The 121,896-nt window shown below is 39.3% G+C and overlaps 2 protein-coding genes across 3 annotated transcripts; one reads left to right on the plus strand and one right to left on the minus strand.

Moving 5' to 3' along the window:
- Nucleotides 1-7,827: 7,827 nt before the first annotated feature.
- KIDINS220 (kinase D interacting substrate 220) lies at nucleotides 7,828-119,395 on the minus strand. Of its 2 annotated transcripts, none has more exons than XM_023199008.3 (29): nucleotides 119,262-119,395; nucleotides 108,490-108,633; nucleotides 100,247-100,345; nucleotides 99,153-99,251; nucleotides 94,198-94,296; nucleotides 93,287-93,388; nucleotides 86,809-86,907; nucleotides 83,481-83,678; nucleotides 80,949-81,047; nucleotides 78,782-78,880; nucleotides 77,339-77,437; nucleotides 74,380-74,557; nucleotides 71,629-71,793; nucleotides 70,470-70,649; nucleotides 69,559-69,724; nucleotides 67,102-67,253; nucleotides 66,636-66,925; nucleotides 60,243-60,383; nucleotides 59,261-59,504; nucleotides 59,007-59,095; nucleotides 57,121-57,265; nucleotides 51,051-51,213; nucleotides 31,064-31,242; nucleotides 29,739-29,962; nucleotides 27,554-27,667; nucleotides 15,827-15,958; nucleotides 13,614-13,712; nucleotides 12,414-12,650; nucleotides 7,828-10,941 (listed from the first exon to the last, which is right to left on the minus strand). In XM_023199008.3, exons 2-29 carry the CDS (start codon nucleotides 108,595-108,597, stop codon nucleotides 9,679-9,681), a joined length of 5,262 nt encoding a protein of 1,753 aa, XP_023054776.2. In that variant the 5' UTR covers nucleotides 108,598-108,633; nucleotides 119,262-119,395; the 3' UTR covers nucleotides 7,828-9,678. The 2 variants fall into 2 exon arrangements, with proteins under 2 accessions (XP_023054776.2, XP_023054783.2); XM_023199015.2 differs by having other exon boundaries at nucleotides 9,679-10,941; nucleotides 93,287-93,385; nucleotides 119,251-119,384.
- Nucleotides 33,418-34,355, plus strand: LOC111531681 (60S ribosomal protein L6). The gene has a single exon (XM_026454711.2). It carries the CDS (start codon nucleotides 33,441-33,443, stop codon nucleotides 34,305-34,307), a length of 867 nt encoding a protein of 288 aa, XP_026310496.1. The 5' UTR covers nucleotides 33,418-33,440; the 3' UTR covers nucleotides 34,308-34,355.
- Nucleotides 119,396-121,896: the final 2,501 nt, after the last annotated feature.

Genomic DNA, 121,896 nt, shown 5'->3' on the forward strand with positions numbered 1-121,896 from the left:
ACAGAAATGTCACCAGGCCATTTCAACCCACTGTCCACTGTTACTGCTGCATTTATTGGCTTTTGGCTTTGGTGACTGACTTGTCATTATGAAAGGGGAAAAGGCTCCTGTTTTGCCTGTTTTCTTTTTTCCTTATGAGACCACAATCATTAAAAAAAAAAACTCTACAGCAGTAATAATTTTTAAAATATACATATATTACTTATATATTAACATTTATTAAGCATTAATACTGTTCAATAATAGAATATGAAGAAAAATACATATAGTGGTATTTAGGATTATAATCTTACACGGAATAGTGACAAGAGACATATGAAAGGGCAAGTGTATCTAAGGTAGATGACAATAAGACGGCAAATAAGATGAATATATTCAACACTATGTACACACTTTAAGGTCGTGGCTTAATCCATGCATAATAATTGGATGAGTGATATCCATCGATCGTTAGCCTGATACCGAACATTGTTCCAAAATAATTAGTAGGAAAAAGATGTCTGATGTTAACAAGACTCTTTTTCTCTATAAGTATAATTCACATGGCTATAGATTTTTAAGTTTTACTTTTCTAAAACAGAAAGCCTTGAAGAGACTGACTCTAAACCCTATTTTAAAACAAGAAAACGATGATGATGATGATACTGATGATGATGATGATGATGCAGTAAATAAAGCTTAAATTAAAATGTATCTTGGAAAAATATGAGAATCAGCTCGTCCCTAACTGGTAAGGAGCACTCACGGTAAGTATCACGTCAAGAGTGGGCAGCATCTGGAGCCACAGTGCCTGGGCCCGGACCCTGGCTCTGCCACTCAGTAGCTGTGTGACTTTGAACAATTCCTTAGCATCTCTGTGTCTCACTTTCTCATTTGTGAATTGAGGATAATAGTAACTATTTTATGAAGTTGTCATGAAGATCAAATTAGGTCTTAGAACATTGTCAGCGCGTGTTCAAACACGGTAAGCCGTTTTATTATAACAAATACATACAATACTTTAAGTATCCAAAATAAGTACAGGATAAAGAATAACTGATAAAATATTCAACACAAAAGGTTGAATTTGGGGGTTCACTTGAATATAAATCATCCCCAGCCCATTAATACTGATAGAGATACAACTCAACATAACCATGCCATATATTAAAATATCTTTCATTAAACCTGAGCAAGACACCATCAACTACAGGAGTTTTAGGAACCATTAAGAAAAAAAAATATTGCCATAGATTTTATTGACTACACGACATATTCTAATTTCTGACAAGTTAGAATGTAAAAAGAAAATATGTATCTTAGAACCAAAGAAATTCTGATATGAGCAAACTGGAAAGTGGTCAGCAGAGTTAGACTGTAGAAGAGTGTGTGTAAGAACAAATACGCAGACACAAAGTCCAGCTTTCCCACTGGCTTCTGAGGTGGAAGATGTGTTTCTGGGACATGAGCGCTCACTTCAGGAGAGTTTAGCGTCTCATTAACTACCAATCCCTGCTTACTCCACAGAGGGTGTGGACTGGCATGGGAGCCCCCCAGGACCACATCCTGCCACACCTGCAAGAGCAGGGAGAAGCCCCCAAGAGTTCCTGTTACCACTGTTCTGGCAGGGAGAGGAGACTCTAAAAAACAGATAGCAATTGAATGTTTATATTATAAATATTTAAAAGCAAATTTTGAAAACTGAGCAGATTCTGGGAGAGTTTGATGGTCTGAGAGTCCCTTGAATAAAAATAATTCTAGAAAAGCTGTGAAACTTCACCTTTCCCCTATTCTTAACCTTACTTGCCTTTGGGAGGCTGAGGCAGAAGGATGACTTAAGGCCAGGAGTTTGAGAATGTAGTGAGCTATGACCACACCACTTACACTCCAGCCTGGGCGAGACCACAACAAAAACCTTACCTGCACACTGCTCCACACTGGGAATTCATTTCGTTTCTTGGATTGTGGAAAGAACTGGCTTACTGAAACCCACCCTTCTCTAAAACCCTTCTTCCAGTTAGGTGTCAAGATTTTAACAGCCTTTTCTATCTGAATAAAAACTGCACACAAAGTAAACTTAAGAGATGTCAACAACTCATCTGTTTGTTACAAGATGAGTCTCCATGCTTCATTGGCTGTGGGGAATCCTCATCAGCATCTAGTGGCAAAGACTCCTGTGTGCTCACCAAAACGCTCCCCTTCCTCCAGGGCACAGTGACATGGATTTCCCAGGCACCCTGGCAGCTCTGCAGGAGTCCATGACTTAAGAAGGCCAATGGACTGTGGGTGAAGTCTGTGGACGGGGAAGCCACATGCGTTGCTTCCGGGCCTGGGTGCGTGCATCCTCCACTCTCTTCCCCTGTGGGTGCAGAAGGCGGGGCAGAGGGCCCTGAAACCTTGGAGGTCGGTGGAGCCCAGAATGAAGGGGCTTGGGCCTCTGAGTCTTCACGTAAATTTAGGTAACAGTGAACTGTCACGTGAACAAGAAATAAACCTCAAATGTATTCAGTCGATTAGATTTGGTGATGGTTGTTACAATGGTTACCCTCCCTCAACATAATAAATTTTCAAACAACTCATAATGGCTCACTCATGTATAAAATATTCAATATGGAATCCCAGGATAACATGCTTATTCCAGCTCAAGCTTAATCACAGTAATCCATCTGAGGAAGGAGATAGTAGAGGGCAGCAAGGGGTGGTCATTGACGATAACTAGCCTTGCTAAAAGAACGGTTGAAGAACTGAGCTACAGATAGGGTAAACCCACATCTCAGACATTCTGTGATAGTGTATAAGAGGATTAAATAATCATCCATGTGGGAGGCACAGCCTTGCACTTTAAAATGATGGCGCTTATCAAGACTGCCTGTGAATATCTATCCCTGGGAGGGTTTTCCTTTTTACTTTTGCAAGACAGGTTCTCGCTACGTTGCCCAGGCTGGTCTTGAACTCCTGGGCTCAAGTGATCCTCCCGCCTCAGCCTCCCCAAGTAACTGGGATTACAAGTGCACGCCACCATGCCTGGCTTCAGTCCCTGAGAGTTTGCAACAAAGCATGCTATTACGGTTGAAAGATTTCCAAAATCACAAGCAGAAAAGCTTATGGGGGCCAGGCAGGTAACAGGGTGGGTAGAAAGTGAGAGGGAAGGTGGGACCTGTAAGGAGCTGTGGCACAACCACCCAGGTTGGAGTGCAGTGGTGCGATCGCAGTTCACTGCAACCTCCATCTCCCAGGTTCAAGTGCTTCTCCTGCCTCAGCCTCCTAAGTAGATGGGGCCATAGGCATCTGCCACCACGCCTGCCTAATTTTTGTATTTTAGTAGAGACAGGGTTTCGCCATGTTGGCGAGGTTGGTCTCGAACTCCTGACCTCAGATGATCCGTCTACCTCAGATTCCCAAAGTGCTGGGATTACAGATGTGAGCCACCACGCCCAGTATTTTGAAGGCACTGTGTAGGATTTGTGGGCGGACACTCTCAGAGTTGCTCCCCTAGTTTATTCATTCACTTAACAAGTTTTATTTATTTATTTATTTATTTGAGACAGGGCCTCACACTGTAAGCTGGAGTGCAGTGGTGTGATCACCACTCACTGCATCCTCAATATCCTAGACTCAGGGAATCCTCTTACCTCAGCCTCCCGAGTAGCTGGGACTACAGGTGCACACCACCATTCCTGGCTAATTTATTTTTATTTTTGTAGAGATGGAATCCCACTATGTTGCCCAGGCTGGTCTTGAACTCCTGGGCTCAAGCCATCCTCCCACCTTGGCCTCCTGAAATGCTGGGATTATAGGCATGAGCCACGGCACCTGGCCAACAAGCATTTATCGAATGTCCACTGAAATCTAGGATTTGGTCTAAAAGATGTCTTGAGGCTCTTTCCCAATCTACTGCTCTAAGAAATGTTTTACAGTAAAATAGGATGGCAACCTAAAAAAGAAAATATACGATAACCTAAAAAAAAACTTACAACACAAAATGACTGAAAAGAACTCAGGTAAAAGGAGAAAAACATAAAGAATTCAAAATATAAATTAACTTCTTTCAAAATAAATAGTTTAATTTCCATCAAGTATAACAATACGCAGTCTATAAATTCTCATAAACACAGCTTTAAAAAGTGCAAGTATCAGGAACTATGATAAATCTGAAAATAACAATCTAACTTTTTATTAGACATCTGCCCAAGAGGATGCTACAAGATACGCAATGCCAGGTTATATAGAGCTTATTCACATGCTTCTTGCTATACTAAATATAATAAATGGTTTTTATTTAAAATTTCATAAAAGGAACATTTCATTAAAATCAACTTAAATTCTACTACTACTAAGAACAAATAAAACTAGTAGAGGTGAGCACATCTCTCTTCTCCAGTCGACTGGACAGCAGGATTACTGACTGGAGGGCAGGCCGAGTCTTCTTCACCCCTTTATTATTTGGTGAGCAAGTCAACTGTGAGAAGTGACTCGAACTGTCAGAAGAAATGAGGAAAGGGCTTGGGTCTATGGGCAGGGTACTAAGAGCTAGAGCCCCTGTTGCCTTGAAAGAAAACGAGGTAAATATGTACAAAATGTCAAAATTAGAAAATGATCATGGATAATCAAGGTGGTCTTATTATTTCAAAAGCTTCTTAATTTGAATAATAGGGAGCATGTAATTCTACATTGCTTCTAAAAGGGAAGTTTCATTTACTCAAGTTCTAAGGATTCAGTTTGATCCATGAACATGTTATTCCATGTTCTGTTAAATCTCAGAAAAACTAAGAAAGGGTTCCTAGCACATACCACCAGTGTAAGCAACACTACAAAAAGCGCATTTAACCTAAGAAAATGGACTTACGTGCACTCTTGGTAAGAAGATGACTGCAGCTGATGCTCCGCAGGCAGACTCAGAATAGTTCATGTGCTTTGAAGCAGGAACGCTTGTCTTTACTTTATATTATGTAATTCATGCTATTGCTCATTCAAGTTGGTCTTTCACTCCAGACAGGTTTTTACTGACTTTTAAAGGGTCATCCTTCGAATAGTTTGACAATAATTGCTCCTCCTTCTTGACTGACCCTTTTATTCTTACACATTCTTTATTTTTCAAAATGCCACACTGTACTGGGAATTCAGATCTGCCCATCCTACAGCTACCCAGGCCCCACTCAAAAAGGGCTTCTGAATTCCACAAAGTCCTTGTCATGAAACATTCCACCCACGGCACGTGAGCGTGGCACACACCAGACTCTGATGCCAGTGTAAGCCAAAGCTGTGATTGGCTAATCATTTTACTTAAAAGGTTTTGACCAGGTAGGTGACAATATTTAATTTCTAGCAAACACTTTAGAGGTTTCTTACTTAACGCTATTTGTTAAAGTGGTGAGAATATAAATTCTCTAATTGGCAAGAACTTTTTTAACAGCTGGCTTAAAATTACAGCCATGCATCACCTGCCGACAGGGATACATTCTGAGAAACGCGCTATTGCACCATTTTGTCGTGGGAACATCACAGAGCACACTTAAACAGACCTAGATGGTGGCACCTACGACACACCTAGGCTGTGTGCCACGACCTACTGCTCCTAGCTACACACCTGTACAGCATGGTACCGAATACTGCAGGCAACTGTCACCATGCTATCTGCGTGTCTGAACACAGAAAAGGGACAGTAAAAATATTGGATTAGAATCTTATGGGCCCACCATACATGTGGTCCCTTGTTGGCCAAAACATCCTAACGTGGCATATGACCGTAGCTGACTTTGAAAACTAATTTTTTTACCTACCTTAGTTTAATCTGGATCCTCTGAAGAGCTATCTATCTCAAGGCCAGCATTTTCTTCCTAGGCATGAAAGGGTTTAAAATTATGTAAGATTGTAAATTCTCTATTCAATCAGTCTCAACCAGGGATTCTCAACCTTTGTGATAAGCCATTAAAAAACTATCCAGTACTGGCTGTTGCCTATATGTTTCTATTTTTCAATTCAGTTGCATAATTATAGCCTATGCTTAGAATTCTGAGGTAGGGAAGGATAGGGAGTACCACAGTCTGGAAATTCAAAACGCAGTAGTCTCAGAGAGCCCACCTGGGTCTGCTCATGCTGCCCCCGCAAGAGAACAGTATCCCCACTGGTTTCTTCCCTTCTGCCCAGTGTCGGCGTGCGTCTGGAAGAGAAGGTGGGAATCAAGGAGCCTCGATGCTCAGTCTGGAGTGCTGGCCAAAGAAGCTAACTTACGGTACCTTCCCTTTTACCCATGTATTCCCTCAAGTCACTCGCCCATGAAGGGGCACAGTGCCTTCTAGTGCTTTTCCTGGCAGATAGGTTGATTTTACTCAGGAGTTAGCCAGGAATTCAGAGATTCCTGGATTTTTAAACTATGGGATACTTCTAAATAGGCTGAGAATTCCGGGTGTAACTAAAAATCACCTTTTAAATTTAGTATTTTACCCATAAGATTTACTTTCATTCAAAAAATATCTTCTAATGGTTAGTATTTGTAAGAAAAAAAATGATAATTACAAATATATTTTACTACAGCACTCTTAACATGCAAATGGTCTAAAGAGGTCTCGAGATTAGCATTTTCGCAAGTAAGTTTCATTTAAAATTAGTTGGCTAGGCAATCAAAATTATTCTGACCACTATATAAACCCATGTAAGTAAAATAAAACACACATATTAAAGGAAACACATAAAAGGAAAAAAAATTTTCCTTTTCATATTGAAAATGTTCATTATTATGAACGCTTAACTTTCCCAGTGTTGGAGAGCTGATCCCTAAATACCCAGCACTGTGGAAGTTATTTCAACTGAAAGAGATCAACAGCTTCTTTTTATCTCCAGTCTTCTCCTGCAGAAAGCCTGTACTCACAGGCAGCACTCCATAAGTCCACAGTGAATGAATCTGGCTTAATATGTGCTACATTATCAGAACTGTCTGTGGCTTACACTGAAGGCAAAATGGTATATAAAACACAAGACTCGGCTGGGCATGGTGGCTCATGCCTATAATCCCAGGCCTTTGGGAGGCCGAGGAGGGAGGATTGCTTGTATCCAGGAGTTCAAGACCAACCTGGGCAACATAGCAAGGCTGTATCTCCTCAAAAAGTGGAAGATGAGCCAGGTGCGGTGGCATGTGCCTATAGCCCCAGCTACTCAGGAGGCTGAGCTGGGAGACAGCTTGGGCCCAGGAGGTCGAGGCTGCAGTGAGTCATGATGGCACCGCTACACTCAGCCTAGATGACAGACAGCCTGCCTCAAACAAACAAACCAAACCACACACACACACACTCCACAGGACTCTAAATGAGATAGAATCGAAGGGAAAGATTAGAGCACCAATTTCTTTTTCTACCATTTTTCACCCAGTTTAAAGTAGAGTTTTGCATATGTGAGAATCAGACTGAGCTATGAACAGATACACACACATAGACACACAGGTTCAAGGGAGACGGTGGATGACTCAGTAACTCATCCGGTTTGTCAATCTGGGGATCAGTATGAAAAAGCAAACTTTTCCAGGAAGCTCATGGAATAAACTGATATCCTCCAGGATCTGGATAACCTACCTCTTCTATCTACAGGAACGCACTGCACAGCGCTGCTGGGCACTAGCATGCTGTGGGCATGAACGCGTCATAAAGCACCACTGAGGCACTGGGACTTACGAGTCACATTCTCTTAAAAGACTAGTTGGGAGCAGTTCAGAACACTTCTGCCAACTGCATGACTGTACATGAACCTGAAAGTCTTTAACAAACTTCAGACATGTGACAAAACAAACACACAAACTACTTTTATTTTTAAGCAAAATGTGAATCATCGTAGTGAATAAAAATTCATGAGTCAGAATAGCATGCAATTTTTTATTGTTTTCTAAATCTATTTATACACTTAATATGCTAGTATTAATTTCACAAACAGTATAAAGAATGTATCCAATGATATTACGCGGCAACTACTCACCTGAAAAAGAAAACACTGTCTCTGAAATAATTCCTAATTATACAACTTTGCAAACTAATAAGCACTATAAATATTAAAATGTTAAGACTTCAGTGTATAATGTCAACAACATCCTGCCTTTTTAAAATTGCTTAACACATTTGTTAAAGATCATGCAAAATAAACACTGTATTAAAATGCTAGATTACACTCAAACATCATGGCAATGAAACACAAAAGAGCAACTATTTAGCACGATGACTGGCCAAGTAAATAACTTCATCAGCATATTAATAAAAATCCACTGAGTGATAAACATTGAAAATGTAACACGGAATCTAGATAATCGCGCATCTGCGATCTCAGCATCTACCGTCCTAACTGTGCCGTGGGGTAAACCGCCAGAATTCATTCTACATAAATGAGCTATGTTAAAACGATAACAACATTTCATTGCATGATGACAGGGCACATTTCTAGTCCACACAGTACTTCACTGTGATCATTCTCTTAACTCCGCTAATAATTAATGGAAAGTACAGGTTTACAGTCACACCACATATATATATATATATATACACACACACACACGTATGTATGTGTGTGTATATATATATATATATAATTTTATCCTTGCTTTGTTACATGTTTTTAGACTTTTTTTAAAAAAGTATTTCCTTTCTTATGATCCTCCCCCAGAATTAACATGCTGACTTAGGAACAGACGAAGTAGATAAAGTCTATCCTAGAATAGAAAGCAAATGATTTAGTTTTACCTAATTAAATATTTCCTTGTCATTTATCAATTGTCACTGACCTTTTTGATGTAATTATTTCCTCATTCACTCATCTATAAATGTTTATTAGCGCCTATTATTACCCTTGTTTCCCTGATTTTCCAGAAAAAGAATTCATGGTTTTTTTTCTTCTCATTGCTAAGCTCACTTAGAAAAGTTGGGCACCATTTAAACGAGTTGGAGAACAGACCAGGGTGGCTTCCTGGGCACAGCTGGATGGTGCCGGAAGCCAGGCCTGGGATTTGGAGAGAAGAGTCTCCAACAGATAAACCCACGGAGGTCACCAGCCCTCCCAGCATCTACTCTCCTAACAGCTCAGGACAGCCCCGTTAACACTACTGCCAGCCCTGGTGACTCGCTTTCTCAGCAATTTTTAAAGCCCTCTTCATTATGTACTTGCTACTTAAAATTCAGAACCTCTGTGATAAGCAATGCCCCGTCATACGGAAGGCTGGATCTCAGTTTACGGAGCCTCTCCCTGTAGTGTCACAGGCTGTGCACTCACCTAGACGAGACCCTAAAAGCAGGCTTTGCTTCTGCCTCATCTAAAGCCACATCTTCCCTCAAATGTGTGGTCACCAAATGTTCTGTAAAAAGGGTCTCTAGCTTTTTACTTTTCTTTTTGGCAAATTAAGCCCTTTAAAATACTTCTGACCTATCTTTATACTCATATCTCACACCTCGTCTCAAAAAGTTGTATGGGGTAGTGCGCCAATGAAAGATACAGTGGTATTAGTGAGTTTGGAAGCTTCTAATTACAAAGACCATAGAGGCTGGCTGGTGAGTCATGCTTCTCGCGCTCCCTTCTGTCACACTGCGGATGTCTCTTTCACCTCGGCCTCATCATCTGTCACTTATCTGTCAGTGAAATGTAGAAAGGTGATGGGTGTGGTTGGAGTCAAAATCCAGGACAATTCTGTCATAAGGGTACAGTAATACTCTTCTCCTTTGCTTGTTTTTCTCAAAGAATGCTTTCTCTTTCTTCTCCAAAGCCTGTGCTCTCAGAAGCTGCTGCTGCATGGAGCTCCGAAGGATCTTTGGAGAGCCTTGTGTAACTTGAACGTTGGCTTCGCTTATGTGTCATGCTTTTTAGATTCTCATTCTGAATAGTGGTTGGGTTGGGACTGGAACTAGGCCTCAAAAGGACTTGAGAAGTCTCCCTAATTCCCTCCATCTCATCAAAATTTTGATTGGCTCTATTGGCTGGAGCACTGTTGTTGTTCAGAGTCACAGTGCTGGGCGTTCGGTTCAGGTTGTAGGCTTTCTGGCACGCAGGCCAGTTTTCTTCAGGGCTGCTGGCTATGAGGCTGCATTCGGAAGGGCTTTTCTTGTCTTCTGAACAAATGGACATCCGAGCTATAATTGGATCTTGTAGGCCACTCAAGCTATGTGGGATTCCCCGCTTTCCGCTGTGACTGTCATCTTCCAGCTCTATGAGATTTGCCTTTTCAAGCTGGGAGTCATCCGCCACTTCGTTGTGCAGAGAGTGATTGGGAGAACTCTCATTGGACCTCACTCCTGAATCCGATGAATCCTTTTTGTCAAGGAGGGCATCCGATAAATACTCTTTGGCTTTAATGAAGGTTCTAATCGGCTCGGCACTGTGTTCCGGAGACTTTGGCACTCTCTCTACTTTCCCTTCGGCTTTTCTGTCTTTGTCATCTTTGAGCAGTGGCGTGTTATCTGATTCTTCTGTGCCAGATTCATCCTCGTCACTTGGGAGTTTCTGATAGCGCAGCCCACCTCCCTTAAGCTTCAAATCTGTCTGGAAGAGGCTTGACCTTTCGGAAGATTTCTTGCCTGGGAGAAGCTTACTGCCTGACTGATCCGATTTTTCATCTTCTTCAGTGATAGGATCCAGCGGGGAGGCATCATTGGTGGAAACCCCTGATGATGAATAATCGATAACATCTCCCCTCTTCATTAAAAAGGACTTCCTCCCATCATCGGGCTTTGGTTCACTATCCTTCCCCTTTTCTTGTTCTAGGTTTGAATGAATAGAGCCCCCTGATGAACTCTGACCCATGTAATATGTGCTGTGTGGAGAAGATCTGCCACTAATGGTTGTAGACCCTGGGCCCCCTTCTAACTGGGACATCTGAGCAATGTATTCTCTATAGGCATCTCTATACTCGGCCTGCACCTTATCAGTAAGCTTTGAAATTTCAATACTGGAATCCTGGGAATTGAGACTCGAAAGACTTGGGGTTCTGCGAGTTTGTGACTGTGAAGACAGAAAAAAAATAATTTAAAAATTCAAATAAGAAAAAAAGGCATAAACATCAGCTTAGGAAATATATATGTACACTAACCATTTAAAAAGTCATCAAAATATCAAATTCTTTTAAAAGAATTCTACATAACACAGTTTAGCAAAAGCTGTGACCTTATAAATAATGCTGTTATTAGAAGGCTTTCTATAAATTTTAATAAAATCAGTTTATTGTTAATATTTTAAAGTATAATTAAACATTGTATTAACCAATAATCTTAGCACTTGTTTCTGGTTTTTATTTTATTTTTAGGAGACAGGATCTTGCTGTGTTGCCCAGGCTACATTCAAACTACTGGACTCAAGCAATCCTCCCGCCTCAGCCTCCTGAGCAGCTGGGACTATGGGCATGTGTCACATGCTTGGCCACAGCACTTGTTTTTATAACTTCAAACGTTCAGCTTTCATTTAAGGCCAAAGTCAACTTCATTGATAAAATATAAAATGCAATGAGGCCAATAGTTGGGCCTTAGTAAACAGAAAAATAAAATAGTTTTACAAGTTTATTTCCAACATGAAGTTTTAGAATTAGAAATTGCTTCAGATCCCAGAATAGCTAAGAAACAAGGAGCAAAACGTACAGATGAGGAAAAAGAAGAGGGAAACGGAAGGAGAAGAATCAAGAAAGTTTAAGAAGGGTCAAGAGCAAAGGCTAAAACAAAAAAGAAGGAGCAAAGTGAATTTGCTGGGGACCTTCTCAAGGAAATAGGACATTTTCTTCCTTCCCCAGGGCACTGCTCCTCCTCAGTGCTGCTCTGTCCTGCCCTGCCCACTCGGTGTTCCTCGCTGCTGCCCACTGTGCCTCTCCCCTGTTGTTCTCTGCGCTCTGCTCTGCTTTTCCTGCTGCGCTCTCCTCACTCCCCCTACTCCTCCTGCATCTCTCACTCTGCTCTGTCCCTGCCCCTACCCCTCACCTGGCCTCCCTCTTCTAAGAATCTCCAAAGGAAGAATGCGCCTACATCTCATGCCAGATGAGAAGAAACCAATATCCAGAAAGGGTGTGCAGGCGGCCTGGAAAACCAAAGGATGGTGCTCAAAGGGACACCATGTGGCCAGTGTTCCAATGAAGATGTACTTTAACCAACAGTTACTGAATGCAACAGGAAAATCACCTGGGAAAGGCTGAATTTGCTGACCACCCTAGCTCAAGCAGCCCGGTCCCTACTGACTCTGCATGCTGTGACCCTGATAGATATCTCAGCTCTCGTCAATGTCTACATGAGCTACTTTTTTCTTTGTTTTCACTGACTGCCCCTCTCCTTGGTACGGCTCCTTGGGTACAGGAAGCCCTCCATCTTGTCTCTTGTCCACTTAGGTATTTAGTAAGCATTTTCTGAATGACTGTTTCAACGCCCACATCATCTCAGTGAACTGAACGGTGCCCTTATTCTTCAATAATACGAAAAGTGCCATTCAATAAATACCTGCCAACTTAGATTACTGTGACGAGCGGCACCTTCGTCCAGGCCAAGCGTGTTCAGCTCTTCGAAGCTGAAGTTGAGCGTGTAGGGCGTCTGGCTGGAGAGCTCGGTGTGAGGCAGCTCATTGTGGGAAGTGCGGCGAGCAGGTTCACCATGTTGGGCTGGGCCACTGCTGCTCTCACTGAGGAAACGTGGGTCTTCAGGGACCACCTGGCTTTCTGCGTTTCTCATTTCTAGTACCTTAACAGAAGAAAAATGTAAATATCTACACTAACAACTCATATTTTGGAAACTTTAGAAATAGTTTAGAAAAATAAAACATAAAGCTACTGCAACAGCAATGAGAAAGCATACTTCCGGTAAGTGAATTTCTAGTGAATATGTTTTACACATCAGCTTATCTTTCATGTTAATAAATCATAAAGGAAGCAATGGTAGAAACCACCATACATATACTACACTGCAATTTGTCCATTAAATTATTACTCCTGTTTAAAACTTAAGACAAAGCAAAATGCCGCTGGCATGTGTCAAAACCAGAGGGGGCCAGGAGTAGAGCAGCAGATCCAGATTTTATTCAGAACTATGGCAACAGGGAAAAGCAGTCTCACTACAGAAGGGAGTTCAATTCAGAATAAGCGCGAATGAGAGGGGATCCACCACCAGGGGGCAGGGTGGGCGCCATGGATGGAACATTACTAAGGGGAGGCAGCAAGAGTGGGGGACTCTGGGTACGCCGATGGCCAGGGTGAGCAGACATCACCTGCGGCGGGGAGGTGGTGAGGCATTTGATCAAGTACCGAGGGTGATCACACATGTAAACTGACTTAACAGGATTCTTGCTAAACCTGGGCAATGCAAGCCCTTTATAAGGACGAATGCTGAAGGTCAAGGCCTCGAAGGCTTTGAGGAGCCTGATGAGAGTTAGGGCAGGTGAAACCATGAAGAACTGGCAGGCGGACTCTTCCCCAAATCTCTGAGTGGAATGCCCAAAAAGGCAAAGGCTGCCAGGTGCTGCTGTGTGTGTTTTCCACAACACACAACTGCATATAAGTGTAAGATACAGTTTTTAAATTAAAAAAATATATGAAAAAAATACCAGTTTAGGCCCGTACTTATTGATACTGGTTTTCTACAATGTTATAATTTTGAATGTTATAATAAAATAATGTTGTAAATATCACAATGTTATAAATATCTTACTGTGCTTCTGAAAAGGTGCCAGTCTCCAAAATTCATATTCATCTCTTTCTTCAGTTCATCAATGTTACACTGAGCTAACACACGGCCATTTATGTTTGCCTAAGTAAAAATTAAAACAATTATGGGTATAAAGACAGAATATGAAATATTCTGAATTACTAGTGATTGCAAAGTATGCTTATATTTAGTTTTAAGAAAGTCTTTAGAGACCAGAAAGGCTGACCATCCCATATAATAATACGATAAACAAGCTAAATTTGAACAACATAAGCCACTCCATATTTTCCCATATGTCTTAGGCATTTGCTGGGATCAGTCGAAGAGCTAGCCCTCCTAACTATTTCCAAAACTACCTATGCTGTCATGAGCAACAACAAAACTGTTAGTTTTTGTTTTCTACTTTTAGAAAATATGAACATGAACACAAGCTGCTGGGAGGGGACAAAGACATCTGTCCTCATAAGCGTGTTGGTCACTAATAAAGTTCTAAACGAAGTAGGCCTGGTGAACTTGTTTATCCGTTATATTAGATACAGATATGAAGAATGCCCACCCACTAATTTCCCAGTCTATTAAATTCACAAGGCCCAGTGCAGTGGCTCACGCATGTAATCCCAGAACTTCGGGAGGCTGAGGTGGATGGAACACCTAAAGTCAGGAGTTTGAGACCAGGCTGGCCAACATGGTGAAATTCCATCTCTATGAAAACTACAAAAATTAGCTGGGAGTGGTGGCACATGCCTGTAGTCCCAGCTACTTGGGAGGCTTGAGGGAGGAGGATCACTTGAACACGGGAGACGGAGGTTGCAGTGAGCCATGACAATGCCACTGCACTCCAGCCTGGGTGACATGTGACATAGCAGGACTCCATCTCAAAGAAAAAAAAAAAATCATAAAAAATGAAGTTATCACTTTTGGTTCCCTGTAATTCTAGTTTCCCCTAAATGAAACAACAGCATTTTCTTTATTAATAATAGGTAGCTTACTGCTTTTATAAAATGTAAAACCTGACTTTATTAACTGGGGCAAACTTATGAAATAGCTATGTTTATAATCAGCAGAATGTTCAGTTTCCAAGTTAATCCTGAAGAAAACAGTATACACAGCAAGTCTGTGACAGAGGTCCCGCTGCACCAACGCCACAAAGCCCTCAGCACGGAGGCGGCCAGCGGCTCTGAGGGGCTTCAGAAAGCCAGGGCCTGGGAGCAAAGAGTTGAGTGGGGAGAAAACCACTACCTCGAAGGGAACAAAATCATCACTAAAGGACTCATGTGGGAGACCCTGCTCTATACTGACACCAACCAGCTGCCTGGAGGAGAAAATGGGGCTTGTCCATGGAAAAGCTGGTGTTTGACTCATGCAAACAGGGACCAGCACGAGCCAGCTCTGTAAGGAAACTGACATTATCTGAAACCTTTCTAAAAGTGGCTGAGATGAGTAAAATGGTGTCTACATATGCTCATAATTCTTTTAAAAACTTCTCTCAGATGTCATTCTTTTAAATATATAAATATTAGAGGCTGGTTATTAATGTTCTACTTTATTACATGGTACTCTGATATAAAAAGTACATCTTAGTGAAATATCTACTATAATGACTTCATTAAAACCTTCCCCCAAATCTCAGGCATCTCTATCTAACTTCCTGATAGCTGCTAGAATTGCAATAGGATCTTAGAAGAAAAAAAAAAAAATATATGCACATGCATTAACCTTGAAAACCCAAACCTATGCGGTTTCATCAAATGTGACATGATCCTAAGTCCTACATGACATGAAAATGAGAATTTGGAGAAAATGAGGCAAGTGTGGCTTACTTTGATAATTACTAAATCACACTAACAAATATTACAATTCGAAAAAAATGTAACACAAAAGGTTTTCTGTTCCCCACTGGAAAGATGAGTTCTGTTTATCTCAATGGGAATCCCTCAGAGCTTTGTATTTCTCATCAAGGCATTCTTTACTTGAATTAGGTTATTTAAAAAAGAACATGGTAAGACAGCTACTTTATTTTATCCATTTATAAAATAAGAGAAAACAGGGCGATTTTAGAATACAAACTAGTAAGAATTATGTTTTCCATTTAGAGCTTTCTCATTTCAACAGGGAATGCATGTGTGGGAAGCTATAAATAAAGTGTACACGACCCACAGAGTCCTGTCTTCCGCTCCCAGCACTGTCTCTGGTCCGTGTGTAAATGGCTGCCTCACCTTTTTGATCGTGGTACAATACTGAGGCAGCATACTCTGGTCCAGCCCTTCTATTTGTTTCAGCTTCTCACATACTGCATCCACATTCAGTGAATTCAGTAATACCACTGGGCTTGGGGCTGGGCCTGACCCCTAGAGAAGTCAAGGACAAATACAGGTATGAATAAGCATTTAATGTCATCTATAATGAGGTCATGTGACAGGGAGAAACTCACTAAGTTATACCATGAAGTAAGGTAAAAACAACAAATGTGTTTAGCATGGTAAGGAAATACCATTAGGGAATAGATTTAGTTACTGTTATAACCTAATGAGCAGCTTTCGTTACAGCTCATACAACCTGGTCAAAACCAGTTTTCCTAAGAAAACAGAACATTTCATGAGCAAAGCCTAGGCCAACTTCTCAAATGTTTACTGCCTAACCTTACGAGAGAAGGGTGCTGTGCTTAATAAGAGGAAGAAGAGAAGTTAAAAAAAAACACACATCCAAAAAGACAGAAAACTACTGATGCCAATATTATATGAATACAAAAAATAAACCTACAAAATAATTTAAAAGTACCTATATTAGACAATTAAGCAACTTTGAGTGTTTCTACAGACTACCTCAATAGTTACAAGAGCCGAAGTTTTCAGATCTTGATCATATTGTATCCAAGGGATCTAAAACTTCCTTTAGCAACTGTTAAATTATCATGTAAATATAAAACAACAGTATTCATTCTTAACACACGTGAAAGTAAATACCATCTATTAAAATCTGTTCTCATTTAAAAAGAAAGTCAAAATAATCAATAAGTCTAGTATTTATTTAGAAGTAAAACATTTTCAGAATGTGGACACTAACAAGCCATCTGCCCGTGGTCAATGATAAATGCATCTTGTGCCCACTGTGGTTTAGAGGGTGCATCAGCCTGGTCAAAGTCAGGACTTCAAAGTCACAGAACAAATAGTTAGTGGTAAACGTGAACCAGAACTCTAAATTATCAGCTCTTGTAACTTCCTATTTTCCTTTTTCCAGCTTCTTTCACTTAACAAGGTTTTCAAGGTCCACCATGTCGTAACATGCCAGTCCTTCATTTCTTCTTATTCCTGAGTCATATTTATCTTTCCTATCTTTCAAATGCTTTTATTCCTCAACCAGTCTCCTTGCTCTGGACACAGTTACACTTGTTTACATTTTTTGTTGTTCAAAAAAATCACAAAAAATAGCCTAATCGACAAAATAACTAATGATCTTACTGGATTATACCTCACAGATAAAGTAAATATCCATGAGTCCGTACTAATATAACTAAATAATTGAAAAAAGTGACTTAATTAGGAAGCAGAGACAGCTTTTCTTTACAGAATTCCAATTAATAAACGTAGAAGAGGAAAGCAGAAAACGACCATTAGGCAAACACAGTAACAGTACGTGTACACATGATCCATAGATGGAAGCGAAAACTAATGGGCAAAAGTATAAGCAGAAACAGGATATCTGCAGAGTTTCAAAGTATCTCCTCCAAGATATTTACTAGTTATAGAAGGAACAATAAAACTTTACAGTGCTGAAACCTGGCAGATGCCACCTTGACCAAGTGACCAAGGTTAGCATCAGTGGTGGGAAGGCTTATGGACATTATGAACCTTCGACTCTGATGCACTGGGAAGGGCAGAGCATCACTCCTGCAGTTTTCTAGCAATATACAGTCCCCTTCTAATCACGAGGAAACATCAGACAAACCCAAATTGAGGGACGTTCTACAAAATAACTAGCCAGTATTCTTTAAAAGTGTTAATTAAGGTCAAGAAAGATAAGGAAAGATCAAGAAACTGTGACAGATTAAAAGAGACTATGGAGAAATAAAATGCAACTTAATTGAATCCTGGACCAGAAAAATGACATTTGTGGAAAAGCTGGTGAAATTCACATAAAGTCTGTAGTTTAGTTAATAGTACTAAACCAATTTTAATTTTTGCTTTTGATTATTATACTACAGTTATGAAAGATGTTTACATTGACAGAATAGTATTTTTTTTGCATCTTTTCTTTAGGGTTAAAATTATTTTACAGTAAAAACTTTATTTCAAAAATCCCCAAATCTCTCTACTTCTGATTGTGCTAAAAACGGCAAGTATAATAGACATGGATCAAACTAACTGTCAGCTTTGGAGGGAAAATTGTACAATACTGAAGAGAATTTTATGTCCATGGAGAAGCTGAGAATTCAGCAACAGAGACACGTCAATAAAGATACTGCCCTTTTCCTTCAAAGCAAAAAGCTCTACCCGATGTTACTTTCACAATCTTTTTACAACTTTTACAATTTATCAGTTACTTTAAAGCATATTTTATCCTTCATTGGGGATTATGTAGAATATATATGTTACCTCTGAATTACTTTTAAAAGTTTTATAGACACATGGACATTAAGATATTCGTAATTCCATCAAAACGATAGTCTGACTCTTATTATGAGTTGGGCTTTATACAAGAGCTAAATTATCAATTAATGTGTTATAATATGCTTCTTTGAATAAAGAAGAAATGGTAATTACCTACTAGACCTTTTCTAAAATAATCACACATAAGAAAATTATTCTGAAACCACAAGAATCTTATAACCAATAATTTTGGGGTAGAAATCTCATAAAACGGAGGAGAAAGAGTGCAAAAATGATAAGGAAAGGGAAAAAAGCATATTCAATAATTCAGTAGGCAAATTCTTACTAGAAACTAAGCGTATTACTTTGAGAATACACAGACTAGTTCAAATGATAATATTTTAATGTTTATCATGCATTCTTACTTGCAATTATCTGTTATAAGTCAAGAACAGACCACTTTAGCATATTGATTTTAACATCAGAATTTGTTAAAAAAAAATTTTCTAATTCAGAAAGCTGAATGCAGAAGATATTAGTATGTTTAAACCGTTAAAAATAAACTTCAGAATTTACACAGATCAGAATTTCTCCAGGTAAAAGTAAAACTATCAAACTACTGAAATGACCTTGAGGTAACTATATCATTGTGTATTCTAAGTAGATTAAAACTACACTCTGAAACATGATCATCTTTGGTAAATTTATTAAATAAGCACAGAATTGATTAGTCAGAAATGAGTGCCATGCAATGGCTGGAAGCACGTTAATAAAGAGAAGGCACCTTAACAAGCACAGATTTATAGACGGCCCAGCATGAAGTTGCCAGTGATTGCTTCTAGTAGTCTAATAAGAAAAGTAAGATTTCACTGAGAGTTTCTGTACCTGTCTCTGTTTGTTAAACCCAGAGTCACATGGCTTTAAGGAAGGAATAAAACAGAGTGAAGGACAAGAGCATAAAGTAATACATCCGATGCACATCTCTAAATGTCTAATACACACAGGCAGAGCTTGGTCATTCCTCCTATTTCCCCTTCACTCTGAACAGACCACGGACAGCAGCACACAGCAAGGAGCACACGTGCATGCATACACACCCCACCCACAGTAGCTGCATTCCACTCACGTGTGCTTGGTCATCTTACAATTATACTCTTAAAAAATTATATTATTTTGTATTGGAAGAATAAATCATGAGTCACACATTTAATAAGAAAATGAGGTACATCAAATTGGCTATGAAAAGTCAATATTCCTACTATATGCAAGTTTAACGTTAACTTAAAAATACTGAATAAGAAGGTTTAGTTACTTAGACTATCGCATGATCATAAAATATCTAGCCACACTATAGGTCATGTTCAGAAATACACTTTCAAATTTCAGTTTTGCTTCTTTGGGTATGTGGCACACAATAGATGCACTAAATATCATTTCATAAGAATGGTCCCAAGAGCTTCTAGCTCGAGAAACAGACAACCCTTGCAAACTGTGATGAACATAACCATTTCAATGAGGTGGATTTTTAAAAACTCTAATCCAAAGCAAATAATCACTGCTGGCAATTATTCTTCTGTACTTATTTAGACTGATAGTAAATATTCTTAAAATGCTTAAAATGATCTAGAGATGACTGGCAATTTGTACGAAAGTTAATTTACACCATTGTTTTAGCACATTAAACGGCAGGGTTTTGCTAGCCTAACATCCGATGTCTTTCTTTTAACATATTCAGTATCTGCAGCACTTCGTGGAAACCCTGTTTTCTAGTTTACACTATCGACCTTATTATAAATAGGTTTTTAAAAAGTTGTCTGTAGAGATTTGCAAAAATACCAAAATAGGAGTGCTAAGGAAATTACAGTTTACTACAGGACATCCAAAACACAAAAGCAAGCACAAAATTATTAACCTGGTTGGAAAATGTAACTAACTTACTCTTCAAGCTACTTAAGAAATACTAGGTCAAAGTTGACCGATCAGGCATAACACCACATTTTAAGAGCAATCTTTTAAAAAACACAAGTACTGGCAGGGTATGGTAGCTCACACCTGGAATCCCAACACTTCAAGAGGCCGCGGCAGTGGATGCCTTGAGGTCAGGAGTTCAAGACCAGCCTGGCCAACATGGTTAAACCCTGTTTCTACTGAAAGCACAAAAATTAGCTGGGCTAATTTTTCATTGTGTGGTGGCGCATGCCTGGGTCCCAGCTACTCGGGAGGCTGAGGCAGGAGAATCACTTGAATCCAGGAGGCAGAGGTTGTAGTGAGCTGAGATTGCGTCCAGCCTGAGTGACAGAATGAGACTCTGTCTCAAAAAACAAACCAAAATAAAAACACAAGTACTCAACTACTGCAATGAACATAATTTTGTTATTTTTAAACTTTTAACTGTACTCTAGGATTTCATAACTTTACCGTAATATTATTTCTGTGAAAATATCCCAATCAATTTAGCTGAAATTTGTTTAGAAAAAAAGTTCTCTTGAGTTGAAGCCTGGTACAAAGACTTTCAAGCGGGAAGTGAAGACAATTTTTGACTATACTTTAATAAAAGGCAAAAATGGGCAAATACTTTTCCAAATTCAAACAGAATAGTACAAATTCACTTCTAAGACACTTTAAAAAGTGTGAATGGTGTTAAAGCTGGTTGAGGCTACTGTGCGAAGTCACTGAGAGCTGACAGGGAGCACCTGTCCTGAGCCTGAAGCCTAAACACAACCTGAAATGCCTTTGGCTCCCTACCTATGGCACCTTTAACTTTCTTGTCCACGTCTTCTCCTGAACAATGAGAGACAGCTTTAACTTCTAAATCAGTGGCGAAAATAAAAATTCTCTACCGGTGAGCCCCGCTTTTTTATTTTTTGAGACAAGATCTGCTCTGTCACCAGGCTGGGGGTGCAGTGGTGTGATCTTGGCACTCAACTGATCCTCTCACCTCAGCCTCTCAAGGAGGGGGACTACAGGTGTGCACTACCATGCCCTGCCCGGCTATCTTTTTTTTTTTTTAAGAAACGGTCTTGCTATGTTGTCCAGGCTGGTCTTGAACTTTTGGGCTCAAGTCATCCTCCTTCCTCAGCCTTCCAAAGTGCAGGATTGCTGCAGGAGCCACCCCATGGGGACGGTGCAGGGATTGCTGCAGGAACCACCCCATGGGGACGGTGCAGGGACTGCTGCAGGAGCCACCCCATGGGGACTTGTTTTCACTTTTTACTTGGTGACTCCACTGACTGGATCCTGTTTGATGAAAACCAAGATTTTCAGTTTTAATATCTTCATTCAATAGTTTTCTTTTCTTTTTTTTTTTTATTATACTTTAAGTTCTAGGGTACATGTGCATAACGTGCAGGTTTGTTACATATGTATACTTGTGCCATGTTGGTGTGCTGCACCCATCAACTCGTCAGCACCCATCAATTCATCATTTATATCAGGTATAACTCCCCAATGCAATCCCTCCCCCCTCCCCCCTCCCCATGATAGGCCCCATTGTGTGATGTTCCCCTTCCCGAGTCCAAGTGAGCTCATTGTTCAGTTCCCACCTATGAGTGAGAACATGCGGTGTTTGGTTTTCTCTTCTTGTGATAGTTTGCTAAGAATGATGGTTTCCAGCTGCATCCATGTCCCTACAAAGGACGCAAACTCGTCCTTTTTTATGGCTGCATAGTATTCCATGGTGTATATGTGCCACATTTTCTTAATCCAGTCTGTCACTGATGGACATTTGGGTTGATTCCAAGTCTTTGCTATTGTGAATAGTGCCGCAATAAACATACGTGTGCATGTGTCTTTGTAGTAGCATAATTTATAATCCTTTGGGTATATACCCAGTAGTGGGATGGCTGGGTCATATGGTACATCTAGTTCTAGATCTTTGAGGAATTGCCATACTGTTTTCCATAATGGTTGAACTAGTTTACAACATTCAATAGTTTTCATCAACATCTAAAGGCAAAGGTAACAGCACCCTGGAGATCATGATACTGTGTTAACACTGCCTTTGCAGTTCTGAAATTCTTTATGATTAAACTTTGTGCTAATTATTGTCATGCTTTCTCAACAGGGTATAAAAGTCATCTAAATAAAGCTGTCCAAAGGTAACCAGTAAACCCTGTGGCTGAGGAGGTCAAGAAAGAATGACTTCATAGAACTGATAATTCCCTCGGTGGCCTTCAGGTCCACACTCTGTGAGGCAGGATTTTCACCAGTTTTGTTCACTGCTGTATCCCATGAGAACAGCGCCTCTTACACTCAATAAATATTTGTTGAACTGATCACACAAGCATCTGTGGTACTCAGTGTAAAATAATTCAGGGAAAAATGAAAGAATGAAGAAATGCTTTATTGTTCCTTTGAACATGCACTTTTCAATGAAACACAGTTACCACCAGGAGCAGCATACCTTAAATTAAGGCAGACCACAGAGCTTTTAGAGCAACTCTTTGAGATGACAGAATAACGTGCCACTGAGGAGACCTGACCGGACACAGGCCCTCAATACTGGGTCCTTCGCTTCAGCAGGGTCACAGAATGGTGTGAATGCTGCCATTTCCTAGTGGGAACTGGACTCAAAGAAGGTAAAGGCACCAATGAAAATATCCCTGGAAAGCTTTCAAAATTTTAAAGTATATGAAGTATTCAAATAACCTAGAAATTCTTCTAAATTCTAAGAAAACAAACCGATTAACACCTTTAGGCCTAAGAAGCATCAACAGATAAAAAGTCTGTGTGATTCTAAATCAATTGGAGTATTTGTACACCACTCCCATGACTGAGACAAAGATGATTTAACCAAAAACAGTTTGAGTTCTGCATCTTTAAGGCTCCATGGATTCTGGCCTTTGGGCAGTAGTAGCAGTAGTAATAGTAATAATGAAGTACTTAAAGTATGCTAAGGCTGACTAACCCTTCAATCAGACCTATGAGGCAGGTCTGCTTTTCCTGGTGAGAAAGCTGAGAATCAGAGGTGTGAAGTAATCTGTCCAAGGCAAAGAGCTCATCATCAGGGTCTGTTTACCTCAAAAGACCAAATACCTGACTAAGTCACGCTCAGGACGGACAGGGTGGAGCCACCAGCATGGCGGTGAGCGCCACGGTCTCCTGCATTCTAGGTCCAAATCTGGCACCCCTTCCCGTATCCCTCAGGTAAGTCTCACACGTTCCATCTGTGCCACGTGGAGACTAGCACCCCTGGGGGACCCTCAAGAGGGAAGGCAAGTGTAATGTGGGTGCCAGGATTCGGCGTTTATTGGTTTTATAAACTGGAGTTTTGATTAAGAGTTCATTTCTAAAAGCTTCTATGCTTTGGAAGTTTGAAAAACACTGTTCCTTTCTAGCCCTGATATTCGGGGGAGCATGTCTTGCATATAGTACTAATTTTTTAACTGGGTTTCACAAGAGCTGGCATATATTTTTTTCTCTATTATACAATTATTTTTTAAAAGCTGGTATGGAGGCTTCTAGATATATCCAAATGTTTCACAGAAGTGAGGATTTATATTATTAATATATTTATATCTATATTAACATATTTTATATTAATATAGTATTAATATATTATTTATTATGTAGTATATGACATAAATATGTTGTGTATTAATATAAATATTTTATATTATTTATATATTATTAATTTATATAAATCTTCACTTCCGTGGAACACTTGGATCTATCTATAATTTATCTGGAAGTCCCCGCCCGGACTTCACAAGGTATATAAGCACTACAATGTTCCTTAATGTGAGAAAACTCAATTATTTTTATAAGGATCTAATTTATAAAGGTGATTCAGATGTTCCTCTTGGCAAATATATATATATATATATACACGCACACACATATATATACACACACATACACACACATATATATATATAAGGGATCACCTCTATTTTGAAAAGACCATAGCTGGTTAACCCCTTATGGTCTGGCTTTCTTAACATATTACCTTGTGACATGACAATTTGTCCAAAAACGTTTGTGTCGCTCTTGACTTTTCTACAAGCTTTGTACGGGGACTGCTGACTGAGCAGAGATGGGACCAATGGGAAGTCCCATTGTCCAGAAACAGTTTTCTGCTACAGGGCTCGATGGGCTACATACTTTTCTATTAGGTACTCTCTGTTGGTCCAACTACAACGTTCTGGCAATGTTCCCACATACTGATTCTTTGCCTTTCCACCACAGCTTTCAATCTGGCATTGAACTAAGTGACTACTTACTTTTTCTGGGCTTCGACAAAACAAATTTTACATGCTATTGTCATTGTTAATTTCTTAAAAGCAAAGGAAGCTTAGTAAGCATCTATTATTTGCTATACTAATCATAAAATGATCTTTTCATAGTAAAATAAAAGCAAATGATATGGTTATTTTACTAGACAAAGTCACTAATATATGCAGAGTGCACCTTTGTTGAGCTTCTAAACACATTTCAAGAATCACATGATTTCCCCTTCTCCAAAAACTCATTTCAAAATTTGCCTAATGCTCCTTTACTGGTCCCTAAAAAAAACTACAGACACCTTTTAATGACATGTATTTGTCTACATTCTTGAGCATGGGAATAGCTACTATGTCAGCATGTCTATGTCATTAAGGCCACTAACTTCTTCACAGTATCTGGTTTTCTTCAAAAATTTGCTGAGGAATTTTAGCTCAGAGAATTGAGCTGCATGCAATGAATCTATATGCTAAAGGCTCTCTGGCTAAACTAAAGGTCATTCTTGCACATAGTGATGATGACCCATAAAGATTCCATAAGCACTAAAGAGCATTACTGTGGTTTACTACGGATAACTGAAGTCACTTAAACACTTCAGCTGAAACGTTAATGACTTTAAAAGAATCATCAATCTCTCAATGAAAGCACCACAATGGTTCTCTTTTTCTCTCCTACTAACATTAACTCAAAGGAAATTAAAGCTAAAAAAATATTGCTGGCTGGGCGTGGTGGTCACACCTGTAATCCCAGCACTTTGGGAGGCCGAGGCGGGCAGATCACAAGACCAGGAGTTCAAGACCAGCCTGGCCAACAAGGTGAAACCCCATCGCTACTACAAAAATACAAAAATTAGCCAGGCGTGGTGGCGGGTGCCTGTAATCCCAGCAACTCAGGAGGATGAGGCAGGAGAATCACTTGAAACCGGGAGGCTGAGGTTGCAGTGAGCTGAGATGGCGCCACTGCATTCCAGCCTGACCAAAAGAGTGAAACTCTGTCTAAAAAAAAACAACCTATTGCCTGCCAAACTGCATGTTTTAAGTTAAAAATTACAGATAAACTTAGGATGCAATATTTCACCATGTTAACTCTAACTCCTATGCCACATTTCAGCACAGCTATAGGCTAAACTGACCATATTACATGGGTGTAGCATAGTCTATAAATAAAACCGAAGTTAAAATACAAACTGGGTTCTTGTTTTTTTGAGACAGAGTCTTGCTCTGTCGCCCGGGCTCTAAATGAAGATTTTAAAGCTCATCACAAACTTATTTCTTATTAAGTACGAAGTCTTATATAGTAGTTTTTTTTTTTTTTTTTTTTTTTTTGAGACCAAGTCTCGCTCTTGTCGCCCAGGCTGGAGTGCAGCAGTGCGATCTCAGCTCACTACAACCTCTACCTCCCAGGTTCAAGCGGTTCTCCTGCCTCGGCTTCCCAAGCAGCTGGGATTATAGGTGCCCACCACCACGCTGGGCTAATTTTCGTATTTTTTTTTTAGTAGAGACGGGGTTTCACCATGTTGGCCAGGCTGGTCTCGAACTCCTGACCTCAAGTGATCCGCCCACCTCAGCCTCCCAAAGTGCTGGGATTACAGGCGTGAACCACTGCGCCCAGCCACATACAGTAATTTATGAAGTGATTCCCTCTACAAGGTTTGTTTGTTGGTTTGGTTTGTTTTGTTTTGTTTTAAAGAAACCTACCTTAAGGTGTTGGCAAAAAATAAACAAACAAACAATTTCTTTTACATGCTGAATGATCTGTTTATCTGGAAAATTTATTTTAACAAATATATAGGTAAAGAAAAGTATTACAGTACTGCACTAAAACTCAGACTAAGACTTAACTAAATGTAGACACCAAGATTGAGTTACTAAAGATGCATTTTTGGTCTAGATCATCTAGCTCATGTGTCTTTTTGTAGTCTCAAGGCTAACACTGGATACTTTTCTAAAATATTCCACATGTGTAATACTAACTACAGGCTTAACAGAAATAGTCAAAGGCAAAGCTAGAGCTCACAATAAGGAGCAACTACTACCATCTGAACACCCCTGATGGCTGCTAGAAAAAGCCCTTCCTTATTGGAGAATCAAAAAAAAACCCATCCCATGTATTGAAAAAGGGGAAAAGCAGGAGGAAATGAGTGAAGTTAAACATCCGCTTTTTAATTAATTCATGAACCATAATGATTAGCATTCAGCTACTCTATACTAGCTGCTCATCACACCACAAATGCAGAGTTAGTGAGCTGCTATCATCACAATTAAGACAGTCATTACTGAGGCAGAAGCAATGAGATGCCAGCGATCCACACCACAGGACTACTCCATTACCCTCGAGGAGTCTGTGGGTGAAGAAAGCCCCTCAGCAGCATCCTCCTTGATAACTTCCTAACAACACAAAACAGGAGAGTGTGGGTGAAAAGGGGAAGGGGGGAGCCAAACTGTGAAGACAAATGAACATGATGGTAAAATAATACATGACACTGAAACTCGACAGTTTATGTGAACAGATCTTCCCTGCACAACACTTTACAAAATAAACAGCAGTGTAAGTGCTGTAGCTTTTTGCCTTCTGATTTATAAAAATATATTAATAAAGTTTCTTTTTTTAAATTATTACTTTTATCATCAGGAACCTCTAATATTTTGGGCACAAATGTCTTTTATTAGATTCAATAGCTCATTGGAAGAATTTCCCTTATCTTGTTTAATTCCTGTCATTTGATTGAAATGTTCTTCCTTCAATACATCCTCTATTTTTTATATCATGGTGCTAATATATATATATATGCTATAAAGGTACTGTATACACGTTCTTTACGAAGATATTAGAAATTACCAAATGTAAAGGCTTAGTTTTAAAAGTTTTGGTAGTAAACACTATAATTACAAGACAGAAATTTCTGGTTATAAACAAGTCAACACTTATTCGCTGAGACTGCTAGTCGTTTTCCTTCCATAGACATTTACCAGAAATGAAAACAAATACATGCTATGTTAGTAATAGGTTATGGTTCTTAAAACTATGTATAAAATAACTTGCACTCTTTTACTATGTAAAGGAAATAAGCAAACCTCGAATGCTATCTATGTTTATTATTAAATTAATATTTTCGTTACCCTTTTATATACTTACTAGGCCATTGTTCTGATCTCTGGGCAAACTCGTTTTTACTGATGGACGTGAGATGAGATGTTGGGAGCCGCCAGGGTAATACCTTGGCGTGTAAAGGTATGGGGCAAAGAATGGCTAGGGAAAAACACGTAACAAAAAAGGGGTAAACAATTACAGAAATGAAAGTGTAATGAGATTTTTCAAATGAAACCAATAACACACAACTCCAAAATTTTAATGCAAATGACAAAATGACAAAAGAAAAAAAAAAGCCTCACACATATTCCATAAGATACTAAACTCAAACTTAAGACATATTACTTACATTTTTATATTGGTCATGTCATGTAAGCTTTTTTTAGAAAAATGAGCAACTAAAGTTTTGCACTTTACAGTTTGACACGAGTTTCTCTCTATATTTAATATGTTTACAAGCTTACCATCTGTCAGGTTCTAAGTGATTTAACCAATATTAACTCATAATCTTTTTAAAAGAAGCAGACTGGAATCTTAATACTATTCCTTACCAATAAAAGAGATTAGCCTCAATAAGACCAAAAAAAGTCTGGAATATATGAGAACACTCTGGCATAAATTCCAAGAATAATGTTATGTTATTACAAGTTCCTGGAGTTCACCTCTAGTTTACACCCTGGAGTTTATATCCTAAATAAGCAAGCACATTAAAAAGAAAAAAAAAAAATAGGTGGAGAATCCACTGTTTGTGTGAGATTTATAGCAATGGCATGCATTTGTAACCAGTTTCATATAAACAGAAGATACCAAATTACATGGGCTGAACATAAAGACTGAAGTTCATGAAGTTTTGCTACACTGAGGTGAAACCTTGCCCACTCTTTTCACTCCTGCCAGCTTAGAAGAATTATTCTGCTTTTAACTTTAAGACTAAAAAATCTCAAATAACTACAGAGAAAAGTAGCTAGATTTAAAAACAAAAGAAAACTGTAAATGTTTTAAAAAATGATAAAATACTATTGAAGCATGATTACATTATTGTTATTCATGAAATTAGTGAACATAGTATCTCAGGCTAGATGGTAAGGTAATCTTTAGTTTTTTAAAATAAGCTTCTCGGTTTCAAATTTTCAGTGGGCATCAACAGAGCTATTTTATGTAAACTTACACAGCAGATTTTAAGAATGGTAAATAAAAACCTGCATTTCACACTACCTAACACACAGTTAAATTTTAGAAGATGGACTACATGATAAAATGCTATTATTCCACCTTTGTCTCCTTGTCCAAATAGAAAAACGGAATAACATTTCTAGGGCCTCTTTAAACAGTACCTAATTACTTATATGGGCAACATTTTTCAAAAACTGAAAGTTTAAATTCTAGAATCCTTTCTTTGTCATATTTATTCTACATTCTCTTTCTTCCCAGCTCATATGAAATGCATTTACGCAGGCAGTTTAGGCACTAGGCTTCTATGACTAACTAGGTCCTATGTTTTCTCGAATTAGACTAAAGAGGGAGACAGCAAAAATAAGAAATCGCAATGCATCTTAAGAGAACAGTTCCAAAAAGTGTAACCCCAAGTTCATGTTCCATTTTCCTACAGGAAATGTTAGTGTTTGAGGTCATTAAAGTGAGAATATAGCTTGGGCCTACTAAACTTGACAGGGCCTGAATACCACTGATAATTAGTTGCATTTCATTTTTTCATCTAGGAAATTATCTTATTTATATTAAGTAAAAAAGTACAGATGACTGAAGATAACATAAGACTCTAAAAATAGGCTATAGTGCTACTATTTGGAAAAACATCTGAGTTTCATAGCAGTACTTTCCCATTATTATCTCACATTTAAAAGACAAAAGCATATTAAGTATAGGTTTACTAAACTACTGGAAGAATTTAAGTTTATCATTGTTTTAAATGCCAATATAAGCTATTATACAAGATATAACAAATAGAATATTTGTTATATATGTTTATAAACAAAGAAACAGATTCCTTTGAAGCATAGGACAGTCACTGTTGACCCTATGGAGTCCGTTTACTTATCAAGAAACTAAATAAAAGAAAAAAATATCTAATATTCAGACCCTCTTGAGATCTAGAACACATTAAAATTCTAAATTATTTACAGTTTTAAAACAGTAACAGAATCTACAAGCAGAAAACTGAGGTGTCCCTGGAACAAATTCTTAAAAATAAAGCTGCCTCCAACTTCCTTACCCTGTTGTAGAAGGGATGCTGAGGGCCCGTCATGCCACTGTAATAGCTGCTGTGAGGCTGTGGTGACACCACTCCACCTGCGAAGGGCCCATTGAAGGACGTGGAAGAGCACACAGATGGGGGCTGGCTGTACGCTGATGGTGCCCTAGGAGGACCCTCATGTAGAGGGAGCGGCGGGTACGCCAGTCCTCCAATACTGATCTGCTCTCTGGCAGCGCGAACATCTGAAAGATTCAATCAGACCCCACAAGGCAAGAGAAAATAGGACATTAGGAATTAGTCCAATTATCACATTCCTCTTTAGTTACCAGGCAGAAACACGACTTTATCACTCTTGCCAGGGATTCCAACTAGATTAAAAAAGAAGACAGAAAATCTTGAAAACTCACAGGCCTTTCATTGAGAACTGTCCGGCTACTTTGCATAAAAGCTTTTTCACCATTCGAAGTCACCAGTATCTGGATTCTTCTCTTCAGTTATTAGAACTACTGACTCATCTCTAACTCTTAAAGGATTTAAGATATTCTAACAATTCTTTTGATTCATAATGTTATCAACTATTAATAACTCATATTGGGTATTAACACATATAATGTTAGCAAAGACTGTGGGTTTGCAAATTATGAGACTGATCCACCTCTGAACAACAATAACAAATTCCACAGCCATGTAATATCCTTTGACATCAGCCTTGTAACAGGTACCTAGAAAACAGAATACAGAAGTAGTTTAAGGTGATCTCTTCACAGTCCCTGGAAAACTCAACGGCAGGTCAGCAGAGCCATGTCATACAAAAGACTGTTTCAGTGAAGGTTTTATGTGTGTGCATGAGCACAGAGTGGTACCTCTGGAACTTCATTTATTTCAAAGCCTTAATGTCACTACCCTGAAGCTCTAGTCCCCAGATTTAAGTTAATATCTGAAAAGTAATATAAAGATTTTCTTACTTCTCTGGATAGAGGTCCCTATTAAGAACCGAAGACTGGTGACAGGCAAATTACAAAGGATGGACATCATGAAGTCATGACTGTATGTTAAAAGAAATCCAATTCCAAGGTTCCAAAGTAAGGACTTGGGCAGGGGCGCGACGGGTGGGGACAGGGATCATAATAAAGTGAGTTCCACAAATACTAACAGGATTTTCTTTACATTCTCAAATGGATACCAAGACTCCTAATCTTTAATTTCATTAATTTTTCTGTGTAGTGCTTAGTTTAATACCTCTTGGTTTTTCATAGAGCAGGAGAAATGTATACAAATAAGTTAGAAACATGAAAAATTCTTAGGACTTCAGATGAAAAATGAAATTTACTACTAATACCCACCTGCAATAATTTCCCGTAGTTTGGGATCTAGGTTTACAGTACATGGCAAAAAGACTTTTACATCTCGAGCCACAAGAACTGGGGTCCTTGAAGATAAAAACACCTCAAAATTTCTTATATCTCCATCAATTTCAAGCAGTGGCTCAACATCCTTAGTTGTTGGAATATTCTTTGATATTCTTCAAATAAGAAATCAATGAAAAAGGTTATCAATGTCACTGTTAGAAAGGCAAATTCTGCATGTCACCTGAAGTTACTTATACAACAAATACACATCTTGGTCTGATTGATTTGGTCTAATTACACATCGGCTCACTGCAACCTCTGCCTCCAGGTTCAAGGGATTCTCCTGCCTCCGCCTTCCGAGTAGCTGGGATTACAGGTGTGCACTATCATACCTGGCTAATTTTTGTATTATTATTTATTTATTTTATTTATTATTTTTTTTTTTTTGAGACTGAGTCTCGCTCTGTCGCCCGGGCTGGAGTGCAGTGGCCAGATCTCAATTCACTACAAGCTCCGCCTCCTGGATGTATGCCATTCTCCTGCCTCAGCCTCCCGAGTAGCTGGGACTACAGGCGCCCACCACCACGCCCGGCTAGTTTTTGTATTTTTTAGTAGAGACGGGGTTTCACCGTGTTAGCCAGGATGGTCTCAATCTCCTGACCTAAGGTGATCCACCCACCTCAATCTCCCAAAGTGCTGGGATTACAAGTGTGAGCCACCACGCCCAGCCAAAAATCTATTTTTAATTTTTAGGGTTTTTTACATTTGTTTTTACTTTTGAGACAGAATCTTGTTCTGCCACCCAGGCTGGAGTGCAGTGGCACAATCTTGGCTCATTGCAACCTCTGCCTCCCTGGCTCAAGTGATCCTCCCACCTCAGCCTCTGGAGTAGCTAAAACTACAGGCTCATGCTACCAAGCCTGGCTAATTTTTATATTTTTCTATACAGACAAGATTTCTCCATGTTGCCCAGGAGGCTCTTGAACTCCTGGGCTCAAGCAATCCATTCACCTCACCTTCCCCATTGGGATTACAGGCATGAGCCACCTCACCCAGTCTAAAATATTTTTTTTAATAAAAGAGAAAGAAACTCAAAAAAGTAGTATGGTTACCAAAAAAGGTAACAATGTGTACGGCCAGAATTCTACTGCCTTTGGCCATGGCAGGACGTGGGTGGGGAAACAGGAAGGAGAGCCGTACATGCACAGGCGTGTCATATGCTCCAGGTCAACTAAGCTGGCTAAGGTCACCGCTCAGTGAAGATTCACTGAGTTATCACTTTACAGATGATGACAGTGGCCTCAGACAAATTAAACAGACTGCCCAAAGTCACACAACTAGGAAAGAGAATCTGGTTCTGAAACCCATGCTTTTTAAATAGAATACCACAGTTTTTCCTTTGCAAAGAAAACAAGAAATGAAGAACTTATAAATAAATTACACAAATTTTTTAAAAAAGTATAAGTTTTTCCTTTTTTAAAAAGGGTTTTGTTTCCTATTGTAAAAGTAATATATGCTTACTATATACGTATATACACAAGACAGAAAAACAGACAGGAAAAACATATACTTTTGCCAGTCAGACACAATACCTGCTAATATAATATGTCACTTAGTCTTTTATTATGCAGAATGTTTTGTATAACTGAGTTCAAGTGATATGTAAACAATTCTGTATCATGCAGAGACTCTTGAATGTAAAAAATAAGTAACAGTCATTTAAAAACATTTATTAAACGCTACTGTATGAAACTGTAGTTTTTGTAGGTCGAAAATGGTCAAATGTTGACAATTCCTGATCTAAGGCAGTAAGCAAGAACGAATCACTGAGGGATAAAGAGAAGAAAAAGAAAGAGAAGTTAAAAGACAAGGGGTACATGAGAAAACTAGAAACAACCCAAATGTCCATTAAGAGATGGAAGGATAAATAAATGGTGGTATATCCACACAGTGGACTACTACTCAGCACTAATAAAAAAAAAATGAACTACTGATACAAAGAACATGGATGAATCTCTCAATAAATTAATCCAGGCAATAAAGAGTATACAGCAGTATGTTTTCATTTCTATAAAACTAGAAAATGCAAACCAATCTGAAGTATCAGTGCAGACCAGGGTTTGCTGTGAAGTTAGGAATGTGAGGCAGGAGGGAGGCAAGGGAGGGTATCAAAGGAACAGGTGGAAAATTTTGGAACTGATGGAAACATTCACTCTCTTGATTGTGGGGGTGACTTTGTGGGTACACACATTTATCAAACTCCTGAGATTGGTCAATTTAAATATGGCAGTTTATTGTATGTCAATTATACCTCAAAAAGTTCTTTAAAAATCACTGAATATGACCTTAGTTCTCTTTCCCATCTTGCAAGATGGCGGGTGAAAAAGTTGAGAAGCCAGATACTAAAGAGAAGAAACCCGAAGCCAAGAAGGCTCATGCTGGTGGCAAGGTGAAAAAGGGTAACCTCAAGGCTAAGAAGCCCAAGAAGGGGAAGCCCCATTGCAGCCGCAACCCTGTCCTTGTCAGAGGAATTGGCAGGTATTCCCGATCTGCCATGTATTCCAGAAAGGCCATGTACAAGAGGAAGTACTCAGCCGCTAAATCCAAGGTTGAAAAGAAAAAGAAGGAGAAGGTTCTCGCAACTCTTACAAAACCAGTTGGTGGTGACAAGAACGGCGGTACCCGGGTGGTTAAACTTCGCAAAATGCCTAGATATTATCCTACTGAAGATGTGCCTCGAAAGCTGTTGAGCCATGGCAAAAAACCCTTCAGTCAGCACGTGAGAAAACTGCGAGCCAGCATTACCCCCGGGACCATTCTGATCATCCTCACTGGACGCCACAGGGGCAAGAGGGTGGTTTTCTTGAAGCAGCTGGCTAGTGGCTTGTTACTTGTGACTGGACCTCTGGTCCTCAATCGAGTTCCTCTACGAAGAACGCACCAGAAATTTGTCATTGCCACCTCAACCAAAATCGATATCAGCAATGTCAAAATCCCAAAACATCTTACTGATGCTTACTTCAAGAAGAAGAAGCTGCGGAAGCCCAGACACCAGGAAGGTGAGATCTTCGACACAGAGAAAGAGAAATACGAGATTACAGAGCAGCGCAAGATTGATCAGAAAGCTGTGGACTCACAAATTCTACCAAAAATCAAAGCTGTTCCTCAGCTCCAGGGCTACCTGCGATCTGTTTTTGCCCTGACGAATGGAATTTATCCTCACAAATTGGTGTTCTAAATGTCTTAAGAACCTCATTAAATAGCTAACTACAAAAAAAAAAAAAAATCACTGAATATATCTTTCCAGTTAAACAAGAATATTACCTGTTAGATTATACGAAGTGAGCACAGTTGCAGAGGAGCAGTAAGATTTTCATTCTCTTCAAAAAGTGAAATGGGAACCTTATTCTAATGTTAGTAACAGTTACAGCATTTCTTTGGGACTAGCACTTTACTGCTCAGACCCAATACTTGGCTAGTAGCCAAATATTAAAAGTCATCTAAGGGAAAAATCCAGAGAACACAATTAGCAAACAAGAAGAGAATAGGATGGTGAGAAAATAAGGGTAGCAATTTTATCTTAATTAATTTCAGAAAGTTCCTTTTACAGACACAGACACATGCACAAGACAGAAAAGCCCTGTGAAATAGGGTTACTTTTAATACATTAAAATCGTGTTCAAACTGATTATTAAATATATTTAAAATGAAATGGAAAACCTGGAGAATGGTTGTAAGTGGCGATAAAATCAGAGCTTAAACAGTTAAATAGGTAGTTCATCTATTTCAGGAGTTGAACACAAAATACTAAAAAGAGAAGCTAGAAAGATTTAGATAAAAACACACAGCTGACAAGTCACATGAAACAAATTAACTGCATTTTAATGCCAGCTCTGCTTCTGCCTGAATGCAACAGTGTTCTCAGTATGATGAACAATGCTGCTGTTCACAAGCCAACAGGCTACCGCTGGCTTCCAGATTGAAGTCTCTATTCTAACCTTCTGAGCTCAATACATTAAACTCTTCTGCTGAAAGAGATATTTATGAAAATGATAATCTTTTGGCAGTGGGCCATCAAAATCATATGTGCTTTTATTTTTCAGATATTTTTCCAAAGGTTAGCATTTAAAGAATTTAAGTAACTTCACTTTTCAATTAAGAGTGAATTTAAATTTCCAGTATTATGAATCATGTGAATTAAAGTTGCCAGCAGTTAAATGGCCCAAAGAAAGCGTTATAAAACCTCAGGCACCAATGAGCTCCTAGTAAGTCTAAATGCAATTTCCTTCTATGCTACCAATCTAGCAATACTTGTTAATGCCAACATCAATGTAAGTTAAAAGCATTTTGATTATAAATGACAGTGGTTTATACAAAGTCCATATTAATTCCTTGGCAGAAATTGCACAAACTATTCATATCACTTCCATTCAAAATGAGGTTTTAAATTACACAAAAGACTTCTATTTTAAATCAAAATATAAACAGATTCTTAGAGCAGAATTTATGAAGAAGGTATTATTTATCACATTTTATCTAAAAGTAGCTGCCTAATAATGTCATTATTTAGTAGGGCGTTAAAAAATAAGACACATTTTCTTTAAAAATTTAAACACAGAAAACTCTTAAATGCCTTAGAATTTTATTGCCTTGAAACAAATTTAACTTCTAATAGTCTCTCAAATACTTTCTACCAGTGAATGCCCATTTATTAAATACTATCCATGTACAGAACACTGGAGATCCTGGGAGACAGACAGAACACACAGACAGAAAACAGCCACTTGGCATTGCAGCCAAAAAGTCAGAAACAAAGATAAAATGGAGTCCATTTATACGCCCACTGCCATCTGTGAAAAGGCAAAAACCCGGGCCGGGCGCGGTGGCTCACGCCTGTAATCCCAGTACTCTGGGAGGCCGAGGTGGGTGGATCACGAGGTCAGGAGATCCAGACCATCCTGGCTAGCTCGGTGAAACCCCGTCTCTAATAAAAATACCAAAAATTAGCCGAGCATGAGGTATCTTGCAATTGCACATGAACTTAAGGATCAGTTTTCAGTTTCTGCAAAAAAAAGGCCACTGGAATTTTGATAGGCATAATATTAAATCTGTAGATCACTTCAGGTAGTATGTTTAGTCTTCCTACCCAGGAGCACAAGATGTCTTCCCACTTATTTAGATCTTTCATTTCTTTTGGCAATTTTTTTTAGTTGTCAGTGTACAAGTCTTTAACTTTCTTGGTTAAAGTTATTCTGAGGTATTTTATTCTTTTAGATGCTACTGTAAAATGAACTGCCTCCTTAATTTCCTTTCAGATTGTTCACTGAAGGTGTACAGAAACACAACTGATCTTTGTGCGTTGATCTGTACCTGCTGATTAATTAGCTCTCACAGCTTTCTTGTGGGCTCTTTGGGATTTTTCTATATATAGAATCATCATCTAATTTGGATTCTTTCATTGATTTTGCTTGTCCAATTGCAATGGCTAAAGCTTCTAGTGCAAAGTTGAATAGCTGTGGTGAAAGTGGGTATTTTAGTTAGCTCAGGCTGCTATGGCAGAATACCATAGGCTGGGTGGCTTAAACAGCAGACATTTATTTCTTGAAGTTACAGAGGCTGGAAGTCAGAGATCAAAGTGCCAGATGGTAAGGTTCTGGTAAGGATCTTCTTTTTGGTTTGCAGATGATCCTCTTCCTATGTCCTGACATCAAGGACACTACAGAGAGAGAAAAGCCCTCTAGTTTTTTCTTAGAAGGGCACTAATCCCATACGAGGATTCCACCCTCATGACCTCATCTAAACCTAATTATCTCCCAAAGGTACCAACTCTAAATAATGTCATATTGGGGGTTTGGGCTTCAACATAAAAAGTTTTGGCAGGACACAAGCATTTGTTCATAGCGGCAGGCATCCTTGTCCTGTTCTTGTAACTTAGGAGGGATAATTTCAGTCTTTCACCATTGAATACAATGTTAGCTGCAGAAAAGAGTAAAGTTAACCACTAAAATAATGTTCTCAACGTCAGGCCTACATCCAAAAGCTTTTAAACCAAACAGCTTAATAGAAAGTAGTCAATTAAGAAAATGAAGACTACGCTACCCACACTATTTCCTAGCCTATTCTATTTACTGCAATCTTGGGAAATTCATTTTATGAAAAAAAAAAGTTAAGACATTTACTAGTGTTATACAAACAAGATGCAACCATTGGTTCAAAAAATAGGGTTTGTTTTTCCCCAATAAAAGTGCATACTTTAATAGGACTATATGAACAAAAATCCCATACAGATGGAATGTGTACTTAACATTAAGAAAGCAGGGAAGCAACATGTCCCACAACATAGAACACTCAATGGGCTCAATCAAGATGAATTACCCTTTCAACCAACTATCTTTTTTTATATTTATTTATTACAAATGTCACAGTCAGTTCAGTAAATGCCAACAGCCATACAGCTTTAACCTTTAGTCATGAGAAGTACACTTGATTGTTTCCAAAGGGATATGTGAGGCCGTCTTCATTTCAGAGGAGCAGAAGTGACTACTGTTGTTTGCTCTTTAATGTTTCAACTAATCATTCCATTGTCTCATGAAGGCCAGTGCCTCTGATTGCTGAAGTTCTGAATATTTGCCTTTCCAGTCCTTTGAGGCAGATAATCCAAGTGAATGTGCATCTCTGAGGGAGTCGTGGCCTGTTCCATGTCCTGCTTATTTGCAAATACCCCTAAAATGGCTTTTCTCAGCTCTCCATCAACATGGCAACTAACTCTGACTTGGAAATGCCAATTCGGTCTTGGTCACAACTGTCTGCTCCACAGCATCTGTGTTTGAATAATAACATCTTCAGTATGGCTCTGTCCTCCTAAATCCCAGACTCGGAATTCTATATGTTTTCTTAGTTGGTTTTGTTTTGTTTTAAGACAGAGTTTCACTTTTGTTGTCCAGGCTGGAGTGCAGTGGTGCGATCTCTCAGCTCACTGCAACCTCTGCCTCCTGGATTCAAGCAATTCTCCTGCCGCAGCCTCCCGATTAGCTGGCAGTACAGGCATCGGCCACCATGCCTGGCTAATTTTTGTATTTTTAGTAGAGACAAGGTTTCACCATGCTGGCCAGGCTGGTCTCAAACTCCTGACCTCAGGTGATCTGCCTGCCTTGGCCTCCCAAAGTGCTGGGATTACAGGTGTGAGCCACTGTGCCCAGCCGTGCATGGTTTTTATAAGTTACCATCCCAACATTAAATCTGATGATAGAAATGTTAGTAATGACTCTTCCAACCTGTAATCTGCATAAAATTGTGGTTTTTTCCTGTGTAATCCCCAAATTAAAATCCTCACTTCCCAGGTTCCAAACAGACTGGAAAAAAATTACTTGAGAAAAATCTACCGTGACTAAGCCCTGTTCACCCTCACCAATCCTCAGGAACAGGTCCTGGCCTCAGCAGCAACTCCAACTCGCGGCACCTCTGCTCACCTTGACCTCTGGCTCTGCCTCTGAGCCTGGACTTCCACATTGGATCTGTCAGTTTGTTGATATGTTCAAGGAAAATACTTGTGGTTTCATTGCTTTTCTCTACTGTCATTCTATTCTCGATTTTATTTCTCTCTACTCGAACCTTGATTATTTCCTTCCTTCCGCTAGCTTGCGGTTTAATTTGCTCTTCTTTTTCCAGTTCCTCAAGGTATAAAGTTAGGCTATTAATTTAATTTCTTTCTCTTTTTTTAATGTAGGCATTTACAGCCATAAATTTCCCTCTGAGCACTGCCTTTGCTGCATCCGTAAGTTTTCATTATTCCTAATATTTTTGTAAAAGTATTTTCATCGCTATTCCATGAGTCACCTTTCCTACCATGTTGGAAAGAACACTAGCTTAGGGGGTCAGAAAGTAGACCCTTTGTCTGCCACAGCAGAATTAATAAAAGTCCCAAGAGCTGAAGCTATCCACATGCAGAAGACTGCATTAAATACACGATAGCTCTCTGTGGAGAAAGGAACTCGCTGAAAGAGAAAAGAGGCATCTGTGCTCCTGTGGTGGTCACAGAATATTCTCAAGACAATAATGCGAACAGTGCCAGGTGTTCTCACTGACACTCATTTTTCAAGGTCTACAAAAGTAAGTCTGCATTTCATAGGCATCCTATTGAGTAACTACACTAGGAAACAATGAAGCGCTTACATACTCTGCAGGCCGAATAGATCATCATGGCATGGCTTCTTCAAGTGTGTGTGTCTGTTTATTTCTGGTTTAAAAGAAGACATTTGCAAGTATCTAATGTGTCTGACTTACGTGTTTAAGGACGGTGTGATTAGGGTTAAATGGTGCAAACCATAAAAGCACTCGTATAAGTTGCCATGGAAAACATCGGCAGAGCTAAACAAAGTTATTATCTCACTCACCAGAAGAGATTACTCTACATTAAACAAAAATTATTCCCACTGAGGGTGTATAACTCCAAGATGATCTACTTGGCCAGAACATCAGGGCCCAAGATTACGTTTTTATATGAAGGAAGGAAACTTGTATGCATGTAACTTAAAGGATTAAAAAAAACCCTTAAACTCAGTAGAATGTCATCATGTACACAAACTGTCTTTGGCATTAAGGCTGCAATTCTGGCAACTAGATGGATGAAAAAAGAATCAACAACCAGGGAGGGTAAAATATAAAAACTCAAAGGGGTATCTGCCTAGGTTCAAGCACAATACTGGTAAGGCATTGTCTTCGTTCATGTCTACTATGTCAAATGTTCTGAGGAAGGGACATTTAGGGGCTCTGTATCCCTCTTCTTATATAAACTCTAACAGGGAAACTATATTTAAAAGTTATGAAGAATTGAGAAGGAAATTTAAAAAGAACTAATTGGCTGAATACCTACTGTCTGCCATTCTCTGAGGCAGTTGCTTTACCTAGTTTACCTAACTTCTCTCTCTGCATCCCATGAGGTATTTATCATTTCCATTTTTAGAATGAGGAAACTAAGGCTCAGAGAGGTAAGCAACGGATGTGGCCCCATCATGGACACAGCGGCACAGCGGGTACCTGCTCCTGACTGCTTCAAAAGCTGCCAACTACTCACTGCATGAGTTCAAACAGGAGCCACAGACATGGCTCAAAATCCCTCAGGTAATGACTTCCACGTTTTTAACTCCTTAAAACTATAATAGAAAAGAATGCTGTTACATATTACATTTTAACACACTGAAGAAGATCAACAAATAAGCTGTGCTGATAAGTCATTCTGGATTTTTCTTTTAGTTTCAGTTTTTTGCAGACTTGGAAATAAAGCTTCTCCTCCATCTTTATGCACATATTTAATTTCCTTCATCATTTTTGCAGAATCCGGATCAGCACTTTTTTGTTTACAAAATTATGCAAACCAGTACACTACACTACAGACTAGAAGCCTGAGCAAAGTCTGTAAAAATCATTAAAAACTTGCATGACATGACTTTCACCGAGTCAGAGAAGCAGATAACACTTCAAATAATTATAAGAAATGTGAACAACTCCAAGATACTATTGGTGATTCACCTATAAAACAATATTCCCAATTAATCTTTCAAGTTTCTAGAACAGATTAAATGAAAACATCCTGTCATTGCAAAGAACGTTTAAACACTGGTTAACATTTGTATCTTCTCATGATTTAGGATTTTCTTACTGTTACAGTCCCAAAACTAATTAGAGAAACAAATAGATGTTTAAACCAATTTAGGATTGTAGGAGTCATCCACAATTCTCCAATTTTAATATTCTTCAGAGTAGCTCATTTTTCTCACTAACTGAATTTATTGGGAAATGTTATAATTTGAATCAATAAACATATTAATTCTGCTTTATTTATTGGACTTCTGCATAAGATTTGGAAAAAGGCTTCCACTGGGGTAAAAGTCTAAAAACCAGTGTATTACTGCGTGATATCTACCCAGTTACGACCATGCAAGTAATCAGATATTAGTAATTCAGGTGACAAAGCAATACTTTCAGCTAGGGTAATGAGAGAAGACTTTAGTAAAGTGATGAGAGGCAAAATAAGTTATAACTGACTCCACGTGAAAATAGTGTCTATCATTAAAAAGCAAAGCCTGTTTTTTGGCATCAAGAGTTTATACTTGATATTTTAAAATGTTCCGACAAAAGTACATAAGATCAAATTTTCATAGCTGTTTTAGGCACCACTAGTAATATCATAAGTTGCTACCAAGTGATGAATTGTCTGTGCAATTGTCGCCTTTAAGAAATCTAAAAGTGTATTACATTAATCATACATAGAATGCAAATGTTGGGTAATAAAACTGAATGACAGGCATAGAGAAAGGAGGCTCTGAACTCAAAGTAGATCTATGAATATGTTTCAGATTAAGGCAAAATCTTTATTATACAAGTTCTCTTAAAAGACTTAATGTTTAAAAAGCATAGAACCGAAGTTCTACAATGCTTAGGATTTAATATTTTTATATCTAAAGGCAAATTTGTAAGCAGATCAATTTCTTTACGCTCCTCTTTTTTCATAGCCACTATTTTCCCAAAAGTTAATTTAAACTAATTTGAGGAGACAAAAGTAGCACAACACTTAAAAACTATGTCATATGAATAGAAAACCATTCATTTGCCTGTGATAGAGATTCTCAGTGCTGAAAAATGTCCTGAAGCCATTTTTTTTAAAAACAACAACAAAAAAGGAAATTCAATCTTTCATTAAACTCTCACTTGTTTTTCTACAGAAGGGGAAAGCAAAATGTATTACATCCTATTTTTGGCCGAATGTGCTAATAATGTTTGTAGTGAAATGCTCCCATCTTGTGGACTTTTTGAATATTGCTAACAGGAGCCACTACTGCAGCATGGTTTTACACCAGCAGCTCCACATTATCTTAGCATTTGAATTAGCTAGCATTTTTGTTACAAATCACTTTTGTTTATTCTTATATTTTAAAAAGTGTTTAAATATTTTGATTTGAAATTCTGAAATCACAAACCTTTATTGAAAAAATCAACTTCTGGAAAAAGTTGGCTACTTGATCTGCCAAGGCATATGTAACTTTTTTGGTAAACTGAATTCTTTAATAAGCAGACTTGTTCGAAAAATATAACTATACATAATGCTCTTACTATATTATAAAATAAACTGTAAACCTGCAAAAGTAATAATTTTTTTTACATATTAAACATATATTTCTTACATATTAAAACACTTATTTCAAGAAATTGTCTTTGGTGTTAGTTTCCAACAAGTCCAAACACTGTAGAACTTGGGTTCTATACTTTTTCAACGTTAAATCTTTTAAGATAACTTGTATAATAAGGGTTTTGGATAATGAAGATCTGGGTTAATATACCTGAGTTTTTCATGATGATGTTAGAAACACATGACTTTTGAACACTTAACACTTTTTCTTCATTCTACATTTGCATTAAACACTAAAAATGGCATTATGAGAGTAAAGGCTGAGAAAATACATTCAAAATCAAAAGTAAAAGAAAACCTATTGGCCGGGCGTGGTGGCTCACACCTGTAATCCCAGCACTTTGGGAGGCCGAGGCGGGTAGATCACGAGGTCAAAAGATTGAGACCATCCTGGCTAACACGGTGAAACCCTGTCTCTACTAAAAATACAAAAAAATTAGCCAGGAGTGGTGGCAGGTGTCTATAGTCCCAGCTACTCAGGAGGCTGAGGCAGGAGAATGGCATGAACCCAAGAGGCGGAGCTTGCAGTGAGCCGAGATTGCGCCACTGCACTCCAGCCTGGGCGACAGAGCGAGACTCCATCTCAAGAAAAAAAAAAGAAAACCTATTGAAAAAGTTACCTAAAAAAATTATAGTCATATAGTAGACATAAAAATGGTATAAAGGCTTAAACAAACAGATGTACCAGATGTTTAAGTGCTAAATATCAGAAGTGATTTTTCAAAGCTTTCCACCCAAAACCTAGCACAGTTACTAGACACAATTAGAACTAAATAAAGCATTTATCTGAGATTGTATATGTTGATAAGTTGTTCGCATTTTTTAATAGAAAAGATAAATTCAACACTGCAGAAAAATTTCTACCTGCTATAACATTCCCATTGATACGTAACAAGTTATTCTAAATACTCTTAGATATATCAATGAAAAGTTAAAATCTATCTGGAAATTAAAATACTTACTTCTATATTTCTCATATCTCAGACCCACTGCCTAGCTGGCAGCTACAGAGGACAGGCTCCTGGCCCCCAGACATAGACTTGGGGAAGTGACAGTTACAGCTGTGAGGTCTTAGGTAACTCCTGCTCTCTGTCTCTTAGGGTTAGAAGCACAGGTTGAGAATTTCTTATCTGAAATGCTTGGGACCAGAAGTGTTTCAGATGTGGGAGTGTCGGCAGTACCAGCTGAACATTCCTAATTCAAAAATCCAAAATCCCAAATGCTCCAGTGAGCATTTCCTTTGAACATCACGTTGGCACTCAGTTTCAGATTTGGGGGCATTTCAGATTTCAGATTTTCAGATTAGGGATATGCAACCTGCACTAAATGTGATAATCTAGGTAAAGTGCTTAATCCAATGCATGGGACAGAATGAGGGCTCACATAATATATTAGCTACTACTTCTATCAGTCTGTGCCCCACATATAATAAATTCTATAAATATTTGTTTAATAAACGAACACAATTAAAATGTTTAGCACAACAGAACTGGAGTCATCCTTTAAAAACAATTCTGACAAGTCTATAACAAGAAACTGAGTCCGTAAGAAGAATCTGAAGTGAGAGGAACCTGTCTGGAAGTAGCCAATCCAAAGCAACTCCACCAGAATGTAAATTAGTACAATCTCTATGGAAAACAGTATGGAAATTCCTCAAAGAGCTAAATGTAGATCCACCATTTGATCCAGCAAGCCCACTACTGGGTATCTAACCCAAAGGGAAAAAAGTCATTATATGAAAAGAAATTTGCACATACATGTTTATAGCAGCACAATTCACAATTGCAAAGACGTGGAACCAACCCAAATGCCCACTGACTAAGGAGTGGATGAAGAAAATGTGGTTTATATACACCAAGGAATACTATTCAGCCATTAACAGGAACAAAATAACATATTCTGCAGCAACTCGGATGAAGCTTGAGACCATTATTCTAAGTGAAGTAACACAAGAGTGGAAAACCAACAACCATATGTTCTTACTTATAAGCGGGAGCCAAGTTATGAGTAAGCAAAGGCACACAGAGTAAAATAATAGACTTTAGAGACTCAGAAGGGACAGGATGGGAGGAAGGCTAAGGACAAAAAACTACACACTAGGTACAATCCACACTGCTTGGGTAATGGGTACACTAAAATCTCAGAATTCACCACTATATAATCCATCCATGCAACAAAAACCACTTGTACTCCAAAACCTATTGAAATAAACAACCCCACCAGACCATGGCATTCATAAATGGATTATGAATGTAAGAAATCTTAGAAACGCAGCTGAACTCAGAGTTACAGGGAATGCCTTCAAAAACATTGCTGTGATTTTAGCATCACCTGACATAAGGCAGAAACCACCAAGTGTTAGGTGAAATATACAGTCATCCTTCAGTCAATGTGTACTGAGATGTTCCTATGTGTCCAGCCCAGGGATATACTGGTATATAACAAAATAAACATTTTGCCTATATTTAAGCCTAAAGAATGAAGTATCTGGATGGACAGTATTCTCTTCAAGATAAAATGAGGCTTCTCATCTACCACCTCCCCAATCCATGCCTTCCTCAATCCAAAAGTTATCATCAGATTTCTTTATTCTTTCAGAAATACCCACTACTGCCTAAATACTGATCACTTGTCTAGAAGCAAAAAAAAATCAGCAATGTTTAAGAAAGTTACAGTTCATGAAGTGTATTCATTCAGGAGACAAATATTAAAGAAATAGCAATGCAAATACTTATAAGAAGGTAACTATGGCCAGTGCCATTAAAGAACATACTAGTACATAAAGGACTAACCTAATAAAGCCTCAAAGGATGGGGGGGGCTTGGTAACAAAAGGCTTCCTAAGGTAGTAACATTTAAGATGAGACCAGAAGAAGGAGGTGGGAGGGGCCAGAGAGAGAAGCACATGAAAAGTAAACAGTAAGAGGGAGAAGGAGCCAGAAGCAGGCTGAGGACACTGGGAACTCCAGCAGAGACCTGGTGCCGCATACAGACTTTGACCATTTATGTCTTTTTGTCTTTGGAGCCCAATTTGAGATGCACAGACCATCATTTGCACTTCATACTATCTATAAGTCAAAATCAATATTACTCTAAAAGCAACTCATGAGTTGCTCTCCTGCCCATGATATCTGCCCTACACCTAGCAGTCTTCAATGCCACAAAAATCACCTTTCATTCACTCTCAGCCAGGGGTTTGCATATCAGAGAGCCAGACCACGTAGTTGGCAAGAAAAGGGAAGGAAGGCAATTTTTTAAATGATACAAAAAGTTGGCTATAAATCCATCACTAAAAAATAAAGAATAGGCCAGGCGCGGTGGCTCACGCCTGTAATCCCAGCACTTTGGGAGGCCGAGGCGGGCGGATCACAAGGTCAGGAGATCGAAACCACAGTGAAACCCCGTCTCTACTAAAAATACAAAAAATTAGCCGGGCGCGGTGGCGGGCACCTGTAGTCCCAGCTACTCAGGAGGCTGAGGCAGGAGAATGGCGTGAACCCAGGAGGCGGAGCTTGCGGTGAGCTGAGATCCGACCACTGCACTCCAGCCCGGGCGACAGAGTGAGACTCTGTCTCAAAAAAAAATAAAATAAAATAAAATAAAGAATAAAACGATCCTAAGAAACAAGAAAGTATTGAGACGGGGAGACACAAAGGGAAATTAGTCTTATAAATTCTTGCAGATGTTTAGAATAACGTTTTCTTTCAATACCCTGCAAAACGACTGTAGGTGAGGAGGCTATTTACTTCCTAGCTCACATAGGAAATGCCGCAATGTGCTACTTCTATAACCCACCTTTTATTATTTTTAAAAGACAAGGTTTCACTATGTCACCCACGCTGGAGTGTGGTGGCTATTCATAGGCACAGTCACGGCACGCTGCAGCCTCCAACTCCCAGGCTCAAGTGATCCTCCTATCTCAGCCTCCCGAGTAGCTGGGATTACAGGCATACTCCACCATGCCTGACTCTATCCATCATTTCATCTTTACTGTGGGACAGCCATTTACTTTCTGAACTTTTCATTTACCTTAATTTTTCTACCCAGGTTCATTCCTATTCCCTTCCCACTGTGACAGTCTCAAAATAAGCTCCCTTAAATCAACAGGATTCCCTAACTCAGGCCAAGCTGCACTGACACAGCAAATAGGCCCTGAAGCATCAGGGTAATGGCTACAAATTTTTCAAGACCCTGCAATGAATCCCCATCTTACTCAGGGTAAAAGCCAAGGTCCTTACCACAGTCCTCCAAAAGGGGTCCATGAACCCCACTGGTGACCCGACCTGACCTCCTACTCACTCGCTTCACTGCACCCCATCTCACCACATCAGCTCCCTTGTTGCTGTTCCTTCAACATTGATTCCAGGTGCTCTTTGGCCCGGAACTGTTCCCTCTGCCTGGAAATGCTTTGTCAGATACCTGCCTGGAAAACTCTCTTGCCTCCTTCAACCCTTCCTCAACTCTTCCCTTCTCCATGAGGACAATCCTGATCCCCTTACTTAACGCAGAACCTGCACAACTCTTCATCTCCTTAACTCTCTTCTACCTTTTATCCTTTCCACCACACTTGCTGCCTTTTAACATGCTAATTATGTATTATATATGTTGGTTATTACCCATCACTCTCTGACAGACTGCAAGCTCCTCGGTGCAGGGATCTTTGCTGGTTTTGTTCATGGATACACCCAAGCTCTTAGAACTGTGCCTGGTCCATAACAGGTGTCCAATAAGTGTTTTCTGAATCAATGAGTGAATTTTAAGCTTTCTCCCCTTAATTTCTCTCCCATCTTTGGATGTTGCTAGAAGTCTAGTAACAACAACAAAATAAATAAGTAGCAAAATACACAAATAGGTAAACTAAAAAAAAGCCAAACACGACTACTTTAATGCATTTCACTGTTTTCTCCAAACAATGAAAGTAGGCATGATTTACAGATACGTCAAAATAAGCTAAAAAATTATGCCCTTCACCTTTATCTTTAGAAATCTGAATTGTCCAATTTTCACAAAAAGACAGGGAGAAAAATAATGCCAATCCAGAAATGCACACTGAATGGTCAACATTACATCTGATTATGGGCATCTTTATACAAGGTCTGCAGGCTCACTCTTCACACTGAACTTGGCAAATATACAAATGTCATTTATTTCTGTCCAGATAAAATATGATTTCTTTTATAGATGACACAATCTTTATTTCAGTAAAAACCTGCTTAAGTTTCCTCTCCTATATGGGGAATTATCTCGTAATTTTGCAAATAACTAGATCAGGCTTTCTCTTTAAAAAGATAAAGATATGGATAAAATAATGAACCTCTGCAGTCAAAGCAAGTGTGTTTTCAGAATAAAGGTGGAAACAATAATTATATAAAAGATAGTAATTTAATAAATTTTGAATGATGACAACACCACTACCTACAGATAAGTAATATATCAAAAACAAAGAATTTCATTTAGATTCTAAGCTATATATAAAAAACACCAAAATAGCATGCATTAAACAGTTTTTGGAATAAATACTGCTAGTATTTTAAAAACTAAAGAGAAACATTATCAGTACAAAGGATGGACTTTGTACTACAAAGGAGATGAAGCGACAACTTCCTCTAAACTAACTAATGTTAAATTTTTCATGCGATCCACATTCATAACTTAAGTCCACACGCAAAACAAACAAGCCTGTGCATAATCCAGGCCAAATGATGGCGGGGAAGAGAGGGAAGGAGAGCTGATCATTACCCAGAAAATGATGGAGAGAGCAAGCAGGTTAGTGAGAGCTACAAGAGGTATGAGATGACTAGATGTGATAAAATGAAGCTTATGAAAGTTTTGGGTGAGTATCAGGAGGGGTTATCATAAAATATGACATTTTATTACGAGAATGCCCTAAATAATGTATAGAAACACCATTACTTGAATAATTTAAAAATAACAGATAGGTCTATTAAAGTCATAAATTAGATGTCCATAGTGTCTGTACAGCAAACTGCTATTTCAATGAAATGGAAAATGGCTACCATTCTGAAGCACCCTTAGAACTTATTCAATCGTTCTTTAAACATCAAAATGAAGTACCAAAATAAAGAATGTTGTTATCCTTATTGCAAAATTATTCTGACCATATCGTCCTGGGTAAAAGACTGACTGAGCAGTGTCAAAACAGAAATTTAAAACACTATCTTCATGAAAACTACTTAAATTCATTTTTTTTTTTAAAACCACTATCATTCTGCTTTAAATGCCAGAAATAAAGTTTTAGACTAAAATATTTCAATGGTTGCCTAAAATGCTGCAATAAAAACTAGACAGAAAATTTTTAGTTTTTATTTTACTCCCTTTCTTACTAAATGTATGTTTAAAAAAAAAAAAAAAAAAAAAAAACTCTAAAATGATCCAGACAAAAGCTTTCAGCTCAATGCATAATTGCAAGAAAATTACAATAATTGTACCAATTAAAACCATCTTGAATGAACAGTGTGTCATCTTCATGTTCCTGTGGTTTACAGACGGGTCTATTTAATTCGCTGAAATTGCTTTCCAGTGTTAGTATCAAATGTCATTTGTTAAAAGTTGAACAATTTAAAAAATAATTTAACAACACAATTTCACCAAACACCAAGAACCAACATTTTCTTTTTCACCTGAATAAAGCCAGCAGATGTGTCATCAAATTGCTATAAAAATAAATGAGGCTTTTTATGGATTAAAAAAATAAATTTCACTACTAGCATTAAAAATACTATTTTCTGATTGTTTTTACCAAATCAATTTCTTTAATACAATAAATGAATATCAATTACATACTGCTTTTTGTCGACTGTAAATAAAATTTTCTCTTTCAAATGACAAGCAATAGCATCAAAGAACTCAACTACAGTTAACTAGAAACATAATCATCTAGATTATTCTCACATACTTTAATATCTGGCTTTTCAATATGTTGATCAAAGTGCCTTCCTATATAGTTTTTCATTCCAAATCCTTATTATATGTAACGATTTTAAGTCAATTCCTATGAATTATCAAAGACTGCTTACTATACTTTTTCTCTTCCTTAGACTAGCTACAAAATATTCTTTGTAAGTAGTTGCAGGCATTTAAGACTTAAATATGCTTATTTCACCAAAAAGTGAAGAAGAGCATCTCAAAATCACCCCAAATCCAGCCCAGTCACAGATGACAAGCCTGCCAAATGCCAAAGTTTAAAGTAATGAGTTGGTTTAATGGCAAAGCAAAGTTCACATCCCTCATTCTATCCCCATCTAACACCTCCACACTTTCCAAAGCTTCAAGAATACCTAAGGCACCTAGCAGAGTACCTGACGTGAAGGAAGGAGGTCAGGAACACTAAGTGACCCAACCTCCTTAAGTAAGAACCCATGTGAGACAACCAGTTCTCCTGTGCCCAAGTTTACAAATTTCTTGAAATCTAGAAATACATTCCTGGAGTAATATACTTCTCCTAAACAATACCAATTCAGACAGGGTCTAAGAATCTGAAGCAGCTGCAAATTCCTTCCACTATTGTTTCTTAAGCCATCACTCCACAGTTCCTAAACGAAGGCTTATTCTTTTTTATGACATATTTTAATTTCACACAAATGATAACAACAACAATCTCAAGGACAGATGAGAGTGTCAAGGGATTACCTATTTATATTAAATAGGGCTTTATGTATCAATATAACATGCAAAAAATAAACCCTATTATGAAGCACTTAAATCTTTTTAAAAGTTAAGTTTTAACCGCTTAGTAATTACTGTTACTAGCAGGCATTCATAATTATATAGCACCTGTACTATAATACAAACGTTTATTCACAAAATAAAACCTTGTATGTACAATAAAATATTCTACTACAGAACCAAGAGAAAAACGAATCATGCATCTCACAATAAGATGATTTGTAAAACCTCAAAGACCAGATGCAATGCAGTACCACTTCTCAACAGGCAGACGGTAATTATATATCACTGCATCTACTGGAATACCTACTTGGTACAGCACACAGGTTTAAACCACTAAACTAATTTCACATAAATTAAACAGCAAAACCCAGAAGAGCTCAAATCTGTGGACTAATACAACAACCTCTATAATTCTAAAAGCAGTTATTTACTTAGAAAACATTAAATGTGTACATAAAAAATAGGAACTAGAAAAATAAGAAAACCACGTACTGACAATACTCTAAGGAAATAAAAGTTATCTGAAACCTTAGAAGTTTTAATATATAAACTATACACTAAGGCTGGGCACAGTGGTTCACGCCTGTAATCCCAGCACTTTGGGAGGCCAAGACAGGAGAACTGCTTGAGCCCAGGAGTTTAAGACCAGCCTGGGCAACACTGCAAGTCCCTGCCTCTACAAAAAATAAAAAGAAAGAGCCAGGCGTCTTGGTGCACACCTACATTCCCAGCTACTTGGGAGGCTGAGATGGGAGGATGACTTGAGTCCAGGAGTTTGAGGCTACAGTGAGCTATGATTGTGCCACTGTGCTCCAACCTGAGTGACAGAGAGAGATCCTGTTTCTAAAAAATTTAAAAAATTTTTAAATAAACTTTATATATCTGAAAAAGGAAAAGCACGTACAAATAAAGTCATAGATTTTTACATGATGGGATATATACCTGTGCTAATACAACTCCAAAATTATAATGGAATTAATAAGAATGATTAAATCCAGAAGTACACATTTTATACATATTATTTTGTATTGTCTGCTTTATATGCGTTTTTGTTTTTTTTTAACTCAATCTAAAATACAGTAAAATATAAAGAGGTAAAAAAAGGTACCTTTCGTAGATGGTTTTTAATGTCATTTGATCTGGAATACCTTCAGTCTCTTCCAAATATAATATGAGCCATGAAGTCCGGTATGGCCACTGCTCGGTGAGGTTGATCCAGCTAGCAAGCCTGTCCCAGTTGAAACTAATCTGATTGGCTCTCAGTAATCGCCCTTTTAAAAAAATGCAAAAACATTTTAAAATTAACAGATGTGTATGTTAAGTAAAACAGGTAGTATATTCTCAAATATTTTAAATTTCTAAAATTTACCATTTAATTAATACTACAAATTCAAATCTAGTACTGCCATGGCTTCATTTTAGAAGAGCTGCACTAAGTAAAGCTTTTAGGGCTTAAACACAATTTCAATTCTAAAGCAATTTTTGGTTGTTTGATTTGCCACTGGTGAGATACACTTCTTCAACCACATATATGCAGACAAACATCTTTCAGAACTGTGTCACACAGTTCAACACCACCCACAATCATTGAGCAGAACAACCATTTACCCACAATGGACCCCTGTCCTCTAAAGTGCCATCTGCTGAGATCCTACTGATGGACTATAAACAGATCCAAATATGCCAGTCCATTCTCGTTGTATTATGGATGAATGGGCAATCCCACACACTTTCATTTTCACATACTAAGGGTCATCTATGTAAGTAACCTACCAACTGAGTTGTAATGTTTCCAATATTTATTATTTATGTATTTTAAAACAACCTTGTCTATCCTGGGATTTTCTGAGGACTCTAATTCGCTGTTCTACCACTAGGCATCTGTACAGGTAGACAGTCGCAATCCTCAAACTTTCAGAACGGAGGCCTTGTTTCATTACATCATGTTTCACTGTGACTTGGTAGGAATTCTGAGCTGCTGATACTGTTGTTAAATTTTCAAACACTGTCAATTTTACTTCATCATTATCAATTTTGTTTGTATGTAGACTAATATACCTACTTGTTTTAGTTCCAACATGAGTTATTCCTTTCCCTACTACCAATAGATATATAGATATACATATATAGATAGATACAGATATATAGATATATAAGCCCCAATCCAATTCTTCCTATATCACCAGGCCCTCACTCCCTCAGCAAATCTGCTCATACACAGAATTTATATTTTCATGGCTGGATTCCTTTTCCCTGGCAGGTAAGATGTGAGCATTTGATGGAGATATGGCTATGCTGGAGATACACACACAGTGCTGTGTGAAAAGAGAAAATGAGCACCAAATCCAGAAGCGGCAGTTAAGGGAAGGTTTCCTTAAGAATATAACCACTAAAAAGAAAAAGACACACACACAAAAAAGAATATAACTAACCACTAGAATTAAGCTATGAAGGATGAACCCAAGTTAGTCTGGTGGGAAGGCACGGGCTGGCAGGGAAGGGAAGCAGAGTGAGGACATTCAGACAAAAGGAAAAGCAAATGCACCACGCATCCATGCAAAGTCATGAAGGAACTGGTAGACAGAGAGAACTGGAAAACTATTTTAAAAGTATGAGTGAATAGGCCAGGCGCGGAGGCTCACACCTATAATCCCAGCACTTTCGGAGGCAGAGGTGGGAGGATCATTTGAGGTCAGGAGTTCAAGAACAGCCTGGCCAATATGGTGAAATTCTGCCTCTACTGAAAATACAAAAATTAGCCAAGCATGGTGGCAGGTGCCTGTAGTCCCAGCTACTCGAGAGGCTGAGGCAGAAGAATCACTTGAACCTGGGAGGTGGAGGTTACAGTGAGCCAAGATCACACCACCACACTCCAGCCTGGTGGACAGAGCGAGACTATCTCAAAAAAAAAAGAGTGAATAAAAATAAATATTCTATCCTAAGAATATATCTAGCCTATAATGAGTGACTAAAATTAAATATTCTATCCTAAAAATATATCTAGCCTATAATTAGCTAAAAAATAAAGCAATATCAAAAGAAAATTCTGAACAACGAATATGTCTAAGATAATTATTTAATCTTATCTTCCAAAACAATCCAACAAAACAAGTTTGAAATAAAGTATATTTGATAAAGCACAATTTTTAATTAGGAAACCACTCAACTAAATACTTACCAATATTTATGTGCTAAAACCTCGAATTCTTTCCTGGTATTAGTCTCTCTGTTGCATGACTCTCCTAATAGCAACAACTATTTGCATGGTGTTCAGCGGGTAACATACACTTTTGCATACATGAGAATTGGGGATTCAAGAGGCTAAGTAACATGCCCAGGACTCAAACCCAAGTCTTTTGCCTTCAAATTCTATCCTTTCCAATAAAATATACTTCCCTACACACTTCCAACTAATGTTACCTAAAGAAATGGAAAACATCACCAAAAAAGAAATCAAAATTTCATTAAAATACACAGATTTAAATCTATGTATTATTTTTCAACATAGCACTTTTAAGCAATGAAACTAATGGCATTAGGGGCTTTTATAAAATGAAAATTTTACTTAGAAATTTTTCATGGGCAGAGCTACATCTGATGAGACATAAAAGACAAATATCTCTCATTTAACAATTAGAAAGTCTACTGTATAGTCAAAGACTAATATTAGAAAAATTCTTACATTTGAAATGTGGCTTTAGGAAGACATTTTCTTTCTATTCTGAAATGTGTAAACATCATTATTTTTAAAAATGTGTATCTCAGTATCAACTATTAAATGATGTTAACTTGGTCCTCTTTAGCGTGTCTGAAAATGTCTAAATGTAACCCAAAATCCTTTCTATGGATTTGGGGCCCGTAAGGCTCAAAGTGAACTACCCAGGGGGGCTAGTTGTTTTTGTTTTTTTTGCTTTTTTTAAGATGGAGTCTCACTCTGTCACTCAGGCTGGAGTGCAATGGCGCAATCTTGGCTTACTGCAAACTCTGCCTTCTGGGTTCAAGCAATTGTCCTTCCTCAGCCTCCTGAGTAGCTGGGATTACAGGTGTGTACCACCACGCCTGCTAATTTTTGTATTTTTAGTAGAGATGGGGTTTCATCATGTTGGCCAGGCTGGTCTTGAACTCCTGACCTCAAGTGATCCACCTGCCTCAGCCTCCCAAAGCGCTGGGATTAGAGGCGTGAGCCAGCACAACTGGCCAGTGGCTAGTTCTTTGACATCACTTCCCACCATTCTCTTTTGATCCCCAAAGTGCAACCACACTGGCCTCCAGCTGTTCCTGGATTTCCACCCCAGAGCCTTCACACTTGCTCTTCCTCCTGTTAAGATGCTTTTCTCAAGACAGATATAAAACTCAGTTCCCACTTCATTCAGGTCTCTTAGTCATTCAACAACACCATCCCAGACATTGTTCTGGGTGCTGAGAAAACAGAAATAAGAAAGATAGATAGAAGGCCGGGAGCAGTGACTCACGCCTGTAATCCCAGCACTTTGGGAGGCCGAGGTGGGCGGATCAGGAGTTCAAGACCAGCCTGACCAACAAGGAGAAATCCTGTCTCTACTAAAAATATAAAAATTAGCCAGGCGTGTTGGCACGTGCCTGTAATCCCAGCTACTTGGGAGGCTGGCACAGGAGAATCGCTTGAACCCGGGAGGCGGAGGTTGCAGTGAGCTGAGATCACGCCACTGCACTCCAGTCTGGGCGACAGGGCGAGACTCTGTCTCAAAAAAAAGAAAAAAGAAAGGTAGACAGATAGAAAACCTTTGCCAGGTGGATTTGAAATTCTACTGAGGGGAGACAGACAAAAACCAAAGAAACAAACAAACAAAAAAGTAAATGATGTAGTGAATTAGAGGTGATTTTTTTATATTGAGTAAAGCAGGGAAGGGTAACACAAGGCATACCGAAGAAGATGTCATTTTATACAAGATGGTGAGGGAAGATCTTGTAGAAAAGCTGACATTTAAGCAAAGACTTACAAGGAAGTGAGAAACCCCATGATGCATATATCCCAAGAACAATCTGTACAGGCAGAAGAAATAGCAATCGCAGGAGCCTTTTGATGGGAGCATGTCTGACATTTTCAAGGAACAGCAAAGAAGTCAGTACGGGATGGAGGAGGAGAATGGTGGGAGCTGAGGTCAGAGGGGAAGGAGATGCAGAAAGGCAGATCATAAAGGGCTTTGTAGGAAACTGTAAGGACTTAGATTTCTATTTTCAGTGAAATGAGGACACATTACGGAGTTCTGAGGAGAGACATCACGTGACTGGCTTCTATTTTTTTGTGGCTGCCGTATGGAGAACAGGCTGGAGAGAGAAAAAGACAGGAGTAGAGACCAGCCAGGCTATTTCCATAATTAATAAAGGTAGAACACGATAATGTATCTAATGAGGTGGTGCGCTAGAAACGGTGAACAGCGCTTAATATTTCGGAAATAGACTGAAGACAGTGCTACAGAATTTACTAGTAGATTGGTGGTGGTATATGAAAGAAAGATCAAGCTTTTCTTACTTAAGGAATTGGAAGAGTTGGATTAATAGACAGGAAAGACATGGATGGATGAAGTTTGAGTCAGAGAATCAAAAGTTCAATTGTAGACACATCATGTGTCAGACATATGTTGACACCATTAGATGTCAAACAAGCAAATGAAGAGCTATAGGGCTGAAGATACATATTTGAGAGTCGCTGGCATATAGATGGCATTTAAGCCTTTCAGAGTAAATGCGATCATCAAGGTAGCAGGTCTAGATAGAAAAGGAGAACTCCAAGAAACGCACCCAAGAGCACTGCAATGCTAAATGGTAAAGGGAGATGAAGACTAACCACCAGTGCAGAAGGAGGAAGTCCAGTCGGTGTGGCATTCTGGAAGCCAAAGAAAGAAAAGTTTTTCAAACAGGGAAAAGTGATCAACACACTGTCAAACGCCACTAATGGGGTCAAATAAGATGAGCGCTGGCCTGACCACTGAATTTTATAACATAGAAGCCACTAGTGACCTTGAAAATGCAATTTTACTGAACTGAGAGCAAGAGATGATTGGAATAGGTTAGAGAAAACAGAGGGAGATGAATATGAGACACAGGGACAGACAAGTCTTTTGAGGAGCTTTGCTGAGAAATGGGGTAGTAGCCAGAGGCAGAGGTGCAGTCAAGAGCAGCTTTTCTTGGGAAGGGAGAAACAACCTGTGTGTTGATGGGAGTAATTTTCGAGTGAGAGGGAGGGCTATCTCCTGTTTACGGTCTTGTTTTCACGACACACATCATTCTGTGACGTTACATCTTTTGGTCTTCTCTATTAGGGCAGAGACTTTATCTCGTTCACTGCTTATCTCCACAAAGGACAGAAATGTTACCTGGCATAAGGCAGACACTCACTACACATCTGTTAAATGAATATATATATGTTGATAACGTACTAAAACATTCCCATTGTTGAACATAAATACAGTGAGGCTTGAGAACTCACTTAAAGGAATTTAAGTACCGAAAATATTGTAAGTATATTAGATACAACCTCACTTGGAATACAGTTCACAGCATGAACCCCAACAATATAAAACACAATTCTAGTGTAACTATCATAATAGAGTTAACACTAGTAGATATTACAAAGTACCAATCAATACCTTGCAAAGAGATATACATTTTACAAACTAACTTACAAGTATTGATGTGGTTGCCCTGAAGCTATGAACAAGCAGGAATTCACAAGGCAGGGAGCAGACTTCCATGCAGGGACTTCAGGCACAGGCAATAATCCTCAATTTTATTGTCAATATTTTTTATTCAAAAATATCATTTGAAAATTAAAACAATAATAGCATACATCTGAGTTTCAACACTGTAAATTATAAGCTAATTCATACTCAGTAATATGAATTAGAATTAAATTATCTTTACAGCCAAAGAAAAATTAAACTTCAGATTAAGTGAAAGATTTTTTAAATCATAAAGTTTTAAAATAATGGTATACAGCTGACAGTGATAATATCTCAGTTTTGACTTTTCATTGTCAAAACTAAAACTGACTTCATTAAGTGCACTTAATACAAATAAACCCACTATTCAGCAATGTAAACATATACACACAATACATACCTTTGTTTCTGAAATTAAATGGTTTTGTGAATGTTAAAGTTTATTATCTATCATAGACAATAAGAGACAAAAGTCACCTGTCACAGAAACAATATTAAGTAATCTTCTCATGGTCTGGGGACTGATGTCACTGAACCAGTCCTCGGTAACCAGCAGTTTTGTAAGATCAAAGGACATCTGGCGAGTGATGGTCCTCTGCATCTGCCTTCTTCGGTAAGTGTCCTGAAACAGCACATCATCAGTGAGAAGGAACCCATGCGTCCAGTCTAGGAACTAAAGGCTTTTTGAGATGTTAATAAATGTTTATAACAACAAAAATTCCAAAGTTTTAGTCAAAGAGGAATATCATACACTAATAAATTATTATCCGTGAGGTAGAATCTTCACAAAGCAATTGTAAAGTCATATTCACAGCAACTGCATGAAATGCTTCGGTTTAGCTTCAGATGCATTTTAAGTTACAGTGGTACAGTTAGAGGAAGCTCAATGCCTTTACAATTCTAAGTAAGCAGAACTGTGTACAGAGAATGATATTCAAGCTCCATGGGGTCTGGCTATTTACAGGAACCCTTAAATAATACAGCGAATAAGCCCTTGTCTGGTTTTAAGGATTCAGCATTTTGATGTTTAGGTTGTTATTATTATTAGACAGGGTCTCTCTCTGCTACCCAGGCTGGAGTACAGTAGGGCGATCACAGCTCACTGCCACCTGGATGTTCTGGGCTTGGGCAATCCTCCCACCTCAGCCTTCTGAGTAGCTGGGAATACAGGTATGCACAACCACACTCAGCTAATTTTTTATTCCTATTTTATGTAGAGGGTGTGACTACGTTGCCCAGGCTGGTATCACACTCCTGGTCTCAAGTGATCCTCCCACTTCATCCTCCCAAAGTGCTAGGATTACAGGCATGAGCACTGCACCTGGCCTGATGTTTAGGTTATCTTAAAGCATGTGAAAACTATGTCAAAGGGACAGCCTCTCTAACTATCCTCACATCTCCATATGAACGAAAGGCACTCTACAGGGTGGATGGGCTAAATAAGAGGAGGAACAGGTACAACCAAGGTGTGCTCTTGTCTAAGGTCCTGATGCACGGGAAGGATGGATGCAACCATGCGGCACCCAAGGATGCCAGGCAAGAAATTAAAAATAAGTTATATACGCCTCTGAATTTAGTGCTGTCAACTGTCATTCATCATATTAACTTTGCATCCATATCTGTAAAGGGTAGAGGCATAAAATCAAAATGTCACTGAAGACTTTTTTTTTAAAAGTAAAACATCCAAACTTAATGGTAGCAAATCAGAAAAAAACACAAGGCCAATAGTAACCCAACTTCACTGAGTGTAAGTGGCACTGTCACAACTGCCCTGCAAGTGATAATCTCCCTGTCATATGCATACAGACATATACACAGAACATGCTCTCGTTCCATACAAACAAGATGGGGAGGTCAGGGACAACCAGTGTGTTGAAGGAGAAACCCCTAGTGGCTGGGAAGGACACAAGTTACTATGTGGTAGAGAAAAAAGAGCGAGCATCCCACAAGCATTTAGGGAAGGACGGCCAACAGGAAGACAAAGCCAGGAGTTTTCTCACACTACAAACCTTTCTCCCCTACTACTATGGTGGCAACAGGCATAGCTCAACCTGACCAGGAAAGAATACAGTGGTTCTCAACCCTGGATGAAATCATTTGGCAAGCTTTAAGATCTGAGGGATCAGGAGCAGCACCTGGGCTGAAAACAGGTTGGGACCCCTATACGAAGTACAGTTGTTAGGGTTCTAGGTGCAAACATTCCCTGAAACACATGAAGCTGAAAGGGAATTCAATGATAATGTTTATTTGAAGAGCTTAATGCAATATTTACAAAATATTACTTAAGTGGCATCATCTTAATTTTATTTGTATTCAAATAAATAGCAATACAAACATACAGATCGAAACCAATGGCATCTTACCCGTCTATTGAGAGCTGTCTTGCTACCAAGTTTTGTCATCTCCCCAAGGCTGTTCTGTGAAACTCTCCTGTCAGCATCTTCCTGTATCCCTTAAAGAATTTATCAAGACAGCATCACTTACACCAAAATTCTGTTGTATATGATATTTAAAGAAATGTGAAATCACAACATTTTTCAAGGTAAAAAAGAGAGTCGCCATAAAGAAATGACAAAACTATTTCAAACTCAAAGTACTTTAGGAGCCTGAGCTTTACCTGTAGTATCTGAGCATGGAACGTCCCCATTTGTTGCTGAAGTTACGAGAAATTTTCTTGCATTGCTCAGTCCACGACTATTAAGGAACACAGGCAAATGCACTATGTTGCGCATGTAGTCATGGCCATTTATATTAGAATCCCGAAGCACACTATTGAGGTTCTGGTTAATCGCCTTTATGATAATATGTGGATCACTTGCAAAAATGGCAATGAAAGGGCCTTTTGAAAACAGAACTCGGACCTGTGGTAGAAGACATGTACAGTTGTGACACACATTTTAATCGTCCAAAAGAATGAGGCATCTCTTCAAAATATGTGCTATCTTTTGGTGACTCTATTTCTAAACTACTATTTCTTGTTCATCAAAACTTATTCTGTGCAGAAGCAAAGTTTACTGACAGCTCAGTCTAGGTTTGTTGTCATCTAACATGGATAAAATCTGCAAAGAAAATTTATATTGTCCTTCTTTCAGACATTTACAGTCTGCTAAAGAGATAAATCAACACACATGAGAAACATTCATGAATACACATGAGGTACTGGGCACACTGGTCTCTGCCCAAAGTCAAACCACTATTGCTCATAACATACCTTACAGAGAGCCCCACTGATGTACTTGCTTTAATTTAAAAAAATCCTACAAGTTCTGTGGGCTTCCTGTGTTATCTTGGATTCTAACCATAACTATCTGCAAAGAAAAGCTTGAGCCACACTGTAGACTTAAGAGATGCTCTATTCATTTTTTTTCCTCACAGTGCCATTAAGCTAAAATTGTTTAAATCTCTTTGTGACTAAACAATTATTCTTTCTATGTTTCTACATAAAGAATGGTTGTTTTTACAAAAGAAAAATCACAAAATGAATAGGAACTACTCAAATAAAAACCAATTCCATTCTATTTTTAGATATTTGTGAAGTCACACATTCTCTCAAGTGCCACAACATAACAATGGCGACTTTTGAGGTGGCGCAAACGTACAGTGTCCAGCATCTGAAGGACTTTGTCCTGTTCACAGGCATCTAATCCATCGATGATGACAACCAGCCTTGTCTGATTCTGAGTGAAGCTGTCAATGGTTTTTGCCATCCTGGCCATCAATTCTACTTCACATTTAAGAACCTGTATTGCAAAGGAAGGTACAGAAAGCACTGAAGGAAGATCCAAGAAGCTTAAACATAGTTCTTAGAAAGTGTGATAGAAAGTCATCTAATAGGAACAGAAGACATTCAAAGTCCGTGCTGCCAGCTGTGGTTCCACTTAAAATAAGAGCAAGTACTTCACAATTTACCAAGTGACTACACATAAATTACAGCAGTTGATCCTCAGAATGACACTGTGGGATAGACACTACCACATCTGTTCTAAAAAGAACAAACTGGGTTGAGTGACTAACTTGCCGAGGTCAGAGGCTCTGAATGTCAAAAGATTCAGATCTGGATGCAAATCCAAATGATCGAAGCACTACACTGCTGCTGGCTCCGTGATGGCATCTGACCTTGAGACCACAGGAATGAGCTGCAGAATTCTATAAAGTTCCTTTCACTTTGAAAAACAAAATCCTATATTATTTATATTGGTGGTTCAATTTGCTATTTTTAAAAACAGATCTCTTTACTGGGCTCTAGAGGAACTTATATTATTAGATAGTAGTTGCTAACTCTTTCAAATAACTTATAAAAGTCTATTTTATAAAAACATGCTATTGTTATAATGTGTCTCACTCCAAATATGTACTTCCACTGGAAAAATCTGGAATAGAACTCAAAACAAATAAAAGGACTGCTGGTTTCTGGTTCTACATATATGTAAACACTTTAGAAGTGGCCACTCCTTGATTATGTATGCTTATACATGTGTGTGTGGGGGGGGGTGTATAATGTGCATATTTAATATGTATGCTTGTATATGTAAATGAAATTAAGGACAACAATGATACTGGAGATGGGAGAGAGAAATTAGGATTATTTTGCTTTTATAAGATAAACTACCTGAGAAGTGATACAATATTACTTGAAAGTGGGCTTGGATTCGTTGTAAATGCATATTGCAAACTGTAGGGCAACCACTCAAAAACAAGTTTAAAAAAAAGTACAATTGATATGCTAAGAAAGGTGAGAAAATGGAATCATATAAAACACTCAATAAAAGCATAAAAGACAAAAAGAAAGTAGAAGACAAAAATAGGAAGAAATAGAGCAACAAATAGAAAACAGTAGCAAATGCAATGGATATTAATTCATCTAAATCAATTATCCCTTTGAACGTCAGTGTTCTAAAGATACCAATTAGAAGAAAGAGATGTCAGAGATGATCAAAAAACAAGAACTAATTTTGTTTTCTATAAGAAACCCACCTTACATACAAAGACACATGTAGATTAAAAGTAAATGAATGGAGAAAGATATACCAACACCAATCAAAAGAGAGTGGGAGTCACTATATTAATTTCAGACAGACAGAGTAGACTTCAAAGCAAGGAAAGTAACTGGGATTAAAGAGGGGCATTACATAACAACAAAGGAGCTGATTCTCTAAGGAGACATAACAATCCTAAACATTTACATATCTAAGAAGAGAGAATCAAAATATATAAAACAAAAGCTGACAGAACTGCAAGAAGAAATAGATAAATACACTATCATAGCTGGAGACCGCAACACCATTCTACAAGGACAGATGCAGCAGTCATAAAACCAGTAAGGACGCAGTTCAGCTCAACACCACCATCAATCAACTTGGTATAACAGACATCTACAGCTACTTCAAAAAAATTCACATAAAGCATTCACCAAGATGGACCACATTCTGAGCCATAAAACACACCATAACAAATTTTTTTTTTTTTTTGAGACGGAGTCTCGCTCTGTTGCCTGAGCTGGAGTGCAGTGGCACAATCTCAACTCACTGCAAGCTCCGCTTCCCGGGTTCATGCCATTTTCCTGCCTCGGCCTCCTGAGTAGCTGGGGCTACAGGCACCCACCACCCTGCCTGGCTAATTTTTTGTATTTTTAGTAGAGACAGGGTTTCACCATGTTAGCCAGGATGGTCTCGATCTCCTGACCTCATGATTAACCCATCTCGGCCTCCCCAAGTGCCGGGATTACAGGCGCGAGCCACCGCGCCCAGTAACAAATTTAAAATAGAAATCATGCATACAATGTCTTCCCTCGGTGGAATTAAACTAGAAATCAAAAACAGAAAGATAATTGGAAAATCCCAAAACATGTACAGATTTTAAAACACACTTCCAAATAACACATGGGTCAAAGAAAAAAAATCTCAAGAGAAATTTTAAAATATTTTGAACTAAATGAAAACAGCAACACAACTTATCAAAATTTGTGGGATGCAGCAAAAGAACTGCTAAGAAGAAAATGTATAGCACTGAATGCATGTATTAGTAAAGAATAAAGATATAAAATCAATAATCTGGCTGGGTGCAGTGGCTCATGCCTGTAATCCCAGCACTTTGGGAGGTCAAGCAGGGTGGAGCACTTGAGCTCAGGAGTTCGAGACCAGTGTGGGCAACACGATGAAACTCTAACTCTATAAAAATTAGCCAGGCGTGCTGGCATGTTGCCTGTGGTCCCAACTACTCGGCAGGCTGAGGTGGGAGGATTCCTTGAGCCCAGGGGGCAGAGGTTGCAGTGAGCTGGGATCGCACCACTGCACTACAGCCTGGGCAACAGAGTAAGATTCCACCTCAAAAAATAAATAAATAAAACTAAAATAAAATTAATAATCTAAGTTTCCACCTCAGGAAAGCAGAAAAAGAAGAGCAAATTAAATGCAAAGTAATCAGAAGAAAAGAAATAATAAAAACTAAAACAGAAATAAAACAATGAAACCAAAAGCTAGTTAGGTCAAAAGGTAAACACAACCAGTAAGCCTTGGACTAACTAAGATGAAAGAAGAGGGAACACAAATTCAGAATAACAGCACATGAAAGAGAGGTTATCAATTTAGACCTCATGGAAAAAATAGGATACTAAAGGGATACTACGAACAACTCTATGCCCACAAATTTGATAACTTAGATAAACGGACCAGTTCTTTGAAAGACATAATTTGCCAAAATTCATAAGAACAGGCCTGTATCCACTGAAGAAATTGCATCAATAATAATTTTTTCAAAACAGAAAGCACCAGGCCCAGAAGGGTTCATGAGTGAAGTCTACCAAGTACTTACAGAAGAAATTATACTAACTCTACATAGCATCTTTCAGAAGACAGAAGCAAAGGGAATGCTTCCTAACTCATTCTATGAAGTCAGCATCACCCTAATACCAAAACCAAAGTCATGACAAGAAAAGCAAACTACAGACCAATAAATATCTCCTGGGCATAGATGTAAAAATCCTCAACAAAATATTAGCAAATCATATGCAAAATATATAAAAAGAATTATACACCACACTCAAGTGAGATTTATGCCAGGTAGGTGGGGCTGGTTCCACATTCAAAAATCAATTAACGTCATCCATCACATCAACAGACTAAGCTGGGCACAATGGCTCACACCTGTAATCCCAGCACTTTGGGAGGCAAAGGAGGGTGGGTCGCCTGAGGTCAGGAGTTCGAGACCAGCCTGATCAACGTGGTGAAACCCCATCTCTACTAAAAATACAAAATTAGCTGGGCATGGTGGTGCATTCCTGTAATCTTACCAACTTGGGAGGCTGAGGCAGGAGAATCGCTTGAACCTGGGAGGCGGAGGTTGTAGTGAACTGAGATGGTACCACTGTACTCCTGCACTCCAGCCTGGGCAACAAGAGTGAAACTCAGTCTTTAAAAAAAAACGACTGAAGAAGAAAGATCACATGATCATATACAGAAAAAGTCAACACCCATTCATGGTAGAAACTCTCAGTAAACTAGAAACAGAGAGGAACTTCTTCAACTTGATAAAGAATATCCATAGTTAACATCATACTTAATGGTGAGAACATGAGAACATATACTAAGATCAGGAACGAGGCAAGGATGTCCCTTTTCTTACCACTCCTTTTCAACATAGTACTGGAAGTCCTAACTAATGCAATAAAACAAACAACAACAACAAAAAAGGAAATAAAAGGTATGAAGATTGGGAAGAAAAAAACCTGTCTTAATTCACAGGTGACTTGACTCTATGTAGAAAAACTGAAAGAATCAACAACAAAAAAACCTCCTGGGACTAACAAACAATTATAGCAAGGTTTCAGATTAATGTACAAAATTTGATCACTTTCCTACATATCAGCAATGAACAAGTCAAACATGAAATTAAGAACACAATTACTATCTATATTAACACTGCAAAAAATGAAATAGGTAAACGTCTAACAAAATATGTATAAAATCTGTATGAGAAAACTACAAAACTCTTGAAGGAAATCAAGGAAGAACTAAATAAATGAGGAGATATTCCATGTTCATAGATAGGAAGACTCAATACTTGACCTATAGATTTAATGCAATCTCAATGAAAATCCCAGCAAGTTATTTAAGGTGAATCAAAAGTTCCTATGAGGAGAAAAAGACCCAGAATAGCCGACACAATATTGAAGGAGACTGACATTACCCAACTTCAAGAAAATAAAGCTAGAGTAATCAAACAGTGTGGTATGGGTAAACAAATAGACAAAGAGAAAAGAGCGCCCAGAAACAGACCTACACAAATGTAGTCAATTGGTCTTTGACAAGTGGCAAAGGCAATACAATGGAAGAAATAGTCTTTTTAACAAATGGTTCTGGAACAACTGGAAACAAAAAAAGAAAAGAAAAGGTAAAGAAAGAGAAGAGAGGAGAGAGAAGAGAAGAGAACAGAACAGAACAGAACAGAACAGAAGAAGAAGCAAGGAAGCCAGCAAGAAAGCAAGAAAGAAGAGAATCTAGACACATTCACACTTCACAAAAATTAACTCAAAATAGCTCAAAGACCTAAATGTAAAAATATAAAACACCTACAAAATAACAGAGGATAAAATCTAGATGACTATAGGTTTGGTGTTAACTTTTTAGATAGTACACCACAGCAAGATCCATGAAAGAAAGAATAAGCTAGACGTCATTTAAAATGTCTGTTCTGCAAAAGACACTGTCAAGTGAATGAAAAGCAACCCAAAGAATGGGAAAAAATATTTGCAAAAAGCATATCTGATAAAGGAGTATTATCCAAAATATACAAAGAACTCTTAAAACTCAACAAGAAGACAATGAACAACCTGATTGAAAAATAAGCCGAAGACCTTAACAGCAAATTCACCAAAGAAGACATACAGATAGCAAATAAGCAAATGAAAATACACTCCACAACACGTGTAATCAGGGCAATGCAAATTCAAACAATAAGATACCACTGCACACCTATCAGAATGGCCAAAATCCAGAACACCAATAATACCAAATGCTGATGAGGATGTGATGTGGAGCAACGGGAGCCTCATTCATTTCTGGTGGGAATGCAAAATAGTAGAGCCACCTTGGAAGACGGTTTGGTTGTTTCTAACAAAACGAAACACCATACAAGCTAGCAATCACACTCCTTGGTATTTACCCAAAGGAGTTTTCAACTCCTTTATGTTCACACAAAAGCCTGTACACAAAAGTTTATACCAGCTTTATTCATACTTGCCAAAACCTGGAAGCAATAAAGATGTCCTTCAGTAGGTAAATGTATAAATGAACTGTGAGATATCCAGACAATGGAATATGAGCCATGCTAAAAAGAAATGAGCTAGCAAGCCATGAAAAGACACCAAGGGAAACTAAATGCATATGACTATGTGAACAAAGCCAATCGGAAAAGACGACACATGTATGATTCAACTAGATGACATTCTGGAAAGGGCAAAACTATGGTGACAGGAAAAAGAAATGGCAGCCAGGGATTAGGGAGGAGGGTGGAGGGAAGGGTGAACAGGTGTGAACAGGTGAAGCACAGAAGATTTTGAGGGCAACAAATCTACTCCGTGTAAGACTATAATGGTGGATACACGTTACACATTTGTCCAAGCCCATAGAATGTACCACACCAAGAGTGAACCCTAATGTAAACTAGGGATGCTGGGTGATTATGATGTGTCAACCTAAGTTCATCAGTTGCAACAATGTACTGCTCTGGTGTTAATGGTGCTAACTGGGGAGGCTGTGTATGTGTAGGGGAAGTGGGTATATGGGATATCTTTGCACCTCCCTCTAAATTTTGCTGTGAACTTAAAACTACCTTAAATTACAGTCTTGAGTGAATGAATGAACGAACAAATTAACTAACCTAAAATAAATGCAACACTTTAACACTTAGAGAGGATACTTCCTAAAGCCCAAATGAGCATGGCAGCGGCAGCATATTCACATTACAATTTTTTCTAATAAGCGGTGAGTGCTTACTTTCATGAATCCTTCACTTTTCAACTTATGCAGTTTGGAGGCTGCATTATGAAGGCGTTTTCTTTGGGAATTCAGGAGGGAGTCCAGCACTTGCCACCACGTACGACAATTCAACACAAAGGCCAATCCCACTATAGATGCGATTGATATGAGGACAGCATTTACAGTCAGATGCTTTGGGTCAACTCTAAATATAGCCAGAAGAGTAATTCCAGATATAATGCAGCCAATGATAAAAAGGAAGATGACAAAAGATGGGAGACAACAGGTTTTTTTCCATTTCTTTTTACCTGTAATGCAGCAAATGGTTTTAATAATTACTAACATATCAAGTATCTAGAAAATCCTAACATTATAGTCACAGTACCTGAGAGTCTAATGTTCAAGGTGTGTTTCATGAAAATAAACTGAACATCCACCCCACCCCCACCCCTTACACACAAAGAAGGAAGGAAGGAAATGCTACCCTGAGTATCTTCAGTCTTGAATACTCGAAAAAGCCTGGTTGCCAAAAAGCCAAACTCTCTTTCACAAGCATCCGAGAGGGTTGCAATCATTTCAGCCAGAGAAGTTTCTCCACCTACACTGGACAGTCTATTGTAATCTGTAAACAAAAACCTTGAAGAAAAGAACAAATCAAACATTACTTTGGTATCTAAAGTAACAAATAACTTAAATGTATGTATGTCATCTTTGCATCATTTACCCTTTATTTCTCTTTCAAAATGTTGTTTTTTAAATTCCAAGGAGGGAAAAGAATTTGTAATTAGGTAGCTTCCACTTCTAAAATCTTACATACTTTTCTTAGGAAAAAAACAGTAATAAAAGTGAAATATGCAGGGTCATATGAAGTAATTCTGACTAAGGACAGTCAGGGGAGTTATGCCAGAACTTAGATGTGGAGTATCGGACACCCCAGCAGATCTGATGACACAGTGGTTAAAAGGTGACACCCGTGTCATGATGTGGCCACCAAGAGTTGCACAAAGAAAGTTTTCTAACACCAATGAAAGAGACTCTAACCCTGAAAAAATAATAATTACATTCATTAAAGAATTTCAAGCCCAGTAATACCATTTAAAAACTCAAGTTTTAGAATGGCTTATTTTATTTATAGCCTCAACGTCTACCAGGGATTGAGAAATAGTTGTAAAGTATTCTCATCACAATTGTTCTTAAAAATTAAGTGAATTATTTGTATTCTGAGTCTCTGAATCATTATTATTTCTGTATTAGTTCCTTTCTCCCTTCCATCTGTAAATTAAACTCTCATCTCAGTCCAGTAGATAAGCACTGCTCTCAGAATACAATCTGTATTATACTGTGTGGTCTTGATGATGCTATTTTAATTTTTCTAACAGAAAAAAAAAAAAATTACCACCTCATTAATTAGACTGGTTTCCTTATTTTCTGTAAAAACATTCTCTCAATTATTTTATTCTGTTTTCCTTTTAACTTTTTCACTTTTAAATCCTTTTCTTAATACTTAATTCTATATGCTAGTTACTTAAAAGTTTTCACCTTTATTTTTCTCTTATATTCAGTTTTAATATTTTATCTGATTTGGCCTATTTATTTTCATCTTAAATTACACTTATTTTTTCTTGTAATTTAAAATTGTTTCATCTTTTAATGCTTTTTATTTATTTATTTAGAGACAGGGTCTCACTTTGTCGCCCAGGCTGGAGTGCAGTGGCATGATCTTGGCTCACTGTACCCTCAACCTCCCAAGCTTAAGCAGTCTTCCCACTTCAGCCTCCCAAGTAGCTAGAACTACAGGCACGTGCCACCACACCCAGCTAATTTTTCTATTTTTTGTAGAGATGGGGTTTCGCCATTACCCAGGCTTGCTGTGAACTCCTGAGTGCAACCAAATGCCTGCTTCGGCCTCCCACAGTGCTTGGATTACAGGTGTGAGCCACCACATCTGGCCTTAGTACAATTTAAATTCTTACATTGCTGACTTCCACTGAATTTCTTTTGCTTTTAATTTTCTAGCCTTTTTTTTTCTTCCATTTTACTTTCCTCTGGAGTCCTCTACCTTTCCTTTATTTCTGGACTTAAACATTTTTCATCTTTTCTGTTTTCTCATAAATTTCCTACTTAGTATGAATAATAATTTTAGATAGACATGTGAATATATTTCCCGAGCTGAGAAAAGCACAGCTCAGAGAAGGGAGCTGGGTTTCCCCAGGTTAATTGCTCACATAAGGAGGGGCCAGGTCTCCAACCAGGAGCTCTCTGGGAACCAAGGCCATTGGCTGGACCCTTCCTCCATCCAGTGCTCTCTTCAAAGTGTGTTCCAAAGGACGCTAACAGGTGACATAACAGGGAGAAAAGGTTTATGCTCAAATAAAATTTGGTAAATAAAGGTTAAACAGGTTTTTTTATGGAAAAGTGCCTCTGATCCTTTAACGTACAAGAGGGATACATAATCTGAAGTGTTTCCCACGGTATTTGACCAGGGCATGTTTTTATTTTTGTATGTAAAAGGTTCCAGGTACCAATGTTTTTTGGAACATACATTGAGAAATTACACTCTATAAACTTTTTTTTTTTTTTGAGACAGAGTTTCGTTCTTGTCACCCAGGCTGGAGTGCAATGGCACGATCCTGGCTCGCTGCAACCTCTGCCTCCCGGGTTCAAGCGATTCTCCTGCTTCATCCTTCCAAGTAGCTGGGATTATGGGAATGCACCATGACGCCCCCCCTAGTTTTGTATTTTTAGTAGAGATGGGGTTTCACCATGTTGGGCAGGCTGGTCTCGAACTCCTGACCTCAGGTGATCTGCCCACCTCGGCCTCCCAAAGTGCTGGTATTGCAAGGGTGAGTCACCGTGCCCAGCCCCTATAAATTTTTTGAAGTGAAAAATATTTTTTCCTGAATCTCACTGAAGATTTCTTCTGTCAAATGGAACAACTCACCTCACAGGTAAAGCTTTAGTAGTCTGCTCTGGCAACTCAGGCGGATTCACAAACATCAATTTAAGAAGGAGTTCCAAATATCCAATATGTCTTGCCAATCTAGTGCTGAGGACCCAGGCCCAATTCCAACTCTCTCCTTCTCTTCGTCCACCAAAGTAAATGACAACTGAAATTCACAGTTTAAAAAAGTTATCCAAAGCAGTCATCAGTCAAGCAGATCTTTTCTCCAAAGATCAAATATCAAGCGATGACAGCTAAGCTTACATAGCTTTCTATGGTTCCATACTATTTCCTAACTACTCCTCAAAGAATTCCATTAACCTCCCCTAAGATACAGAAGATATGAAAAATGAAAAGTAAACTGACTAATATATGCCTTAAACAGAAACATAACTGCAGTTCAGATTCAAATGCAAATGACTCTGGATTTATCACTATTTGCAACTGGTAAAGTTGGTTATCAGTTCCTCTTACAGTAAATCTATTTCCTTTCTTGCAACTGAAGACACCCCCAAGAATAGGGATTATATTATATTTTTTTACTTTGCTTTTAGATAAAATTAAAAGTACAGACTTGGTCAAAATGCTCAAGAGCACGCCACTGATGGCTAAGAAGCCTTCTTTTCAGAAAAAGGATTTAAATATAAATCATTAATTAAAGTAAGTATAATAATCAAGGGTCTTGCTTCAAGATTAACAAGTAGTACATTAGTTTATAAGCTACTTCTGCCAAGTTGTGAGCAATGTTCCTTTAGGAAAATTCATGAAGTAGCAAAAAGGTCAATTTTCTCACCCTATTAGTGAAAATCACATACAGGTTTTCAAAGACAGATAAAGATAATGTTTTTTTCTTTATCTATGAATCTTAACATTTTCTCCATTTTTGAAAAAGATAAAAAGCAAAGACTTACTAAAGAATATATACAAGAGAGCCAAGAAGCTCAATGACACTGCTATTCCAAGATTCAGATGGACCGTGAAGGCAAACAATAAACCAAGCCCTCCACAAAGTAGCAGGGTAAGAAACACTACAAGCCACGAGAACTGAAAGAGAGGCTCAATCTGTTGTCCGGCGAAGGTTTTCATTTCATCTGAAAGATAATTTAGTATGAAACCTTATTCCTGTTTTAAGAAATACAACTTTTAATACGATTTGCAGTTTTCACATTTTCAATGTAAACATTTATTGGGCACTTTACTAGGTCCCTAGACAGAATACTGCTACTTAACCATTTTAACCAGTGTTCTCTTGCCAAGATGAACATCTCACCCCCAGGACCACAGCTAGGCCTGAATCACCACCCTCTCCTGCTTCACGTGGAGGATGTACAAAATCCCTTCTCATATACTCCCACCTGTCAAGATTTTCTTGAGATTTTTTGTGGTTTGCATCAACACAAACATTACGCATACGCATATTGTTTCCACATGCAAAAATAATACTCTATATCTTCAAACTACGTATCACCACCATTCCACTGTGATCCTCCTCATCCCTTCTCCCTCCAATCACATTTGAGAATACTGTGCTTAAAGGTGCATGTTGAACCCAAAGGAGCCCCACACAAGTCATTCTTTGTACAAAACTTGGGGAAATTTTTACAGGCAATACTGAAACCTATCCTTGAAGAATGAGCAAGATTTTGCCAAGCAAAAGGCATACGTATTAGGTGGGTGATAGTGAGGCCAGCTAAGAAGTTGCTTATAGAGGGAGCAACCTGGGAAACGCGTCTGGTCTGTTCTTGCAAGAGTAAATAGTCCTCTGTGACTGAAGCTGGGGCACATGCCAGAGGTGGTGCTGGCAGAGGGACCATGCAAACTGACAAGTCTGTGAAGGGCCCGAAAAAACCTGCCAGCAAGGGTTTTTATGTAGGTTTATCACACAACTGGATCTGCTTTAGAAAGAGAACTCAAACGACCGTGTGAAGGACCAACCAGAGGGGAGTTCATCTCAGTAAACCGCGTAACACACATGCTCCTACAGAAAGCGGTCTTCCTCTTTATTTCAGAAAAATCCCCAGAGAAAACCTTGTTTTCCATATAGAGACTTTGTATAAGCAAGCTCTTTACCTTCTAGTTTCTTGAGTAAGAAAGATTTCCCACTTCCCCACTGTGCATATAACCCCACACAAATGGGTGGCTGCATGGTCGGCTCACTGAGAATATCTGCTAGGGCACTGCTATATAAATCATATCCAAGCATGTCACCATCTGTTTCAGTAGGAGACAAGTGTCCTGTAATTAAAACACATCATATCTTACGTTAACCAGTGGCATTACTATTAGAAAGGAACACTATTTTCATTTATTGTTTACTTGATTAGAGAGACAAAAATTATTTCACATGTTTATAACCATGTAAAGACAGTTTCAGGGAGTCTCTGAGCCTACTCTGACTTGGAAGGCTACCTCATTTAAAATTAAAAAAAAAAAAGTTTCAGAGATTCTTAAATTACTATCATATTTCATAGAACTTAAGATACCTATTAATTATATGATACATCTTTTTATGTATAACTAAGAAAGAACAAAATGCTGCCAAATTGTGACATCATGCTTTCTTGTCCATCACTTACAAGACACATACCAATTTCAGAGATGTTAAATTATGGGAACAGTGTGCATTTTAGAATCAGTAACATATGATGATTAACACAAATGAGTATGTAAAATAAATTTAATATGTGTAATACCTATACAAAGAAAGTTACAAAATGTTACTGAAGAGCATAATAGATAAGAGAAAAAAAGAAACATTCTATGATTCCAGGCAGAAAGGTTCAGCAATTCTCCCAAATTATTCTGTCACTTCAAGGCAGTTCTAATTAAAAACCCATCAGAATTTTGTTTTAATTGAAAGGAAAGAAGAATGTGTAAGAATAGGAAAAAAAAATAAAGACTACTGAAGGGTAGTTGTCACTGGAGAAGAATAAAAATGTAAAACAATAATTTGAACACTCTGGAACTCATATATTGATATTAACATAAGTGGCATTTCAAATAAGGCAGAAAAGAATGAATTAGTAAGTAGTGTTGGGAAAGTTTAATCATTCATGAAAAAAACAAATTAAAATGCTATATACCTCATAGCCTTAACAAAATTTTCTGAAACATTAAAAAATTAAGTAGAAAAAAGTGAAACCATAGAAGTAATAGAAGAAAATACAGGAGAAACTTTAAAAATCTTTGTTTAAAAAGGCTTTTCTTTCTCAATGTAATACTAAGGCCAGAACTGCAGGAAAAGACTAATGAATTAACTACAAAAATGTAAAACTTTTGAATGTGGAATAAAAATCCATGACATCAACCAAGAGTATGCTGAGGGGAGGGGAATGCAGCACATAGGACACACCCAGGATCAATATCCATAACACAGAAAGACTCTTACATCAATTTTTTTTTAAATATTGAAAACTAAAAAGTGGACAAAGGATACAAAAAGGAAACTGGCAAGAATACAAGTAGCCTATGAATATATTACATATTATCTAAGCCAAAAGGCTGAGAAGCAATAGCCTATAAATATATTACAAGATCTCAATTTCACTAATAATTTTAAAACACAAATTGAAATGAGATTTTTTTTTCTTATTCATCTCATTTGCAAAGAGTAAGAGGCTGGAAATACCCAGTGCTAGCAAACTTGTGGGGAATTGTGGTATCTTATACTGCCAGAGGGAGAAAAAATTCTTACAACCATTTTGGAAAGTGTATCAAAACTATGGACATCCATTGACTTAGGAATTCTACTTGTGGGAATTTACCCTAAGAAAATAATCCTAACTATACCCCCTGAATCTCTATTTTCAAAAGAAAGAAAAAAAATCCTAGAAATAAGAGTCAATGGATATATGTACAAAGGTGTTCGCTGCAGCACTAACTGTTAGCAAAACAAACTAAATATTCACCAATAAAGAACTCAATGTACTATGATGAAAAATTACGCAATAATTAAAATATGATACGTTAAGCTTTCGTAACATAGTATAACTCAATTTTTATTTTTTAAAACTATATATATAGTATGTAACATTTTTATAAGCATAAAGAAAAGCCTGGAGGGTCATTTAAATAATTACAAGTTGGAAGATAGGGGATAATGGGGAATTTTCACTTTCTGTTATACTCATGTTTCATTCTTGAAATGTAATTAGTGCACATTACTATTATAATAAGAAAAAATATTTTAAAATACAAAAAGTCTTAAAAAATTAGAATCATGGCCAGGCACAGTGGCTCATGTCTATAATCCCAGCACTTTGGGAGGCCAAGGTGGGAGGATCGCTTGGCCCTAGACTAGGGAACATGGCAAGACCTCGTCTCTACAAAAAAAAAAAAAAATTAGCTGGGTGTGGTGGCATGGGCCTGTAGTTCTAAGTACTCAGGAGGCTGAGGTGGGAGGATCGCTTGAGCCCAGGAATTTGAGGTTGCCGTAAGCTATGATTGCATCACTGTACAACTGTGCCTGGGCAACAGAGCCTGGGCAACAGAGGGAGCCCCAGTGCAGTGGTGCGATCTTGGCTCACAGCAATCTCCATCTCCCTGGCTCAAGAGATCCTCCCACCTCAGCCTCCCAAGAAGCTAGGACTACAGGCACACCACCACACTCAGCTATTTTTTTAAATTTTTTTGTAGAGATGAGGTCTCACTGTACCGCCCAGGCTTGTCTCAAATTCCTGCGCTCAAACAATCCTCCTGCCTCGGCCTCCTCAAGTGCTGGGATTACAGGCATGAGTCACCATGCCTGGCCTTATTTTCCATACTTTTTAATGGAACATTCATTATTTAAAAGCTCAGTTCGGAGAAAAACTCAATACTTACTGGCTCCAAATATTTGAGTTAAAATACTCTTCTGATGGCTACAGTCAATATTGTAAGGAGTCTCGCCTGCTTTGTTGGGCCTATAAAGTAACCGCCCATCTTTGGGATTTCTTAAAAGCAGTTCTGCCAGTTTCCGGCTCCTTCCACGAATAGCAATATGCAAGGGAGTGTCTCCTTTCTGTGAAATAATAGTAGGAAGCTTGAACGTTCTTATCTTTGTATACAGCGTGCAAAGTAAAAACATCCATGTTTCTGTAAAATAACAAACTCTGAACTTTTCTTATTTTTCATATAAAGCACATATATAACATGCATTTTTATCTCTATCTTCCCCATAATTTCTTTCTGTAGCTCCTCACCCAGCTTTGCTCAGATATTATTTCTCCCACAGCCTTCTAGAATGAAGGTCATTCTTTTCTCCTTCCCTTAACTCAGTGAAAGAGGAGAAGCAACAGGCTTTCTCCCTGCAGCTCCTCCTAGGCCATAGGTCCACTTCATTAGTATCCCTCCATCATACAAATATTTATTGTCCAAGGATGTCAACTACCTTCCTCAACTAATTTAAATTCTATTTCACAGCCTTCTTCATTTGTCTAGAAAGCCTTACAATCCATGCTGATAGCCATCTAACACAAGTAATCTTGCCAGCTCCAGTAACCTTTGTCAACCATTTGCCACAGTGAACCCTTAAATCTCATCACTCTACATTCTCAACCTGAGTCCTCTAGGTACAGCTATCCTCCTCCAACTCTCTCCTCAACTCTTCCATTCTCCTCACCTTTCCACTCTCCTCACCTTTCACTTTTCCCTATCAACCCACCTTCTCTCTTTATTAGCATCTCCAATCACATGAGTGTTCACATCCAACACTAATGAAAGCTAACATGTAAATTTCAAAAGCCCTCTTTGGGCTGCAAAGTGCTCTCCTACTGGTTGCTTCACAACCACCTTAACAAATTAAATTATTGGTTCTCATCCACATTGATCTCCAGGACACTAAATGAAAATGACCTACACATTCTTCCTGTGGCTTCCAAGGCACGACCTTATCTTGATCTTTTCATCTTCTAGACTCTCCTCCCATGTCCTAAAAAGTGTGGCACCATAACTATGCACGAAGTTCACTATATGCAAGGTTCTGTGCTTGGTACTTTGGAGGATATGAAGATGAAAGACAAAACAGTTGCTGATCTTAAGTAGCTTATGTCGTAATAGGAAGAGACGGGATAAACATGCACAATTTAAAAACTGCAGTACGACACACAGCATAAAAGAAGTCCATTTTTGACTGCAGCTTTCATCTTTCTTCACACTGATCATCTTAGTCACTCCCAAGCAACTCTCTATCCTAGTAACTAACTGCCAAATTTCCATCACCAGCCTTGATTTCTTGCCCAGATTCCAGTACTAGATTTCCCAATGTCTACTGGCCACAGACGACTGAATGTCTTATCAGCCCTCAAACTAAACATATCCAAACCCAATTTCATCTTCTTTTCACATCTCAATTCCAATTCTCATCCCCAAACCTGTGAGAAGACAAAACAGCAGCAGCAGCATTTCTGCCAGATATAAAAATTCTATAAATGCAGAGGGGATATCAGCACACTTGGCTGACAGGCTGAAAATAATCAGAAAGCAGTGATGGGCAAGGTAAAAATAACATTAATCATCACTTTTAAAATTGTTTTTATGAAATTCTCTATGAAGATCCAGGTTCAAGACTTTTATAAGTATGTATCCCAAATTCTAGCAGGATAGTACTTTCCCCATCCTCAGTAAGATGTGTTCATGAATGAACAACTGTTCCAACTATCATGTTTATTTGTCAACAGTATCTTGTGCTGACTCTGGGCACAGCAACACACAAAAGAATACCAAGGCACAGGCCTTCAAGAAACTTATGAATTAGTATAAAGCAATTACTGAAAATAGCATATTATATAATTAACAAGGCTATATGGAACCTTGAAGAGTCTGGTGGTTCTATATTGCAAGTTGGGGGACCAGTGTCAGATGAGTCAATGGCAGATTGAGAAAAACAGGCATTAGAAGAAATTTTCTAGAAAGCTACACATATTCCATTTTGAAAACTCTTCTTTGACTTTATATCTTCTAATCTTCAATATTAAAGTTTCCTTTCTTTGATACAACATTATGTTAATATGGTAATGACAGGGGAGGTGCTTTCATGTTTTAAAATAATATTGTAACTTGGCAAAATGAAACACAAACGCATTGACTCTTGACTCCCTGTTTTTGTTTAACTGCCTTATAACTAACAGAAAAATAAACTTCAATCTGTTATTAATTAGTAAAGCCCTAATCATATTATTCATCAGAGGAGAAAATTTACAATATTATTTCTTACTTCATACATCAATTAGTTCACTTCTACTCTGGGGGAAAATCAGTTTAAAGTACAGAAAGAAATCAGCTTGTTTAAAACAAAAAGAAACTACACTGAAAAATCAAATCTATATGAAGTATTAAGTCACTTAGAGCTAAACTCATTATAGAAAATATAAAAATTTCTCTAAAAGGCTAAAGCAAGGACACGCAGCAGAACAAACACATTATCTCCTGTCAGTGAACATTAATGCCGTCTGCTTTGAGAGTCAGCCTCCTCCAGCCCCTGTGCATTCTTTCCTCCTGTTTATCTGCAACAAGCTCTACCCTGATGAAGGCGGAGCCTCCTCCTCATGTGGTGGTCAATGGCAGTGCCCCACAGCTGCTGTGAGCCATAGAAGGAAAATCGGAAGCAGCTGCATTAACAGCACACTGAGCCTGCCCACTCCTCAGCGTGCTATTGTGTGGGATCCAAATTCCACACAGACATCCCCAGCAAGTCATCTCTCCCCACACAACCTAAAATCAGATCCCCATTAAATCCCCTCCATACAGAGGTCAGTCTACCAACAGCTGTCCACACAGTGTTCTCTCTGCACAGATGTTTTACCTTATCTACAGCAGACACTTTCGCGCCTTTATCTAGTAGCAGCTCCACCACTTCAATATTTCTCATCTTGGTAGCCTTTATAAGTGGCGTCTCACCATCCTGTGGGCACAAATAAGAACATTTGCCAGATTAATAGTTTGACTCCTGTGTTTATGTCATACAAATGCACATGTCAAGAAATACCTGACTCTGATAACAGTCTATATTTAAAACCCCCTCAAGAAAACATAAAAGCAAACAACAAAAAAATGTTTTTCCTTTACAACCACTCATTTGTATCAAAGTAACTTTATATCATGTAGCCAGGTGTGGGACCTGCCCCACCTGCTCGTAAGCTACAGCCAGCAGCAGTGGCTGCTTCTGCCCTTCCCCAGGTTCTACCACTGACCTGGGGCAGCTCCCCTCCAGAGGCTACTTCCCGTTCTCCCCACCAGCCAACCCACAGCCCAGGCTGTCAACATCCAGGTAAGCCAGTGTCCAGAGTTTTTCAGAAATGTATACCAACATCACTTCAGTTCTCAGTGAAACCTTTTGAAACAAGCAGTATGCCTTCAGAAAACCTCAAAAAAGTTCATGATTGCTTTCAAAACCAAAGGAAGGGAAGCAAGAAGAGACCACAATTCAGCACTTAGACAAAAATCTCAACAGAAGCCACAGGTAGTTACCCTGGCTGACACCAAGGTCCAAAAGAAAAAGAAAAAAGAGGATTAAGGAGCCACCTGCAAACCAGAAGGTATCTCAGAAATTTCCTACCCTGGGGTACTAGAAGTACCATCATTGATTTAGAAACTGGCTGGTCCTGATCTACAGCAGATGACATGGGATTGTCTTATGGGTGACTCTATAATTTTGCTTTATTCATTAAGAATTCCTGTCATATCAACCCAGAATTCCAAATATATTTTCCCCATAGAAAACTATTACACATAGGCTAAATAGGAGATCACAGTATTAGATAACTTTGTATTTTTTACATGATTTGAGTAAAACAGTTGAAAGTGGCTAGTGTAGGGAACCAACCACCAGTCACAATGGTTGTTTATGTATTCATTTAAAGAGACAGGGTCTCACTCTATTGCCCAGGCTGGCCTGGAACTCCTGAGCACACGCAATCTCCCCACAGAGGAATGTGTTCTGCCTCCCAGGTAACAGCAGCATAAATGAATTCGGGGGAAATGATCTGTCCAAATAATAACAACTTATGAATAGCTGATACTGCACTTTCTGAAAAGTATTTAATTGAAGTAACAAATATCACACTGTATTTTGCTATGAATACACAAATCCTGAAAGGATACAAAGTTACTCCTCAATTTGACAGGGAATATTACCAGTAAAATCAGTGTAACTCTAACATCAAACAAAGATGACTGAAATAAAATGAGCAGCACTAACATTCAGCATGAGGTGCTGCTAATAACAGAATAGAAATGCCACTTATACCTTGGTGCATATTTCAGTGTCAGGATTGCACTGTAGGATATCTCTCACCATTGTTGCATTTCCTTTCTCAACAGCCCAATACAAAGCAGTTTTATTGTCCTAGATAATTAAAAAAACACAATCACTTCATGTAAGATACAATATTTAAAACTGCCACTTGTAAATACAAAACATCATTTCTGTCAGAAAGCATTCCAACAGGCAGCATGGTAGGAAGTACTATTAATCCTTATGCTATCTTGAAGTTACTTGTGAGAAATTCTTTGTGAAAGAAGTCTAGGAAAACTTCGTATTACTTAACCTAAAAAGTAGTAATCCCACATAGTTAATAAACTATACTTTTGTAATGTTATCAGATTTCAGGAACACACACTGGGGTAGGAGTCATCAATACCTGAACTCCATAAACTTGGACAAGTCTTGGACCCTTGGACCCTTAGATTTTCATCTGTAACATGCTGTAGGTACTGCCCAATTTTTCAAAAGATAATGCACGAAAATGTACTTCACAAACACAAGGCATTGCCATTTTTAGCTTTCTTAATTTCCATCCATCCCATACCCCTATATTGCCTTGATCAGATCGTTAAAATCTTATCTAGCTCAAAACCCAAAAATCAATCCATATAGACCTTGAAAGTAGAACTAGAGAACAACAAAAACCGAATTCAAACACAGAAGAGGACTCACAGACGCAAAGTAGTTAGGTAAAAGTCCAAATAGGTGACCTAGAACCCAACTTTTAGTGGCAATGTTATTTTAACCCAGGAGATAATGAATGACTTTTTGTAGCAGCCACATTAAGTTCCTAATACCAAAATTTCCCCAACAGAGTTTCTCTTCTAAAAAATGCACACTAGCTGCCCAACTCAAACTTGTCAGGTCCTACCTCCCTTCCCATTTCATTTCTCCAACTTTCCCCACCATGCCTACCTCCCCACTGCCCAGTGCCAAATGACTCATTCACCAGTTATGAAATGCAGTCTTTCACTTTCTAATTTTCTCATCCTATTACCACTCCCCTTGCCTGAAACACCTAGCTTTCCTTTTCTTTTTTTTTTTTTAAGAGAAAAGGTCTTACTCTGTCACCCAGACTGGAGTGCAGTGGCATGGTCACAGTTCACTATAGCCTCAAACTCCTCGGCTCAAGAGATCCTCCCACCTCAGCCTGGGATTACAGGCATCAGCCACCCCGCCAGGCTCTTCACCTATCTAAATCCAACTCATCTTCAAACTTAGCTCGAGTTCTATCTTCTTCCAAAAGCCCCTGACCTTAAGGCCTTCTTTCCCCACCTCAAGACTCATACTTGAACCTTTTGCTAGGCAATCAATCATATATCATCTTGTGGCTTCACTTTTTATGTTAAATAAAAGCATAAAAATAAACAAACTAAAATCTTTCAAATTAAAATATATGTGTCTTAAAGACAAGGGGCCCATGTTAATTCCCCCATAACATTTGGCATAATGGTTATAGTTGGATCCAAAAATGGATTTGGATACAAGAGATTTTTGGCCAAATACAAGAAAAAAATGAGCAGAAATGTATCCTGTCCAACAACAAAATGAGACACCAAGAACTTTTTCTAAAGTCTAAAGCTCTTGAAGTATTTGATAAATTCACAACTGTGGGCAAGGCTTTTATCTAAAATTAATAACCTTTGTGGTTCTATGAACTATGACTGCCTTCAGCAATGCCCATAGGACTACCAAGTGGTCCTAGGAAAGGCAGGCACAGTGGAGAAAAAGGAGAAGAAAATAAAACAACAATAGAAGAACAGCAGATGGAGGAAGAAGACAAAACAGGGAGAAAACACTAAAGAAAATAAGTAAGTACCAGATATTCAAAGTGCCACTGACTCTCTCAGTATCACTAACTACTCATTATAGTTTTGAGGATTGAATCTATATACACACATTAGTAAGGACAGTATATTCTAAAAACATGAGCTTTTTTGGTTTACCTCTATCTACATTTAACTCGACATTAATATAGAAATTCTACAATAATGGCAGTGAAACTTACTAATAATATACGCCTGTTAAACGTACTAGGGTTTACAAGTTTATCTCCATAGGAAAGTGGGAAGAAGAATAACGTTATGATCAGTCAACATTTACATCCAATTATACTCTAAGATAGCAACTGCACTGTAATCACACATACCTGTCCTCTAATGTCTATATCAGCGTATTTTTGGAGAAGCGCTCGAACAATTTCAACATGACCACCTCTGACAGCGCCAATCAATACAGTATCCCCACTCTAAGAAGACAGAAAACAAAAACAAAAACAAGGTGAATTGATAACAAATAAGCACTCTTCTGAAGTTCAAATTAATCATGTTTTCATATTTTTTTCTAAAAATTTCTTGGAAAAAGTCTATCTCTAAATAAGAGAAAAATATTACTTAACTAATATGAATACCTGATATTAACAGACATCAGAGTAAGGGACAGAGGACTTTATGCCCCAAAATGAGGACTCTGAAATTCCTAAACAAAGTTTAGAAAGACCTGTTACCCAGAACAATAACCTATTCTCTTTTAAGGTAACCGCCTGTTACACATGTAAATTAAATACAATAACGCTGTGGCTGTCAATGAACCAGATGAACATTTTAAAATCATATAGTAAAAATATCTTGGAATAATGCTGTATGACGAAAGCCACGAACTCTAAAAAACGAAGCTAAAAAGCTAAAACTATCAATGAATCCACAGCCACACTTAATTAAGGGAGACAGTTCCCCAAGCAGCATCCACGAAAACCTAGTGGATTTGGCAGTTACAGGCCAGTAGTGCATTAGGACTGACTCATTCCCCAGCATAAGACTAAGTTCACGACCTCATGAGGACGTCGCTCTCCCCTGGAACTATATTCACCAAGCAACAATCATTTTTAGTTATACCTTCCTATACTTAAAATACTGGAAACAGCTATTTTGGAAATGGGCATAAAGATTTTATTATTTACTGCTAACTTAAAAATCAGTTGTAGTCTTTTGAGTTGAATGAGCCCACGAGTTGCAGCTCAATTCAATCCTGAGTGGACCTCAAAAGTACTATGATATAAATCAGAATGCAGGTCCTTAAGGGTTATTAAGCTCAGCACCATGATGTAGTGTCTTAACCACCACATTTATAGGAGAAATAAATCCAAGGCAGACAAATTTTAGTTGGGAACATTAACATTAACATGGGTGAAGACTAGTAAACCTCTAAATGTGCCATCCGCCATTCTAGGTACTAGGAAACAAGACAGATAGGGTCCTACCTCTAGAAGAATTTATAGCCTGGCAGAGAAGACAACATACAGTAAACAAAAAATCACACAAACACTATGCAAATAAAATAAGGTAATGTTCTAGAAAGTGACTACCAGGTAGGCTGGGCATGATGGCTTATGCCTGTAATCTCACCTCTTTGAGAGGCCAAGGCAGGAGAATCACTAGAGGCCAGGAGTTCGAGACCAGCCTGGTCAACATAGTGAGACCCTGTCTCTCAAAACAAACAAGAATTAGTCAGGCGTGGTGGCATGCACCTATAGTCCCAGCTACTTGGGAGGCTGAGGCAAGGAGGACCGCTTGAGTCTAGGAAGTTGAGGCCACAGTGAGCTGTGATCACACCACTGCACTTCAGCCTGCATAACAGAACAAGACCCTGTCTCAAAAAAAGTGATGAGGTAGCTACTTTGGATTGAGTAGTTGAAGACCCTTCCAAGGAGGTAACACTGAAGCCCAGGTGGGAAGGACAAGAAGGAGCCAACCACAAGATCAGCGTTCCAGACTAAGAGCACAGGTGCGGCAAAGGCCCCACAGCACGAACAAGCTCAGTGCATTCAAGAAAGGGAAAGAAGCAAACACAGCTGCAGGCTATGAAAACTGGCAGACGAGGGGTACAAAGTGGGGAGACAGGTTAGGCACAGACAATGTCATGTCATGTCTATAAACTAAAAAGATAACATTCATCCTCAGTGCAACAGGAAGTCTTGGATGGCTTTAAACAAAGAAGTACACACGAGATTTACTGTTTTAAAGATCACTCCAAGATTAGAGTGGAGAACCCAGTTGCAAAGCTGCTGCTTTAACAGTAGCACCACCGGAGACAGTGACTTCAGCTGGGAGGTGATAGTGGAATGATCACTAGGTGGACAGATAAAGGATTTGTTTTGGAGTAAAGTCAACAAGAGCCTGCTGGAGCGCAGATGAGGAAAAGAGAGAAATCAAGGCTAATGCACAGGATTTGGGGCTTCAACAAGAGGGGAATGGTGGTACCACTTGCTGAGACAGAGAATGAGGGAAAAGCAGGTTTGGGGTGAAAAAAACAAGGCATTTGTTTTGCTGTAAGTTTAAGAGGCCAATTAGACATTCAAGTGGAGAGTTCAGGTAGGGGTGGATCAGTAAATGTGAGCACAGAGAAGTTAGGGCACAAGAAAGCACATCTACAGTGACACATCAAGGTCAGTTACAGACTAATAGTACATGTGACATTTTCGATAACATTATTTGACAAAAATTAAAAAGGACATTTTTCAGAACGATCGAACAGTTTTTAACTTACTAGTTTCAAAGGCAGAAATAAACTTGTCTTAAAACAAGTTTATGTGATGCATGAGAATCTTGAAAGGTAGTAAGACACTAGGGTCATCTTTCATCCACTTCGCCACTAGGAGACAAATATGAAACAGGTGACTTACCCTGTCAGGTATGTTCACATATGTTCCAGCATCTAGCAGATCCTGCACAATCTCCGTATGTCCCTCCTTTGATGCAATCATCAAAGCTGTATTTCCATCTTTATCTGTTAAGTTTACATTTGGATTCCTCTTCAAAATTTCTTTTACTGACTGTGTGTAGCCTCCTTTCACTGCCACAATCAGTGCAGTCATTGAATTCTAAAAACAACAACAACAAAACAAAACACAAGCCCAAGAAATTAGTGTATTCTAGAAAATATATGATTTATGCCATAATTATAAAACTAATGTTTTCAAATAGGTGGCCTATTATTGTCATTTCCAATAATAAAATGCCAAAATAAATAGCAAGAAACATACCAAAAATGCCTAGGAGGTATCTTTTGTTTTTGAAAATACATTAATGATCTTCAGTCATTAGCACTATTATGAAGTTCAGTTATTTAAATGATAATCTGAAATTGGACTCATTTACAATCAACAAACTAACTCACTAATGTAATGAAGGATAAAATAGTTGACAGGGTGACTAAACACATTCTAAATTAATAATCCAAAGTCAGGTGAATCAGACTTCAAGAATTCTTTGTAATAAAACCCATAAAAAACACTAAAGTCAACAATGAATTAATAGCCATAAGCTATTTCAAGAAAAGTGTAATATACTCTTTGGACTTCCATAGTGATCTAGAAACTACATTTTCAAAACCTGTCTTATTTTAAGTAATTATTTTAAAAACTGCACATCTATTTTATAACAATAAATCAGGCCAGGTATGATGGCCCACACCTATAATCTCAAAGCTTTAGGAGGCCAAGGCAGGAGAATCGTTTGAGGCCAGGAGTTCAAGACCAGCCTAGGCAACATATGAGACTCTGTCTCTAAATAAACAACCAATAAATCAACTAAGAGAAGAATGTGACTCACTACCAGAAGTAGTATTAAAATTGCTTCTCGAGATGTTCATCTACTTCAAGCTGTCATACAATTTCCTTATAGAAATATTTTAAGTCAGCCCCCAAAATTAAGCTGCCATTCTCCCACATATTAAAATAACACAGCCTTTCAAATTCTTGAGCCATCAATCATCATAGAAACAAGCCACTTGTTCACTTGACCAACTGTCCAGAGGAGGCAGATGGAAGGTATGGCATCTGCAACTGCCTACGGACCATGCTGCCTCCACCAGCACGAAAACAGGGTCTACACCTTGAAGACTGGCAATGAGTCAGCTCCTACCAGTATGCAAACAGGAGGAACGGGTTGACAGTGTGCCACAAAGTATGACATAAAGAGTTTACTCTTGTTTCACTACGACCCAAGATCTGGTACTATCTCCTCTCAGAACCCTTTATGATCCACTCACATAATACACTAATTCTATAAATAGCAGCCTGCATTATTTTAACTGTTCTTATGCATAAATATTGCTTCCTTTAACCATATTCTTATAGGCTCAAGGGAAAAGTGATATTAGGCTTCTTCATCTCCCCAACACAACTGGCAAAGGCTGGGGAACAAGGAATTAAAAACCGCTTATCAGTAAGATGTATCTAACCAGTTTTTAAGCTTTCTGGGTTCTATCAGCTGATTTCTGATTTCTTAAAATCTGTTCATTGAAGAGGGAAAATAAGGCACAGCTAAAAATATCCCCAATATTACAATATTATTTTAAATTTTTTTAAGAAAAAATATTTTAATGCAGCACAATGTTTTTCTACAATATTAAAAATCATTTGATTTGAATAGTTTATTAAACAATTTATACTATGTACAGGAAAAAACAAACTCCATTTCACATAAATTCTTTCAACACTCAATACTTCTACGACCAGATGTGTGGGGTTTTTCCCCACCCATCAAGCAAGCAATCAGTTCTGCAGCGGACACCAGCTGGGTATTCTCCAATTCAATTCTGCCACTACCTACCTGGAGACAGCATCAGACCCCACAGGCGAGTGCTCGGTGCCCAAGACTGCCCCTGCTTCCCATGCCAATGAAAGCTCAGCTTGTTTGACTGACTGGCTATAAATCAGAACCCCCACAACCCCCTCCTTGGGTTTGATTAATTTGCTAGAGCAGTTCACACAGTTCAGGGAAGCAATATTTACCAGTTTCCGAAAGGGATACTTTAAAGGATAGAAATGAGCAGGCAGATGAAGACATACATAGGATGAGGTCTGAGCGGGTCCTGAGCACAGGAGCGTCTGTCTCCATGGAGCTGCGGCATGCCACCCTCCCAGTACAGGGATGTGTTCTTGCTCATCTTCCTGGAAGCCCCCTGAACTCAGTCCTTTTGGGTTTTTATGTAGGCTTCATTATGAAGGCATGATTTATTAAATCATTGGTCAATGATAATCAATGCAATCTTCAGCTCCTCTCCCCTCCCCAGAGGTGTTGGGTTAGGGCTGTGAGTTCCAACCCTCTGAGCACATGGTTGGTGTACCTGGCAACCAGCAACTCAACCAGTGGGGCTATCTAGAAACTTTCCAAAAATAATCTCATTAACATAAGCTCAAGTGTGGTTAAAAGGGGCTTGTGGTAAGTAACAAAAGACTGTATTTCATCTTTATCAGTCTAGAACTGATCCAGAGCTGTTTCAAGAACCAAGGACAAAAGGCCAAATATGACCAAAGATACTCTTACTGCTGTAGTCACTTATGATATTACACAGGTTATAGGAGCAGTAGCCAGGAACCATGGACAAACACCAAAACAGTCATGCACAGCACATTTTGATCAATGACAGATGGCATATATGACAGAAGTTCCATAAGACTAAGATACTGGACTTTCATTGTACTTTTTCTGTGTGTAGGTATGTTTAGATAAAGAAATACCATTGTCTCACAACTGCCTACAGTACTCAGTACGGTAACACACTGCACAGGCTGCAGCCTAGAAGCAACAGGCCATACCACAGAGCCTAGGTACGGAGTAGACTATACGAGCCAGATGTGTGTAAGTGCACTCTGTGATGTTCCCACAATGGCGAAATCACCGAATGACACATTTCTCAGAATGTACCCGTCATTAAGCGACACATAACTCTACATATATCACACTAGGATTACTGAAAGCTATTCTTTATACTTTTGGCCTTCCCAATTGTGAGTGCATTAGCAACAGATCCTTAAAAGCATCTATTTATAGCATATATGTTTATAATGTAACATACTTAGGGTAACAGAAAATGCTTGTTTTCCTGTTACTATCATTTTAGAACTAGAGGGAAATTTCTCTAGGCGTATACTAAAGACATAAATTCTCTCTCTTAAAATAAAAAACATGTTTCTATTGCCAAGCATTAAAATATAAGATACTTACAGCTCCTTCTTGATCCACATCAGCTCCCATGGCCAATAAATGTTTCACACATTCCAAATGACCCTTTCGTGCAGCCCAAACTAAAGGGGTGGTTCCATACTATGAAAACAAACAATAAATTTAAAATTATTATAAAAAGCATACTCAAAGAAACTAGCTCTTAACATGAATTTTAATAAAAATCTTACTTTTTATGATTCTTAGAAAACTGTACACATTTATCGTAATTTTAATCTTAGATAAATCCTATTTTTCCCATTTTATTTCTCCTGAGTAGATGATCAACCAGTCCATGAAATGTCTTTTAACCAATCTTATTCAACCTTTTCTTGAGACAGAGTCTCGCTCTATCATCCAGGCTGGAATGCAGTAGTGCCATCTCGGCTCACTGCAATCTCTGTCTCCCGGCTCAAGCAATTCTCATGCCTCGGCCTCCTGAGAAGCTGGAATTACAGGTATGCACCACCACAACTGGCTCATTTTTTTGTATTTTCAGTAGAGACGGGTTTTGCCATGTTGGCCAGGCTGGTCTTGAACTCCTGACCTCAATTGATCTGCCTGCCTCAGCCTCCCCAAGTGCTGGGATTATAGACATGAGCCACCGCACCAGGCTCCTATTTACTTTTATAATGAGTGACAATGTTTCCATGACAAGGTAACACAGCCCCAAATTTTCAACAAGATTTCATTGATTCCCATATCTTGTGAAACAGAATTTAAAGTCCAGCAGTCTGACTGTAAGCGGGAATAGTAACTAAGCGCCAAACAAACTAAAGCAGCCTAACCACTTTACATGGTCTGCGTGTGTGATCCTTATCATAAGAACAGTTCACAGTATCACATTTTCACAGATGACGACATTGAGGCCCTAAGAGCTTAATTCATAGGCTAAGGTCACAAAGTTATCACGAGGTGGGACAAGACCTATGAGCCCTTGAAACTGCACTCAAAAGCACCTTTCCCTGAAACATGATTCAAAAGGCATCCAGGAATATAAACCATGCATTAAGGCATTGCCTGCCTTTGGGGAAGCTAGTGATCGGCAGACTCATGAATGCCCACAGTGACCTTTCAGTACATGCAGCCCACAGATGGAAATTAATATTTAATGTAATTTAATTTAATTTAATCTACTGTCTTGCGACAGCCCTGTCCAGTAGAACTTTCTGTGTTGATGGAAATACTCTATAATTCTGTGCTGTGAGATACAGTAGTCACTCGTCAAATGACTATGAAGCACTTGAATGCTATGTGGCTACTGTGACTGTGAACTGAGTTTTTCTTTTTTTTTTTTTTTTCATTTCATTTTAATTAATGTAAGTCTAAGTAGTCCTGTGCTAGTGGCTACTGTACGGAGCGGAGTCGCTCTATAAATCATGTCGGACACCACAGCAACCACACGGTTGAGGGCTGGAGCCCTGGACAGGCTTCCCAGATGGATGAAGACTCCATGACAGCCAGAATCAAAAGGCTGCCAATACAGCACATGGGAGCCTGAGTCTCACAAAACGAGGAAGAGAATGGAGGGGAAGCAGCTGCCACAGTCACTGCCTCAAAGCAGGCTTAGGGAGAACGAATAAGAAATACAGGATGGGCCGGGCGCGGTGGTTCAAGCCTGTAATCCCAGCACTTTGGGAGGCCAAGACAGGCGGATCACGAGATCAGGAGATCGAGACCATCCTGGCTAACACGGTGAAACCCCCGTCTCTACTAAAAAATACAAAAATCTAGCCGGGCGAGGTGGCGGGCGCCTGTAGTCCCAGCTACTCTGGAGGCTGAGGCAGGAGAATGGCGTAAACCCGGGAGGCGGAGCTTGCAGTGAGCTGAGATCCGGCCACTGCACTCCAGCCCTGGCAACAGAGCGAGACTCCGTCTCAAAAAAAAAAAAAAAAAAAGAAATACAGGATGAGCAAGCACTATGGCTCATGCCTGTAATCCCAGCACTTTGGGAGGCTAAGCCAGGTGGATCACCTGAGGTCAGGAATTCAAGACTAGCCTGGCCAACATGGAGAAATCCCATCTAGACTAAAAGTACAAAAAAATTAGCCAGGCATGGTGGTATATGCCTGTAGTCCCAGCTACTGGGGAGGCTGATGCAGGAGGATCACTTAAACCCGAGAGGTGGAGGTTGCAATGAGCCGTGATCACACCACCGCACTCCAGCCTGGGCGACAGAGCGAGACTCTGTCTCAAAAAGAAAAAAAAAAAAAAGAAAAGAATCCAGGAGGAGATTCCCAACTTCACTCCTGCATCTGTGGTTTTCTCCACTAAAAAGAACTAAATTCTCTTTTCTAGCCTCCTCCTTTGTGGATAATACTTACTCTGGCTAAAATGCCTTTCCCAACTTTACAGTATCAGTATCTTAGACACCTTCAAACATAATACACATAGAAAATCACCCTTCATAAAGTCTTTTAAAAATATACTAATTGTAACTGAGCTCTCATCCTTTGAATACCTATTGCATTGGATTTCTGCCCTTCTTATGGAACTGAACTATCCACGACGATATGCTGTGATTTCTGCTCCTTTCCCCGCTTCATCACTTGAGCCAGCTGGTCCTCACCCACTGCCATTCGGAAGACAGTTCCACTCCCAACATTACAAAGAATTCCTAACATCCAGCAAGACCTTCCCTCACCTGGCATCCTGTCTGCTTCAAAACAGCTCTGCAGCCACACTCTGAACTATCTCAATAAGTCTCTCATCTCTTTCTCAAATTCTGCTCTCTATCCCTTCTCAATCTAATCCCTTTATGTGTATTCTTGACCCTATGGTCCTCTTTCACCCAGGCCCTTACTCAATAATCTCCTGCCACATCATCAGTCTTTTCTTCTTATTCCCTCTTCCTGTTGGTCTCCGATTGAGGTCCTTCCAAAGTGGGTCTCTCCTATCCTAACAGATTTTTCCAACAGGCTACCCTCTGAAGATAATCACTGTCCTTTCTTTTAAGCTTTTCAAGATAATTTATAACCCCTTACCAAATCCCCCTAAAAAACTAGTTTCTGCTACAAACATTACAAAACCACCATTGCAGAGGTCACCCAAATAGTCACCTAAACTCCAGATCTATGTATATTTTTTTGGTTTGTTTTTTTGTTTGTTTGTTTTTTCTTTGAGAGGGAGTCTCACTCTGCTGCCCAGACTGGAGTGCAGTGGCACGATCTCAGCTCACTGCAATCTCCACACCTCCTGGGCTCAAGTGATTCACCTGCTTTAGCCTCCCAAGTAGCTGGGATTACAGACACCCACCATCATGCCCGGCTAATTTTTGTATTTTTAGTAGAGATAGGGTTTTACCATGTTGGCCAGGGTGGTTTTGAACTCTTGACCTCAGGTGATCCACCTGCCCCAGCCTCCCAAAGTGCTGGGATTACAAACATGAGCCACCACACTCAGCCACCTATGTATCTTTTACTAAGTTCTTTCTTTTCTTCCTGAAAGCTCTGCAGTATTTTGAACTATACTGACTGTCCCTTCCAACTTGAATTTTTGATTCATTCACCACGTTTGACACTATACCAGCCAAGTTCTCCTAGCTCTGGAGATTAATAATAATTATATAAATAACTAGGTATTATAATTAAGAAAATAATAATTATTATTCCTAATAATCAGCCCTTTGCTCACCATATTCTGTTACTACTGATCTCAGCTGCCAAATCCGCACTCACATCATTTCAAGAATCACCTCTAGGCAAGCCCTTCACCACCAGTAACCCAAATCTCTATGTCCACTACCTAGTAGGACACCTTCAACTACAACTTTCCACCACTTCAAGGTCAACACATCTAAACAGACTTCCTTCCCTTCTCTAAGAATTCCTTCCCATAGAAGCCTCCCTACTTCTGTCAGAAATAAAAAGACTCTCAATCTCCAATCCATCCCACTGTGGGCTATTAAACGTTAATGTTTTCAAAACATCACCTTGCGACCACCTACTACTTAAAATCCCCAGTGATTCTGAGTGTCTACAGGCCAGATGTCCAAGCTCCTCAGCCAAGTATCCAAGGCTCACCCAAAGGTGGCTCTACCCCCAGCCCAGCTTCCTCCTCCCACCCCTCTCCTCACCACTGAGGGTGCACTCAACACTAGCTCAACAGGCCACCTGAAGCCGTCCCCTGGTACCTTGTGCTCTCTTTTCCCCGTGCCCAGTTCGTCTCTGCTCCTCCTCTCTCACGGATGTAAACTCTACCCTTTCTTCAAGGTCTAGAGGAAGTCGCATCTTTTACCAAATCTTGACTGACTGCTGCACTATCAGTGCATTCTCCCACCTCCATACTCCTAAGTCACCTGACCCTGGGCCTTAGCATTTTACATGGCTCACTTATCTCCCTACTTCTCTAAACAGAGATCATTTCTTCTTTGTTTTTATATCTTCTGTGCTAAGTGCAGGTACAGGGCACTGCATAGTGGATACTAAACATTTTCTCAAAATGCTAATGAGTGATAGATTAGGTAGCATTATTACCTGATTCTTGAGGGCCTTGAAAGCCAAGCTATATATAAACATTTTATTATAGGCAAGGAGAAAATAAAGACTTCTCTATGATAATTAAATTACATCACAGGCCAGGCGTGGTGGCTCATGCCTGTAATCCCAGCACTTTGGGAGGCCGAGGCGGGTGAATCACCTGAGCTCAGGAGTTCGAGACCAGCCTGGCCAACATGGTGAAACCCCGTCTCTACTAAAAATACAAAAATTAGACAGGTGTGGTGGCACGCACCTGTAATCCCAGCTACTCAGGAGGCTGACACAGGAGAATCGCTTGAACCCAGGAGACAGAGGTTGCAGTGAGCCAAGATCGTACCACTGCACTCCAGCGTGGGTGACAGAGCGAGACTCCATGTAAAAACAAAAAAAAACAAAAAAAAAAAATTCCATCAACAGACAAAACTGTATCCATTTTAGACATACGTCAAACCTCAGTCAATCTGAATTAGCCAACAGTACAAATGCAATATTCTTAAATGCCATATTATAATATAAATATTTACAACAGCCTCCCTATGCTTCATTAAGCTATTATTTTGTGTAATATTTTTAAATGAAGCATAACATGTACAAAGTGCAAAAAGTATACTAATTTTCACTGTACGACTTGATGATTTTTTACATATGCATACACTGGCATAACTACTGCCCAGATCAAGAGATGAATGATTTCCAACAGCCCCATAAGGTTAAATAATACTGTTGTACTTAAAGAAATTTATGTGCAGAATCTATTTTAATGACAAAAACAAATCTTAAAGTAATAGCTATTTCCCTATATTTAGCTACAATAAATGTGAAAAGATTACAACTATCCCCACAATGTGCCAAATTCTAAGACCACTAATGGAAATAACGGAGGTACAAAATAGGAAAAAAAAAAAAAAAAAAGCAGTCCTTATCCTTATCTTCATGAAACGTACACTCTAGTGGTAAGAAGGATGTGGAAATCGATCATTACAAGGCAATAGGTTATGTGCCCTAATGGAAATGTGCAGAGTACCCAGGAAGGGGCACCCAGGGTAAGAAGACTTCACAAAGAAGGTAACACCTCAAATAAGCCTTGAAAAATAAACAGGAGTTCATCAGGCAGAGGAAGTAATAGCATGCCTAGCAGAGAGAATAGAATAAACACAGAAACAACGTTCACAGAACGTTCGACAATCTGTTGTATTTAAAACACAGCATCTATGGAAAGAAATGGCAAGAAGTGAGCCTGCGAGACAGGCTGAAGCCAAACTGAAAAGCCTGGGTTTTATCCCCAAACAGTGAAAGCCAATGATGCTTTACAAAAGTAAAGAAGAAAAAAAGATAATTAGGTAAGTATTTATGCAATGATTGAGGTAAGTGTTAAGTATTTAAAAAAAAGAAAAGAATAGCACATCATTCTGGAGTGCTTTCTGGAGGTGATGGCAAATGGACAGAGCCTCAGAGATGAAGAGAAGCTGAGGAGGAAGAGGCAGGCACACTGAGAAGGAGCCCTGGACCATGGGTCATTTGGTGGCTGGCATGCGAGGAAGCGTGGGGGACAAGCAGCAAGAGAAGGGGAAAAAGGAAAGCAAGGCCCATCTTCACCCACCATACCAGAGACGGTCTTCAGGAATTTAAGCCCAAGAGAAAGATAACCAAACTTCAATTTCAGAAAGATCTCTCACACAACAATACAGAGAAAGCAGATAGGACTGAAGGCAGGAAGAAGAGTTACAATTGAAAACTTCAAACAATGAAGACAGGGACTCTATCATCCCAGTCCGTTTTCTTGGGAATGATGAATGTGACGTAAGAAAACATCGGAAGGATACTTACTACATAATACACCCAGGGAATCCATCTATGAGATATATATCTATATAAAATACATTAATACACAAAAATATAAAAAACATTAGAGAAGCCTCATGAAATCATATAAAAATGTTTATAACTTAGACACTGAGTGGACACAACATGGACTGGAACCTGAAAAGATGCTGCTGACCTACCTTATCAGAGCAGTTGACTTTAGCACCATTTTGCAGTAAAAGATGCACTATATCTGCATGGCCTCTCCCTGCTGCCCAAATGATTGGGTAAACACTGTACTGCTAGGATAGATTGGTAGGTAGGTAGGTAGATAAGCAGGAAGGAAGGAAAGAAAGAAAGCAAGGAGGGAGGGAGGGAAGGAGAAATAAAATCTTTTAGGTAGATATTTACAACACACATTTGCTAAGTAAAGTAAATATCAAAGGAAGTAACACAAAGCAATGTTTTTTTAATCAGATTACAAACCATTCTCCATTTTAAAAACAGATGAAATACTCGTAATACATAATTGGCAACTAAGATATAACAAATCTTAAATAAACAAATATTATGAACACATTTATTTTTGTAAATTCAACACATTAAAATGTGGTTATCTGGTCAAAAGGCAATACTATTAAGAAGAAAGCAAAATAAGAGGAATGTAAATATATACAACAGAATGTATAGAAAAACAGCATGATTATTTGGTAAATGTCTCTTTTCTTTAAATAAGTTCAGATTAAGGATTTACACACAGAAAACAGGAAGATGACTAAAGATTTCAAAATCTCCTTTTGCAAAGTTATATAGTTATAATTAACATTTAAGCTCTAAGAGCTGCCTTTTTGCTGACAACAATTGAAAAATAAATGTAGCTTTAGATAAAAATTCTCATTACTGTATGTTTTGAAATCATATTCTGCATAATATGAGAGATATTTTAATATATATAGTTTAATATATAATATATAGATATTTTAATAATAATATAGTTTAATAAGATAAAGAATATTTCTACCCACAATGAAGCCAAGTATAATCAACCTTAAGTATTCCCTAAGAAAACTTACCACTTATAATACAAACAAATTTGTTTGTTAATGCTTACCAGACCAGTGACACTTGGATTGGCACCATGAGAAAGAAGCAACTCTACTACGTCAGTACGGCCTTTGTAACATGCCCACATGAGAGCTGTCCATCCTCCCTAAAGAAAAAAAGTAGGGGGAAGGGAATCAAACTTTAGATCATCTCTGAGTATAAAAAATGTCACTAATGAAATTTCTTTAGTAAATATCTTTATAAACCATTGTTTCGTGATGGTAGTATTATATAGTTTTAAATTCCCAGGCTCCCCAAATACAATAGTACATGAAGTAAGTCAAATCTCTTGCATCCACAAATGGTTAGTCCAAAGTTTACACTATATAACGAAACCTGAATTAGAGAACATTCATTATGAACTCTTTCAAATTTCTAAAATTTATTTTGGCTGTCTAAAAATATTTCTTCAGGCTGGGCGCGGTGGCTCATGCCTGTAATCCCAGCACTTTGGGAGGCCAAGGCAGGCGGATCATGAGCTCAGGAGTTTGAGACCAGCCTGGCCAATATGGTGAAATTCCGTCTCTACTAAAAGAATACAAAAATTAGCCGGGCAAGATGGCGTGCACCTGTAGTCCCAGCTACTTGGGAGGCTGAGGCAGAAGACCCACTTGAACCTGGGAGGCGGAGGTCACAGTAAGCCGAGATTGTGCCACTGCACTCCAGCCCAGGCGACAGTGCGAGACCATCTCAGAAAAAAAAATTTTTTTTCTTCAGAAAACTTTCTATGTTCCTAGATATTCACTTCTTTATATGAATTTAAACTTTATCCAGAGAGAGATTCTAACAATCATATTCAATTCCTGCATTTAAACACATCCTTTAAACCCCAGATCATTATAGTACCTCTTGCTAAAAGAGAGAGGATGCGAAGGCATCTCATCCGTGATCAGAATTTCCAGATGTAGGCAAGGTCATTGGGTATGAATTAACACCACACTTGACGATGTTCTACTTACTAAGCTACAGGAGCAATTTTAACCTTAACTACGATACAATTCAATAAAAAAAGACCAATGTAATCAAATCTTACTAAGGATTTTTTTTTTTAAGTATGGAGCATCTTAAAAGGGCACAGAGCCAGCCTGAAAGAGCTTCTAATGGATAAAGTTGGAATAACGTGAGCAGTAATATTAGTACTGGACTATAACCCAAGGAATAAATACTTGTAAGTCCATACTGAAATAGAAAGATATAGATAGATATATAGATGAATGGATGAATGGATGGATGGCTGGATGGACAGACAGATGATAGATAGAGTAGGGTGTGGGGAAGGGAAGCAGGCACTCTTCCTTACAGAAGAATTCTAATTAATTAATGCAGAACATATGAGAGCAGCAGAAAATCATCATTACACCACCACAGTTATGGTAATAACTGCTGCAGGTAAGATTCACTGATGAATGCTAAATCAAATAGGTGAAAGTTTAGTCAGAAGAAAGGTATTTTGTTTAGTCTCAAAGTATCTTCCCCCAAATATTAAGTAATTACAAACGGAAAAATAGTACCCTTACAGTAACAGACACCACCCTAATCAAGAGATGAAGGCTGACATCACCAGTGATACCAACTGAAATCATGTTCCCCCTAGGAGGTACACCAAGAAAAGCACATCGCCTCTGGGACATCCTTCCCTCTAAAGCACATCTGCATCTGAACACGAGAAACATCTACAAATCCAAACTGAGGAACATCCTAAAACTACTGATGAGTACTCCTCTAAAGTGTTAAGACCGTGAAAGACACAACGTAGTTAGGTCAAATTACAGAGCTGGGCATTTGGTCAAGTAAAGTCTTACATCTATATTTTAACTTGTAAAATATTTGCCCAGAACTTTTTTTTTTTTTTGAGACAGAGTCTCGCTCTGTCACCCAGGCTGGAGGGCAGTGGTGCAATCTCAGCTCATTGCAAGCTCTGCCTCCCGGGTTCACGCCATTCTCCTGCCTCAGCCTCCCGAGTAGCTGGGACTACAGGCAGCCGCCACGCCCAGCTAATTTTTTTGTATTTTTAGTACATACAGCGTTTCACCATGTTAGCCAGGATGGTCTAGATCTCCTGACCACGTGATCTGCCCACCTCCGCCTCCCAAAGTGCTGGGATTACAAGCGTGAGCCACCGCGCCCAGCCTTGCCCAGAACTTTTTATCATCATGCCCTCACTTCAGTTTGAATAATGTCCCAGCTGGGCATGGTGGCTCATGCCTGTAATGCCAGCACTTTGGGAGGCCGAGACAGGCAGATCACTTGAGCTCAGGAGTTCAAGACCAGCCCGGGCAACATGGCAAAACCCTGACTCTACAAAAAATACAAAAATTAGCCAGCCACGGTGGTGTGCATCTGTAGTCCCAGCTACAAGGGGGGCTGAGGTGGGAGGATCACTCGAGCCTGGGGGACGGAGGTTGTAGTGAGCCGAGATCGCACCATTGCACTCCAGCCTGGGTGAGAGACCCTGGCTCAAAAAAAAAAAAAAAAAAAAGTAAGGCCTAGGCAGGAGGATCACTTGAGGTCAGGAGTTTAACACCAGCCTGGCCAACATGGTGAAATCCTATCTCTACTAAAAACACAAAAAGTGAGCCAGGCGTGGTGGCACATACCTGTAACCCCAGCTCCTCAGGAGGCTGAGGCAGAAGAATTGCCTGAACCTGGGAGGTGGAGGTTGCAGTGAGCCAAGATTGTGCCACCGTGCTCCAGACTGGGCAAAGAGCAAGACTCCGTCTCAGGGGAAAAAAAAAAAAAAAAAAAAAGAATAATATCCCTCTGGCCCCCTACGTAAGAAACTACGAGATAAAATTTTAATCTCAAGAAAATGAAGCTAAATTGGCAAAAGATTGAGACCAATTAACTATAGTATAGCTTTATATTTCATGAACTCTTTCTTTACTTTGGTGCCAGTAAAGGTCCTCACAGGAAGAGTCCCCACTAGACTTCTAATATTAAATCCTGGAATCCTTCCTGAGCCCCACAGGACCTCAGTGGTCACTCTCCTCTCCTTAAACAAGTCCCTGGGATTCTGTCTTCCCTCAGCTTGGTAATTACTACTGCCCACCCACCCAATCCTTTGAAGTTAAGGTCCCACAATACTGGTTACTAAGAGAGATACGGTCCTCAGTTTCCCCAGTTTTCAGTGTTTTAAAGCCAAAATAAAGACCCTTTAAATGTTAAAGGTTTTCTGCTCATCACTTTGAAGAAATAGGGAGAACCAAAAAAGTTTAAGAAATCAGTTTTTACAGGCCGGGCACAGTGGCTCAAGCCTGTAATCCCAGCACTTTGGGAGGCTGAGACGGGCGGATCATGAGGTCAGGAGATTGAGACCATCCTGGCTAACACGGTGAAACCCCGTCTCTACTAAAAAATACAAAAAACTAGCCGGGCGAGGTGGCGGGCGTCTGTAGTCCCAGCTACTCGGGAGGCTGAGGCAGGAGAATGGCGTAAACCTGGGAGGCGGAGCTTGCAGTGAGCTGAGATCCAGCCACTGCACTCCAGCCCAGGCGACAGAGCAAGACTCCGTCTCAAAAAAAACAAAAAAAAAAGAAATCAGTTTTTACAAATCTTAATGCACTTTTACACATTCATAATGTCTATTTTATTGTTCCTAATTCCCTTGCTGATATATGTAAAACAATGATAGAGGAGAAAGCCTTTGGAGCAGGGAGACCTGGTTCAAAACCCAGCCTAAGTGCTTACTAGCTGCGTGACTTAGGATAAAGACTCACCTCTTCCAGTCTCAATTTCCTCAATGATACATTGAGAATAAAATCTACCCTTAGTCCATAGGATTGTTCTGAGAAGTCAGTTAAATGACACAGCAGCTATAAAGCACCTAACGAGGCCAGGCATGGAATAGCTACCTACTGGTATAGTACCTATTGGTATGGTACCTATTCCACACCTGGTCTCTTTAGGTGCTTTACAGCTGCTGTGTCATTAACCCATCTGATCATCTGGTAAGGTACCGTTAATAAAGTGTTGAGAACTCGATAACTCCCTGCATTTCCCTTCTACCTTTTGTACCAACAAGACAAGAACCACACTTCACTCTCAGCTGTCATATCCATCTTTGCCTCAGTTACTGACATCATTATCTTCTCTCCCTCAACTTTCACTGCAACGTACTTAAATTCTTTTTGGAAATATATAAGATACCAGCGGTTCCCTGTATCTTCCTATAAAAATAAGGATACCACCCATTGCACTTAGTTTTGAGAACAAATATAAGATTATACAGGTTGAACTACTGTGAAATTTTAATGTATTATTAAGCGCAAAATGGTGAAATGCTAAGGCTTCTTAAAAACTCAGACCGTCTGTACTTCAAAAACCATCATCAGCTAAGTAATAAATATTTTATATATCACAGCAGATCATTTTCTTCCTTCTTCTACTATTTAAATCAACTTTTAAAAGGGCTGAACATTTTACAGAATTAGCCAGAAATGACCTCTCTCTTCACCTTATGCTTTAACCAGATGCCAAGCTCAAGTAAGAGCTAAGTAATAATTAAGGATCACATCTTGTTAAACTTCTTTCATGCACAGATAGCATGTCTGAAAATAATCACATTTTAAAAATAAATCTAAAAATACTATTCTGAAAAGTATAACTTTGAACACCTGGTAATAGTTTTAAAACTATACGCTGTGCCTCCTAAAGTCCTACCTAAAGGAAACAACTGTCTCAAAAGATCCAAAATGTTGATATATTAAAGAGTAATGAGTTATTTGTAACAATATGTCAGAATTTTAAACTCTGAAATAAACAAAAAATGACTAAGAATGTACTATGAGGTATATTATAACACCTGGGTTTTAAAACATTCTTGAGGGTCATTTCAATGTCCAAGCCCAAATTCTAAAAACATTATTATAATATCATTTCACACATAAAAATACAAGATTTCACACATATCTAGGATTATAAATAAGATTTCAGCTAATTAAGAACATATAAAAATGTCCATACCATATCACGGTGCTCCAAGTTAACCCCACATGTCAGTAGTTCCTCTACGATGTGTACATGCCCTTCTTTCGATGCGGATATAAGTGCTGTCCAATTATCCTTGAACACATATTTTAAAAGTTATCATTTTCAAACCAAAAATAACACTTCAAAGTAAGGAAAACTAAATTTCACCTTACATACCAAATGATCATACCAAGTTGACATGATGTGACCCATGCTAACTAAACTACTCTACAGTCACACTGAAGCTCTCTTAAGAATCCATCTGTCCACTTGCATCACTAAGAATGGGGTAAACATGGTTTTATAACTGCTTGTTCAGTCTTCTCACTGGACTTCTAATCATATACTGTGGTTTTTAAAAATGAGAAATGATGATCATCAAAACCTCAAAGCTAATCCTCATGGCTAGCCACCATTACTATAATTTAAATTCAAATTAAAGAGACTGTAATCAGATTTAAAAGCACATTCACAGACTACCAGACTACAGAAATCTCAAATGTTTAGATACAATGTGATAAAGAAAAGAACTATTCTCCTTTATTTTTTAAATAAAGGATATAAGCATCCTATGTTAACTTTTATTCCTAACTATAATCATTCAATTAAGAAACAAAATAGATGTAGCTGTGTGACCCTCAAAAGCAATTCCAAAAATACAGGGAGAATCAGAGGAAATGTAACCGTGTGGAATGTCGATTTACCCCTCAGAGGTGGTATCAGACGGGACCATATATTCCTGGCCATTATCATATGTGATGATATTTATAATAAGTTACCATTATGGGGAGTTAGCTAACATGACTCATATGTGGATATCTTCTAGGCGGACATTTAACTGTATGTACACATGTTCTCTATTCAGCCAGTCTCATCCATATAAAAAAAACCAAAGAGCTGAGATCCTTCATTGAAAGTAAAAATTTCTCTCCTGTATTACTCCTTTAAAAAAACACTGAGATAGCCCACTAGGCAAAGTTGAAATATATGTAAAAGTTTTAATTATTACTTTTGAATCACTTTTGAAAAACAAAAAACATAGCAAAGAAAAGAATGAGCAAATGATGAGTAAATTATTTAATATATACCAAATCTTCCAGATTGCAGTTAGCTCCATTCTTAATTAATTCCTTTACTATTTCCAGATTGCCTTGTTCAGCAGCTATCATCAGTGGAGTCTGGCCACACTAGAAAATTTAAAGGACACAGGCAACTTATCAAGATATGCTACTTTTACTAAAACATCACAGTTAAATATACCAAACATTTTCATGAATGTACGTTAAGCATTGGTTAGTTGTGTTTACTATATTTAACTTAGAAATAGCTTTGAACTTTAAGTTGCAGTTTAGTAATAATTTAAAAGTCAAAGAAAAAATAAAACATAATTTTTCTTCCCACAGTATTAACAATCTGTTTTTGGCCCTGCAAATTCATTTAAAGCAAGTAAATATGAATAATATTAGGATTTGGAATGCAATTACTGAAATATACATAAAATTTCAGAATACTTATGGTAGCCAAATTCTCTAACAATACAGGTAGAATACGATCTAGAATGTATTTTTAATTACATATAGATGTTTTGTCTGAAATAGGACCATAAGAAGAAAAGTAAAATAATGAATAAAAACAACCAGGTGCTATGTATAATACACATATGTAGTTTTTTAAAGCCTTCTCTTAGAAACTTAGTTCGCTAAACTAAATAAAGCTCCTACTAGGGAAATCAGTGTCCCAGCCTTCGGGTTAAGAATGAGTCCCAGGAGTACAGAGACGATGCTCCCTCAGCCCTGGAGACAAGGGCAGGGCTCAGGCAGCTAGGTACCTGGACAAAGTCACCCCTACCAGCAAGCCTCATCTACTGCAAGTGCAGTCAAAAGTTATCATTTTCTGTAAGTGCAATGACAGGAAACAGATCGGCAAGTACCAGGTTAGGCTGGGCACAGTGGCTCAGGCCTGTAATCCCAGCACTTTGGGAGGCCAAGGTGGACGGATCACGTGAGGCCAGGAGTTCAAGACCAGCCTGACCAACATGGTGAAACCCCGTCTCTACTAAAAATACAAAAAATTAGCCAGACATGGTAGCACACACCTGTAATCCCAGCTACCTGGGAGGCTGAGACACGAGAATCGCTGGAACCTGGGAGGCAAAGGTTGCAGTGAGCCAAGATCGTACCACTGCACTCCAGCCTGGGTGACACAGCAAGACGTGTCTCAAAAAAAAATTAAAATTAAAATTTTTCAAAAAAGGAAGTACCAGGTTAAAGAGTGATGACACTAAAGGTACTGAGACACACTAAGGCATATGAGAAAAATGTATACCAAAAACTAAGTTTAATTATGCAAACACTTAAACACCTACTTACTACATGTATATTAGTATGGGGGGAAATGTCTACGATTCTTTTAAATGCCCACCTGACATTATTCCTCGGCTTAAAACCCTTCGATGTTTTCCCATCGTTCTTTTGGATAAGAACCAACATCCTTACCCATGCTGACACAAACCCTGAGTGATGCGGAGCAGGGCATGTGCCTGGCTCTCGACCCAGTCTGTGCCACCTCCAGCCTCAACGTGCCCTCCTGCTCATTCCCACCTCCTTACTGATCCCCTATAATTTATTTCTCCTATACTAATCCTCGTTTGTAACCACATTTTTATTGTGTGATTAACAACTGATTATTTCTGTCTCCGCTAAAGGCCGGGAAACATGTCTGTTTTGCTTATGGGTTTAAAACTGTATACCCAGTGTGAGGGACAGTGACTGCCACACAGGTATCCAAATATTTGCTGAGTAAACGAGTGAGCAAAGTCTCAAAGAATTTAAAATTCTATTAGGCACAAAATCCAAATAAGCAAACAGTTATAATGATTAGCAAAATACAACAGATGCTATTATAAGAATAACACAAGTAAGGATTTAAACACAAACACTGGTTTAAAGTTCAAATATCGGTCACATTAAATACAGACATTCCTATGTAAGGATGGATGCTAAATTATATGTGGTAGCCACATGTCATCCAACCATGGTCATTAGGGAATGACGCATTACACATAAATAGATTTTCTGGGTGAAACAAGTTATCTTCTCAACATTAAAGCTGATTATAACTTTTATGATAATCATCATCCTAAAAAGCTATGCAGGTACTGCTACTTGTTAAACAGATGACCTGAAACATTACGTTTATAATTCTGAGTCGTAACTACCAACATCAATTACTTTGCCATGCATGCCTCTGTCAGCTCTAGGTTCTTTTTTTTTTTTTTTTTTTTTGAGACGGAGTCTTGCTCTGTCGCCCAGGCTGGAGTGCAGTGGCCAGATCTCAGCTTACTGCAAGCTCCGCCTCCCGGGTTCCCGCCATTCTCCTGCCTCAGCCTCCAGAGTAGCTGGGACTACAGGCGCCGCCACCTCGCCCGGCTAGTTTTTTGTATTTTTTAGTAGAGACGGGGTTTCACCGTGTTAGCCAGGATGGTCTCGATCTCCCGACCTCGTGATCCGCCCATCTCGGCCTCCCAAAGTGCTGGGATTACAGGCTTGAGCCACCGCGCCCGGCCAGCTCTAGGTTCTTTGGTATACATTCTATAGAACTGTTCTCCCTTCTAATCTACTGGGATACAAAGTCAGGCATCAAAGTCATTGGTAAAATATGTAAATTAAAGCAACAGACTCTAAATCCACAGTACTGAGGATACATCAATTTTACATCACAGTTTTCAAAATTATAATTCCAAAGACTCAGGGAAGTTTTCTGTTTACTCTCTGGGTCACAGTTACATTTCAGATGTTCACATAGATAAGTGTTTCTAGATAATGAGAGAAAAACATAATATAAATGTTTTAATAATATAAATGTTATAAATATATAACATAATATAAACGTTATAAATACATACAACACAAGTAGGAAAGATGGTATAAATTTGATAGCCTAGAAACATGCCAAATGAAAGACCTGAATTGTCATTATCTTTTCTTGCAGAAACTACTAGTTGTCTACCCAGTATGTAGACAGCCAGGGCTTGTTGGGGGTGGCAATGAGCTCAGCTGAAAAAAAAAAGCCCAGTGTTCAGCCTCACTTGCAGCTGGAAATAATCCCACAACGGTGCCCTGGCTAGCTCTCCCAGGAAAGCTCTGGCAGGGACTAATTCTGCTGGTCTGTGCCTTTTCCTTCTTCTTGGCCGAACTGAGACACAGTGCTGGAGCTTTTGAACATGACAGATGTGATGCAATAGGCACACAGTGAGGACTGGAGAGAAAGGAAGGAGCCTGGGTCTTGAGGATATCCTGAAGCCATCACATTAGCCTTGAAATGGCTCATCTAGCTTGTCATAATGAGAGAAAAACAAAACCTTAATTTGTCTAAATCACTATTTTGAGAGCTGTTCCATGCAGTACAAAGCAATTCTTAACTGATGCACCTTTTGTATCTACACTATCCAAAAAGATAATGACTTTCAGAAAAGGCTGCCATAAAGTTTTACAGGACCCCCAAAAATAGAACAATTGTTACTTTAAAAGTTGGGCCTGAAAACAAAGCCCATCTTTGGATTCTCCAAGTTCTTGCTTAACCAGTCCGGTAACTACAGTTGTAGAGATAGAGTAACTTATATCATGAAAACTTTCATTTTTCTACTTGAAAATGAATCAATAAAGATCCTTTCCATACCTGACCCCACACATCCCAGCAAATTCCAGGCCTATCTCCTTCCAGAAAACACAGGATTACATAATCCACATAAACCCTGCTCTACTACTTACAGTGACCTCAAGCCAAAACACATCAAAAACAAAACAGAACACTATGCACCTACTGAAATACTGGACTTTATCTCAGCTTCCCAGAAGACTACAATGCAAAAACAGCTACTATTCAAGCATCTTTTTGCTCTTCCCAATTTCCAGGTTCCCATATTTAAGTGTTTGAAACCTAAATAACCACTGTTTTTGTTTTTTTTTAAAGCAGTCCTTTTTTTATAAAGGGTTTCTACTTCTTCCAATAACTATAGTGAAACTAAAATATTTTGAAATCCTCCTTTGAAATTTCCTTTAAAGTCTATTTACAGACCAGGCGCAGTGACTCTCATGTCTGTAATCCTAGCACTTTGGGAGGCTGAGGCAGGAGGATCACTTGAGCCCAACAGTTGGAGAATAGCCTGGGCGAAATTGTGAAACTTCATCTCTACAAAAAAAAAAAAAAAAAAAAATTTAATGAGCCAGGCGTGGTAGCACACGCCTGTAGTCCTAGCTACTCGGGTGGCTGCGATGGGAGGATTGCTTAAGCCCAGCAGGTCAAGGCTGCAGTGAGCTGGATCATGCCATTACACTCCAGCCTGGGCAACAGAGCAAGATCCTGTTTCAAAAAAATAAAATAAAATAAAGTTTACTCATAAACATATAGCAAATTCCATTGCTTAAAGACTCAGTTCATTTTCTTAAACAGGAGAAAAATGACCAGCCTCAACACTATCCCCTTATACTAAGGAGAGCTGAGAGTGACTGTCTGTTCCTTTCAAAAATAAAATAAAAATAAAAACGCTTCGCTACACTACAAAGGACAAAGATTTGCCATCACTGAAAATATTCATAGGCCAAAGATTTCTCTAGTTTATAAATAAAGCAATAAAAGGAAACTAGAGTTCACTGTTTGTGGCCAACTATATGCTAATAAGCACAGTATCAGGCAATTTTACCCCTTTTTAAATTTGTTTATTTTACATTTCTTAGAGATAGGGTCTCAGTCTGTCACCCAGGCTGGAGTGTAGTGGTGCAATCATAGCTCACTGCAGCCTTGAACTCCTAGGGTCAAGCAATCCTCCCACCTCAGCCTCCCAAGTAGCTAGGTCTAAAAGGTGCCACACATAGCTAATTTCTTTAGAAGTAGGGTCTCACTACAGTGCCCAGGCTGGTTTCAAACTCCTAGGCTCAAGAGACTCCACCTCTCAAAGTGCTGGGATTACAGGTGTGAGCCCCTGCATACAGTCTACCCACATGATTTTAATTCATCTAATACTTAAGAATCTTTCTTTGATAACCAAAACACATTAACATGAAGTTACATAAATATAAAACGAGAGAAAAGGGGAAAAAATACAAACAACTTTTTGTAATTCTATAAAAATTACATTTTATCAGAAGTTGTAAACGCAAAATGCTAAAAAAAAAAAAAAATACCAGCTTTTACACTGAGCCATAACTGAACAAGCCTAGGTGGCTTCAAATTATCACTTTAAAACTCCAATTTAAATTGATACAATATTAAACTGGATATGTTAATATCCATTAAATGCTTATCTCACATGATGCTAAACTAAGCTCTATGCCACTGTGCTTTACTCCTTATAGCAATAAGATTAATTTTACGCTTACTGATGTGCTATCTTTTCCTTCTGAGTGAAGCTGTTTTCTCAGCATTCCCTAGACAAGTATCTCTGAAGTAAAATTTAATGTTTTCAAACTATCGTATGGTTATTCCAAATATGCTAACATATGCTAACAAAATGACTACTTCTGTAATAATTTTATAACAATTAACCTCCAATGATAAGTATCTTATCTATATATAACAATTTTTGACTATTCATAATCATAGAAGGGGGTAATGATGTTAACTAATGAAAATATATTTTGTTCAATATAGAAACATTGAAAATATAGGCATTAACATTAAATAAACTTTATTCTGAAAACTCACAGAAAAAACATAGAGCTTAAACCGATTATAATCTGTTTAAAGTCAAATCGAGCAAAGTTGAAATATGGACTCTACCAAATAATACATTGGATAGGAAACTAAGTAATTCAGTCATTTACCCATAAATAAAGATAAATAACAGTATTAATCTTTATACAGTTGCTATGCAAGTTAAATGAGCTAAGATATAGAAAATATATACCAGAATATTTGCATAAGTATTCAATAAAAACATTAGCTAGCATAGTATTATTGTAATAACAACATTTTTATATCAACATTTCCTTAACGACTGAGTTAACATTGAATGAAATTAGGTACCACAGGTCAGAAAAAGTAATAATAAAGTAATTACTAAGTCAATTTAGCAGCTTTAAAATCATTTATACGTCAGGCATGATGCCTCACGCCTGTAATCCCAGCACTTTGGGAGGCTGAGGCAGGCAGACAGATTGAGTCAAGGAGTTCAAGACTGGCCTGGGCAACATGGCAAAACCCCACCTCGGCTAAAACACAAAAAATTAGCCAGGTATGGTGGTGCACACCTGTGTCCCAGCTACTTGGGGGGCTGAAGCAGAAGGATCGCTTAAGCCTGAGAGGTCAAGGCTGCAGTGACCCGATTCTGCCACTGCACTCCAGCCTGGGCAATAGAGTGAGATCCTGTCTAAAAACAAAAAACAAAAGCAAAAACATGTATAGTATTTGCACACTCATGTTTATAGCAGCATTATTCACAACAGCCAACGGATGGAAGCAACCCAAATTTCTAGCCACAGATGAATAAATCAAGAAAATGTGCTATGTACATACAATGAAATATTATTCAGCCTTAAAAGGAAGGAAATCCTGTTACGTGCTATAACGTGAATGAATCTGGAGGATATTATGCTAACTGAAATAAGCCAGTCACAAAAAGACAAACAGTATGTAAGTCCAATTACATGAGGTGTCTAAATAGTCATATTCATACAAATAGAAAGTAAAATGGTCACTGCCAGGGTTTCGGGAGAGGGGGAAAGGCAGAGCCGTTGTTTAATAGACAGAGTTTTGATCTTGCAAGATGAAAAAGTTCTGGTAGGCTGGATGGAGTGGTCACGCCTGTAACTGCAGCACTTTTGGGAGGCCAAGGCGGGTGAATCACTTGAGGTCAGGAGTTCAAGACCAGCCTGACCAACACGGTGAAACCCCATTTCTACTAAAAATACAAAAAATTAGCCAGGTGTGGTGGCACACGACTGTAGTCCCAGTTAGGAGGCTGAGGCACGAGAATCACTTGAACTCAGGGGACGGAGGTTGCAGTGAGCCGAGATCACACCACTTCAGTCCAGCTAGGGCGACAGCAAGACTCCGTCTCAAAAAAACAAAAAAAAAAGAAAAAGTTCTGGAATCTATTGCCCAACAATGGAGAAATACTTAATACTCCTAAACTGTATCCTTAAAAATGGTTAAGATGGTAAAGACGTAAAATTTTATATTATGTGTTTATCACAATAGAAAATAAATAAAACTTTTTATATGTCTACACAAGATATATATGTAAGCAAATATATACGAACACATACATATATATACATACACATATAGTGTAAAATACAAAGTCACTCTTTATTCATCTTATCTACTGGCAAGCAATATTACACTCTTGAAAACACATACAGTTCTAAGAGACAGGGTTGTTTTCCTTAAGTTTTGTAAAAAAAACACATACCCTGACACTCACAAAATTTACACAAAACTGTATTAGCACCTAAAATGTCCTGCCAAATAATAATAGCTTGGCTTGCCAGGCATGGTGGCTCAACGCCTGTAATCCCAGCACTTAGGAGGCTGAGGCGGGCGGATCACGAGGTCAGGAGATGGAGACTCATCCTGGCTAACATGGTGAAACCCCGTCTCTCCTAAAAAAAAAAAAATTAGCTAGGAGAGGTGGCGGGCACCTGTAGTCCCAGCTACTCGGGAGGCTGAGGCAGGAGAATGGCGTGAACCCAGGAGGTGGAGCTTGTAGTGAGCCGAGATCGCGCCACTGTACTCCAGCCTGGGCAACAGAGCAAGACTTCATCTCAAATAATAATAATAGCTTGGTTTTTCATAATGAACTAAGATACACATTTTTTAACTCATAACATTGAGGAGAAATATCTCATTTCAGTTAATGTTTATTAATGTGTTACTAAATATAATACCTAACCTATTTAACGCTCTAATAAAGATGTAGGGTTTTTAAAATCCCACAGTGTGTGGGACAAACAATGGAGGAAGATAGTTGGGGCTCATTAAAGAAAGTATTTCAACAATCCCTGATTTTGTCTGGTTAATCAAGATCAGGTCCAGATGATCTCTAAAGTTTCACAGAAGTACGTGATTTCAGTAATCAAGCTTCCTGAATATATATTATTCCATCAGTGGGAAAAAAATCAATAAATCTAAATTCAATAGTCAATCATTTATATAAGTTAAAATGTACTCCAAAAACATGGATTTGAAGTACTTTTAACTATAAGACATTATATCATAAGTACAGTGCAATATTACTAAGGGTTAGAACTACGTATTTCTTACACACTTCTATACGTAGTAGGTAGTCAACAAATATTTGTGAAAGAATGTAATTTTGCAAACTTGGTCTTACCTCATTTCTCTCATCTACGTCTTTGCATTTTTCAAGAAGAGCTTTCAGAGCAGGAATGTTTTCTTCCTCTACATAATTTATTACGCTCTGTGATATCAAAACTGACATTTTCACAGAAAGCTGCAGTTCACTTTATTTGAATACCTGTTAAATTAGACAAAATACATATAATTTACAATCAGAAAAAAATTAAGTTACTATTAAATACAATATCCTTCTTAACATTAACCACATCCAAGGACACCTCCAGTGGCAAAGTGAAGACACGGCTTCCGACAGCTCCCATAGCTCAGGTGTCAAAAAGCTGCCAAGGTGTCTCTTAGGTTCACACTCACCTCCATCTTAACTTATCCAAACACCAGACTCCAGATCCATCCCCAAACCCTCCTCATCACCACTCTAAAATGCCTCCCCACTCCTCCCGCTGTCACCATCCCAGTAAACGGCAGCTGCAGGTCCATTCTTCCAAGGCCAAAAACCTTGGAAATGTTCACGACTTACCTCTTCCTCTTACACCCTACACTCAATTAGCAGATCCTTTTGGCTCTACCTGTAACACACATTTCACATCTGACTACTACGCACCACTTCCATCACCGCCACCCTGGACGAGCCACCGTGACTCATCTGCACCACTGTCGTCGCTTCCTAACTGGCCTCCCTGCCTCCACCGGACCCGGAAGAGTGGGTTTTAAATGGTCTCACTGCAAATAAAGAATTAAGTATGTGAGGTGATGAATATGTTAATTAGCCTCATTTGATCATTCTACAATGGATACATGTATCAAAACACCACACTGTACCCCATAAATATATAAAGTTTGTCAATTAAAATTACATGACTTTTTTTAAACCTTTAACATATATCAGAATCACCTGAAGAGCTTTTAAAGCAGATTCCTGGGCCCCACCGTCAGAGATTCTGACTCAGCAGGTCTGAGTGGGGCCCCTTACTCTGCATCTTCATCCAGCTTCCTGTGACACTGACACGCATCTTCATCCAGCTCCCTGTGACACTGACACGCATCTTTATCCAGCTTCCTGTGACAATGACACCACTGAGGAAGAACCACAGTGTGGGTAGTACTAAGTCAGAGCATGACCTCTTTTCTTCGAAGCCCTCTAAGGGCTTCTCAGAGTGCTCAGGATAAAATCAAATGTTTTTACCTTGGCCAAGATAACTCTAAGTGGCAAGAGTCTGACCTGTGTTACACCTGTGACTGTAGCTCCTACCACTCCCTCTCACCCTTCTGGCTGCCTGGCCACACTGAGCCCCTGTCCCACCTCACCAGGCCTCTGTGCTACTTTTCTGTCTGCCTAAAATTCTCTTCCACAGGACATGCACATGGCTCACCCCCTGACCTCCATCAGGTCACCTGGTTAGAAAGTCTCACCTGATGTCAGGGTACCGACCCCACACAGGCTTCACGGTCGCCCTGCACTCTCAACCCTTTGCCCTGCTTCCACCGCTCTCCGTAGCACTTGCCATCATCCGAAAAATGACATATTGTTCGCTGATTGTCTGTCTACCATAACTACACTTGAAGTTTCAAAGGAGTAGAAATTTTATTACTGGACATCCAAATGCAAATAAACAAACCTCAATCCATACTTTTTACCACACACAGGTGCTAACTCAAAATTCACCTAAATATAATGTCTGAAAGCACAAAAGTTCTAGAAGAAAACATAGATAACCTTAATGACCTTAGATTAAGGAAGATTTGATATAACACTAAAAGCATGGTGCATAAAAAAAGAAAACTGATAGACCAGAGTTTGTCAAAATTGAAAACTTTTGCTGTTATGAAAATGAAATTGTTTGGGACTGGTGAATCCTTTTTTCCTTCCTTTTCCTCTACCCTTGAACAGGACTGTCTGTAACTGATATCCCATGCCTGTGCCCCAACTCTATGTTGGAGCAGATAACTTGTTTCTTGGGTTTCCCAGGTGGAAAGGAATCATGCCTCCAGATGGATACACACAGAGCCTCTCATACCTGATTTAGACGATGAGATTTAAACGAGACTGTGGACTTTGGGTTGATGCTGAAATGAACTGAGACTTTTGGGGAGGCCTTGGGATGGAATGAATATGTTTTGACATGGGAAGGAAATTTATCTCTGGGGGCCAGAGGGCAGAAACTATCGCACTCTATGATTCTACTTATACAGCATTCTGGAAACGGAAAACTGCAGGGGCAGAAAAAAGATCGGGGCTGTCAGGGTCTAAGGCAGGGGAATGAGATGGCTACAAAAGAGTACAAGAGAATCTGGCACGTTAATGGCTGTTCTATACTTGACTGTGGTGGCAAGATGTCCATTAAAAAGGGCGAATGTTATTATATGTAAACCACAAATAAGGATACCTTACTTTCAGGGAGTATATATTCAGAGCAACTTGAATTCATACTCCTGGGTTGAAAAACTTTTATTTTAAAACATGATGTTATTTGATCCCATAGTTTCACTTCTAGGAATTATTCTAAAAACATGAGAAACATGAACAACATTTTAAGATTTTAAGTAAAACAATTTTATCCTTAAGAACAAAAATCTTAGAAATGGATATTATATAAACTATAAAATTATAAAAATTCACAAAGTAGGATAATATACAGTCATCAAAATGTCTCAAAAAATGTGTTACAGAAAAATGCTCATGATAGCAGAAGTGGGGTAAAAGATTAAGAGCTATATATACAGCATCTCAGCTATTTTAAATATATACATGTTTAAATACTGGAAATAAAAAAAGAATAAATGGTGATGGGCATCAGTGTAATTTTTATTTTCTTTAAAACCTTTATTGCCGGGCGCGGTGGCTCAAGCCTGTAATCCCAGCACTTTGGGAGGCCGAGACGGGCGGATCACGAGGTCAGGAGATCGAGACCATCCTGGCTAACACGGTGAAACCCCGTCTCTACTAAAAATACAAAAACTAGCTGGGCGAGGTGGCGGGCGCCTGTAGTCTCAGCTACTCGGGAGGCTGAGGCAGGAGAATGGCGTAAACCCGGGAGGCGGAGCTTGCAGTGAGCTGAGATCCGGCCACTGCACTCCAGTCCGGGCGACAGAGCAAGACTCCGCCTCAAAAAAAAAAAAAAAAAAAAAACCTTTATTTCCTACATGTTCTGGAATGTGATGCTTCTATCATTAGAAAGTAGTGAGGGTTTTTATTAGCAATCATCACCAACACCCACCTTCATTTGTTCCTACTCCTTCTAGGATCAAGCCTAAGGCTTCAGTAGGGCTTGCAGGATCTGGCTCTCCCTCTATATCAGCCCCAGCTCACCCCACAGCCCAGCTAAGCAGAAGAACTCAAATTCACCACACTCCCCCAGTGCTGCTCCACACTCCTGCCTATGCTCAATGTGCTCCTTCCATGTAGAACACCATTCTCATCTCCCCTCTACCAAGGCATCCACGGCCCTCTGATTCACACAGCTACCATTTTTCATCTAGTTTACCCCCTAAAGCCTGAGATCACCCAACTCCACACTCAGTGCCTTAGTTTAGGCCTACACCATCTATACCAATCAAGACCCCTAAGGTTGCAAGAAACTAATTTAAACTAGCTTAAGCAAAACAGAAAAATGTATTTGAAGGATACTGGTTTATTTCCCATAACCATACTACGGGAAGAGCGGGTGCCAATGGACCTCAAATGCCAGGAGGATTCTCTTTCTCCACTGGCTTAATCTACTTTCATTCTAGACCAACTACTTCTACACAAAGGGAAATAGAGCTTTCCACAACCATGCAGCCTCAAATTAGATGGTTTATCTATTTTTTGAGACAGGGTCTCACTCTGTCACTCAGACTGGAGTGCTGTAGCACGATCAAGGCTTACTGCAGCCTTGACCTCTGGGGCTCAAGCGATCCTCCCACCTCAGCCTCCTTAGTTGGGACTACAGGCGCACACCACCATGCCCAGCTAATTTTTGTATTTTTTTTAGAAATGAGGTTTCACCATGTTGCCCAGGCTGGTCTCAAACTCCTGGGCTCCAGTGATCCGCCTGCCTCTGCCTCCCAAAGTGTTATGATTACAGGTGTGAGCCACCACACCTGGCCTAAATCAGATAGTCTCTAACACCAGAGAAAGCAGGCTATTCTTTGTTCCCAGATCCAAAAGTCTCAGAAAAGGGCTCTGACTGCCCAGGCTGGATCTGTTGCACACCCAGAACCAATCAACTAGAGACACAAAGTTGGGGGGGGGGGGGTTACGAGGTCACGCCGTATTGCCACTGCTTCCAGAAAAGAGTAAACAGTTGTAATCTAGGCATCAATCCTGAAAACGTCCACGACACCGTCTCTCACCCAGATCAACGCGACAGGCCAGCAAACTTTCGCCTCCTCTCTCCAGTCCCGCCCCCTGTAAGCCATTTGCCACACTGAAGCGAGAGTGAACCTACAATACATTTTTCTTAAAACCAAGGTTGGGAGGACAGATGACAGCTTTACTACTTACAAGTTATTCAAGGAACTTACACCTTCTAGGGCTTTCAAAGCCATTGTAAAGATGCAAATACGCAATTCCTATGGAAAGCTTCGCTCTCCACAGAGCAGAAAACTCCGTAAGATCAATTCTTGATTATAATGAGGGCATGCAGATCCTCCACCATCTGGCCCCATCTTACCATTCCAGCCTCATCTCTTTCTCCCCTCCCCAGCCCCATCCCTCCCACCATTTACACAGTCACATCTAACTTCCGGCTCCAGCCAGACTGATCTACTTGCAGCTCCTTCACTGCCCCACACTTTGTTCTTCCCAGACCTTCGCACTTAATGCCCCCTCTGCTTAGCAAGTCCACTCGCCACGTATGTATGCCTGGACAGCTCCTACCAATCCTTAAGAACATGGCTCTAACAGATCTTCTGGAAGCCTTCACTGACTGGCTGCTTACCCCAAGCTGGGCCAGGCCCTGGGCTCCTCCACACCTGTGTATACATCTAGTCATAGACTGCTCACATCACACTCAACTCTCCTCTTCATCGCATTGTACTTACTCTCTCCACATCTCCCTCAGACTAGAAGTTCTGGCAGCAGGATCCGCTTTATATCTAGCACAATGTCCAGACAACAGGGGGTGAGAGAGAAAAGCAGCCCCTGACTGTCGGGAACTGACCTGGCACGCACAGCCAGACTTGGTGTTCTAACGTAAATGCAACAATTTCAAAGAATGCCAACATCAAACAAGGTCACTCTGCCACCAGGATACGAAGACAAACTTAAGACTACTCTGGAATCATATCTGAACACAGACAAAAACATGAACATCACCCAAACCACAAAATGCTCAAACATCTTCCTATCCTGGCTAATATGAAGGATTGCTGCTTCTTTATCAATTACAGCTTTAGCCTCACTCCGTACCTCTCGCCTTTTCGTTAAGATTTTAAATATCCAATTGCAGAATTCCCAGTCCTCCTGCTTCCTGAAGCACCCAAGACTAAGCAAAGCTTTGCTTCCTTGAACTCTTCCCCGAATCACCTAACATCATCTCGAATCTTCTAAGTGCTTTCTAACAACCTCTTACAGAGACCCCCATCGTTCCCTAGGACAGGCCTTCTCCTTCACTGCAGGGAGTTAATAAGACCAACTTTGTTCAACTAGAGGTACGGTCCTGGCAGTCTTTGACTAGAAGGCATTGACAGTGTTTAATAAATTTCACTGAATAATCTATTATTAAACGTCATGTTTGTAAGCACATATGTAAGTACCTAGAAATTACAAAGTAAAATTTGAACATTAAATCCACATCTGTTGATACATACAAGAGTAAAACCAACGACACACTGTCATGTTGAAGAGTACGTGTGTAGTATAACGCTCTTTGATAAAATAAATAAGACCCCCATATATGTATCTATCCAGTGTGTACACATGAACAAAAAGAAAAGCGTGGAAGGACACACACCTGGCTGTAAAATTCGTTATCTTACCATGTAGGACTAAAAGGAGGAGATAATTAGCTTTGCCTTTATGCATCTTTGTGATATATTGTTTTACCTGATACGTCTACATTCATTTTCATTAGAAAAAAAAAGTTTCATCACAGGTGGAAAACTACAGCTTCTCATCTTCACATTTCAGTTTCAATGTTCACTTCCAAAAAGCCTTTCGGCTTAAAACGAAGCTGTCTAGTGGCCAAAAGTATGGACAGACTGCCTTGGTTTGACTCCTGACTTTATTGCTGACCATTATATCATCTCTGGCTAGTTTCTTTTTTTCTTCTTTAATTTTTTAACTAATACATAATAATAGCACATATTTACAGGGTACGTGTAATATTTGGATTACATGCATATGATGTGTGATGATCAGAGTATTTAGGATATCCATCACCTCAAATATTTATCATTTCTTGGTGCTGGGAACATCTCAAATCTTATCTTCCAGCTACTTTAAAACATACAATAAAAAATAAAATATACAATAAACTGTTAAGTATAGTACCATGCTGCTGAACACTAGAGCTTATTCCTTCTACCTAACTGTATGTCTGTATTCATGAACCAACCTCTCTTTATCACTCCCTGTCCCCTGGGCTAGTTTCTTCATCTCAGGGTCTGAGTCTCCCCATCTTCAAATAACTGCACAATTACATGCAATGGGATTAAAATAATACCTTACCCATATGAAGCCAATAAATATTAGCTGCTTTACATAATAACAGAATATGATCATTTCTTAACCACCCTTTCTTGGTAAGAGTCTCAATACCTGGATTGTTCTGTATTATGGAATCATTTTTATTCCTTCATAACACTTTACTAAACTTGTAACTTACATATTTACCTTTTTTACATTTGTCTTTTTTTTTTTTTTTTTTTAGCTACACCTGCTGGAATGGGACATAGTTACCTCATTAATAGTTGTCTCTCCCACTAGGATATAAGCTTATAAAAAGAATGGATTATTTTCTTTTGTTCTACACCAAATACCCAACACTTAGCTTAATAGTTGGTTCATACAAGACACTATATTTCTTGAATAAATGGACATCAGTTGAATCTAATGTCCACAGCATTTTCTGTCTAATGAGAATATAAGGCTATACATTCTTTTGCACAATTAGCAAAAAAATGAATGTCTTGTCACCTGTTTTGAAAATGACAGAGGTAGCCAACAGCAATGGCGGAACAAAAAATTTATGTTGCAGTAAGCTCATTTTTAGAACTTGCCAATTTAATAGGCAAAATCTCTAAATGTATTCAAAATGCTTTCACCAAAAGGCCAATCGGTTAACAGATGCACCCTATAACTTTTCTCCGGTTACAGACACAGTGTATGAAAGCAACGACAGTGGCCATGCTGCCCAATGCTTACTTCTTATCCTCCAGATGTGACACAGTAAGTTCCTGAATGTGGCCCCTCCCATGGTTCTCCTATCTCCAGCCCCTCTTTTCCTCCTCCCACTTAAGTCTCCAGCAGTGATCATCCCTATGCAGTCCCCAGAGCATACCCTGGTGCTGACATTCCTGGGCCTGGGTGGCAGCCCTTTGCCCCCTCCACACAGAGGCCTAAGTGGTCCTCCTGAATCGTGTCTTCTTACGACCATTCTGTGCTCAAAACACCCCAACAGTTGTCCTCTCACTCAAAATAAAATCCCAGATCCCTACCATGGCCGACAAGGCCCTGCTTGATCTATTCCACCCCTTTCCCACCTCCCTAAGCTCAACTCTTCCTGCTCCTTCTCCTTGACTCTGCTCAGGCCACAATGACTTTCCGCACATATGTCACCTGGTCAGAGCTTCTCTGACCACCGTGTATAAATGGTGTATAAAACAGCCCTCTCCCCTCTACTATATCCCCCTCTTCCATGGCCCTACTTTAAAGGTCTTCCTTATAACACCTAGCATCACTCCACATACCACATACTTTGTTTTTGGTCTGCTTCCCCTAGCCAAACAAATGTAGCTCAATAAGAATAAAGACTATCTCTGTTTTGTTCACTGCTGAATCTCCAGCACTTAGAGAAGTGCCTGGTACACCACAGAACCCAGGATCGGTAGAATGAATGGACATGCCCACGCTGATCCAAATACCTGGAATGCCTGACCAACTTTAACATTCTTAACAAGCCAAAACATATCTTCAAAACCCCACTCGCGGGTCACCTTTAAACTAACTTATGTATATATATGTATGTATGTATTTAGTTATTTTTATTATGACAGAGTCTGGCTCTATTGCCCAGGATGGAGTGCAGTGGCACATTCACAGCTCACTGTAGCCTCAAACTCCTGGACTCAACTGATCCTCCTGCCTCACCCTCCCTGAGTAGCTGGGACTACAGGTGCACACCAACACACCCAGAAAACTGTTTATATTTTTAATTTTTGTAGAGACAGGTCTTGCTATATTGCCGAGGCTGCTCTTGAACTCCTAGCCTCAAGTGATCCTCCTGCCTTAGCCTCCCAAAGCACTGAGATGACAGGTGTGAGCCTGCACGCCCAGCCTTGAACTAATTTATTAAGGGCTGTCTCTCTCCTTCATTCTTACATCCCCAGAACCTATTACAGATCTAGAAAAGGTAGAAACTTAATAGATAACTGTCAAATTGAATAACTGCATAGGTATGCTAAAGATACCTCTTCTGGAGGACTTTGCCCACTCACAGCCCCTGCTACTCTCAACAGCCATGTTCTCTAGCATCAGCCATACCCAGAGATGGGCATATGATCTGTGGCATGAAACTGTTGAAAAAGATAAGCTGGGCCAATCAGACTCCTATCTCTAGAACTGGGAATTAGAAACCAGAGACTGGGCCAATCAATACGGGTCACACATAAAATGATACAGTTCTGAGACATCCAATCAGCAAAGAGAGAACACAACAGATATGAACAGAAAAGAGACTCCTCCTAAGTAAGAGAACAAATGTGGCCCCTAAAAGGAGGTCAGGGCTGCAGTGAGCCAAGATCACACCACTGCACTCCAGTCTGGGCAACAGGGCCAGACCCTGTCTCCAAAAAAAACAAAAAACAAAAAAGTTGCCCCAGGGAGATGTAGAAAATGGAGCTACCTGGGATCCTGACTTCTGACTCATTCAATCCCATAATCTCCTTTTCCTTGAAGTAAAAGATTTAAGTTTCTGTTCTTTGTCTTCTAAACAGTCCTGACAAATACAGCAGCACATAAAATGGAGAAACTGACAGTTCTTGAGCAAAACCAGGAAGAAGGGGATGGCACATTCATACATGATCCTATAAAAATTAATCTGGCAGTGTACGTGACCCAGACTGGAAAAAACCACAAAGAATCAGGGCCCCAGATGCCAGTCGAGGAACCACCAGACAGACAGTACAATATAAAATCCCCAGTATTTGAATTTTCTGACCTACCAAAATATCCAGAAGAGAGATTCTGGATACAAAGACAAAACTAACTATGTGACTGGATGGAAAAGAAAAGAACAGGTGGAGATGACCAGATGCCCAGCATAGGTGACTGAAGAATGGAGCTGCCCTTAACAACAACAACAAAAAAAAAAAAAAAACAGGAGAAAGAGTAGACTTTCCTCTACTTAGTTATGCCTCCTCTCTTCCCTCCCACCACCCCAGCTGGGTGAATGGGGCTATGGGGTGGTTTGGCCAGGCTGAATTTGAAGTGTCCCAAAAGAGCTAGGTTGAAGAAATCCACCCAATACTTGGAAAAATACATCGTTCACACTGTGTGTGAATGATCTGGAAATTATTCACATAAAGGGTGTAGAACAAGGATTCTCAAACTTGTGTGCATCAGAATTATTTGGGAAGCTGGTCAAATACACATATCCCTTGAGCTCCCCGAGAGAATCCCATTCCCTAGATCTGGGGTGGTGCCCAGAAACTGACATTTTAACTAGCACCCCAAAATGATTCTGATGAAAGTAGTCCATGCTAGTAAAGCTAGAAGAGAACAAAGAACACACCTGGCCACGGCATTTCCCAACCCGGGCCCCGCACTCGGCACACCAGGGTGGTTTAAAAAGGTCTGGTCCTCAGTGTTGTCAAAATGTGGACAGGAACGAACCTGAAGGGGTGATTCCCGAGCCACACCTCAGGCCGAAGGAATGGGAATCTCTAAAACGCTAAGAAATCTACATTTTAAACAAGCGCCCATAGGGAGCAGATATGACTGCATAAATAGTAATTCAAAAAAAAAATTCTTCATCGGTTTAAACCTGTCAACTTGAAAGAATAAAAATTTCAACATTACAAAGTGATGAAGAAATTATTTCCCTATAAATAAATCTTGGAGGGGTGGAAATCAATGGCTTGCACTATTTTGCCAGGCGTTTAAAAGCCTGCACAGGACAATGGAGCAATGGAGCCCACGATAAAAGCAAGGGAGAAAACAACACCTCCGGGCCCGTGGAAGCCTAGGAAGAGGAACCTAAAACGGTTAGCGGTACCAGCTAAGGGGGCTCTCAAGGTGGTGCATGTGCCAGAGGCTGCTTGGCAAAAGAAAAAAAAAAACGGTTTTACCAACACCCTTCACCCCAACCCACCCGAGGGGCCCCGAGGAGACAGACCACCTGAGACTCCAAGGTCGGAGACCTTCCCGGCGCTCCAGCAAAAGCGGACTCGCCCCGAAAGCCGGGGCCCGAGCGTCTGGGGCCCGCGCGAGGCCCTCCCCCGGACCCCCGTCCCGAGCTCGCCCCTCCCGCGCACTCTCCAGCTGTCCCACCTCCTCGCCCGGCTCCCCCCGCCCGGCCTCGCCCCCATCTCCTCCCCAATTCCGCGGCAAAGCCCCGCGACCGGCCTCCACACTGACCGTCTCCCAACCTGGTCCTCGGCTCCGGCGGAACGGGCCCACTTGGCTGCAGGCGATGTTAGAGGACGGGAAAGCAAGAGACGGCGACTGCAAGCGTGTCGCCCTCACCACACCCGGCGGCCATATTCTTCCCTCTCAGCGAACTGACAGATCACGTGCCCTGGGTAGGGGCGGGACTCCGGGTTGTCACGCCCCCTGAGCGTGAAGGGGAGGGGCGTAGAGCAGGCGGGGCTGGAGGGGCCGCGGGGCGGGGAACCCCGGACCAGCGCCCTAGGCAATGTTTTTCACTGTCATTGTCACTCTTATGACAGTTAATTTATTATCCCTATTTGCCATTATACTCAACCTTATTCAGAGAAATAAACATCAATTATAACCTCAGAAGACACTGCACAAACATGAGAAGTGAAAGCCGGCTCAGCAGCCTTCTTCCGGATCCAGGAGCGAGACCTCCGCCTTCCACGGGGCCTGTGGTTCATACTCCCGGCCTTCCAGGTCTCCCACCACCTCCCCTCACCTCCTTCAGCCTCCACACTCCTAGGCCTTGCTGCCAATAAGCGTCAATCTTGATTTTTGAAAAAGTCCAAGGATGATTGCGACGCACCTACCTATGTGTCAACCTACAACTCGGGAAAAAGCCAGTAAGGAGCCTGACTTCATGAGAAGTTGGTGCGGACTGGGGACAATGGCTCACACCTGTAATCCCAGCGCTTGTGAGGCCAAGGCGGAGGATCACTTGAGCTCGGGAGTTTGAAACCAGCCTGGGCAACATGGAGAGACCTCGTCTCTACAAAAACCAAAATACAAAATTGCAAAACTTAGCCAGGCGCGGTGTGGCAGGATGGCTTCATCAGAAGTTGCCAGCGAGGAGCATGGACGGCTTCATCAGAAGTTGACGTGACCCTTGTAAGCCAAAAATAAAATCCTAAGGCCTCCCAAACGTCTGCATGGACCCCTCTTCTCTGCCAAGGGCATTCCAGAGTTAACCTTAACATCTAGTTCAGGCCATGATGGAAGAGGGAGTCTGGCCTCTTTATATCCCTCCAGCATTAACATCAATGCAGACATAAAGTCTGGTAAGAAACATTGACAGTCTATTCTCTCTGAAGCCCGATACTTGAGGCTTCACCTGCATAATAAAACCTCGGTCTTAAAAAGTAAAGTAAGTAAACCCCTTCTACTGATAAGAATTCTTTCAACCAATTGCCAATCAGAAAAATTTTAAATCTACCTATGACCTGGAAGCACCCCCTCCCTTCGAGCTGTCCCGCCCTCCAGATGGAACCACGTAAATCTTACATGTATCGATTGATGTATTAGGCATCCCTAAAATGTTTAAAAGCAAGCTGTACCCTGACCCCCGTGGGCACATGTCCTTAGGACTGCCTGAGAGTATGTCACGGGTGCTCCTTAGCATTGGCAGAAAAAACTTTCTTAATTGACTGAGACTGTCTCAGATATTTTGGGTTCATACCTTCCTGAAACAAGGCGAGAATACTCTCACACATACAACGAAGCCCTAAATGGTGTGATTTCTTTGGTAATGGCTTTGCTAAGGGCAGCCACTGTTGTAAACAGGGTGGGGTGGGGAGGGGGTGTTGGAGGTATGGTGAGATATAAGGATGAAGTTGACCTTAGAGTAGGGGAGAGAACAAGGACACAGGTTAAATGTGCCTTCTTTAACACAGCCTTTCTGAGTCCCGACGCTGTCCCAGGCACTGTGCAGTACGAAGGTAAGCACGGAGACTGAAATGGCCAACTCTGTGGGGGTCCACTAGGAAGGTTCACAAAAGAGGGGACCCCCTCAGCTGTATCTTACATAGAATTTGCCCATCACAGTCGGTTGAATGGGGTTAGGAAGAATGTCCGGGTTGGGGAACAACACTTTGGAAAAGAACGGAGATGAGAAGGAGATGAGAAGAATGGAGATGAGAAGGCCCAAAGTTCCAGGAACTAGAAATATTTGCCAGCCTTGGGGTGGGAGTAGCAGTGTGGGAGGGGGCAGGAGACAGAGCAGGGCCAGCCTTTGAAAGGCCTTGCATGTTAAGTACCACTTGGGAGTTTGTTCTGGGGAAACAGAAGGCCACTGAAGAGTTTAATGAAAGAAGTGGCATTAGCTGGCAAGTTTGTGGAGAAGTGGTTAGCAGGGCCACTGGGTTAGCGGGGCCACTGGGTCAGCGGGGCCACTGGGTTAGCAGGGAGAGTTGCTGGGGACTATTGGGATAGTCCTGGTTGGGAGCTCTGAGGCCTTTAAACAGATCCCTGGGATGAAAGTGGCCACAGTCAGGTGATGGGCTGATTAAATGACCATTTAATCAGGGGGAAGTTGACTTCCAACTTCCTGTTTTGGTGGTTAGGGATGGAGCCAGGGCTCTGAAACTAGTGCTGCAGGAGGAAGGGTGGGTGGGAGCGGTAGGGATGAGTCCAATGGGAACAGAACTCTGCAACCTCAACAGTTCATGGGAGGTGGAATCTGAGAAGGAGCTGCCAGAAGAATAGGATAGAAGCCCAGGAGAAAACATATTTCCAGGAGGGAGTCCTAAACTGTGCTACCAAGAGCAGGAGGGAAGACGACGAAGGAGGACAGAAAGAGGACTGGGGAAGCGGTGGGAGGTTTGGGGGGCTTGGGTGGCTGGAGGAAGACAG

The sequence above is a fragment of the Piliocolobus tephrosceles genome, chromosome 15 (assembly GCF_002776525.5).
Source record: "Piliocolobus tephrosceles isolate RC106 chromosome 15, ASM277652v3, whole genome shotgun sequence".
Lineage (NCBI taxonomy): Eukaryota > Metazoa > Chordata > Mammalia > Primates > Cercopithecidae > Piliocolobus > Piliocolobus tephrosceles.

What these genes read in the sequence shown, in the direction of transcription:
- LOC111531681 (XM_026454711.2), top strand. Translation starts at nt 33,441, where the DNA reads ATGGCGGGTGAAAAAGTTGAGAAGCCAGATACTAAAGAGAAGAAACCC.
- KIDINS220 (XM_023199008.3), bottom strand. Translation starts at nt 108,597, where the DNA reads ATGTCAGTTTTGATATCACAGAGCGTAATAAATTATGTAGAGGAAGAA. An exon ending in ACTAAAGCTTTACCTGTGAG is followed by an intron (nt 67,254 to 69,558) that starts GTGAGTTGTTCC and finishes CTTTTCTTCAAG; the next exon opens with GTTTTTGTTTACAGATTACA. An exon ending in TCCTTCAGATGCTGGACACT is followed by an intron (nt 59,505 to 60,242) that starts GTACGTTTGCGC and finishes CTTCTACCACAG; the next exon opens with GTCCGAGTTCTGTTTTCAAA.